Raw genomic sequence first — 142,586 nt, 5'->3', positions numbered from 1 at the left:
CATCCTTTAATGAGTGCAGAAAAAAACAAAGTCACAGTGAAGGGAAAGTTACAGTTAAACACCACTTTCTTGCAGAGTTCAGCCCTACTCTAAAGCTGCAACCCCTACACATACAGAGAAATCCCACTGAGCTCAATGGGACCAGCACACAAGAGAATATAGCAGTGGTTCCCAAAATGTGAGCGGTGGCTCCCTGGGTAGCCGTGGAAACCAGCCAGGGAAGCCATGGAATCCTTGTGGATAAACATGCCACCCTACACAATGTATGGGATTGCAGCCCTAATAGGAAACCACAGCCAGTGGCTCAGCAGGTAAAGGGAGCCACCAGTCAAAAGTTTAGGAACCACTGGAATATAGTATAGGTAGACTCCAGCCACAAGAGTTACTCAAAGTAATTTGGGGCCACCTAGCGGATTGGCTTTCTAGGTCATTTCCCTCTATATCACTACCAGATACCAGACTGTAAAATGCTTCCTCACAGGGTTGCTCTCAACAATCATCCAGAAGCTGCAAGTTGACAGGCAATCTCACTAAGCCACTTGGAAGCAATGCTCCTCTAATGCTAGCAAATCTTCCTGTCACTATCAAACATACCAATTTTGGCAAGTGACTTGAATCCAGCACACCTCCATGACAATTTCTTCCTTCCCTTTGAAACATAGAAAACCGCATTGGTGAAACTACAGGGAAAGCCTCTTCCCAATCCAATATGCAAATAGTTCCTCTGAGCAGACACTGTGTCTCAATCTTTTGCAACGTGTAGCAATTGCATAAGGAGGCAGCTGACAATATCGCGGCTGATCAGTCAACATGGAAAGGATTCCACAACAGTAGATAATTATGACTTCTGCTGGACAGGGAAGGGCTTTCTTGCAAAGGTTAGCTCCCTAAAGCCTGGACCTACAGGAAGAAAAAGGTAGCTCATTATTCCTTGTCAGTAAATAACTTCACACAGTGTGGAGAAAGAGGAGTCTATTCTATTCCCTCAGAATTTGTCTGTCCTCAGAATGGTCTTAAAAAGAAGTTGCTAACCGGGATTTACAGAACAGGCAAAACCACAGTGATCACAAGAAGCTAAACACATCAGAAGAAGAAAAATTCCTTATGCTAAAAGAGGGGTGCCCAAACGCTGGCTTGGGGGTCACTTGCAGCCCTCAGGAACTCACAATCCAGCCCATGGGGAGCCCCAGTCTCCAATAAGCTTCTTGTCCTCTAGAGACTTGCAGGAGCCCAGGCTGGCCTGGCACAACTACTCTCAGCATGAAGATGACTGTTTGACTTCTCATATGAGCTGTGGGACAAGCACTGTGATGCAGCCGTGGTAATGAAGGAAAGGCCAGCCTTGCTTTGTGCAAGGACTTTTATAGGCCTTGAGCCATTGCAAGATCTTCATTCATTCATATAAGTTTCAGCTCTAATATATTCATTTATGTAAATTTATTCAGCCCCCAACACAGTGTCAGAGGGATGATGTGGCCCTCCTGCCAAAATGTTTGCCCACTCCTATGCTAAAAGGAGGGGGTGCAGAAAAGAGCGTGTGCACACAAGGCAGGAGGAATCTCTCCAACCTACAGCAGTCATTACCAGGCTGTGTGCTACAAGAGAAGTATGCCTTGAAAAGGTCTCAGATACCCACTCAAAATGAGCTATGGCTCTGTATGAGGCACTGCTCTGGCTCCTTTCCAAGATTCCCCCCTCAATTTGGGGGGAAAACCATTTATTATGTCTCTAAAGTGGGTACAGTTAAAGAAACTGCTACTTGCCCCTGAACAAAAGACACTTCAATTGCTTCAGCTACCCAAGTTAGTGGGATGGCAGCATGGGAGAGGTGAGCCTTCTCTGCAGTGGCACCAAAACTATGGAACTCCCTACTTCCCTCATGGTTCTATGGCAAAGGCTCAAAACATTTCTGTTTAGTTGCGCAAGTGTGAGTGTGAGTGATCTGTCCACCCCAGTGCTTCCGTAAGTCCTTATTTACTGTGGTTCATACTGCAGTGTTTGTTTTTGTTTCAAGTCTAGAACTGTAAGCAAACATTCAGCCCAGTCTAGTGCCCTTGTGGTGTCAACAGACACTTGCTGGTTGCACAGGCTGCTGGAGACTGACTGCCTCTTTGCTTTTGGAGCCTCTTTGTTGGGCTCTGGCCTTCACCATATATGTGGTGTGTCATTAAGAGGAAGGTTGTTAAGCAGCACATACCTCTGTGTGTGTTGTGTCTGCCGCTCTGTGTGTGTGTTGTGTGTGCCTCTCTGCATGTGTGTGTCTCTGTATGTGGGGTGCTCTGTGTGTGTGTGTCTCTGCATGTGACTATGCAACCTTGAAGCAGCCGACAAGCTGAAGCCGAGCTATTCCATCTGCTCTGAGCGTGGGAGGATGGAGGCCAGAATGTGAAGCCAGATCGGAATGAAACACCTGAATGTAGTGGCTCTTGAAAGAAAGAACCTTCTTTCAAAAATTGTAAAAATCCCTATTTAATACGGGATTTAAATAAAGCCTGCCTATGTAAACCGCCTTGAATAAAGTCTTGAATAAAGACCAAGAAAGGCAGTATATAAATACCTGTTGTTGTTGTTGTTGTTGTTGTTATGTGTGCGTTGTGGGTGGCACTCTTGTGTCTGCCACTCTGGGTGTGTGTCTGTCTCTGTGTGTGTGCACATGTGTCTGTACATGCACACAGTACATGCTTCCAGCCTCAGCAGGGGAAAGGGAAAAAAAGCAGTCAGAAGGCTGGGGAGCCAGCAGGGCAGTACAAGGAGGACAGCCCAGCCTGGCTTGGGAGAGGGAAGAGGCTAACAGGGGGAGGGGCGCCTGCCAGGCCTGAGGAGGGAGGGAGCCGCTGGAAGGGAGGTGGCTGAGGAGCTCCCTTGTGGAGGGAGAGGGCAGGCTGGGAGCTCAAGAGGGCAAACTGGCTCAGCCCACCCAGCCCAGCCCAGCTCCAGGCAGGCACAGGCCTCGCCAGCAGTACCCGAGACCCGCAGACAGAGCCTCCCCCGCCAGGCGCAGTTTACCCCCGCTCACTGCCTCACCTGCAGGTCCTCCAGCGCCACCACCTCGCTCAGCACCGACTCCATCGCTCGTCCCCTCAGACAGCACAGCCGGAAGCAGAACTCACTCCTGCAGAGACACTCTAGGACGAGAGCCGCTCACTTCTATGGCGGCTACTCCGCCGCGCCCCCCCCGCCCGCTGACTTCACGCGTGTTGCCCCGCCTCCCTGCGGCACTAGTGCGCATGCGTCCGGCGTTGCCATGGTAACGGAGTATAAATTTCAGTCGGCGGTTAGTTTGAAGGGAAAAAAAAAATACCCCGTTTCCTACCCCCATTCCTTCCCCGGCGTGACGGTTCTCGCAGTGGAGCGCAGGAGTTCAAAATGAACCGCCAAGGTGAAAACGCCCTTCGTTCCCATGGCAACGCCAGGTGCGCGCAACTTCCAGGTTTTCCGGGACGGGGAAAAAATGAGTCGTACGGTGGCCGAACTAGTTCAAAATACCTCAGTAGGCAAAAATCTGGCTCCTCCTTTGGTCAGGCTGAAAAATTTTAGGAAATAATTAGAAAAAACTTCAGTAAAAAGCTCTGGATTTATTTATTTGTATTAATTATAATTAATGACATATATATAATTAATAGATGTCATTAATGGTAATTTATACATAAATAAATCCAGAGTGATGCCAATAAAGGTCTTACTGAACTGAAATCCAGAGTGTTTATATATTATAATTAATTATATACAATATAATTATTATAAAATGTATTATTATAAAATAATACAAAATAATAATGCCATTATATAATATAGCATTTATGAGTTAAATGTATATTATATGTATATTCAATGAATTAAATGATGAATAATCATCATATCATCATCACCATCATCATATCATGATCACTACCATTATCGCCCTCCCATTACAGGTGGGAAAATCTGAGGGCCCAATCCTATCCAACTTTCCAGTAGCAATGCAGTTTTAAGGAAAGGGAATGAATGTACCCTTACCAAGAGGAGGCTTCTGTGACTGCCCCCCCCCCCCAGATGTAGCACGTGCCCCATTGGCATGGCTGCATCACCACTTGCATAGGATTGGGTCTTGAGACTGATAGGGAAAGAATGGCCCCAGTGCCAGTCTGAATTTTCTTCCAAGTTGCTGCTCCAGCTACTAACCCCTGCTCACTGGGTAAAAGGCACTTCTTCAAGTGAGTGCTCCTCTTTTACATAAGAACATAAGAACAGCCCCACTGGATCAGGCCATAGGCCCATCTAGTCCAGCTTCCTGTATCTCACAGCGGCCCACCAAATGCCCCAGGGAGCACACCAGATAACAAGAGACCTCATCCTGGTGCCCTCCCTTGCATCTGGCATTCTGACATAACCCATTTCTAAAATCAGGAGGTTGCGCATACACATCATGGCTTGTACCCCATAATGGATTTTTCCTCCAGAAACTTGTCCAATCCCCTTTTAAAGGTGTCTAGGCTAGACACCATCACCACATCTTGTGGCAAGGAGTTCCACAGACCGACCACACGCTGAGAAAAGAAATATTTTCTTTTGTCTGTCCTAACCCGCCCAACACTCAATTTTAGTGGATGTCCCCTGGTTCTGGTATTATGTGAGAGTGTAAAGAGCATCTCCCTATCCACTCTGTCCATCCCCTGCATAATTTTGTATGTCTCAATCATGTCCCCCCTCAGGCGTCTCTTTTCTAGGCTGAAGAGGCCCAAACGTCGTAGCCTTTCCTCATAAGGAAGGTGCCCCAGCCCCGTAACCATCTTAGTCACTCTCTTTTACACCTTTTCCATTTCCACTATGTCTTTTTTGAGATGTGGCGACCAGAACTGGACACAATACTCCAGGTGTGGCCTTACCATAGATTTGTACAACGGCATTATAATACTAGCCGTTTTGTTCTCAATACCCTTCCTAATGATCCCAAGCATAGAATTGGCCTTCTTCACTGCCGCCGCACATTGGGTCGACACTTTCATCGACCTGTCCACCACCACCCCAAGATCTGATCTGTCACAGACAGCTCAGAACCCATCAGCCTATATCTAAAGTTTTGATTTTTTGCCCCAATGTGCATGACTTTACACTTACTGACATTGAAGCGCATCTGCCATTTTGCTGCCCATTCTGCCAGTCTGGAGAGATCCTTCTGGAGCTCCTCACAATCACTTCTGGTCTTTACCACTCGGAAAAGTTTGGTGTCGTCTGCAAACATAGCCACTTCACTGCTCAACCCTGTCTCCAGGTCATTTATGAAGAGGTTGAAAAGCACCGGTCCCAGGACAGATCCTTGGGGCACACCGCTTTTCACCTCTCTCCATTGTGAAAATTGCCCATTGACACCCACTCTCTGCTTCCTGGCCTCCAACCAGTTCTCAATCCACGAGAGGACCTGTCCTCTAATTCCCTGACTGTGGAGTTTTTTCAGTAGCCTTTGGTGAGGGACCGTGTCAAACGCCTTCTGAAAGTCCAGATATATAATGTCTTATTATATATCTTATAATGTCTTATATATAATGTCTTATAATGTTTTATTTAGCAGGAGGAGAGTAACTGGCCCTCCTCACCCCAGCACTGTCTTTTCTAGTGACTGTCTGCTGGTGTTCTTTAGTATCTTTTTAGATAGTGAGCCCTTTTGGGATGGTGAGCCATTTAAGGTCCAATCCTATCCCATTTTCTAGTGCCGGTTCAGCTGCATCAGTGAGGTGTGCCTTGCAGACTGTGGTGGGGAGGCAGTCACAGAGGACTCCTCAAGGTAGGGGAACATTGCTACTACACAGGTGCTGGAAAGTTGGATAAGTTTGGGCCCTGAGTAGACTGCATAGGATTGGGCTCTTTGTAAACCGCTTTGTGAATTTTCAGTTGAAAAGCAGTATATAAATACTGTTAATAGTAATAATAATAATGTTCTAAAAAATCACTACCGGGATAGACCTTGTGTGTGTGTGTGTGTGTGTGTCAGCACATCGTTAATCTTTGAAATTCATTGCCAAAAGATGTGATGATGGCCACTAGTAAAGATTTAAAAGGTGCTGGGGGGGCATGATTGAGACATACAAAATTATGCAGGGGATGGATAGAGTGGATAGAGAGGGTTGTTCTTTTCTCTGTCGCACAACACCAGAACCAGTGGACATTCACTAAAATTGAGTATTGGGAGAGTTAGGCCAGACAAAAGAAAATATTTCTTTACCCAGCATGTAATTAGTCTGTGGAACTTCTTGCCATAGGAAGTACTGATGGCATCTGGCCTAGATGCCTTTAAAAGGGGATTGGAGAGATTTGTGGAGGAAAAGTCCATCATCGGTTACAAGCCATGATGGGCATGTGCAACCTCTTCTAAAACCAGAAGTAGGCTACCTCAGAATGCCAGATGCATGGGATGGCACCAAGATGCAGTTATCTTGTAGTCTTGTGTGCTTCCGGAGGCATTTGGTGGGCCACTAAGAGAGCCAGGAAGTTGGACTAGATGGGCCTTTGGCCTTAATCCAGCAAGGCTCTTCTTTTGTTCTTATTAGCTTGGATGTCTCTATAAGGGGTTTGGTCAAATTCATAGCAGATAGTTCTATCATCAATTTAGGGTCCAATCCTATCCAATTTTCCAGTGCCTGTGCAGTCATGCCAATGGGGCATGCACTGCATCCTGTGGTGGGGAGGCAATCCCAGAGGCCTCCTTAAGGTATGGGAACATTTGTTCCCTTACCTTGGGGTTGCACTGTGGCTGCACCAGTGCTGGAAATTTGGATAGGATTGGGCCCTTAGTAGTTGTAATGGCTGCGTGCTATCTCCAGGTTCAGCAGCAGTATTGCTTCTGAATTATCAATTGCAGAGGAGTAATGTTGGGAGAGAAGTCTGCCATTTCTCCTGCTTGAGGAATTTGCAGATATTGGGCTACTTTGGAAAACAGGGTGCTGGACTAGATGGGTCTTTGGCTTGATCCAGCAGGGCTTTTCTGATGTCATTATGACAGTCATCACATAGGCACCCAGGTTGCCAGCTGCCCTGGCATTGATTCCCTGCTAGCCACACAACTTCTCTCCCTCTGATACAAACAAGCAGGCCCCTAATTGGGACAGGAAGGCTAGTATAAGTAATTGTTTCACTTCATGTTGAAACCTGCCCACAATGTTATGTGCTTATCTGCTATTTTCTCAGTGGTAATTGGAACAAAAATAATCTGATGACTCCCCTGTTGCCTGCATTTACCAGTGCATGGTGATAAAAGTATCACTAACACTAGAAGGTGTTGCTCATTGGTTAATGAGGCAAAATGAATTTTGGGGCAGGAACTGGGATTATGACCTGTGGCAAATGGGAATTAATCCCATTGGTGCCTGCAAAGTTTCATGGCTCAGAGTTTGGTCTCTAATCTTAAACACACGCAGGTTGCATAGCTGCCTTTACAGCTGAACAAGGGACCGAAATCCAACAGAAGTTTCTCCCCATCATTGCATCTCCTAACTGCAAAAACCTGCACCGATGCAATTTCTGCACAGAAGCTGCCCTTTGTAAACTGGCATATTTGTTGCAAACTTAAGGGGGGGGGGGGTTTGGGGTGCTCAGAGTTCTTGGTTCTCAAACCCTAAAGCCCTCTGCTTAGTAGTACTGCCACCACCCTGTATGTGCCAGTGACTCAGTCCAAGGACACTGAGACCCTCTAGGCTTAATTCCATCCCTTGCAGGCACTGAGCGCTTTCTCAAATTAAAGCTTCAGTCCTCAAGTTACTAGATCTCAATGAGCACGTGGTAGCTTGCTGAAAGGCTAGGCGGGATTCTGAACCTTAGCCCCCAACAGACAATGAAACAACTTAGTAAAAGAGATTTTAGTGTATTAAGTACATAAGGTTACCTAAAGTTACAGTAAGGTAGCAAATGCTAGAGGCATAAACATCTAGGAAACATATCAGCAATAAAATAATAAAGCTAGCTGGCTATCTCTATTAATACCTATCTTTCACCTGGGTCAGTTACTCTTGTCGATCTCTTAGCTCCAGGCTACCTGTGAGGCCAGATGCCCATGGTGGACAATGGAGCTCCAAAGCGTGCAGGATGTTGCACCCAAAAACTCTGCCCAAGAAGGAACCAGACACACCCCTTGGGCACTCAATATTATGCTTCTCATGCTAATAGTACTGAGGTGACTTCATACTTATTTAGACTGTCCAATCTGAACTTTTGAGGACAGAACCTTCTCAGAGTGGGTCTGGTTGCCAGCCCTCCTAGTTCTTACCCCTCCCAACTGGAGATCCATAGCTGCATTCCATTCTGCTTGATCAGGTGCCCCTCAGTCTACTGAGGTGTTAAACATTCCAATGGGTTGTAATTCTTGTTGTCTGTCCTTTCTGGCCAGCAAAGGCTAGACAACAATCTTCTTGTTTGTTTACTTACATTCTTGCAGCTAGGAGCTGCTAGCCACTTCTCCGTTACTGACTTAGCTTGGTTCAAGCTCCACATGCTAACCTAGGCCTAACAGGTACATATATTAAACCCCATTCAGTCATTTGTCTCCACAGGGAGACAAACACATGAGCGCTTCTCTAGAGTACCCCAATGATGTGCTCATCTAGTGCACCCTCCGCACAATCACCATTTGTCTGCAGCAGCAAACAATGAGCCTGAGGAGAGTATCTCTCCATGATCTTGCCATGATCAAAGTTTGTCACCGCAAACAACAGTTGTGGGGAGGGAAGCAGAGCTAAGCCCATGAGCCATTGGCACATTCCAGAGTAGCCCTAAGGTGTTTGTTTTCTCATGAAGATGAAGAACTGAGTAGGTCTTTAGTGGTTGTGCAAAATCATGTGGATCTTGTGAAAGGTTGCAATTGTAGCCATAATGACCTAGGACAGTGTTTCTCAAACTGTGGGTCAGGACCCACTAGATGGGTCACAAACCAATTTCAGGTGGTTCCCATTCATTTCAATATTTTATTTTTAATAGACTTGCTGCTCCCATGGTATGTGACTGCATTTGGGGAAATGTTACAGCTCTCTACTTTTAACAGGTTACTCTGTGTTTGCTTTAAACCATGATAGTCAGTGGGGCTTACTTCTGGGTAAGTGTGGATAAGATTGCAGCCTAGGATTGTTAAAAATTCACCTGCTTGATGATGTCACCTCCGGTCATTACATCACTTCCAGTGGGTCCTGACAGATTCTCATTCTAAAAACTGGGCCCTGGTGCTAAAAGTTTGAGAACCACTGATCTAGGAGAAATAAACACCACTGAACACAATGGGACTACCTTCTAAGCAAAATTGCACTGATAATCTGATTCTAGATTCCTGCCTGCTCTTTTAAACTGATAGTTAAAACTGATCCAGGTAGTTTTAGCATTCTGTAATTTTTTTCATTTATTTTTTTTTTACAAGTGGAGAAGGGAAAAAAAAAACACTTTCAAAATTGCCCCCAAGATTTTACCACACGCAATGTGTTTTCAAGGTTTTCTGCTCAGCCCTCAGAGGTCTAGAAACCTGTTCAAAATAAAATGTAAGTTGCTGAATGCCACAAAATGTCATCCTTATGTGATGATATATACAGAAAGCACACAAAGAGAAATCAGATGTTTGCCAGCAGAAGCCTGAGGGACTCAGAGAGTTGAGCTGAGCCAAACAGGGTAGCAGATAACTTCTCTTTGCCGGCCTGAATGAAAGAAAGAACCATCACTGATCTGCTGTAGAATTTTCAGTAATGCAACAAGGGATGAAAATTCAGAGGACAGGAGTAAGGTAAATTTGTGCTGTCAGCTGTAACTCATCAGTCAGAGGCTCCCTTGCTGATTAGTCCCATCATTGTCCCATCCCTGGAGCCCCTTTTTCAATTGTGCAATTCCTTTTGAGGTGTTCACTCATGTTTAATTGCCCCCACCTGCTTCTGCTCCCCACAGTTTTCCATTTGGTGGAAACTCTCCGGGGATCACAAGAACCAATGAGAGTTTATTCCCCACTCTGCACTCTCTTCCACTCCTAGAAAAGGGAGCTTTGGAGTCCCCAGCATTGCCCTCCAGAGTTTTTGCCCAGGGAGAAGCAGATCAAAGCAAGTCTCGTTTTGGTATTGCCTGCCTCCCACGTTAAGTGAATTATGACTTATGAAGCTCTCTTTTTTCATCTCTGCCATCAACAAAAAGTAGAAGATCACTCACCCCTTGCTTGAGCCTCCAATTTTCTTGTTCTTGTATTCTCCCTTGTAACACAAAGAAAGCCAGGAATCCTGCAGGAGATATCCTCTGAGAGAACCTTCTTGACCATTCTCTTGACCTTTCCTGAAGAAAAGCTGAAGCATCTGCTTGGGGATCTATGAACCTCCTGTTCCTTGGTCTGCTGTTTACACAAGTGCTCAGCTCCCATGGGCACAAGTGCTATCTGCCCTCCTTCACACTGGAGGCATTGGAGAGAGGAGGAGATATCATCATTGGGGGTCTTTTCCCATTGCACTTGCACACGTCAAGTCATGCCCTGACAATTCCCTTCACTGGGACCCCCAGCCTGACCTACTGTCAAAAGTCAATTTGACCCCTGCAGTCCCTATCCAGCACTCCATCCACTCCACCTGGACCTGCTAATGGAAAACTTTCTAGGCACCCCTCAAGGTAGATGTGGAATCCTAGGCAAGTTTTGCTCCAACTACCTCATCCCTCATTATGGTTTTGAGTCCCTAAATTCTCTCTTTCCCTCTTCTACAGCTTGTCTTTTTGGTTTTACAAGTACATCCAAACCATGATCTTTGCCATTGAAGAGGTTAATCAGAACCCAAGCCTTTTACCCAACATCACCCTTGGATTCCAGATCTTTGATTCCTGCGAAATGGTTTCGCGAGCCCTCTTGGGTACCTTCCAGTTCCTTGCAGGTCAACAAAAAGCCATCCCCAACTTTCGTTGCCGGAATCACCCACCGCAAGCTGGTATTATCGGAGAGGCTGGCATAACAGAGTCTAGAATGATAGCCAGGGTGTTGAATCTCTACAGATACTCACAGGTATCGGAAATGTCTGCTCCGAAGTGGTGAGAAGTTCCAGGGGCAGTGCTGACCAAATTCTGACTTCTTTTGTAGAGATCTCTGGAGACTGAAGTTGTCTTTGTTATGTTTGTTTGGTTCACAAATATGCAGGTTGAGTGTGGGATGGAGGTAGATAGCTGAGCATCCCTTACAGGTAGTAACAGGAAAACACTGCAGCCTTGCAACCAAGGTGTTCCAGCTCTTAGCCAGTCCCAGATGCCACTCAATCATCCCATAGTCTCTGATCAAATCATCTCACCAACTGTTACAACCAGAAGCTGCTAGAAAAAAAAAACACCTGCCAGTCTATTTCCTTTGTTCTTTTTACACACTTGCATCCTGATGGGGGGGGGAGAGGATAAATCCCTTTTGCTTGCTGCCACCCACTCAGGTGGATTTTTCCCATTAGGAATGCATCCTGGACCATTAACAATTGCTATGTCTTTGTCATATCCTAGGCACACTGGCTGGGCATTGTCTTAGACCAGTGATTCCTAAACTTTTTAACAGCAGGACTCACTTTTTAAAATGACATTCTATTGGAACCCACCTACTTTTACGAGACTAAAAAAATAGTTTCACTATACTAGCCACACAAACCTCTGTTTTTATCCTGTTTACTATGGTAGAGGGGCACCTTCGGGAGTGTTTGTTGAGCAACATGTTCATTGAATTGGGGCCATTCTACTGGTCTTTGAGAAGAGCCAAGGCATGGTCGACTACTCATGAGTAAATGCATACCTATGGTTCAGTTTTGCTTTCCCTCGGGCTCAATACATTTTCCTAATCAGTTTCATGATCCACCAAAACCGTTTGGGAACTAGTGCCTTAGACCTTCTAGGCCTGATCCGCCTTTACGCAGTTAACGCAGCCTTGTGCCAGCCATATCTGTAGCACAGGTCTCAGTTGACCACCGTATCCACAGTGGTTTACCCCTGTGGATACAGTGCAACAACAAGAAAGAAGGGGTGGAATTGCTTGTGTGAGGAGGAGACCCTTGGATAGCTGGTGATGGTGCTATTGGAATGTGAGCATGGAGACATCATTGAAGAGAAGGCTGTGAAAAGGATGGTAAGAACAAAGAGTCTGAGCTGGATCCAGGTGCAGAGATTTAAACAGAGGCACTACTTGATCAGAGTGGACAAGAGCGGTGAGTGGTTTTGGCAGAAAAGTTCTGGGAGAAACTAGGGAGGATGGAGGTGAGGCAATGGAAGATCAGAGAGGAGAAGGTGTCACACTAGTCAAGGGAAGAGCAGGGTCAGAGAATGCCAAGAGGAGTGGAGGAAGAGGCACACTTTTGCAATGTTGGAAAGGAAGAAGTGACATTCAATGGTGCAGCTAGAGGGGGTGCAAAGCACTAAGTTTTTCAGGAAGCCTCACCGCAGTGTGCAAGGGGCCCCTACCCCTCGGAGCCAGGTGTAGGCCTCCCTTTTGATCCCACAGGTCAGAATGGCTTCAAGGGGGAGGGGCCAGTTGCATGCTGAGGTGAAGCTCCCTGCAAAACTTAGTGCTTTGCACCCCCTCTAGCTACGCCTCTGGAGACATGATATGGAGAGAGACTGACTGCAGGAAGCATTCCTTCTTGTTTAAGCTGAGGCTTCAAGTCTATTCAACAGGGTGGATGGTTGGAGATGTGGCCAATGAATAAGAACATAAGAAAAGCCCCACTGGATCAGGTCATAGGCCCATCTAGTCCAGCTTCCTGTATCTCACAGTGGCCCACCAAATGCCCCAGGGAGCACACCAGATAACAGGAGAGCTGCATCCTGGTACCCTCCCTTGATAAGAGACCTGCAAGGCCTCCTGGGAATTGTAGTTTAAGAACATAAGAACAGCCCCACTGGATCAGGCCATAGGCCCATCTAGTCCAGCTTCCTGTATCTCACAGAGGCCCACCAAATGCCCCAGGGAGCACACCAGATAACAGGAGAGCTGCATCCTGGTGCCCTCCCTTGCATTTGACATAGCCCATTTCTAAAATCAGGAGGTTCTAAAATATGGACTGTGTACAAGGAAAGGAGGGGTTTGAGAGGAGGTGAAAGAAAGGAATGGACAGAGCTTCAGCAGGTGGGGTTGGCAGCTGCCCCTGCACAGATACAAAGGGAAGGCTGGACTGGGAGGGACACACTGGAAGATAGCTATGATGACAACTATGAGAAGAAGGCATTTCAGCATGTAAATGAACAAAGGCCCTCTTGTGAACTAGCTGTTTGAGCTGCACCAGTGGGCCTTTAGAGGGCAATGTGGTTACATGAGTTGGAGTCCTTCACCCAGTGTTCTTTACAGTGAGTTAATTCCAGAGGGGTAGCCCTTACAGTGAATTGCTTGCTGTAATTTTATTATTTCCTTGGAAAATATTCGATGTGGTTCCACCTTAATTAGACTCATTGCTGGCGCCACATGCTCTAGTAGTTGCACAACAGTTCTTTCTTTCAGTTCTCTTCTCCAGAAATTATGTGTGATGTTCCCAGATTTTCCACCCAGCACTGAGTCTATTCTGTTTCTGTAGTTGGCTAAAGTGGTGCAGACTGATGTTTGATAAAACTTGTGTGTGTGTGTGTGTGTGTGTGTGTGTGTGTGTGACTGAATCAGGGCATCTTTCAACCCAAGTCTGCTGCCACCGCCACAGGCTGCAATGATCTGCTTTCCACCCTCTCCTGTGAGATGTGGATCATTTCCCTCTGTACCGTATTCCTTGTGTGCTGCCAACCAATCCAGATGTGGTGGACTTCCCGTTTTATTTGCAGAGATAGTTCAATCACTCTGTCGCTGTAAATAAAACCAGAAACCCACCACTTCTGGGTTGGACAGCAGCGCATAAGGAACACCTTAGGGTTTGGGATTTTCTTATAGCACAGGGGCTGTGGAACTGGGACAGGACCCAGGAATGTTCTGGGTTGCACTGCCCTAGCTGAAGGTGGTAATACCCCTGGGGGGCTGTCTTGGGCTGCAATTCTATTTCCGGGAGTAAGTTCCATGGAATACAATTGGACTTACTTCTGAATAGACATGCATAGAATTGCACTGAAAATCATAACTTTCTTGGGAGGCTTCTGGGGCATCTAGCTGGCCACTGTGGGAGATGCAATGCTGGACTGGATGGACCTCCTGGCCTGTCCTACCAAGGCTCTTCCTTGGTTGTTTTGCGATGATTAAGATTGCATCTGCTGTCTGATTAAACATGACACCAGCTTTCAAGGATTCTTCCCCTCAGAATTTCCCCATAACTACCTGAAGATTGGAAAATTTCACTGGATTTTATCACTATGTGCAACTGACTCTGAGCATGGAAGCAAGAAGCATGCCGTTCGTAGATATTTTGAGTTTCAGTGATGAATGTTTTCTCTCTTTGTTCCCAGATCAGCTACTTTGACACTGGCCCAGTGACAAATGATGGGTCCCAGCTTCCATCTTTCTTCCGCACTGTTCCCAGCAACAAGCTCCAGGCCTGCGGCCTGGCTCGGCTGGTGATTCACTTCAGTTGGAAGTGGGTCGGTCTGCTGGCTGGCGACTCTGAATACGGGAAGCAAGGCATCAACATTGTGCGGGAAGAGATTGTCAAGAGGAGGGTGTGTGTGGCTCGGGGCTGAGGCACTACCCCTACTGATACAGCTGTATAAAGCAGGAGTGGCAGGGAGGGTGTGGCTATGCTCAGAAGCCATCTTCAGGAATGAGAAAGTCTCCCAGATGCTCACTGGTTCTCTGACCATATCAACCCACAAAGAGCAAGTTCCAGGCCTCAGGGAATTCCTACTCCAGCTCCACCCCTCTCCGGAAGATGCCTTCACCCAGGAATTCTGGAGTAAGGTCTTCAACTGCTGGTGGAACACAAGCTCTGTGGAAGGGGAAAGTAGTGTCCATCGATGCACAGGAAAGGAGAATCTGGGTGACGGCACCAATGCCTTTCTCAACATGCCTGGCTTTGGCATGACCTTCAACATCTACAATGCTGTCTATGCCATCGCTCATTCCTTGCACAACATGGCACAGCAGGAACGAAGGGGTCCAAAGGCCCTTCTGGACAAGATGCAAGCAAGTCCTTGGAAGGTATCTTCTGATATAAATGGCACATTTCGGCAGTGACTTTTCAGTTTCCCAAAGGTCTACTCTAAGCCATTGCTGATTCAGAGAACAAAGAAGAAGGGCACTACTGCATCAGACGAAGGGCCCAAACTAGTCCAGCTTTCTGTTTTCTAGCAGCCAATGAGATGCCTCTGGGACAGTACTCAAAAAGCTGTTTTCTACAATTGCTTCCCCAAAACTAGTATTCAGAGGCAGCATTGAGCCACTATAATTTGTAGCCATTGATTGAGATGCCCACCCTCCATTAATTTGTCTAATCCCCTCTTAAAACCACCTAGGCATTTTATGTAGTGCTTTCTCCCATTCTGTAAATGAATTATGTGCAGTGCTTCTTTTTGTCTGTCCCAAAATTCCTGCCATTGTTTCATTTTATCAAGGTGTTCTATTGTTGCTGACAACATTGGCCAGTAGGCCAATGTAGGGCAAAGTACATGCAGCAAGCCTCCTTTAAATTACTCCTCTTCATTTTTGTATGGCACAAATCTACTATTCCTCTTTCTCCCTCCTCTCTGCACCCCAGTTATTTCAGTACTTGTGGAAAGTCCATTTCAAGAACAAGGTGGGTGAGGAAATCTCCTTTGATGAACATGGAGACCCTCCTGCCGTCTTTGATGTCCTAAACGCACACTTCTCCAATGTTGTGCAAGTGGGGCAAATCACATTCAGCATCTCTGGAGCTGAAGACCTGAAGCTTAATGACACGGCCATCAGGTGGACTGGAGGGGGCACAGCGGTGAGGACAACACCTTGGTGATATCTTTGTCCCCGCATTTGATTTTTGTTATTTATTACATGCAACAAGTAACAAGGGGGAAGTTTCAAACCAGACTGTGAGTGAACACTCCAATACATTCTCTCTGGGCTTGCCCATATTTCAAGCACATAGCACTTGTACAACAGTGTCACTGTCATGGAATCCTGGGAAAGGTAGTTTGGTGAAGAGTTGGAGAATGGCTTTGAGCACCCTCACAAAAGCTGGGTTCCTCGAAGAATTAAAAAAAACAACCTATGAAATCTGTGGTAGCTACACTCTAATAAGCACCTGCAATTGACACTTTGTAGCACTGAAAGCAAGTCCCTGAACTATGGCTAAATTCAAACGAAATATATATTCTTTATGATATCCACATTTATAAAATCTACATTTGATGGATTCTTTTTAAACCAACCTGCCAGGTACATGGCACTTTGCACCTGTTCAGAGGTATCCCACTTTTCAGTTATTTGATGTGGTCCAGGTTAAGCCATGGCATTTGTATTGGCAACCTTCAGTCTCGAAAGACTATGGTATCACGCTCTGAAAGGTGGTTCTGGCACAGCATCTAGTGTGGCTGAAAAGGCCAATCCGGGAGTGACAATCCCTTCCACACCGGGAGCAAGTGCAGTCTGTCCCTGGTCTGTGTCCCTGGTCTGTCTCCCTGGCTATGGGCCTTCCTTCTTTGCCTCTTAGCCTCAGACTGTTGGCAAAGTGTCTCTTCAAACTGGGAAAGGCCATGCTGCACAGCCTGCCTCCAAGCGGGCCGCTCAGAGGCCAGGGTTTCCCACTTGTTGAGGTCCATCCCTAAGGCCTTCAGATCCCTCTTGCAGATGTCCTTGTATCGCAGCTGTGGTCTACCTGTAGGGCGCTTTCCTTGCACAAGTTCTCCATAGAGGAGATCCTTTGGGATCCGGCCATCATCCATTCTCACGACATGACCAAGCCAACGCAGGCGTCTCTGTTTCAGCAGTGAATACATGCTAGGGATTCCAGCACGTTCCAGGACTGTGTTGTTTGGAACTTTGTCCTGCCAGGTGATGCCGAGGATGCGTCGGAGGCAGCGCATGTGGAAAGCGTTCAGTTTCCTCTCCTGTTGTGAGCGAAGAGTCCATGACTCGCTGCAGTACAGAAGTGTACTCAGGACGCAATCAGAACCTTTGGAGGGCCACTTCCAGCTCAGATGAAAGGCTCTTCTTGTCCTTTATTTTGCCTCCTACAGGGGCCTACCGGATACCTCCAGAAGACCCTTGAGCAGGGCAGGAAGGCAAAAATCTTTCCCCCTATTGTTCTGCACCAGCAGTTCCTGTGAACTAGTGGTATATCTCCCTTTGAGCATGGAGGACGCACTTACTTAGGTATCATCATGACTAGCCAATCTCCCATGAATTTGTTTGATCCCCTTTTAAAGCATGTAACAGTGCAAGCCTCTGTGTACATGGTCGTGAGCTCTGTGCAACTTTCTCCATAGTAAGTGTGCCTCAGTCAGCTGAATCTTGTGGCAGCAAATTCTGTTAAAGAATCATGTGGTGTGTGGGAAAGGACTATGCTAGACAATTCAACAGAAGTACCCCAAGTTGTTGCATTATGTGAAAGAGTAATAAAAAGGGTCTATCCACTGGGCTCCACGCCCCACACTTTCATAACAGAGCCCCAATAGTGACTCAAATTAAAGTCTCAGTTCTTGACAGACCTGCTTGAGAGATGCCTTATGTCAACTGCCAGTCATGGGACGCTCTGCACATGCTCAGAGATATTCTTATTTAATGCTGCTTTTGCATGTCTCCAAGCTAAAGTGCACCACCAATGAGGGCAGGGTGAAAATGACTCCAGGATTAACTTGTGTTAGAGGGGAATGGTGGGAGTCTGGTCAGCTGGGCAAGTAAAAGCTTGATCTCCTTATCCGCTTTGTCTTCTAGATTCTTCCATCTGCTTGAGGTGCCCGGGAGACCAGAGGCCCAATAAAGGGCAGGCACAGTGTGTACCCAAACGGGAGCTATTCCTTCATGTCCATGAGCCTTTGGGAGCTGCCCTGGCCAGCAGCTCTGTGTGTGGCACCCTTCTTCCTGCCCTGATTCTCACCATCTTTGTTGCACGTCGGGAAACCCCGCTGGTCTGAGCCAACAGCCATGAACTCAGCTACCTGCTGCTGGTGGGGTTGACCTTTGGCTTCCTCTGCTGCTTGCTGTTCCTCGGTCGCCCCACACCGAACACCTGCCTGTTGCGACAGGCTGTCTTTGGGCTGACCTTTGCCCTCTGCCTCTCCTGCCTCCTGGCCAAGTCTCTGATAGTGGTGGCGGCTTTCAGGGCCACCTACCCCAACAGCCGTGCCAAGATGCTGCTCGGTTCCCGGGTGCCCTGGGCCATAGTCCTGTCAGGCTGCCTCCCCCAGCTCCTGCTATGTGTACTGTGGCTAGCCATCACTCCGCCCACCTTTCAAAGGCACTCCTTCCCTCATGCCATCAAGTTGCTGTGTGATGAAGGCTCACCTGTGGCGTTCTGGAGCATGCTAGCATACCTGTGTCTTCTAGCAGGGCTTACCTTGGTTGGGGCCTTTCTGGCATGGAACCTCCCCAATGCTTTCAATGAGGCCTGGCTCATCTGTTTCAGTTTGTTAGGCTGCTTTGCTGACTGGTCGGCATTTATCCCAGCCTACCTCACGGCAAGAGAACGGGACGTGGCAGCCACCGAGGCCTTTGCCATCCCCTGCTCCAGTGCGGCCTTACTTAGCGGGATGTTCCTTCCCAAATGTTACATCCTGTTGTTGCATCCCGAGATGAATACCAGAGGGTGTCTTATGAGGCGAGGGGAAAGCCCCCACATTTAGCCTGTTTCAGAGTGGGATTCGAGCAGAATTCTCAAATGGAAGTTTCACCTGTGGGGCATGTTTCTCACCCACAAGTCACCTGTGGGCAGCCAACAGTGGCAGTGAGATAAAGTTGGCTCTAAGATTGATACATGGGTCTAAATACATCTCTGTGTAATGTTCCCTGTAAAGAAGGCTCGTTTTGGTGTGGCCAACAAAAGGTGCAGGGAGCATTCCGTGCCAGAACAAGCCCATCTTGGAGGTGGTCAGGGAGATGGGGATCATCCCCACAGTTCTGCTGCACCTCTGAGGTAGGGAGAAGGGCTGGGAGCATATCATACTTGCCAGACGGCAGTGGCCCAATTGCCAGGACAAGTGTAGCAAGGTGAACGAAGAACCCCTGGACTCTACACCTCAGGTTTCTCATCTCAAAAAATGGAACTATTGGGTAACTATTTGACAGCATTATTGTACGGTGAATGTGACACAAAGTGTAAAGCAATTTAACACATTACAAGTATTAAACAAAAGATGAACTGTAGAAGTCATGCTCAAAATCTATATTTGAAATGTCAGTTCCGAGTACATTTTTGGGTGGGGTGTTAAGGAAGCTCATACTCAAATTCTAGGGACAAGTCTTGAGCGTCTGTCTTTATTTTGCCGTAAAGACAAAAATGCTTTTGAATCTGAAGTATCTGCTGCTCCCACTTTGAAAATTGACTCCAAATCATTACAAAAAATTCACAGGTCTACTTTCAGCTCTTCTTGCCAATGCAGAAAATATTTACCAATGATTTTCAGTGTATTTTCCTGGATACTCTTGCTATCCCACCAACAGATGGTTCTGCTCAAAACCAGTGGTGTCGCTACAGGGGGTGCAGGCTGCACCGGGTGACGCGCCGGGGGGGTGACGCACCATGGGGGGCTGACGCACTAACTTCGCGGCTTCAGGAGCTACCCCGTCATGCCATACACTGTTGGATGTGGAATGGCCAGCGGAGCGCAATGCAAAAAACCCAAGTGGAATCGCTCTTTTCATTCAAAAGTTATGGCCAAAAAACTGCAAAGAAAAAAATGAATGGATCCCTATGGAAAGTGAGCCGTATCGTGCGTTTACTTGAGAGTAGGCATATTTGCTATAGTCCTTCGGAAAGGGCAGGCTGAGAGGAATCCAACAACACCAGAATGGTCCTGATCCAATGAATGCAGCCCCCAAAACACCTGAGAAGGCGGTCCCTCCTCCCAGCTGCAGTCTATTGAACCCTATGGAAAGTAAACCCACATGGTTGCATTTACTCATGAGTAGGCAGACGTGCCTTGGCTGGTGGTCAGGCCAGGCAAAGGGGAATGTGAGGACACCAGAAGGGTCCCAATCCAATGGAGCTGGAGCACAACAAATGCTCCAGAAGGCAGACTCCCCCCACTAAAAAGGACAAAAAAGGATTGAACTGGTAAGGGGAAGTTTTCTATTTTGCACTTGTAAAGCCAGGTGGGTCTTTAACTTGATGTGCCTGAAATAGAAGAACTTTAAACTGGGCACTGGGGAGGGCTGGAAATCTCACTGATTCTTTTTGGGGTGTGTTATTGCAGGCAGACTACAGAGTAAGCTCCATTAACCACTGTGGGACTTACTTCAGAGTAGACATGCATAGGATTGGGCTCACAGGCTGCAATTCTACCCACACTTTCCTGAGAGTAAGCCCCATTGACCACTATAGGACTTACTTCAGAGTAGATTCACTTGGTGGAACAGGACTGGCTCCCCCTTATGTAATTATTTCTTTTATTTTAATTTAATTATTTATAATTATTTTAATTTGCTTGATGATGTCACTTCTGGCCATGACATCACTTCCAATGGGTCCTGGGCAGATTGTCATTCTAAAAAGTGGGTCCCAGTGCTAAAAGTTTGAGAACTGCTGCAATAAGGTGTTAGTAAGTTGACATGGGCATATATATGTGTGTGTGTGTGTGTGTGTGTGTGTGTGTGTGTGTGTGTGTGTGTGACTTTACAAGTTTTCAAAATCACTAAAATCAGAATTTGGAGGAATAACACCATCATGTTATGCATCAATCAATGCGCAATTTCATGCAGAATGCAATGAAATGAACTAAATTGACATATCTGTGTTCTAACAATAGGTACAGCCAAAAAACCAGTGGGGACGGGGCGATAGTACATCACCAAGCCCACCACCTGGGGCGTTGCCCTGCCCACTGCATGGGGTGACGTGCAGTCCTCCCGCACCGGGTGACGCAAATCCTAGTGACACCACTGCTCAGAACCAAATCAAAAAATATGTGGTACAGTCCTCCTTGGACTGTACTCCTGAAGGCTCCTACATGTCATTAACTCCTCATTGGTTGAGAGCATTTTCCTTTGCTCTTTGAAATTCCAAAGCTCACTATTCTACTGGTTTGACAGTCATCGGGAATAAAAGCTGGCCTAAGACATTGGGACTCATAAACTTCAGAAAAGTTTCAGCTATTCAAATGACAATTACCAACCAGAACAACATAATGACTTCTTTTGTGCCCAGAAACATTCTCCATCCACTCTGGGATACATCTTCACACCAAAAGGTATTTACAGACAAACACGTTCTTCCTGTCGCATGCCCTTTCATAATTCCAAGAAACATGGCCTGAAAAACAAAGGAGGCAGCTGAAAATGGGAACTAGGTAATGTGGTTATTATTCTGAGCATGGTCCAATGTATCAGGTTACATTTCATTTGTTATTCTTGAGTCCATAATTCTGTCCCTGGGACAAAGGACTACAGAGAGAATATAGGTACAGACATCTCTTTGGGCTAAATTGTAGAGGTGAAAGAAGCCCTTGCTCTGCTTTCCTGGCCCATGGAAACTCCCCTACACACACACACACACACACACTTGGGAAGAAGCCCCCAAAGCTCTTCAACCCCCTGACTAAAGAGCTGCCCACCTCCTAAGATGAATAAGTTCTAGTAATGGTGTTTAGGATCACAGCCTATCAGCCTCAGGAAACCTCATGAAATGGGGGGGGGGTCACTGCATTAATTTTGTCTCACTAGCCTCTACTGTACAACCCCCCCCCCCCCCCCGCTCCTTCCATTCTAAGAAGCTCATTTGCATGTGGGAGAGATTCATGCCCCTATTTCAGTGAAGACCAAGGGGGATGGACATCATTTTAAGAACATAAAAACAGCCCCACTGGATCAGGCCATAGGTGCACCTAGTTCAGCTTCCTGTAGCTCACAGCAGCCCACCAAATGCCCCAGGGAGCACACCAGATAACAAGAGACCTGCATCCTGGTGCCCTCCCTTGCATCTGACATAGCCCATTTCTAAAATCAGGAGGTTGCACATACGCATCATGGCTTGTAACCCGTAATGGATTTTTCCTCCAGAAACTTGTCCAATCCCCTTGTAAAGGCATCTAGGCCAGATGCCGCCGCCACATCCTGTGGCAAGGAGTTCCACAGACCGACCACACGCTGAGTTTTACCTGTGAGCCTGCGGTGCAAGCGTGCTTACTGTGTACAGCAATACATGCACAGCCTTCTGTTGAAAGATTGGCGAGGGGGGTACATTAATCTAACTTAGAGCAGAAACTCAATTTGCACAGCACTCATTGGCCAGCTCTTGTGAAGGTGCTCCACCACCACAACCACCACCCTGTTTAGAGATGGGCTGCTTGGCCCTGGCAGTGACAGCCAGCCAATTTCAGCATTTAAATGAACAGTGACAAATAATTTAAATAAAAAATAGAATAAAATGTCAAGTAAGTGAAGAAGCAGAAGATGAAGTTAGGCCCTTAGGGAAAAAATTAAAAATACAGTCAGCTGGGGGGGAGCAGTGATATAATTACTTGGGGGGGGGTTAACAGGAACAGGAACGGGGGGGGGGGTTAGAGTAGGCTGAGCTTGTAAACTTTTGTGACTGCTCCCTCGGTGTTTTAGAAGCTTAGTGGAGTGCATAGTTTGGCAAATTTGCAAAGGAAAAGGGGGTGGGGCTTGTTGATTTAATTAAGAGTTTGATCCCTTACCTTTTCCCCATAATTTGAGTTCTGTGGAGGGGAATCCACTTTGCTTTGGATCTCCATACTGTCTACATGCCAGCTGAGGGTAAGGCAGAGCTTGCCCTGCAGCAGAAACCTTCTCACCTGTTCCTCTTTGAAAGGACACCTTCTTCCACCCTGACACTCCACCATTTGACCACACCTTACGAATAGAAGCTAATGACCACTATATGGCTGGCCTGCTACTACCAAGAGCATTTACCGTTCTCATCATCTGATCTCTTAACCATGACGCAGTTCTTAAACCGGTCAGATTTTGAACGCAGCTTCACTGATGCATACTGCCAGGGGGATTCGTCCGTCCACTTCCAGTGGGAATCGTCGCCCTCCTGATTCAAAAGCAAGAGAGAGAGATGATGACAACCAGAAGAAACTTGGAGAGCTATCCGCAGACCCCAAATCTGTCCCTAGAGAGGAAAGTGGATCATCAAGGGCTCAGGAGGTGTGGGTGGGCAAGGAAGCCATCTCTCATGTGATCTCAAGGACCCGTGCACCTTAAAAAGACAAGCCAGTTTAAATGTTCCACCCTCACCTCTCCAGTCTTATAGCAGTGGCTAGAAAGTTGCAATCCACGCTAGCTCTTTTCTCTGGCATTGCTATTCTTTGTCAGCTCTGTCGTTAAAGATAATCTAGACGTTGTCATTTCCCAAACATTGCAGCCCTGTGTTCTCTGCATGGTCCTCCCCTGGTCTTTCAAGCCTGATCGTTTTATTTTAATGTTGCAATAAAAGGACATTGCAGGGCTGACCTGTCCAGTCTGGGCAGGTCAGGCTCTGCTGAGATATTAACAGCAACTGTTTCTTTGGAACTTCTTTCTTTGCTGATTCTGGCCATTTTATTGCTTTCTGGTCAGTGCAGCCAGAGGAATGACTGCTGAATTGCCTGTTAATTCATCTGCATCCATTTTCTGCATGGGAGTGGGGTTTCTTGCCTTACTTTTATTCCTTTGGTAGCAAAATAGAGCAGATACATAACAAGCGACAGTGAAGAGTACCTTCAGTTTGGGCCGGCCCATTCATAAGGCCAAATGAAGCAGTTGCCTCAGGCAGGAGATTATTGGGGGGAACCCATCTCTGTCCTCCTACTTGCCTCACTGCCCCAACCTTTCCTTCTACTCCCTGGATTAGGAAAGGAAGAGGGGGACAAAGAAGAGGAATAAATGTGCTGAGAACTATGCTGAGCAAGATCAGGAGAGCGCTCTGATATTATTCTCTCCAAGTTTATGAGTGATGTTTGTGATTCCCTAACTGCAGTTGTTGCTGGCTATTTATCCGAGATCCTTAAAGTAACGCTGTTAGAATTTAAATAATTCTAGTATCTTGTTTAAATTGTTGAGTGTTATGCAAATTGTCATGTCAATTGTAAAGTACAATTGTTAATCATTTGATATGCCAATAAAGGTTTCAGAAAGAAAGAAGATCAGGAGAGTGGGAGAAGCAGAAGCAAGCATTTCATTGGGTTGGGGGGGGCAGCATTTGGCCTGCCATCTCAGGCATCAGGGGGTCTTGTGCCAGCTCTGCCTTGAGTCACAATCACTCTGCAATTATTTTTTTCTAGCTGCTAAAGAAAAATACATGTGTCAAGGCTAAGGAGAAATGGGAAAATCCAGCATAACCACAGTGAAACCAGTAGACCAGTGGCTGTTCCATGCTAGGCAGTGATGTTGCTAGGGGGGGTGCAGGCCGCACCGGGCCACACCCAGGGGTATGTGTGTGTGTGTGTGTGTGTGTGTGTTTGTGTGACAACACTACTCACCAAAAATTCTAAAATTTTTGTATTTTTGAATACCACCATCATGTTATATCACCATCAATGCATAATTTCATGTAGAATGCAATGAAACAAACCGAGTTGAAATATCTCTATTCTATCCAAAGTTGTAACCAAAAAACCAGCAGGAATGGGGTGATGATATAACACCATGCCCGCTGCCTGAGGCGTTGCCCCACCCACTGCACGGGAGGAGGTCCTTAGGAATGACGCACTAGCCTCTGGCATCAGCTGATGATTTACAGGCATGGGAAAGGTCCCAGATTTTAAACCTGCCAGCATCTTTCAGGAAGACCGGGAAAGAACTTTGTCTGAGACCTAGAGGGCTGTCAATGAAGACGTCTGGCAATGATTGACGGTCCCAAGTCCTGGGTCAGTATAAGGCCGGTTCATATAAGATCATCCATCAAGCTTCACAGGTAAGCAGAGATTGTGTTCCTGCAACTTCCCCAGACAAATGCTGGACTTTCCCACTTATGCTGCCACTCTCTTGGCCTCTCCCCCTCCCCCAAGGCACACCATCTCCATGTTGGGAAAAGCAAAGTCAGAGATGCTGGATTTAAGAAGAGCCTATAGAACAAGAAATCTTTTGGCAAATGGTCCATGGTGGTTTCATGGATATTTATGTCAATCACTAAGTCAATACAAAGCCTGTTTGTTAAGCAGCCATTTCCTGTCATCCAAGTGGCTGTTTGCCATTTTGCTTTATTACCATATTTTTGTCCCTGTTGATAGGAACAGGTGATGGACAGAGCTGAGCTAAAGGGATCAGTTGCCTGCTCTCTCCAAGGCAGTTTCACGTTTCACCGTCAGATAGAGAGGATATAATGCATGTTTGGGTGACTCTGCTGGGTAAACATGAGTGACATGAATCACCTGGGCAGTAATTAGAGCTAAAGAACATTATTGTTTTCTTCAAATTCCAGGTGGACTGGATACATCCTTTGTAAATGAAGCTTCCTCCCCCATACTGGGGTAATAAAAAGAGTTATGTCTTACCCTGCGGATTTTCTGGGCTCCAAGCCAGTAACTCCCAAGCTGTTCCATCAGGTAGAAGACGAACTGATCTTCCTCGGGAGTGTGGATGGAGGCTAAGTGGGCATTCTGGGTTGTACAGAGTTCCTGAAATAGCCACACAGAGCAAACATAGCTGGGGCTGCCACCTCTGGGGCTCTTTTGAGGGGCTGAGCACCAGTCAGCCAGCATTGACTAACCCAACCAAATGTTATTAGCTTGGCTGGTTGCCAGGATTGAAGGACCCTAAGCAAGAAGGGGGGAAGACAGCCCAATGTTTGCTTTCATAAATACAGGTGAACCTTTTCAGTGCACTTGCGTACGTTCTGGCACACCACGGAGGCTGCATTTTATTGTAGTTATGTAAAACGTTTCTTGCCTACTTGCCTTCCTAGAGTAGCAGTTCTCAAACCTTTCAGTCTCCTGAGCCTTTTATACTCCAAAAGGGGGTCTCAGGGATCTCCAGGAGCACACTTTGAGAAATACTGCTCTAGGGAACTCAAAGCAGCCAACAATAGAGAGACATAAGCAATCCAGACACGTTAATAGATATAATTAATAACAAGATCAAATCTAAAAATAATAGAATCAGCACTCCAAATTGATTAACGGGCTTGCATGCCTACAGAGGAATCCTTCAAAAGCTAGATCTTCCCCAGGCATCATTTGGAGTACAATCTACATGTGCGCACTATAATCAGGAGTACATGCGCACCGTGTTCTCTAATGGTGATTCAACCCTTAGGAAAAGGTGCACATATTTTGCAGACACCATTTTCCGGGGGCATTTAGTGAGACTACTCACCACAATGAGAACCACCCGTGGACAGTAGGGCAAGTAGTTCCAATCCAGACTTCATCTGGCGGGAAGTTCCCAATTCCCGTCCCCACCTCTGAAAACCTGGAGCGGGTGGGAACCACAATCGTTTGCAGAGACATGAGAAAAAGAAATATCCTGAGCCAGATCTGAGCCAATTCAAATGGTAGACTCAAAATGAGAGTCTGTGTGGCATAGTGACTAGAGCAGGGGCTCCCAAACTATGCGCGTCAACACCCTGGGGCGTCGCGAGGCATTCTGCAGGGTGTTGCAGTCCACCCACCGGCCAGGAGCAAAACTATGACATGATCCTGCAAAGGACTGTGAGAGACTCGACCGACTGAGCTCCTGCGAGTGGTTTTTGCACACAGGGAAAGGCCATCCTCCCTCACCCCAGGCCTCTTACTGTTTGTTGCAGGTCATGTTCAGGTCTCCAAACTGAGAAGTAATTGACCTTGATGTCATCTCCAGTCACTTCTGGGACTAGCGTGCTGCATTTGCAATGCTGGGGGGGGGGCATTGTGTGCCCCAGAAGATTGGGAAGCACTGGACTAGAGCAGGGGTGCCCAAACCCCAGCCCTGGGGCCACATGAGGCCCTCAAGGCTTATCAAAGCAGCCCTCAGGGAGCCCCCAGTCTCAAATGAGCCTCTGGCCCTCAGGAGATTTGTTGGAGCCCACACTGGCCCGACGCAACTGCTCTCAGCATGAGGGCGACTGTTTGACTTCTTGCGTGAGCTGTGGGATGAGGGCTCCCTCTACTGCTTGCTGTTTCACGTCTCTGATGCAGTAGCAGCAGCAAAGAAAAGGCTGGCCTGGCTTTGTGCAAGGCCTTGCAAGACCTTCATTCATTCATGTAAGTTCATCTTTAATATATTCATTTATGTAAACTTATGTAAATTTATTCAAATTTTAAATGTAAATTAATTCTTTTTTCCCCCTGGCCCCTGACACAGTGTCAGAGAGCCAATGTGGCCCTCCTGCCAAAAACTTTGGACACCCCTGGACTAGAGTATTGGATTACAGCTAGGAAACTGAGGTTGCAAGGGTAAAGTAGAGCAGAGAGGAAGAGGAAGAACCAACTATGTCTGCTACCCTCAGCTTAGGGGAAGAGTGCTATAAATGCAATCAACAAATCCCAATATGGAAGAGGCTGGAAAGATGCTTCTGTGTAGCAGTCCTCCAGGCAGGTGTCATAATATTTGAAATCTGCCTCCCTTGTGATTGGCCCACTCACCTTTGGATGAGAGATAATGTTTAAAATCAGGCTTTCCTGGGTTTGTCCACTGTGGCAAACAGGATGCTGGACTAGATGGGGCTTTTGGCGTGATCCCACAAGGATGTTCTCAAGTTGATCGTACAAAGTTGCCTTATAGAGTCCAACCATTGATCCAGCTAGCCCAGTATTGCCAGCACAGGTTGGCAAGAGCTCTCCAAGGCTTTGGGACAAGGGTCTTATGCAGCCCTACGGGGGGATATGGATTGACCTGTGTTATGACCCCATTGGTACGCTGTGGCCTATGTGAGTCATTCATGTGGGAACACTGCCACAAGGAAGCATGTTTCCATCACCACATGGACAGTGTTACACTTTAATCAGAACTTGGACTATTAAAAAAAAGAACTTCAAGGTCTTCATGTTGGGGTCTCCTTACCCCTCCACTCACATCTGGAGGTTGGTTTGTACGTGCAACCCCAACAAATCATGTACCTCAGCTTCTCTCCATGAATGGGGGAATTTCACAGGTCGGTAACAAGCATCTTTATACTGGAACCAGTTTTCATCACAGCACCCCTGAGTGCAAGGACATAATTTCACTGGAAAAGAAGGAAAAGGAGATATACAAGGGGAGAGAAGCAACAGAACCTTTCAGAGAACCCAGGCTCCAGTCATAAGGCAGGATTCTCTGAAGTCAAAGGAGAGAATACAGAGAATAACTCAGAGTGGGTTTACACTGCACGCAGATATTGGTTTCATACAAGTCTGGGCTCCCCATCATCATCCAAAAATACATCTTGATCTGTTGGTTGGTGCCAACATCTTAACTGTTTATACCTGGCTGCATCCTTCATCCCAGGGTTCTTAGAATCAGGATGGCCTCTCCTAAGAATGAGTGAGATAGTCCTTGCTGGTGGTGACACCCCCCCACCCCCGTTTGCTAAGTTACCTACCTGACGTCCTGTCGGCTGCAGTGGTGCCAACGGTCACAAGAATGATGGTCACAAGTCCAGCAGGCCAAGCTGTCATGTCTGAAAGGAAGGGTTTGGGGAATGTGGAAGCTGCATTCTAGATGCAAGCAGGGGAAATATTTCCAACAGAACCTGCATGCAGCGTGGACTGAGGTCTACATTAGGGGCCTCCAAAGGGACCCTCCAGTTTCCAAAAGCTCTTTACAGTCCCACTTAACTCTGAGCCTGCAATTCTAAGTTGACCTCCTTGAAAAGTTCTGGCAGGGCTGGTGTACCTGAACAGCTTCAGGCCAGGCAGAACATTCTCCCAATTTATCCTTCCTTGTCTCTAAGAAGCTCAGCACAGCATACAAGGATCTCTCCCCCCCCCTTTTATCCTGACAATAGCCCTGTGACGTTCATTAGGCTGAGAGTGATGGGCTCAGGATCTCCCAGTGAACACCATGGCTGAATGGGGACTCAAACCCAGGTCTCCCCAGGCTTAGCCCATCAGTACCTGCTGCACAATTCTGTTAAACGTCACATCTGGTTTGGCCCCAAGTTACTGGAAGGAAGGAAGGCAGTGTGGCAGAATGAGATGGGTGAGAGGAGGAGATTGCCAGCCACATCTGCTGGCAACAGCAGCCAGCCCACAGCAGCTCTGTGCACAACCAGAGGACCATTGGTTTGTGGCCGGCTGCTGACAGTAGCCAATCCAACCAAGTCACAGAGCTCTGTCCCAGATTGACCCAGATTTTTGCATTGGTTTTCAAGATAGAGCAGTATTCACACCTATAAAAGAGAAGCCTGGTTGTGTGCTGCCTGTTCAAGGAGTCCCCACCAGAGCCACATTTACCTGCTTTCCTGACTCAAGGCTCCCACTCTTGCCCTGGGTGGCTTTTCAGGAAACAGAAGGAGAGGGGTTGTATTTATACACACAGTGCAGCTGTATTTGACAGAGCAGAGAAACCAGGCTGGAGCTTAACAATGATTGAACACACAATGTCAGAAAGGCAGAGCCCTTTTGATGCTTTTCCACATGCTATCAGGTAACACAGTTGGTAAACTAGGCATTCATTGGGTTACAGACTGCAGGTGTGAACCATCATGTGTAGGTAAATTTGCTTTGATCCTGCTTCTTCTGCTCCAGGGGCTCCATGCAAATCCCAGAGAGAGAGAGAGAGAGAGAGAGAGAGAGAGAGAGAGAGAGAGAGAGAGAGAGAGAACATGGCAACTAGACGTGGGGCTAAAGTGCTTTTTGTGGGTCCAGGTTCCAAGGCAAACACTACTATGAGATCCTGTTCTGGCCAAAACTGCACACTTCGCAAATTGCTCTTTTTAAATAGCATGCTTAACACTGATTCCCCCCCCCCCCTCAGAAAAAGCTGCTTCTGCTTCCCTGTCCCCAATCTGGACTTTAGAGGGGCAGGATCTTTTTCTTCCATGCAACTTTCCTTTTCAAAATTGTCCCTGAAGCCACTAGTTGTCCTCAAAGATGCTTTGAGAACCTGAACTTCCCCTTCCTACCGTCATCAGTTCAGCACCAGGCCCAGCCCAAGTACTCCCCCCTCAGCACATGATGCAGGTAAGCGAGGAGGTGCCTCCTACCACTGCCAGTTAACTTACTACTATTTTCTTGTGACAGTCAGGCTCACATCAGCTACTTCTGGAGGAACACACACCACAGCTACTTGCCAAAAAGCTCCAGCTGTTTCAAAGAAGCAAGCCAAATCACAAACTACAGAACCAGCCCTTTTTATTAACCCCAAAACAAAAGATCTGATGTCCAGTTCCAAGAGTCGATCCAACTGTACTTTAGCCTTCTGGGAGGCAGAAGTCTGCCAACTTCAGCTCTTTGGGGCATGACTCACACTGTCCACTTCAGGCACCTGCATGTAAGAGACAGCAGAAGTTTCAGAAGAAAGCCTATGAGAAGATCAGACTATGGGAGCCGTTAAGCATTTATATGGGGGGAGAACAATTACAGAAAAGACCTTCAGCAGCATGGCTAGGAATCATCTCAGGTGCTGTACTCAGCCTGCAAATTCCCTGAAGACGCGAGTTCAAATCTTACACCCGTCAGTAAACATTTATATATTGGAAAATGTGGAGATAAGGACAACCAGTAACGAACAAGAGGTTTTCCCTATGAGAAAACAGTTGGGCACTGGAAACTTAAGTTTTTAAAGAAAAGATGACTGGTGGAGATAAACGATGATAGAGGTTTTGCACGGTAGGGAGAAAGTGGGTCGAGCCCACTTTTTCTTCCTATCATAATATTAGAATTTGGAGTCACCCAGTGAAACTGGTGGGGAACAGATTGAAGATGGCTGCAAGGACGCACTGCTTCATGCAGCGCATGATTCCTGTGCAGAATTCACGACCACAAGATGCGGTGATAGCCACTAGCTTAGAGCCTGATCGTATGCCAGTGCAGCCCTGGCAACCACCGTTGTTCAAATGCTGTAAAGCCTGTTGCTGCCAGTGGTAAGTTCACTGCTCCAGTACCAGTTGGCGCTGGGCCTCAGCACCAGGTGGACGTACCATGGGAGCACTGGCTGGTAAGTTGCCCCGCCAGGCATTTTCAGGTGGGAGGAGGGTGGACCGAGGAGAGGTCCATGGTATACAAGGTCAGCGGGACAGTCGGTGTCTTGCAAGACCAAACTGAACGTGAAGAGGGAGTGAAAAGGGAGAGGGATTGAAAAGTTTCCAAGATTGTGCAGAGTCCAGCTTGTGGAATAAATGCTAAATAAAAGCAGCAGCCTCAAATAAAATGTTCCTTAGCACCCCAGGTTGAATTGAGGTGCCCCTGACATGAATCTTTGGTTAAAGGTTTGCATTAGAAATGTATTTATGCTCCTTTTGTCCTAGGAATGCTTTAAGCCCAAGTTAGATTTAGCTTTCTTCTTTGCACTGTTCCCCCCTCCCCTGTCCTTTGCTTGGAGAAACCACATGGAAACTTCCTGAAGTGGTTGCACTTGCATAACTGAGGCATGGCACACACATGGAGACATCCTGCCTACAGAGAAAAACAAGGCCATTTAAGCCAACAGAAGAGCAATGAACTCAAACAAAACCGACTGTGAATCATCAAACTTTGGGGGCATGAAAGAAAAAGACAAAGGGGCCCTTATAACTCAGATTTGAAGATCCAATGAATAGCCATCACAGTGGTTCTCAAACCTTTTACCGCCGCAACCCACTTTGTTGGTTGCACCCCAAAATGCAAAACCGCATGGCATTCTGGGACGCAAAATGGTCAATGAAGTGGGTCACACACTGGCACTACCTGGAAGCCACACGGCATTCTGGGATGCAATGTGTCCCCAAATTCCTTGCCGCTTTAGGTAGTACCAGCACCATAACCCACCAAAAATCAGATCATGACCCACTTGCGGGTTGCAACCCACACTTTGAGAAATGTTGGCCTAGCACAATTTTATACAACAGTTATTGTAAATATAACCACATGAACAGATTTTTGTCTGATAGCATTTTATCCCCCCCCCCATAAATAATACTGTAAACCTATGCCTGACTCTTATTTTTGCAAATATCAGCTTTCATTGGGGTATGCAGCAAGCTAACAGGCCAAGGTCCCTAGAATTTACAAATTTCAGTAAACATGTAAGTACATTTTTATGTATTTCTGAACAAATGTGGTAACAAAAACATGTTTAAAAAAATCCACAAATACGTGTCAGCCTTTATGACAGTCATTCCAGTAATTAATTAAAGCTAAATCATACGTCAGTACACAATCCCAAGTTCATCAGCCGATTCCTTGCCCATCATTTCACAAATGTCCACCCTGAGCATCACTTCTAAATATTTTGTTGGCACCATTCATGCAGGTGTCATTCACTAAGATTTCTGGCCTTGAGCTCAGTGTTCGAATGTAGAATTAAACACCTGGTCCAATCTCCACTTTGTCTGCAGTTTTCTCAAACTACATTCAGACCTCATGAGGGCATGCTTACCTTAGCTCATTACTAGAAAAACACTTCTGCTAACCTGTCTGCCCTAGAACACCTATCTCTTCCCGTTATTTGTGGTCCTCAAGTAAAATAATTGCTCACTTCCAAAATGCTTCCCTGTCTGTTTGCCCGAAAGTGATGCCCGATCTCCATGGGCAAATGAATGGGTATTTACAAGTCAGCTTTACCTTGTTTCCTGGTGGGTGCCCAAGCATTTGACGCAGCAATAGCGGGCCCCACAAGATACACATATATAGTTTGAAGGGAAGCCACACACACTGCAGAAGTGGCGCTGGGGGAGGTTGGAAGGAGGAGCGCATGCCGTCAGGTAGTTGGGTCCTTCACTCGCATTCAGGTTCTGTGTGGAAGGGAGGGAGAGAAAAAACAGAAAGACTCATCTGTGAAATCAAGGCCCTGCACTGATGGGCTGCTAAAAACGTCTTTATAATTCTACCCCCTTTCGTCTCGTCCTCTCAATCCTGCCTGTGTCAGCAAGTAACACAGTGGCATTGCCATGATTATGGAAATGTATCTCCTGGCCCTGTGCAACCTCGGAGCCTGGCAAGGGGCATGAAGGAAAGTGGGAAGGAAAGTTTGCTAGCAGGTATTTTAAGGCAAGCGAGCCATAAGGCAAAGGAGACCTCCTCCGCAAATGCAACATGCACAAAAGACTGGAGCACGGAGGGAGAGAGAAAGAATGAAGAACAAGGTGAGGGCAAGTTTTTCCTCTCTAGCTCCAAGGGCAGAAGTTAGGGGGAGCAGGAGCTGAATCTTGGTGCACAGATTCACTGACAGCAACCTAATTTGCTATGAAAAGTCATACTGTGAAATCTAAAAAAAATATTATTTTCCTATTTTCCATAATGTATTTTGCTCCCATTCTGACTTGTAAGATTTTTAGCAGACACTTTCCTGCACTTCCAAATATTGCCACAAACCATGGGGGCTAGAAATTTAGTTTGTTTTGTTTTTAAAAGGCAACATTTACAAGTGGTAAATTCTGCAGCCACAACCAGTTTGGAAGCTTTGGGTTCCATCACTGTAGGCCTCTAGACTGCTAATCAATTCGTTCAGAGGCTGCACAGAAAACATACAAAGCACTTCCTATTTTTGTTGTGTGTTTGCTTCAAAAGTTAGATTTTAAGACTCTGATATTCAGTTTACAATGTTTAAAAATGTTGATTCAGGGAAAGAATAGGAAAGAAAACAAATGAACAATACAAGCCACAGCCAGTTCTCGAAATGGGAAGAGAAAGAGGCACCTGCTCCTCCAATAAAGCTTGGAAGTTTTTCCGGAAACGCAACTTGAAATGGTCACCACGGGTTTTCTTCTTCTTTTTCCCTGTAAATACAGCACATACAGAGAGAGGGGGGTATTGATCTTAAGTTAAAACTAGCTCAGGTTGAAGAATGTTAAGACAAAAAGTTTAAAACAGTGGTTCCCAAACTTTTTAGCACCAGGACCCATTTTTTTAAACAACACTCTCTTAGGACCCCTTTAGAAAAGAAGATCTAGAAAGAAATAATATTTTATTTATTTATGTCAAAGTAATAATGACCAGAAAAAAGACCCTCAAAAATTTACCTCCCTATACTTACACATGCTTGCAAACTTCAGGAGCTCAGCTCCTTGCAGGGCAATGAGCAGCAATCCTGCAAACTGCAGGAGCTGAACTCTTTTGCAGAGTAATTGGCAACTACAATATCTGATTTCTGAACAGCTTCAAGGCTTGAGGTAATTAGTTATTTGATCTTCCCATTATCCTTTGGCAACCTACTAAACAGCTGGTTGTGACCCACCAGTGGGTCCTCCTGACCCACAGTTTGAGAACCACTGGCTTTGAACAACAGAGCCCAAGCAAGCCTAAAATGAGAAAACAAGAGAGGCAGAGCTTAAAAAGAAAGCTCCCAGAATTATAGGATTGGCTGCTGCTGGAGAGTACTTGAACCACTGACCTTTGGTCCAAGCCAGCAGGATTATGTCCTTACTCACTTTGGCTATGGCAGAAGGCGACTGAAGGCGCAATCCTAACCCCTTATGTCAGTGCTTTCCAGCACTGGCATAGCGGTGCCAGTGGGATGTGTGCTGCATCCTGCAGTTGGGTGTAATTCACGGAGGCCTCCTCAAAGTAAGGGTATGTTTGTTTCCTTACCTCAGAGCTGCATTGCCCTTAAGTCAGTGCTGGAAAGCACTGACAAAAGGGGTTAGGATTGAGCCCTAAATTGTGCCTGAGGAAAAAGCCCCCATGTCCTGCCCTTGACAGAACTACAGCAACCAACTTCTGAGAGGGACTTCTGAGTCCTATTTTCACAGGGTTCACAGTGAGTGGCAGGACACACCAAAGGACATTTTCTCTTTGGGTCACACGTCACAGTACAAGGCATGTCCTTTGTTGGGTTTTCTTTTCCGTGTTTCCCTCAGGAACTAAGAAAAGTCTCTGTTTCCTGTGCAAGACAACAGGAATTCTTGCTTGGCAGTTTATATTGGCTAAAGATTTGTGGTACTGTATTGTAGCAACATTTGATTTTAAGAGCTTGATTTGCAAGTCTTTCAAGTTCCTTGATCCTTATAGTTGAAAGGCTATACCTGTATGCTCACTCAGAAGTAAGGCCCATTGTATTCAATGCAGCTTACTCCAAGCAAAGTCCAGAAATCTAGCCCTGACATAGTTTCCCTGCATTCCCCCTTTCTCTCACTCCTCCTCTCCCTACTTCCCAATCATGAGGAATGAATTTGATAAGAGAATCTCTAGTAGGGGAAGGAAAGAGAAACATTATGACAGCCATTTTCTTTTCTTTTTTCCTTTTTTCTTATTATTTTCCAAAAAACAAACACATAACAAACACAAACTCAACACACAACACACAAGCACACCATTGGAGGGTGCAGGCAATCGTATATCACTGTATCTAATCAATCAATACATATCTCCTAATCTTGTTCCTCTTCTAGTATAGCCTCTTAATATCATTTTGACAGCCATTTTCAACATTATTCTTCTCATGGCACACTGACCTCTATGGTCTTTGCCTTGCGTGATGTCACTTCTGGGAGACTCTTCTGGGTTCTGTTTCTAGGACAGCTGCCTAGTTCAAATTGCCTGTCTTGAACCACTGACTTTTGGTCTAAGCCATCAAAGGAAGACGGACAAACAATTTGTTACTACAGACAGTAGCCCTAGAAACAGGAGCTGCAGAACCCAGAAGTCAATTTCAGCCATTTGCAACCGCTGTACTCCAAAACCTCATGGCACACCTGTGGACCTTTTGCGGCACACTAGTTGAAACTCACTGCACTAAGAGGCTTAGGTGAAAGTTAAAAGGCCGCTGCCACAAAAACTCACCTGTTTCAGCATCATCGTCAAACTGCGGCAAGCGCTTCACAAGCTGGGGCATGTTGGCGTGAGGGTCATCCTGGAAGTTGTCATTCTCCAGAGCCTCCAACTGACGGTTGAGGCGCCGCTGGCGGGTGGCCCGGTCCAAGATACGCCTCTGGCTGGGGTCCTGGGACCGTGCTGAGCAGGGAAGAAGAAAGGGGTGAGGTGCACTGTGGGAGATATTGGTCTTTAAACAACAATCCTACCACAAGAGCACATGTGTTCTTCTTAACAGAGCTAACATCTTTGACTATTCAACTAGAATCATACATCTCACACAGGTACTCCCCACACTGTGAAGATCCAGCCTATGCATTTCCTCTGCCCCCTTTTTTATAATACCAAAAGGCCACTTCTTACCATATCAGCTAAGAGTTTGAACAACATATCTGGCACTATCTTGTGGTGGGGAGCTGGTATCTTCTACATGAGAGCAAACCTTTATGCTATTCCTAGGACACTGCCTTACACCAAATCAGACCACTGGTACATTTAGGTCAGTATTGACAACACAGACAGGCAGCAGCTCTCCAGGATTTCAGGTGGAAATTCTTCTTTGCCCTACCTAGAGATGCTGCTAGGGAATGAACCAGGGACTTAGGAAAGTATGCAATCTACCACTGACCTACAGCTCAGGGTGGAAAGTGTCTGCTTTAAAGGACCAGCATACATGTTACATCACAACATTTGCAAGGCATGGCCAATTATCAAACCTGGGAGATTCTAATCACAGCTCTCCACAAGTTTATTGCCCACCTCATAAGATCTTCTAGGAAGGCTCGTTTGTGGATTCCACACTTGTTGGAAATATGGCACACACTGGCTCATGACAGGAGCTTCTTGGCAGTGGCCTCTGTACTGTGGAACTCCCTTCACCTAGAACAGTTTTCCTCAAACCATGAGTTATGACCCCAATGAGGTCACAAAGCCTCATCTGGGGGTTCACAGCAAACTTTCAAAGCCTGTGTAAGAGAGGGCTTGGATCCAATCCAATAGAAGTACTGCCCTACCAAAAGTGAATTCTTTATACAACCTTGCACAGCCCCTTCTTGCTGTCTTGTCCCTCAGCTCCTGCCGCCTCACAGGGTTGTTGTGAAGACAAAAGAGGTAGAAGGAAACGGGGTGGGAATGGGTGGATCAGATCCAGGAAGGGGGCAGCAGTTCCCTAGTCTAATACTTTTTTACTGGGGTCATGGCACAAAAAAGGTTGAAGATCACTGCCCAAGAAGTATGGCTGACACCCTCCTTACACATTTCCCCTACCACTTGAAGTCTTGGCTTTTTCCATCAGGCCCTCATAGACTTTCTAAGTGAGTTGCTCTCTCTCTGCTGTGGTATTTCTGATTGATCTTATTTGCAGTTCCCCATTACTCCTTTAATTCTAAATTTTGTTGTAAGCTGCCCTAAATTGCTGCAAGAAAGGCAGGACACAAGTTTTTAAAGTAAATAAACAAAATAATACACATGAATACAATGTAAACAGTCCGGTCCAAAAGTCACAAAATGCCAAGACATACACTCTGACAATTCTGCACATGTTCAGAGACACACTACATGTTAAGCCCTAGAACAGTGGTTCTCAAACTTTTTAGCATCAAGACCCACTTTTTAGAATCACAATCTGTTGGGACCCACTGGAAGTGATATTATTAATCAGGAAGTGATGTCATTGCTGGAACTGTCATCATCAATTCAGGCTTGACACTAAGTCGCAATCAGCCAAAGGTTCCATTACACAGTACACCTGTGCTGTTATTTTGCATAGCTTGGAATTCAAACATTACAGTTCAGAAGTCAAAGCAGAATGCAGTCTTGGATCCTTCTCCAACCACATAGCCCTTCCTCCTTTTAGCACCCCATCTTCCTACCTATTCAGAGCAAAGCACCATGCCCCTCTCCCACTGAAAGCCTGCCCTGCCCAGCAGCTCTGTACCCTGTATGTTCAACTGTGTATTTTCAATGATGGCAGAGCTAGGTGCTATGCAACCTACCTGAAACTGGTTCACAACCCACCAAGTGGGTCCCAACCTACATTTTGAGAAACACTGATCTAGATAGAGTGTTTCTGAACATGGAGGCTTCACTAAACCAGTGGTTCTCAAAACTTTTCAGCACTGGGACCCACTTTTTTGAATGACAATCTGTCAGGACCCGCTAAAAGTGACGTCATTAACCTGGAAGTGTTGTCATTGCTGGACATGACATCATCACACCTAAGCTGTGAGCAGCCTGTATTTTCAGCTCAGTATTTTCAACGGTGGCTGAGCTAGATGCTGCTGTGCGACCCACCTAGTGGGTCCTGACCCACCATTTGAGATATACTGTCCTAGACTAGCTTTCAACACATACTCCAGTGGGTTCCCAGATCAAAGTTACAGTTACAAGTTAGCAGAACAAAGTTACAGAAAACACAGCAGGGAACGGGGAGGTGGAGAGAGGCAGGCCCTGGAATGAGCTTGATGATCCCAGGACGCCCTACTGTTTGGAGAGAGCTGCTGATTTCAAAATGCAACACAGTGCAAATGCAGAGCCCATAATAATCTGTTCTCCCACCAGACTTTGCAATGAAAACCACTTTCTAAACCAAAAAGCACCACTCAGTCTTTTCTCCGTACCTGACACCTTCTTCTCCACCATGCTGCAACGACACAAAGGGCTGCAGTCCCCACTAGGTCCCTAGCACAGAGAAGCAACAGCCATTCTCAGCCCACCGCCGCCATCTTACTAGAGGCACCTGAATTCCGCCTGCACTATACGTCACGCCTCCTGTGACGTCATTCCAGGGCTGGCAGGTCTTTTGCCTGCTGCTTTCTCCCAGCCCAGAAAGACATCCCTGGGTCTTAAAACCCGCCGGATTTTGCAACAGACTGTTTCCAATTGCTAGTTTCTTTTGCCCTAAGGGAGAAGGGAGGGATTAATCAGAAAGGGAGTGAAAGCTCATCTCACCTCAACCTGGGAAACTCTATTTCTGAGGTTCAAAGGCGGGACACGGTGAAATCACAAGACAAGTGTTCTTTGGGGCATGTGCAGAGTGCCTTTTTAGCTCCAGTAGAGCCACAGACAGCAACGCCCTGGATGCCAACCGAAAGCGCAAAACACTTTAGGTTTCAATCCTAGTCACACTTACTTGGAAGTAAACCTTATTGACTATAATGGGACTTACCTCTGAGTAGACATGCATAGGATGGGGCTGTTAGAAGGTTTTGCAGTTATGACTTTTCTTAGGCTGGGGAAGGCATAATGGGACTTGCTTCTGAGTAGGAAGGCATAGGATTGGGCTCTTAACCCGCTGATATAAGAATTTGCCATCGCAGGTATTGAGTTCAGTTAGTGTCATTGTTCTCAGTGGGGCTTCCTCCCACCTAAACGTGTACAGGACTGCAGGTCTACAAGCCCACCGTCTTTTAAGATCCCAATCCTATGCATATCCACTCAGGAGTAAATCAATGGCGCTTAAGCGTGGTTCCTGGTGTGCAGCAGAGTGAAACTGCAAACAAAGCGACTGTATCACACGAAAAAGGAAGGAAGACCTCGCATTGATACCAGCAAGACCCGGGATCAGAGAAAAGTGGAGGAATTTGCACAAGCGCTTGAGGAATCTCTTCCAGGCCCGGCCGACGCAAACGCATCCAGCAGATGGGAACATTTCAAGAATACCGTTTACAACACCGCCTTGTCCATATTCGGCAAGAAGACCAACAAGGCGGCAGACTGGTTTGAAGCCCACTCTGAGGAGTTGACACCAGTCATTGAGGAAAAGAGGAGAGCTCAAGCAGCATACAAGGTCTGTCCCAGTGAGCGCAACCTGCAGGTCCTCCGAACTGCTCGCAGCAAAGTCCAACAGACTGCCAGGAGATGTGCTAACGACTACTGGCTCCAGCTCTGTTCCGAGATACAGATAGCAGCTGACACGGGCAACATCAAGGGGATGTATGATGGTATCAAGCAGGCCCTAGGTCCAACACAGAAGAAAATTGCCCCTCTGAAGTCTGCCACAGGCGAGGTCATCCAGGATCGGGCGCAGCAGATGGAACGCTGGGTGCAGCACTACTCTGAGCTATATTCCAGAGAAAATGTAGTCACCGAAGAAGCACTGAACAACATTGAGTGCCTGCCTGTGCTGGAAGAGCTTGACAGTGAACCAACCCTAGAAGAACTTCACGTGGCCCTGGACTCCCTTGCCTTTGGCAAGGCACCTGGAAAAGACAGCATCCCTGCTGAAGTCCTAAAATGCTGCAAAGAGATCATCGTCACTGAGCTGCATGAAATCCTCTGTCTCTGCTGGAGAGAAGGTGGAGTACCTCAAGACATGAGGGATGCAAACATCATCACGCTGTACAAGAACAAAGGTGACAGGGGTGACTGCAACAACTACCGCGGCATCTCTCTCCTTAGCGTTGTAGGAAAGCTGTTTGCCCGAGTTGTACTAAAGAGGCTCCAGGTACTTGCAGAGAGCGTCTATCCAGAATCGCAGTGTGGATTCCGAGCCAACAGGTCCACCACTGATATGGTATTCTCCCTTAGACAACTGCAGGAGAAATGCAGGGAACAACGACAGCCACTCTTTATAGCCTTCATAGATCTCACAAAGGCTTTCGACCTGGTCAGCAGAGACGGCCTCTTCAAGATTCTCCCCAAGATTGGATGTCCACCCAGGCTCCTCAGCATCATCAGATCCTTCCACAAGGACATGAAGGGCACTGTTGTCTTCGATGGCTCCACATCAGACCCTTTTGACATCCGAAGCGGAGTGAAGCAGGGCTGTGTTCTTGCACCAACCTTGTTTGGGATTTTCTTCGCTGTCCTGCTGAAGCAGGCCTTTGGAACTGCAACAGAAGGCATCTATCTCCGGACCAGATCAGACGGAAAGCTCTTCAACCTCTCCAGACTGAGAGCAAAATCCAAAGTCCAGCTGAAATGTCTGCGTGACTTCCTCTTTGCCGACGATGCAGCTGTCACTACCCACTCTGCCAAAGATCTCCAGCAGCTCATGGATCGTTTTAGCAAGGCCTGCCAAGATTTTGGACTGACAATCAGCCTGAAGAAAACACAGGTCATGGTTCAGGATGTGGACTCACCTCCCTGCATTACAATCTCTGAGCATGAACTGGAGGTTGTCCATGACTTTGTGTACCTTGGCTCAACGATCTCCGACACTCATTCTCTCGATGCCGAGCTAAACAGGCGCATCGGTAAAGCAGCTACCACGTTTTCCAGACTCACAAAGAGAGTCTGGTCCAACAAGAAGCTGACGGAACATACCAAGATCCAGGTCTACAGAGCTTGCGTCCTGAGTACACTTCTGTACTGCAGCGAGTCATGGACTCTTTGCCCACAACAGGAGAGGAAACTGAGCGCTTTCCACATGCGCTGCCTCCGACGCATCCTCGGCATCACCTGGCAGGACAAAGTTCCAAACAACACAGTCCTGGAACGTGCTGGAATCCCTAGCATGTATTCGCTGCTGAAACAGAGACGCCTGCGTTGGCTTGGTCATGTCGTGAGAATGGATGATGGCCGGATCCCAAAGGATCTCCTCTATGGAGAACTCATGCAAGGAAAGCGCCCTACAGGTAGACCACAGCTGCGATACAAGGACATCTGCAAGAGGGATCTGAAGGCCTTAGGGATGGACCTCAACAAGTGGGAAACCCTGGCCTCTGAGCGGCCCGCTTGGAGGCAGGCTGTGCAGCATGGCCTTTCCCAGTTTGAAGAGACACTTTGCCAACAGTCTGAGGCTAAGAGGCAAAGAAGGAAGGCCCATAGCCAGGGAGACAGACCAGGGACAGACTGCACTTGCTCCCGGTGTGGAAGGGATTGTCACTCCCGGATTGGCCTTTTCAGCCACACTAGACGCTGTGCCAGAACCACCTTTCAGAGCGCGATACCATAGTCTTTCGAGACTGAAGGTTGCCAATAAATAATAAGCGTGGTTCCGGATTACAGCCTTAAATCCTAGCTGTGCAAACCTATTCTGAGCACTGGATCCCCTCCTTCCTCTCTCTTGCTAACCCCTCTCCTTCTCTTCCACCCCCACTTTCCTCCAGCACACTCCCCCTTTCCCTTCTCCTCTTGGCAACGTGGCAGCAGGCAAGGAAGCCCATCCTTTCCCCTCCTTCCTCCCCTAAGTCCAGATCCCAACACTTTCTCTTCCCTTCCCGAACTTTCCAGATTCCTGATTGGCTTGTAGAGGGGAGCCCCCGCTCCCTGATTGGCGGAACCTCAGCCTGCGCCGCAGCCCGATTGGTTAAAGCGACTGGGGCACTTTCCCACGGGTCCCCGTTGAGAAAACAGGGGTGAAGTAGCGGGAGCTCCAGTTGAGTGGGGTGTCCTTCTCTGGGGGGGGGGGGGGATGGCACCATGTGGAAAGTGGCAGTCGCAGGAAGTGGTCCTTTGGCCAAGGGTGATGATGAAGATGATGGATCAGGAGGAAGGCTGCAGAGTCCTCCCTCCTCCTCTCTCCCAGCTGTAGGGCTGCTCTGGGGTGGAGCCTGAGCCTGGTCCAGCCCCGCAGATCGCGAGAGCTAAAAAACCCAGGCGGGCCCCCAAGTGCCGTCGCTCCGCGTCTGGCTCGTCCGCCCCGTGGAGCGCTGGAGGAGGAGAAGAATGGGCTTCCCAGGAGCCTTGGTCGCCGCCCTGCTGCTGGGCTCTCTGCTGCTGGGCTCAGCTGCCGGCGACGGGGAGCAGGAGGCGGTGGATCCCGGTAGGAGCTGGGCTGCAGGCTGCGATCGGGGCGCAGGGGGGCCAGTGGGGGAGTGGAGTGGGCGCCCCCAGGGAAGGAAGATCCCACCGGAGATCCTGATGGTGCATGAGACACATGCGCTGGCTTAGCGCACGTCCCACTCCAGGAGCATCTTTCTGATGCTCTAAGGCCCGCGGGGGCACTTTGCAGGGAGAAGGGCAGGCTGGCGAGCCCCGCAGGTCAGGCAGGTCGAGGAGCCCCAGCTCTGCAAGGCAGAAGTTCCCAGGCAAAGCCTCTGGCATCTCCAGGTTGGAAAGAGACCTCTCCAGCTCTGGGGACCATGGTGGGACATGCAGACCAGTGGTCTGAGAGCCCAATCCTATGCACATTCTCCTGGGACCAAGCCCCATTGACTGTAATGGGACTTACTTTTGAGTAGATCAGCATAATTAGTTAGGCTGTGTAATTAGTCTTTGGAACTCCTTGCTGCAGGAAGTGGTGATGGCACCTGGATGCCTTTAAGAGGGGATTGGACACATTTCTGGAGGAAAAGTCCATCACAGGTTACAAGTAATGATAGGTATGTGCAAGCTCCTAGTTCTAGAAATATGTGAGGGATGCCATATGTGAGGGGGGCCACCAGGACACAGGTTGTGTCTTGTTGCCTTGTGTGCTCCCTAAGGCATCTGGTGTGCCTCTGGGATACAGGAAGCTGGACTGGATGGGCCTTTGGCCTGATCCAGCACAGCTCTTCTTATGTTCTTATGCATAGGATTGGGCTCTGATTCCTCAAGAAAGCAGCTTCATATGTTCAGGGCAATGTAGCCATGCACTGCTGGGAGAATTGTGCAATTCTGGGTTGGTTTTGGACTCCTGGCAGTGACACTAGTTAGTTCCTAGGGAAGTCTGGAAAGGTTGAGTAGTCACCTGTAGAGCCCCCTTGCAGAGGGGAAATAGGAGGCACTGGAAAGGCATATATAGTTTATATCAGTGTTTCTCAACCAGTGGTACAGGTACCACCAGTGGTACTTGAAGTGGTGTCTGGTGGTACTCGTGGGACCCTTGGACCCCTGCAATCCAGCAGTGAGACCAGGGATGTGACACAACAAGCAGCTATAGGAAGCTTGGCGGGCAGGGTTCCAAATCATGTCTTTCTGCATTCAAAAAAGGTATTCCGTTCACCCCAAACCTCTTAATTGTGTTGATCATGTCACATCTGGCCTCCCAACCCAGAAGTAACTAGTAATGATGTCACTGCCAGTTACTTCTGGTGGTACTTCAGATAAGAGGACCATGTGAAGTGCAGGGGTACAGCAGAGGACAAATGTTGAGAAACACTGGTCTATATAGTGGTCTTCAACCTTTTTTGTGCTACAACCACAATCAATCAATCAATCAATCAAAAACTGAAGTATATTTATGTTTTATTTGTTTATTTAAAAGCTTTTTATTCTGCCTTTCCTCTGCCAAAGCAGATGCCGAAAGCAGCTGGGAACCCATCAGTCTTTGAAAGGTTGCTGTGACCCCCAGAATGAAGCATTGGGTCCCAAATCACAGGCTGAAGAATACTGCTCTATCTAGAGTACCCAATCAGTTGTAGCCTGGGTGCTCTGAAGAGGAGGAATAATTTAGGATAAAATATTCATCTTCCTTTCATTGTCTTAGCTCTCCTTCATGCATAGATTTGGGTGTGTGATGAGGACTGAGAGGAAGGATGGCAGGAAGGGTCAGAATAGGGGAAGAGGCACAAATTGGAGAAGTGGAGGGGGTACAATGGAGAATTGGGAGGGGGGCTTGAGAATTGCAAATTCTGTCATGGGAAATAAATGTAATGGGGGAGCAGATGGTAGTGGGGGGCTATTCATACACCAAAGCATGGTCCTGAGACCATAACAAGGGCCCCACAGGATCAGAACAAAAGGTATGTAGTCCAGAATACAGCTTCTGGGCCTGTGGGAGGCCCACAAGCAGGAAGTGAAGGCAACATTCCTCATTTCCTGTTTGCTCCCACCCCAGCAGTTGATCTTCAGTGATATACTGCCTCTGAAGGTGGAGGTTCCACAGCATTATCATGGCTAATGACCACTGATAGACCTGTTCTCCATGAATTTAGCTAATTCCATCCAAGCCTGCAGCCATGACCACATCTTGTGGCAGTGAATCCCACATGTTGCAGTCACTCCAGAGCCACTTTTGCAGACCCACTCCATGGCAGTGCCTCAGCTAAATCTTGCTCTGGTGTGTGTGTGTGTGTGTGTGTGTGTTCTGGGACATTCACAGTTCCTCTCTCATTGCTTTGAGGAAGCCTCTTTTCCTGCCCTTACTTGGAACTGAGTTGTGAAAGTTGCAGAGTGGGCAATATGCAGGGGGAGAGGGAAAACACATAACTGCAACCCCATCCACACTTACAAATGAATAAGGTCCATTGAATTGAATGGGGCATGCTTCTGAGTAGACACATATATGATTGTGCTGTTAACGCTTCTAAAATGATGTTATGATGAGTTGTGGTGGTGATACTGGTAAGTCAACAGACACTGCCTTGTTGGTGCAGAGCATGGTCCATCTAGTCTGATGGGCAGACAAAAGGAGGCCCTTCCTTACTGTTCTGCCAGATTCCCAGTCCAAGCTCCGCCTGAAGAATTATGCCCACTTCTAGCTAATTAGCTGCCCTTCTTTCCTCAAAAAATGACCCTGTTTCTGCCCTGCTGGACCCAACCACCAGGGTAGCTTGCCTGTTTAACCTACAGAGGTCCTCCTTCCTGCCAGCAGACTCCTGCCACTACAGCAGCTCCTTGGTCCTCAGCAGGTCTTGGGCACAGCGGCCAAACACCAGTCTTAGTGTCTCCAGTAGTTTCTCCTCTAGCAGCTTCCAAAGTCCATTCACACATCAGTCCATTAGCCATCAATTCCTCAGTCCATTAAGCCAGTCTGTCCTTCCTCAAGCTTTCCTCCTTCTGCTACCCACACCAAACTCTCACTTCATCAGGTGCTTTTATGCCTGAGGGCCCTATTGCCTTCAAGTGGCTGCAGCTGTGCAGCACACTCTGCTGGATGCCCGGGCCTTACGCTTAAAGGGGCCACTGCTGATACCACATCTACCTCCTCGCCAGATCTGCCACGATTCCAATACACTCACACAGTGCTTACTTAGCCTGTGGGGATCATTGCCACAAGATATGATGGAGGCCTTTGAATGACTTTCAAGAGGGATTGGACAAAGTCATGGAGGACAGGTCTGTCAATGTCAACTGGTCACAGTGGCTATGCATCACCTCCTGATCAAGCAGCAGTAGCTCTAAATACTAGTTGCAGGGGAGCACTGGTAGGAGAGAAGCCTGCTTTACTCTCCTGCCTGTAGCACCAAATGGCACCTCCTCTCTTTTGCTTTTTTCTCCCCCCCCCCCAATTAAAATCACACCTCAAGTTCTTCTTTGAAATCTCTGGTGCTGCTTCCTTTTCTAAGAGGCAGAGAAGAGAAAAAGCAGTGTGGTTTCATTTCACCTGCCTTTCTCTGCAAGTTGTCCCTGATGGGAGTGCTGGGTCGGTTGCTGCGCTGTTCTGGAGAACTGACCCACACTCTGCTATCTGAAATGATCTGCTTCATTGTAGGGCCAGCCCTGCCTGGACCACCGGTTGAATGCCAATCACATAGTATTGCCAACTTTGATTATAGCTGCATGTATGTCTATCTGAAGACTAGTTTTGAGGGACTGAGCTGACTCTTTACTGACGATGGTCTGCATGCCATTTTGTGCATTACATCTGCTCATAGGATTGAGATGGAGCAGCGCAGCTTCCAGTTGGCTTGGGTTCTCTCCTCTCTTTTACTACCTCCTCAATCGCAGAGTGTTTCGGGCAGCTCTCTAATGAAAAAAGCTGGGAAATGAATACCCCTCCTCTGTCTGTGATTATTTTTACAGAAGTTTCTGGATTGGATTTCAGGTGGCTGGCTACTTCCGGCTTAGTGAAATGTTATCTTGCTTCTAGAGAATGTTCACTGGCTGGGGGGATAGCTGTCTGGTTCAGAATATGGAGCATTATGAATATGGAGTGATCTATGAATAGATCACTGGTAGATGGGAATTTTGTTTCTAGGCTGGCAAGGGTGATTCTTGGCCACTTGATCCAGTGGATCACATTAACTCTCATGTGATTAAGGGGGAACAAAGAACATGACTTGTAACAGCCTTATAGTGAACCCACTAGCAATGACAGTCAATAGAGAATGCAGTGTTTTGTGCTTTGTGTACTGTGTTCCTGGATTGCAGCAAGTTTAATCCTGCTTGTCTGTAATTAGAAGATGATTTAATGTGAGGATGGACAACTAAGGACCACTGTGGTCACTTTCTAATTGCATGGTTTCTCATTTGGTCCCCAGCACGGTTTACAATCTAGAGACATCTCTACTGTAAGCAGCAACTGAGACCTTAGCAGTTTCCCCTTGATGTATCTCTGCTACCTTCTAGTAGCCTCTGTCTGGTTTTCGTGCATTTAAATGCACAGCTAGGGTGCGTTAAAGGAGATCTGTGCAAAACCCTGCAAAGTGGAGAGAGTTAAAGAGCCTTTTCCCTGTGTCTGAATTGCACAGGCGAAAGTGTCGTTATGGACAGGGATCCCTGGAACTAGGGACTGTACCGGGACCAAATTGGGAGAAGACCACAATTGCTGTTCAGCAGGGAGGAGGGCGTTAAGGTTGCCTATATTGTAGTTAACAACCAAAGCTTAATATGACCCTGTGCCATAATGGAGCCCAGATCTGTGCTTATCCGACTGAAGAATATGGAAATCTTTCTGCATAATTTTATAGTGTTAACTCACGCACACAAAGAACATTCACACCCCTTTGATTGCTCAAACACTTTTTTGTTTTGTTCTTTGCTCCTCCAGAAGATCTGTCAGTTGACTTTTAATAATGTTGCTTGTTGACTTTTAATAATGTTGCTTGCCACTGTCTGAGTCTGTCACTCCTCCTGCTGGCCGACTGACCGGTTTTTCTTTTCTGTGTCCAACTCCTCACTTTTGCATACACTGGGCAGTTTGAGAAGAGGCTGGAAGGTTCTAGACTCTGCGCCGACTTGCTGAGTCGAGGCATGAGCCAGACTTTCCAATGTTTGCGAAGTGAAAAATAGTAGCTTGGAAAGTTTGCCAGAGGGTTTCTGTCATTGGTGGCAGCCCAAATGACATCCAAGCGAGGAAAACCCTGCTGAGAAGAGGTTCTGCTTGATGTGTTAAGCCTGGATTCTGTGATGGATGTTTTGGTTGTCTTGGAAAATCCTGATTTGGACCAAATATCTTGCAGCTTCCAGTCCAGTAACATTTTTATTTGAAAATGCTGGAGGAGGAATATAAGAGAGATGGGATGTGGTGACTAGTTTCAAGGAAGAGAGTGGAATTGGAGCTCAAGCATGCATAGATGCCTTCCCCCATTGAACTTGAAAGCTCCAGATGTGAATTCTGGCTGTGGTTATTCAGGGGTGAGAGAATAGCACTCTGCACAATGTCAGAAGCATGCTTATATCTTTACACCAGGGACTCCTCCTGCACTCTGCCCAGGCTTTGCAAAATGCCGCTGAATGCTCCTCTCCTTCAGCCAAAGAAATCTTCCTGTGCAGCTTGGCTCTTTCTGCCAGAGCAGCAGCCCTGGTCCTTTCCCAATGCTACATTCCTGACCAACTGAATGACCCATTGAGAAACGAGAGGCCCTGCCAGTGCCTGGCGCTGTCCAAGGCCATCAGAGCCAAAAGAGAGGATGAACGAGACTCAAAGCTTGTAGATGGCATTTCTTCCGCTGGAGACTCCCCTGAACCACTGCAGAGGCATGGAGCCTGGGAGGCATGCCTGTATTTCAGGAGCAGGCAGCACCCAGGAGCCCAAGATGTGTGGGATAGCAGGGATTGTTCTTATCCCTCTCCTCTGGCCCTACTAATAAATGACCCTACCCCAAACTCCCATGGCACACTTGCAGACCATTTGTGGCACACTAGTGTGCCATAGCACAGTAGTTGGAAATGGCTGCATGAAAAGGTGTTCCCACCCCCGACTTAACTGGTTGTGTCCATTCAGGATTCTACCACTCTCTCTCTCTGTATACTGCAGCCAGAACTTGCAAAGTACCAGTACCTGGTGGATTCTGCCTTGGTTCTGCCTTGGTTCCGTGATGTTGGTATCATAAAGTCCTGTGGTGGTGCCATTGAACCACATCAGCACTTGAGGCCTGTGCATGTGTCCAGTGAGGTCTGTTGCATTGCTGTAGCCTGCAGAACCACTGGCATCTGTTAAATTCGGTTACACTTCTCAAGCCAGAGTGGTTGGAATAAAAAAAAAAAAGCAGGATTCTACAGTAGCAGTTCTGTCCTCCAAGGAAATCAATTTCCTTTGAACAGGGTTGGTCCTGGTACCAGAGGCAGTGGGCTAGATTTGTGCTTTGACTGGTGATGTGCCAGCACCCTCTCCTCCCATTCTCTGGGTTGGAAAAAAAGGGGGAGGGGAGAGTCAAATAGGCAGTGTGAAAGAGACAAGAGTGGTGGACTAGAGCAGCAGACTAGAGCATCAGAAAGTGATCTTCTAGCCTAGCACTCTTCTCTCCTCCATGCTTTCTCTTCTACTATGTCCCCTTTTTCTATATCTTTTATATATCTTTTTACCCCTGGGGGCTGGGGATAAGAATAGGCCCTCAGTTGGGCTGTACTTGTCGTAAGAGGCGACTAAACAGCCACCGGGTAGATGGGACTCGTCAGCCTGGGAAGGCAGCTCATCTGAGAGAAGGAAAACTCTGATCCCAAACCTCCACTGCCTTGTGGCTACATCCAGTTATGGAAAAGGCTTCAGGAGTCAACCTCGAGGCAAAATCCGGAGCCGGAGTCCCTGAAGCAGTTCATGGCTGAACACAGTCACGTTCTGGCAACTCCTGCGATGCTGCTGGAACCAACCGTATTGGCCTCTGCCTTTCCATTGGACCATTTCAGCGACGTGGAGAGGGGGGATTTGCTGCATGGGTAACAGCCTATCCTCCATACCTGCTTTACCCGGGCTTCGCGCACTGGAGAGGACACTGTTCCAGAACCACCATTCAGAGCGTGACACCATAGTCTTCCGAGACTGAAGGATGCCAACAATGATGTCCCCTTTTCCAATCCAGGGAGGAGGAGCAGTGAATGAGCAGATCAGACCAGATGGGTGCATCTGTTTCCTGCCTGAGGTGACTGCCTTGGTCAGGATAGAGGCCCTGCCTTTTAAGTAGGAGCAGGTGGTTGTGCCCATCTCTTGTTCATGCAACATCATTCACCTTAACCATGCTCTCTGCTGAGATTCTGTGATGATACAAAGTGACTTCCTTTTCTTTCTCTCCCCCCCCCCCATAGTCTCGGTTTATGCCTGCAAACTGTAGAACATAGCTCCCCAATAGAGGCTGTAAGCACAAAGCCAATTAAAGGGGTGGTGGGATAAGAGGTCTTTTCCTCAAAGAGTTCCGTTTGTGTGTTCTGACTCACTACCTTCAACAGCCCTGAAACCCCAGGATAGAATGCTGGATCCAAGCCTTCTTACAGGGAGAACGTTCTGGAAACAAAGAAAACTAAATGGCCCCAGCAGAATTACTGTCATTTCAGCCAGCGCCACAGCTGCAGGCACATGTATACACAGACAAAGAGGATTTGTTGTCTAGAAATTGATTGGGTCCACATAATCGGTTTGCTGGAAGGGAGAAGGATCACTTTGATTTTCTCTTTCACTGCCCTTCTGTTGCAATCCTCTCCACTTGTAGATTGTGCTGACCCATGGAAGGGGAAGTGAGCACAAATGAGACGGTTGCTTTCGCTACTTGTGATGCAGGCGCTGCTGTTTTTGGACCTCTTCTCTGCTTGCACAGCAATGGTTACGTGCAATTCATGGCCCAGTCTCAATCCAGAGCGTACAGTCTCTTTGCTCCTGCTGACAGGGATCCTGGCACTGTGTTCCTCCTCCATGCTCCCCCTGCTCCCCTGTTGGCCCCCTGTGTCTCTCTCCCCAACAAAATAAAAGACCCTCCTTTTCAGTTCATGCAGCAGCTGCTTGCCCCAGGGATGAAGACGTATCCTTTAATCACCTGAGCTCTTGGAATGTGGCATGGATGGGAAGGTAGATGCTGTGAGATTGCATTCAGGCTGTAGACTGGAAGGGGATCTGAATATGGATTGGACTCTGTTGATGTGTGGATTGCTTGCAGTAGGTCAGCAAGGCTTTCTGACTTCCAAGAGTTTAAGCAGTAGAAGATTTTTTTAAAATCTCTGCCATGGTAGAACGTTTTTCTCTTGGTTCATCTCAGCCTCCACCTTCCTCTCCTGAAAGACTAAAATATTAACTGGATGCATTTGACCTGGCCTTTGTGCAGCTCTGCTGACCAGTGTTAGACTCTGTAGTAACTCTGAACTGTAGTATCTCTGATGTACATGCAGGTCATCCCAGTATATGTGACTCAGGGAGTGTGGTTTAAAAAGTGACCCTGCCAGCATTTTGTATTTGGCTTGAGTTGGTGGTCTTCAGGGGTTTAGGGGGGGAAAAAACTCAAAAGATTCTACAAGCTTGAAGTCTGCACACCCCTCCTCTAGGCCAGAGGTAGACAAGCTATGGCCTGCAGGCTGGATCCAGTCCACCACCCGAAATCATCTGGCCCAAAAGGAGATCCATCCAGCCCACAAGGGTCCTAAAAAGAATTCAAGCTTGTAATTCTGTCTCTGTAAGGTTTAACAGTATAAGCAGACCAAGGGAAAAGCTTCCTCTGAGCATCATTCTTTTCCTAGGCATGTCTCTCTCTCTCTCTCTCTCTCTCTCTCTCTCTCTCTCTCTCTGTTTTTCTTAGCTCTGTGGCCTAATCGGGAACTTCACACATGTGTTGCATGCATTCTTACTATGGACAGACCCAATGCCCCTCTGCGGAAAAAGGGGGCATCTTCTTCCTTCTCTAGGAAGCCCTGCTCCTCAGCCCTGCTCTAGGCAATGTGGGAATGGGGAGGTGGGGGGAATTTGCAGAGCGATTGCCATAGAATTGCAGCAAGAACGCAGACTGTGAACCTGGAGATGAAAATCCATTTACACCCATTCAGTATAAAAGTCAAGCTGTTAGTGCTTGACTGATGGGAGAAAAGGTAGGGGAACACTTAAGGCAATCTATAAGCCACACATTCATTGACATCCCACCTACCTCTTTTCCCAGTTTTTGCACTATCACACCCTCTTGTGTAACTACTATCTAAAAATAGTGACTAAGGTTGCCAACTCAAAAATAATGGGGCTTGGTCCCCTACAGTCCCCCACAGTTCATGGTTGAAATGCATTAGCTGAGAATGAATTCTGATTTCAGTTTCAATGCATTCAGAATCATTGAATTCTGATTCATGGTGTCCAAAGACTTAAATTTGTGGAGATACAAAACATTTCAGATATGTTGGTTGTGCCATCCGTTTTATCAGCCCTGGGCATCTCAAGGGCTATGAAAAAGCAGCTGAAATTCTTTGGTACTAATAAAAAATCTGTAGCACCAGGATCCAGTGGCATTTCTTTGCCACAAGAAGTAGTTATGGCATCTTGCCTGAATGCCTTTAAGAAGGGATTGGACAAATTTCTGGAGGAGAAGTTCATTACAGGTTACAAGTTATAGTAGGGATGTGCAAGTTCTTGGTTTTAGAAGCAAGCTGCCTCTGATTGCCAGATGCAGGGGAGGGCACCAGGACGCAGGTTGTGCCTGTTGTCTTGTGTGCTCCCTGGGGCATTTGGTGGGCCTCTGTGAGATACAGGAAGCTGGACTAGATGGGCCTTTGGCCTGATCCAGCGGGGCTCTTCTTATGTTCTTATGCAGGCCGCACCAGGTGACATGCCCAGGGGAGGACACTACTACTGGCCAAAATTTTTAAAGTCTTGGTATTTTCGGATACCATCATGTTATATATCACTCGATGCGTAATTTCATGTAGAATGCAATGAAATGAGCCATGTTGAAATATCTTTATTATATCAAAAGTTGTAGCCCAAAAATCAGCAGGCAGGGCAATGGTGCATCACCGCGCCCACCACCTGGGGCGTTGCCCGTTCACTGCGTGGGAGTGACGTGCTGGCCTCCCGCGCCGGGTGGCGCAAACTGCAGTGGCGCCACTGCCTGGATCTTTGGGATTTTTACAGTCTTTTTATCCTGGTCCCAACACCAGAGAAGGGAACATGTAGCTCTCATGTTTCTGGACACTTCTGATTTCAGTTCTTGAGACTTATGTTGGTTTTTGTTTTCTCTCTCTCTCTCTTTAGGGAAACTGCTTGTATTGACAGCTGCCACCGATGAGACCGAAGGGTACCAGCGCTTTATCCGAACGGCCAAATACTTCAATTACACTGTCAAGGTACGTTGGCTTGACTTCCCAAACCACATCCGAGACGCTCAAAAATATCCACTCCTTTCTATTTTATTTCTTTAAAAAATAGGAAGAAAATAGCCAAACTTTATTGAAGCTGGATTTATCTCTGGAAACTTATAGCTACAGGGGAGTAGTTGTATATTTTGCTGCAAAGATGAGGATTTTTAATGGCATCATTATTTGAGGAATCCTTGTAGAAACAGCTTTCCAATCATTTTCTCCAAAGAGATACTTTCTTTCCAAGGAATTGAATTGGGGTGAAATATTCATTTTTAAAAACAGTTTCCATACCTGCCTTATCTGTTGCCTTTCTCTCCTTCAGACTCTTGGCCTAGGAGAAAACTGGAGAGGTGGGGATGTGGCCCGGACAGTTGGTGGAGGGCAGAAGGTCCGTTGGCTGAAGGCTGAAATGAAGAAGCATGCCTCGGAGGAGGACCTAATTGTCATGTTCGTGGACAGGTGAGATTCATAGTTGGAACTAGCAAGACTGGTGGTTAGCTGTGTATCTGGAATGCTTTGTGGTGGAACCTTGCCAGTACCAATTCCGTAACCTCAGAGTATACCACCACTTGGCTTCTCCGTGGGAAGTTTATATGTGCCTATCAGGGAGATGTCTTGCTGTTCTCCTGAGCCTAGAGAAGATCAGAAACTCTTTCTCTCACAGCCCTGGCTTCAGAGACATCTAGAAGCCTTCCAAGCATCTCATATGGTCAGTTCCACATCAGGGAGAGGCGCAGCTCTACTCTAGTCTGGGGAAAAAAGCAGGGACTCTTCCTAATGTTGTGCTGCATCTTGGTGTGGCTTCTCCCTGTCTTGAGTATCTTTGAGACTTGGCATTAAAGAGACAAGATGAGCTCTCCCCACCCCAGCTCAGGGCACATACTGCTTGAACTTCATAAAATGTTCATGGGGTCCTCGGCAGAATGTCTACAGGGTTGGCGACTGGGCAATTCCGTTACACAGGAGTGAACATTGTCTACCTGTAGAGATGAAATGTCTTTTGGTGCAGTAAGCCAAGCTCTCTCTCTCTCTCTCTGTATTCTTTCTTCCTTCCCAGCTATGATGTGCTACTGGCTGGCAGCCCCATCGAACTCCTCTGGAAGTTTCTACAGTTCAAGAGCAAACTGGTCTTTTCAGCAGAAAGCTTCTGCTGGCCAGAGTGGTCACTGGCAGAGAAGTACCCTCCAGTGGCCATAGGCAAGCGCTTCCTCAACTCTGGAGGTAAGCCTCCATTGTGGGGGGAAAAGTGCTTTTCTAAGGCCTCCCAGATGCACTTTCTAAGTGCCTTTCTAAGACCTTCCAGATACAGCTGGCACTTCAGTCCTGTCTGAGTGGTATAACTATAGCCATGTGCGCTGAAAGCATGTGGATGTGAAAAGATGCAGTGCACTAGATCCCAGATTATGGGTTCGTGGCATTTGAAAATATCTGCTTTAATCTCCTTTTTCAAAAAGTTCCCAGTCCTTGCAACTACAAGAGATAACTTGGGGGGGGGGGGAATCAATGTGTGCTCTCCAAACTACCACAAAACCTAAAACAGCCCCTCTCTCTTCCAGGTTTTATAGGCTATGCCCCCACCATCAATCGCATCGTCCAGCTCTGGAAGTACAAGGATGATGATGATGACCAGCTTTTCTACACACGTATTTACTTGGATCCGGCCTTACGGGTAAGTTTCTTGAAGCAGTCGAAATGGGAGGTGATGGATTGGGGCAGAGGCAGCTCTTTCTCCCCAGACTCGATCGTAAACATTCAGTTAGGGGCTGAAAAACTGAAACTGAAAAACATTCAGTTTTTTTCTTTGACAAAAAAGCAGGAAATGCCTTCAATAAAAATACAAACACTAGAAAAAGATCAATAAAGAATACAGGGGACAATTCATGACAAAATTTCTAGCCCAACAAATCTCTCCAAAAAGACTGGTGTTGGCATAGGAGTTTGTGGGCACAAAGATGTGTTTATATACATAAGTGGAAACTAAATTGTATAAAATGCCTGGAGTTTGCGTAGTGCTCTAGATAGGTGCATTTTGTGGTTTGTTCCCTGCTAATGCAATTTGCCAGACTTTTTCAAATCAATGTCCACATAGAGAAATGAGTCATCTTTCCAAGGCAGTGCTATCTTGAACCTGGCTGCAATCTAAAGAAACAAGATCAAATCCTTATGGAGGGCATAAGAGAAGGGACACTTTGGGGGCAGGTGGCATTAATACACTTGCTTGTTTAAAAAAATATGACCCCCATAAATGGAAAGATGACCCACAAATGAAGCGCCCTACATTGCACGGGCAGAGGGGAAGCCCTGAAATCACTGTTTTCCTCCTGATCTACCCCTATACCAGGGTACTAATCAGTAGACTCCACTGTCACTACAAAGACAAAGTCAAGCAGAGCCAGACTTTTTGACAGCCTCCATTCCAGTTGCATGGAAAATTTCTCTAGCATTTAACCAATAGCATGTAGTCAGGGGTCCAGGAGGACTGAGGCAAGTCTCTGACTGAGTTCAACCAACTTCAGGCAGGCAAAGAGTTAAATTTAAAAAGAGTTTATTCAAAATACAGAAAGAAGGGATAATACAAAGGAAAGAATAAAACAAGCAGACTCCGAAAATGGCTTGTAGGATAGAAGTGCCCCCAAAAAAGTACAAGCAGGACACTATTGGCCAACTTAAAAGCTAACACAGTGGTTTTCAAACTGTGGGTCTTGACCCACCAGTGCCTGATATTTGGTGGGTCTCGAAAAGGACTGCCAAGCCATAAAAAGGCAGCAGCAGCAGGCCTTTGGCAGACTGAGCACAAGGCCTGCTGGGGACCCAGAAGCCATGGCCAATGAAATGGTAAAATAAATTGTAGGCCAGTGCCGACTTTGGCACCACAAGGCATTCTGGGGCACTACCCAGAAGCTGCAATGCATTTTGGGGCGCTACTTAGTCACCACAACCCACCAAGTGGGTCATGGTACTAAAAAGTTTAGGAGCCATGACCTAACACATCTTAAATCTCACTGTTTCCTATCTATTGTCACAATTTTTCATTAAGAAGTCCATTACATCTCTCTGATCCCCAGGGAGGGAGGTGAGAATTTGACCACAGGCAGATGAGTTCTCTGAAGGAGCCAAGCATCCTTGGGCTTGGCCTTTAAGAAACTTGGGTCTGCTTATGGCATTGTCCTGTCAGATTAGGTGTTTAATTACCTGCATCCTACCTGCCTTTTTACCTGGTCACATAGTCTTGGATGCCCAGCTGGCTGATGCAGATGGCCTGGCTGGGGACCTGTTGTTCTTAGAAAACCAAGCTAAGAAGTCAGAGTATACATCAGCCTGTCTGCTTGACCTTGTGGCCTTTCTGCAGTGGTGCAGCTTTCAGAGTGTCTTGGGGGAGTCCCTTTCTGATGAACCCTGATGCTGGGGTTTTCCTTACAGGTAACACATGGGGGGAAGGGAGCAAGGAGACACCCCACCCCAATATAAATTAGAAACACCCTTTGAAGGTTAACTTGCTTTCAGTGAACCATCTATGAACATTTTAGCAAACATTCTCTAACAGTATGGAGATGGAGCTGAAGGATACCTTGTTCTAAACCAGGGGTGTCAAACTCGTTTCATACAGAGGGCCAAAGTTAGCATTCAGGGCTCCAACTGAGGGCCGGAAGTGACATCATTAAGCAGCTAATGGCCAGAAATCAGACCCTGTTCTCATATAGAACTCATTAACTGCAAGTGACAGAAGAGAAAGTATGCAAATCTTGATCATGTTTCAAGATTTGGGAAAGCCCAATTTTGATGTGGGATGCCATTTCAGCCTCAGTAGCTGAGAGCCTGAGGACTTAATAAAAAGCTTCCGGGGGCCGTCTCTGGCCCCAGGGCCTTATGTTTGACACCCCTGTTCTAAACTCTTTGTCAGACCTGCAATGGAAACTCTGTTTCCAAGTCTCATTGCCTAACTATTCCCAGACCTAAATTTGAGTCATATTGCCTGCAAGCAGCCTGGGATTGGAAGGCAGGAAATTATGTAGGCATGCAAAATACAAACAGAGTGTGTTCGTGTGTGCTATAGAATGCTGCTTTCCTCCTGGTCTACATTCTGGTGGTATCTACAGATACTTTGGCCGGAGTATTAAATGTACTGAAGAACGGGTGGGAGGGGATAGTGGGTGTGTCTGGGGAATGTGTCCTGAGACCCTCACTGTCTCTGTAGGAGAAGCATGGCATCACTCTAGATCACAAGTCCAGAATCTTCCAGAACCTGAATGGCGCCATTGGTGAGTGTCTGGTGTATTTTATGATTGTGTTCCAGATGTATGCTAATGGCATGGGCAGGAGAAGTGTTGTTAGCAAGTTGATAAGGGTAGTTGGGTCATAGATTGGGAGGTCATTTTGACTCCATCATCCAGTATGCCCTTCATTCTCTCTTCGCTGCCTCTCCTGTTTGCATCGTCAAACTTGGACTGAGCCAAGCTGCAGATTTTGATTATTGCCATTGTTTTGTGAGTGCCTTGCTAGTGAAATCAACATGTTGGAATGGCCCCCAGGGGTGCTTCCGGAAGCGAAGATTCTGTTTGTTCCGTTTCCCCCATTTCTTGTTGGTGTGTTGGATCCAGTTTTGTTTTCATCCTGGCTCCTTCTTGCCTGATAGATGAGGTGGTTCTGAAATTTGAGGAGTCTCGAGTTCGGGCCCGGAATGTCGCTTATGACACTCTTCCTGTTGTGATCCATGGCAATGGCCCCACTAAGGTAAGTCTCTTCCTCTAGCAGTAAGGGAACATGGTGGAGAGGGGACCTAGACTCCCAGTACACATACCTTGCACTCGGCTTCCCCCAAGCACTCTCAAGGTTCTCAAGGGGAAAAGAGACTGTCTGCCCCAGCATGCTTCAGGAAAGTTCACTGTTGCCAGGAAGGAACAACAAAAATGTTGGGAGCCCAATTGGGAGTCCAGTTTCTGAGGTTTCCTCAGCACAATTTATGCAGTCTCTCAATCCAGCAACAAAACACGCAACCTCTCAATCCAGCAGTCTCTTTTTATGGGGCTCTAAGAGTGATTGACGGCCCAATCTTATCCTTCCCCCCCTTCCCACTGGTGCAGCTGCACCAAAAGGCATGCAGTATATCCATTGGGGGGCAGGGAGGGGCAAATCTTGGTGGGGAGGAGGGAGGAACAGAGGGTAGGGAGCAGTGGCGCCACTAGGGTTTGCATCACCCAGTGCGGGAGGCCTGCGCGTCACCCCATGTAGTTGGCGGGGCAACGCCCCAGGTGGTGGGCATGGTGATGTACCATTGCCCCGCCTCCACCGGTTTTTTGGCTGTACCTTTTGTTAGAACACAGATATTTCAATGTGGTTTGTTTCATTGCATTCTGCATGAAATTACGCATTGATTGATATATAACATGATGGTCTTATTCCTCCAGATTCTGATTTTAGTGATGTTGAAAACTTGTAGTCTCTCTCTCTCTCTCTCACACACACACACTCACACTCACACTCACACACGTGTCAACTTACTAACACCTTATTGCAGCAGTTCTCAAACTTTTAGCACTGGGACCCACTTTTTAGAATGACAATCTGTCCAGGACCCATTGGAAGTGATGTCATGGCCAGAAGTGACATCATCAAGCAAATTAAAATAAATAATTATAAATAATTAAATTAAAATAAAATAATTAAATAAGGGGAAGCCAGTCCTGTTCCACCAAGTGAATCTAATCTGAAGTAAGTCCCATAGTGGTCAATGGGGCTTACTCTCATGAAAGTGTGGGTAGGATTGCAGCCTGTGAGCCCAAGCCTATGCATGTCTACTCTGAAGAAAGTCCCATAGTGGTCAATGGTGCTTACTCTGTAGTCTGCCTGCAATAACAACCCTCCCAAAAATCAGTGAGATTTCCAGCCCTTCCCAGTGCCCAGTTTAAAGTTCTTCTATTTCAGGCACATCAGAATAAAGACCTGCCTGGCTTTGCAAATGCAAAATAGAAAACTTTCCCCTTATCATTCAAGCCTCTTTTTTGTTCTTTTTTTTTTTTGGGGGGGGGGGCTGCCTTCTAGAGAAGCTCCATCGGATCAGGACCCTTCTGGTGCCCTCACATTCCCCTTTGCCTGGCCTGACCACCAACCAAAGCACATCTACCTACTCACAAGTAAATGCGACTATGAGGTTGCTTTGCTTTCCATAGAGTTCAATAGGGCAACTGGGAGGGAGGAACCTCCTTCTCCGGTGTTTTTGGGGGCTGCACTCATTGGATGAGGACCATTCTGATGTCCTTGGAGCCTCTCAGCCTGCCTCAACTAAGGCAAGTTCACCTACTTGCGAGTAAATGCGGACACGTGCCTTCGTTTTGGGCTCAGGCTCTGACTCGCAGCTGGGGGGAGCTTCTCAGGTGTTTTTTGAGGGCTGCATTCATTGGATTGGGACCATTGTGGTGTCACTGTATTCCCCTCAGCCTGCCCTTTCCAAAGGACTATGGCAAGTCTGCCTACTCGCTGGTAAACATGCGATACGGCTCGCTTTCACTTTCCATAGGGCTCCGTGCATTTTTTCCTTCCAGTTTTTTGCCCATAACTTTTGATCGAAAGGAGCTATTTCAATTCCGTTTTTTGCACTGCACTCTGCTGGCCATTCTGCATCCAACGGTGTATGGCATGATGTGGTAGCGCCTAACCCTGCGATGTTAGCGCATCACCCCCAGGGCACATCACCTGGTGTGGCCCGCACCCCCCTAGTGATGCCAGTGGTAGGGAGGCTATGGGAGGGGGTGGATGTGGTGATGATGGAATATGCCAGATCCTATCTCCTCTGGCAGCAGCCTTCCTGCCCCCACTTCTGGACTTGCACCTGAAAATTGTTGGCGTAGGCCTTGGGAGACCCACTGCGGAACAGGAATCTTATGAAAGGGTTAGGAGACTCCCAATTTTTCCTTTATCTGTCAAAGCAAGGCGTTCAGGGTCAAGTTAAGTGAAGTTTAGTGTCCCCATGACTGGAAAAATTAGGAAAAAATGTAAGAGGATCTGAGGAAGTGGGGGGGGGGGTGGTTCGGGGCTTCCATCCTGATTTCTATCTTTACTAATCTGCCTTCTGCCTTCTCTTTGTAGTTGCAGCTGAACTACCTGGGGAATTACATCCCTAATGTCTGGACGTACACAGGGGGCTGTGAGGTGTGCGATGAAGGGATCTTGGATTTGTCAAACCTGGTGGTACGTTGGGAGAAGGTGAAAAGGTTTGGAAGCATTAGCTTAGCTGTGCAGCTGGGGTGCTGGGAGGGTTGGAGGGAGAGGAGCCTGCACCACCTGGCTTTTGGGGGATCTGTAAGGGTACTTTGTGGTGGTTGCACTTATCCTCCCTCTGGCCTCTTTCTTTGATAGGATGAGTCATATCCACGTGTGCTGCTTGCTGTCTTCATTGAACAGCCAACACCCTTCCTGCCTCAGTTCCTGAACCGGCTCTTGACCTTGGACTACCCTTACTTCCGTCTTAGTCTCTTCATCCACAACCGTGTAAGTCAGTGGTTCCCAAACATACCTGGGTCATGATGCCCCCACAGCCTTTCCGTCTCGGCTGGGCTCTGCCATCTGGGATCCCACAAGATTCAAGATGGCAGTACCCAAATCTCATGGAATTTCTTGAGATCCAAGATGGCAGTGCCTGGGGGAACAGGTCAGAGGGGCCACTGGAGACAACCTGGTGCTCCTGTGAGTATGCTGCTATGCCCTAAGGCATTGCAGTGCACACTTTGGGAACTCTTGGTATAAGTGGTTCTCCCATGCCAGACCATTGGCCATCTGGGCTATACGGAATGTGGTACTAGATCCTGTTGTGAGATCTGAAGATAGATGGATGGGGTAGGCCTCAAACTTTCTCATCTTTCATTTCTTCCCGAAATGATGTGACTGCTTCATCAAGGCCATGATTCAAATACATCTAGGTGCAAGAAGAGAATTTCTATATGAGCCACACGCACACATGCTGAACAGTTGGCCAGTTGGTGCCATCAGCTTGGACTGGAGTCCCATCCTCCCAGGATTGTGTGCCTGTTGCCATGTCTCCTTTCATGTGCAGTTAGAGGCACAGGACCCCCAGTTCCATCTGATATCTGGCAAGCCTTGCCTACCAAGGGAAACTGAGCGTGTCTGATGTTTTGCCAGGAGGTGTACCATGAGCCGCACATCCAAGCTGAATGGGAGCAGCTTCGCGAAGCGTTTGACAGCATAAAGCTTGTGGGACCTGAGGAGGAGCTGAGCGAGGGGGAGGCAAGAGATATGGCCATGTAAGGAAAAGTGGGTTTTGTATGTGTGTGGGAGGCTGTTGGTTTGGGCACAATTTTTTTTTTTTGTCCAGCAGGCTCCTGTTCTTAACAGACACGTGACAGACAGAAATTCAGTAGCTGAAGCTTTCCCTACTGTTGCAGAGAGCAGACATAGCATAGCACAGCTATTTTTCAACCAGTGTGCATGGCACATTGGTGTGCCACGAAAGGTGTTTGGAGGGGGCTGGTGTGCCATGGGAGTTTAGAGCACAGTGGATGAAAATAGCTGAAAAATTCTTCCGTGTTCTGTGGCTCTGTTTCTAGGACAACTCTCTGTAGTAATGTCTGCCCCATTCCTTTGCCAACAAAGTGCAGATACATTATTGCTGCGACTCGTATTAGGTTGGGTTGAAATACACTTCTGAGTCCTGTCTACAAAAGTCCTGAAAAGTAAGCCAGTCTGGTATACAGGTTAGGATGATGGACTTGGACCAGAGAGATCTGAGTTCAAACTGCTTTTTGGCCATGATGCTCACTGGGTAATCTTAGGCCTGTTGCTAACTTCCAGCCCGACTTGCCTCATGCAGTTGTTGTGTAGATAAGCTCAGAGGGAGTGCTGGTCTTCAGCTAGTGCAGAATGCAACTTCAGTAACTGGTGGGGACCAGTATTCCCATATAATCCTGATTTTTGAAACATCTGTGCTGCCTATCAGTACATTTCCTTGTTCAACTTCAACAACTTCCTTGTTCAAGTGCAAGCTCTTGATGCTCAAGCCCTAGAAATCTTGACTCCTGATGATTTTGGGGAACAGCCCTTCCTATTTGAGCCCACTGCCCCAGTATTTCAGATCTTCTGATATGGCCCAGCTCCAAATTTCATCTTATCAGTTAGCCTTTGAGAGTAGACTTCTACGTTCCTTGCTCCATATTGTGTTTGGTGAACTGTTTTTTAATGTAGGCTGCCATTTATCATAAGCTGCTTTGATATGCTGATGAAAGGTGGAGTTCTAACCCTTTTCCCTTCCCTACGTTTGGGACAGGGATCTCTGCCGGCAGGACCCGACCTGTGACTATTATTTTAGCTTGGATGCCGACGTGGTAGTGACCAATCCAGAGATCCTACTGATACTCATCCAGGAGAACAAGTGAGAAGTGCTTCCTGCTTAAATGTTCCTTCCAGTTCTGCTTTCCTCTTTTCACTCACATTTTCACTCACTTTTGCATCTTGCTTTCTTCTCTCCCCCCCCCCCCCCAATCTCAGGAAGGTGATTGCTCCCATGGTGTCCCGGCATGGCAAGCTCTGGTCCAACTTCTGGGGAGCCCTGAGCCCGGATGAATATTATGCCCGCTCGGAGGACTACGTGGAGCTGGTGCAAGGCAAAAGAATGTGAGTTGCAGTTATAGGCTGGGCATGGAGGAGGTTTCTCTGTGCCTACAGTGTTTCTATACAGCTGTCAGCTTCTGACCTAGAAGAGGGTTCTGATGCCTTGAATAAGTCTGACTAATGTTTGGGGGGCTGGTATGGTTTGGGGGGCTGGTTCCTTCTCTGCCCTTGTTCATTGTGTGGCAATATAAAGGGACATCCTGTCCTTAACCATACCTGTGTGGTGAAGCTGTTTTTAAAGTACCAGTTTGTGTTGACCACCCTAGATTCCAGGGGCATAAGGCAGGCTCAGACCTGCCTCTCCCAGCCAGGCTGGACATTATGCTGGGAGGTCTCCTGTTTCTGTGGAATGGTATCTTTGCTGTCAGCCAATTCCTATATTCACCTGCATCTCCTTCGGCCTTCTTTATCTGGAAGAAGGAGCCTGACAGCTGGACTGTCTTGCCACTGTCAGGGATGCGAAGAGACTGCTATCCCCATTCCCAAGCAACAAGACATATCCCAAATTACATTGTACTTTCATAAACTGCTTTAGGAGTCTATCTTGGCTGATGAGAGTGGCACGTGGTAGTGGCACATGGTACCACTACCGTGTGTTGTGTATTCCTTTTGATCTCCCATTCAGCTGTCTCAACCATGAACAAAGCCTGGTTGAACCAGTCTTCTCTAATGAGAAACTCTCCCCCTAGTCCAGTTTCAGGTAACGGCTAACCAAAGTCTTCCAATTCAGAAACCATGCACTTCTGAACACCAGCTGGCCACTGTTGGACTTCCTGGGCCTTGGGGCTGACTCATGGAGTTCTCTTCAGTTCTGTCTCCCTTTAGAATCTCTCCTTTGTGTCGCTTAAGGTTCTCCTGATCTTTTTCTCTGCTGCAGCGGGGTGTGGAATGTCCCCTATATCTCTCAGGCCTACCTGATTCGTGGGGAGACGTTGCGCAATGAGCTGCCCCAAAGGAGCATCTTCACCTTGGAAGACACGGACCCTGATATGGCCTTTTGCAAGAGTGTGCGGGAGAAGGTGAGAAATTTTGCCTCCCTATGAGCCCCTTTCATTTTGACACCTGTGTGAACTTAAAAGTAAAAGCCCACATCCTTGATCCAAGTGTACTTGTAATTCAGTGCATTTGCTTGCATATTTAGCAATTTATTTTACTTCTAGTAGTAATGGAAAAGGTAAAGGTCTATGTAGGCCAGGTCATAAAGCACTGCCCCCATTTGGGGGATTCACCAGCTATTTCCTTTGCAGATATTTCAAGCCTAAGGGTTAGTAATCTACTTTTAATAAATGAAAACGTATTTTCTAGAGCAGAGTTTTGCAAACTGTGGGTTGGGACCCATTAGATGGGTTGCAAGCCAGTTTTAGATGGGTCCCCATTCATTTTAACGTGTATTTTATTTTTAATGTATTAGCCTTGATGCTATCATGGAGTGCAACTGCATCTGGGGAAATGTTACAGATCTGTACATTTAACTACAGATCTACGTATACGTATACTACTATGTATATGCCTTTAACAATGATAGTCAATGGGACTTACTCCCTTTGGGTAATTGTGGGTAAGATTGCAACCTTTGGGATGTTTGGAGAACATTGGGATGTTTTTTAAACAGATCAGCAACTGCTTGGGAGGGTTAGGAGGGTTCTTTATTTTAAATTTTTAAACTTATTATAAACATTTACTTACTTGATTTGATTTTGTTGTATGTCACTTCCAGCCATGACATCACTTCCAGGTTAATGACATCATTTCCCGACATACTGTCATTCTAAAAAGTGGGTCCCAGTGCTAAAAAGTTTGAGAGCCACTGCTCTAGAGAGCTTTAAGTTCTGTTTGCAATAACAAAATGCTACAGTCTCACAGATATTCACAGTCATTCTAAGCCCAGTGGGGCTTTTTTGTGGGAGGGGAAACCAGCTCTGGGATCGCTCAATATGTGCTGTAGAGCAGTGATTTTCAACCTTTTTTGTCTCATGGCACACTGAGAAGGTACTAAAATTGTCAAGGCACACCATCGGTTTTTGGACAATTGACAAGGCACACCTTGTTGTTGTTGGTCGGCTCATATCCCCAATGGTCCTATTAATAAATGACCCTCCACCATACTCCCACGGCACACCCGGGGACTATTCGCAGCACACCAGTGTGCCATGGCACAGTGGTTAAAACGCTGCTCTAGAGTGTGTATGCATGTGCAGGGTGTTTTTTTTGTGTTTTTCCTTCTCTCAGTCCAGTCTGGGCATCTTCTCCTTTTCAGGGCATCTTTCTCCACATCAGCAATCGGGATGAGTTTGGGCGCCTTCTATCCACGGCCAGGTACAACATGTCCCACCTACATCCTGAGCTGTGGCAAATTATGGAGAATCCCCTGGTGAGTGGCAGCTAGGCTTGTGTCCTGGGCGATCCCGAGATGTACTGGGGTGTGACTGTACACACAACCCTCTGCCCCCTTCTCCACCACTATGCAGCTGATTTTGGTTGCTGCTTGACTGCCGTGTTCTCTAGCACATAATGTGCTATTCAGATCCTGTTACTAAATTGGAGAAAGTGTTGACTTTCCAGCTCCTTCAGATCAACATGCAGACAAAAATGAGGTGAGAAATACCACCTCATTCCTGCAGCTCTAACGCACATTATCTTCACATCCTTTAAACCAGCATAGTGTCAGGAGAAGAGCATTGGATAAAGAGCAAGGAGACCTGTGTTCAGATTCCCACTCAGCCATGAAATTCACTGGGTAACTGTTGCCCTGTCTCTCAGCTTAACCTTCTTTAGTGTGTCAGCAGTGGGGAACTTTAGTGAGAGCTTTAGTGAGCTCTCTAGAGCAGGGGTCTCCAAACCCCCGGCCTGGGGGCCAAATGTGGCCCGTGGCCAGCCTCTATCCAGCCCACAGCTAACCTCTGATCCCTTTAGAGCCTCTGGCTCAGTTGACCAAACACAACCGGAGTTGAGCTTGTGGGGTGGGGGAATGTGAGTCCATTTAAGTATGTGCTTTAGTTCTTAGGCTGTGTTGGTGCTTGGAGAAATCCTGGGCATTTGGACCCATTCATTTATTCATTCATCTGAGCTCCATCTCTAATGTATTTATTTAAATTTTATAATTTAATTTTTTTTCCGGCCCTCAACACTGTACCAGATATTTGATGTGGCCCTTCGGCTGAAAAGTTTAGAGACCCCTGCTCTAGAGGGAAGATTGGGGGGGGGGGGAGGGAACAAGGTTGCCAACTGACAAGAGAAAAGAGCTTCGCCTGCTCTTGTGTCTTAAAGAGCAGTTTGTGCCTGGAGAAGTCAGTTTGGTGCAACTTATTGCAACTTGTAGGCAAGCATTATCAGCTGCTAATGTTTGCAAGTCAAACTGCTACTAGAAGCACAGGACAAGACACTGGTAAAAAGTTGGCAAAGCTTCATAAAAAAAAAGAACCTGTCATAAAAATAAAAAACATTTAACTGCAGCTCTGAGGTCTTAAAGACTTGCTCCCTATCATTAGATAAAAAGCCAAAATGCACTCATTGCACGTTCTTCATAACCCTTGATGTCTCTGCTCTTTTCTTTCTGCTCAGGACTGGCAGGACAAGTACATCCACGAGAACTACTCCCGGGTGCTGGAGGGAGAAAACTACGAGGAGGTAACAGCGGCCCTCTTCTCCAACACTGCGTCACAGTGTACATTTCTCTTCTCCGCCACGGTCTTTTTCTTACTGTCCCGTTTTCTGCCTTTGCAGCCCTGCCCTGATGTGTACTGGTTCCCAGTGTTCACTGACCAGATGTGTGATGAGCTTGTGGAAGAGGCGGAACACTTTGGCCAGTGGTCCGGAGGGAAGCATGAGGTGAGCATGTTGCTGTAGCAGCAAACTCTGCTGAAAGTTAGCATCTTTTTTTTCTGAAAGATGAAGCCCCCCCCCCCCCTCCACACACCTGACTGGAGGCAACAGGACTGTTTCCACTCAGATGCACCTATCAAATGTTGAGATCCTCACATATGATGTGAAGATCTCCCATTAAGATATAGGTAGTCATGGCCGAGTGGTTAAGGCGATGGACTAGAAATCCATTGGTGTCTCCTTGCACAGGTTCAAATCCTGCAGACTATGCATTTTTTTTCTAGGAGGGTTTCCTGCTACAGGCAGGGGGTTGAAAGGGACCCACAAGGTCATCTAGTCCAACTCTCTGATTCTGTTACTCTTGGCCCACATCCCCTCTAAACAGCAGGTTAATTGCTTATTCAGATCCATGTCCCACAAATGTGGTTCACAATAAAAATATACAGCAGAAATGGACCCAGGAAGGTGTGTGATGAGATGGGGAACAGGGAGGCCCTCCCATTACTGCCTAGAACTATAAAACATCAAGAACAACCAGATTCTCACAGGCAGAACAATTTGTTCATCTGAACAGAGCAGAACCACAAAGGGTAACTTTCGGCTAACCCAGACACAGAATAATGTAAATCTCAGGGTTGCCTCCCTCCCTTTCCAGGCTCTGCACTCGGGTGGACCAATTTAAGAAGCACAGGTTTAGAGACTTCTCTTGGCTATCTTCACAAAAGCTGCCAGTTGTTGAATACGGGACATTCATCAAGTGGATGACTTTCAAAAGTGGTCCATGAAAACCGAAGTGTAGTATCCATTGCTGGAGCTGTTCCTGGGACCAACTTTTTTTGTTCTTGAAGCATTGTGTGCCTGGGATTGTACAAGTGGGTTGAGGGAGTGCTGGTGTAGGGATAATGCCCTTCTTTGGGACTGTGAACTGGACCCAAATGGCCTCTGGTGCCTTCCATCTCAGCAATTTGGTGAAGTCTCCATCTCTTCTAGGATACCCGGCTGGCAGGTGGCTATGAAAACGTCCCAACTGTAGATATCCACATGAACCAGATTGGCTTTGAGAAGGAGTGGCTGAAGTTTCTGCGGGAGTACATTGCACCTGTCACAGAGAAGCTCTATCCTGGCTACTACACCAAGGTAGAAACTCCTGTGGTGGGGTGTGGAGGGCCACTAGCTCTTGCTTGATGAAGCCCTACAATGGGGGGCTGGAGAAATTGGTGATGTTTCATGAGAGACAATAGCAGGGTGAAAATTAAGGCACTACTTTTACAAGAGAGATCAGGAAGATATTCCAAAAGTCCATCAAAGCTACTAGCCCACTATAAATGACCCTTGTTTTAAATATCTTTTAACGCAAGCATAACCCCAGTCAAAAAGGAGTTGCCAACAGTGCAGTCCTGTGTATGTCTGCTCAAACATTAAGTCCCATTGTGATTGGTGGAACATACTCCCAGGAAGGTGTGCACAGGATTGCAGCCTTAAATGTTGACTACACACACAATTAGAGTGAGAGGATTCAGTTCTCATGGCCATGTGATACCCCCTGGGGATTTCCTGCAAATCTTTAGCAGATGAGGATGATCACAAGTCTGAAACAGGTGTGCACTCCAAAAGTATTTTTGTCTGTTAACAGGCCATCAACCAGACTTTCTCTTGACAGTGTGAGCTGAGCCTTCTTCTACTCCAGGCAGGCTGAACTCCACAGAGAATTGTGCCTCTCCCCCCCCCCCGTTAGGGTAGCAATGTACACCTGGTTTTCTGCCCCCCAACAGATAAGCCCCTCAGTTTCCAGCTGAGGAGGGGATATATCTGCACACAGATAACCTAAAAGACTCGACCTCGTTGAGTGTTGCATGAGAAATGGGAGAGCCCCAGGTTCAAACTCCCTGCTTTCACTTGAAGCTCAGTGGGTGACTTTGAATCAGTCAGCACCACTTGACTTAACCCATTTTTGCCTGGCCCACAGGTGTACACATTTGGTCTCTGTTGCATATATGCAACGTTGGGCAGAAATGACTTAACCTACCTCACAGGGGGGTTGGGATGGAGAAAGCCGTGTAAGCTGCCTTGAGAACCTTGAGAATATTTAGATCTGAATATTTAAAATTACCCACAGTAAGTTTCTGAGATCTGCTTGGAGATTTCCAGCATCCTGGAGTCAGAGTGTGCATTAAATTGCCATTGGCTACCCCCAGCAAGTTGGCGCTGACTTTCTCTCTCCTGTTTCTCAGGCTCGAGCCATCTTGAACTTCATGGTCCGGTACCGGCCGGATGAGCAGCCCTCTCTGCGGCCCCATCATGATTCCTCCACCTTCACCATCAATATAGCTCTCAACCATAAAGGGATCGACTATGAGGTAACTCAGTGCAACCCACCCCGAGAGGACAGGAGTGGATGTTTCTTAGAAGTTCGGGAGCTTAGAGGCACTGATGGGGATGCTGTGGAAGCAGAAATTGGAGAGGTGCATTCCCACCTATCCTTCCAAACAGCATAGCTCAATGGTTCTCACACACTTAGTTCCAAAACCCACTTTTTAGAATGAAAATCTATCAGGACCCACCAGAAATTATATCATGACTGGAAGTGACATCATCAAAGCAGGAAATTTTTAGCCATCCTAGGCTAGTCCCACCCACACTTACCCAGGAGTAAGTCCCTTTCATTGTTAAAAGTTTATACATAGTAGCTTGTTAAAATACTGAGCTGTAATACTTCCCCAAATGCAGTCACATCCCATGGTAGCATCAAGTCTCACATGTTAAAAATAAAATATTGAAATGAATGGGGACCCACCTGAAATTGGCTCATCTAATGGGTCCTGATCCACAGTTTGAGAAAGACTGGCATAGTTCATTTCTATACAGGAGCCTCAGTTGCATGTTGGGGTCAATGTATACACGGGCTGGTTTGTGGATAATGACAATATTGGCATCTACTGATAATTCTTGAGGTGATTTGCAGTAGATCTAAAAGGGTTTCTGACTCTCAGTTCCTTAATGTCATTTGTGGTTCCTCCCCACCCAAACCCCTATTGAGTTAGGCTGCTGTAATGAAGAATGCTTGGGGAAAACTTGGCGTAAGTTCTTGTTTGAAAGGTTTGCAAACTCAGGTCTAGCATTCCTGGGCTGAGCACATGTTGAGAGGCACCCTTAATTCTAAGTGTGCATCTGCCCCCCCAGCACTTGTTTTTCAACTATGTGTAAAAAAATTATTTTGCTTACCTTCCCCCCCCCTTCAGCCAGTGGGGCTATTTGAAATCCAGGTTTTGCACTCTACCTTCTGTTCTCTCTTCTTCTCGTTAGGGAGGTGGCTGCCGGTTCATCCGTTACAACTGCAAGGTGGAATCTCCCCGCAAAGGCTGGAGCCTGTTGCACCCGGGGCGCCTCACCCACTATCACGAAGGGCTGCCCACCACCAGCGGCACCCGCTACATCATGGTCTCCTTTGTGGACCCCTAACAGCAGCTTCACCCCCTCGCAGCTTGGGCTACCGGGCCAGCCACAGCCTCAGTACACTGAAAGCTGGAGACTGGTGGGAAGGGCAGAAGGCAGCGTGTCTCGTCCTTGGCTCCACTGCTCCCCCCCTCAGTGCCTTCAAACGGAAGGAAAGTGGATGGCACCACAGCAGACACAAGTGTTGTCTAGTACTGACCTTCCATCACCACTAATAGCAGGAGCTGTGTGCTGCCTTCCACCTGCCTGCCCTCCATACAGTGAGTCATACAGCCCCCCTGAGGTGGGGCAGAGACTACGTATGGCTTGAGTGCAAATAACACTCAAGCAGAATCTGTTGTGTAGCAAAATCTGCTCCCTTTGCTCCAAACTGGCCACTAAGGCTAGCTCGGTCAGCTTTCAGCAAGGTGCATCAGGATTCTGAAACATGACTAAAGTCTCTCTCACTGAACTTCTCAGCAAGACTTCTAACCAAGACCTTGACTTTGCTTCTGGTCCCTAAAGGATTCTTGTCTGTTCCCAAGGACGTGGTCTTATTTCAGACAGGCTATACCTCATTTTTTTGTCCTGCTAGGGCTCAACCCCAGCCTTGGTGCAGTAACAAAAGTGCTTCTGAACAATTGCAGACTGCCCTTCTCTGATCACTGCCAGGCTTATGTCACTGGAGATTTAGGAGAAAGGGTCAGGGGTCACCTCTGTCTTCTTAAACTTAAACACTGGAGGAGATGAGTGAGTTAGGACAAGAGAAAAGTTGTCTCTTTTCCAGCACACTGTGAAAAAAACATGAGATCAGTAATACATGAGAAGGAAATGAAGGAGTCCTGTAACTTTAAACAAAAAAAAAAGCCAAACTCACCCTAATGGTAGAGTGCAGTGATTTTCAACATTTTTCTTCTTATGACCCACTGACCTCTATGGTCTTTGCCTCTTGTGATATCACTTTCTGAAGTTTCTGTTGGGAAACTTCCAGGTTCTGCAGCTCTACTAGGGCAACTGTCTATAGTAACAAATAGTCTGTCCCTCTGCAAGCAGACAGTTGCCCTAAAAACAGAGCCTCAGAACCTGGAAGAGTATTTCATCTGCTGTGCTCCAAACTCACATGGCCCACCAATGGGGCAGGGCACACCAATTGAAAATTACTACTATAGAGCAATAGCCTGTCCATACATTTCATGTGTACTGAAACAGGGCTGTCAGATGGAGATAGAACTCAGGCCCACCAAAGTATACCAAAGAATCTTTCGCTTCCACCAGCCTTAGGAAAGGAGTCTACAGGACATCAAATTCCTAAGTTTAAAAACACAGCACTCCAAAAAAGCAGGGGTATGTGTGCTAATGGTCCTTGGGCCAGGCTGGTGGGGTTAAAGAGGTGTGAATGGTGTCTCTTCATAGCCTGTGGCAGGCTTTTCCAAAACTTTGGCAGTCGGGGTAGGCTTGAGTCAAGATATGAGGCAGGAGGAGAGATCTGACAGGCACTCACTGCCAAAGGCCTTGTCATGCTCCCATAATCCTGTGGGCTTTTGGCCCCTAGCCTGGCTGGGTGGGGTGGACATGTGTCAGCTGCTTCCTGTACAAAGCTGCATTAAGTTATTGCCAGCGCTGTTCTACAGCACACCAAATAAATCTACATTTTATACTAGGCTATTCCTTTTGTCAATGGGGAAGTCGGGGAAAGGAATTGTAGGTCAGGTAGCGGTGGAGCCTTGCACTCCAGCTGTGTGTCTGCTTCAAAAAAAAAAAAATCTCAAGCTGAGGAGAAAAAAAGTCTTAGATTTTTTTCCTTGAGCAACTTTAAGAAACTGCTTCCCAGTGAGCCAGCTGAAGCTCAGTTCTGACTAGCAGCAACCCTCAAGGCCATGGAAAAGTCTGTTCCAGCCTTAAATTAAAATTCAAGGCATGTCCATATTGCCTCTTTTTAAAGGTGTGGGTGAGTGACAAGCCTTCCTGGTGGATGGAGGCTAACTCAGAGCAGTGACTCAAGCAGAGACAAGCCTTTCCTAAAACTCAGGAGGTGTGCTGCGTTTCTGCTGCTGGAGCCAACTGCACATCAGGCAGCAATTGGGACAATCTACCTCCCATTCGCCCTGTAATCCCAAAGCAGTTTGGCACCCCTTAAGCATCCATGTGTCTTTTAGAAAAGAAAAAAAAAACAGGCAAAGATGCACATAACATCATGCAGTTTGATCATTAGAAACAAAGAAGGGAATTTTCATTTTGGTGAAGTTCAGCATCACCCACTGGAGAACCCCCTCTGGAGATACCACAGAGAGCTACAACCATACAAAGTTCTCCATTGTCTTCATTGTTATTTAAAAAAAAAAATTCAAGCAATTGTGATAGAAAAACAACAAACAAAAAATGAGACTACAGTTCAGGCAAATATGGTACAGAATAAATTAAACAGCTTTTCCTCCACAGCTCCTGAAGCTGCCAGAGCCCCCCTGGAGTGTTTACAGAGGTGCAAGCAGAATCTTTTGCTCCAAGGGAGTCAATGGGCATCAGATTAATAAATAGAAACTGCTCCGTGGCTACATATTTCTTTGTGGGGGGGCGGGGGGAGATTGTAAAAATCTCTAGGAGATTCAGGCAGGCTAGCATTAAGAGGAAGAACTTCTAGGAAGGCAGCAGATTGGACGCCAGCGCCAAAAGGGAAGAAATGCATAATTGGAGCCCCAAATCAACCCACCCCAAAGTCCTGAATTCCCTGAAAGGGTTAAGGGCAGGTGTGCTGGCTGGAAAGGAGCACTCCCAGTGAGGTAGACAGGGCCCTGAACAAGTATCTGGGCAGGGAATACTTGGGAAGGCTCTGTGAATTCCTGGCAGGGATGGCACCAAAAGGGTCCCTGGCCTAGGCAGGGGGGAAAAAAAAAAATCACAGTGCAGATACTGCTTTATCCCATGGTGTGGTCCTCTTGAATTCCTAGTGATACCTAGTTCAGAAGGGCATGGCATGCACTTGAGCAGCCAGAGCACCCTCTAGAGGCAGGAATGGGAACTGCTTGCTCCTAAGCAGTATCAGGTTTGCAGCATCATTTGGGACCCAGCACTGTTAATGGTGATCACCATGAGAGTCAAACTAGGCTAGATGTTACTGTAAGCAGGTGATTGCAACTAGCCTGCTTATTTTTGTATTATTAAAAAGCAGCAACATTTTATAGCTCTGGGCCACACTTCATGGATTCAGATTACAGCATGCAGGACCCACTACAATCCTGTTCCATAGTGCATCATTGTGGCCATCAAGCTTTTCATTGTAGCCAGTGCCAGCTTCGTCTACCAAGTGAAATAGTGGATTGGCAGCGCAGCAGGGGCAGAGGGTTAAAAAAAAAAAAAACCCTCCACACATACAGAGATTCATTTCAGTTGATTTTTACTGAGTAAGAAACAAAAATAAGCGAGCCATAATTACGTGCATACAGTAACATCTAGTCTGGCCCTTAACTAGCTGACAATTCACTTTGTGCAGAGGAAGAATGGACATGCGCAACCCCCCACAAACATTCCCCTACAATCGTGCAAAACAGGTGCTCCAATCCCATAGGCAGGCGCTCCCTCCAGCTCAAAGTGGGAGCGGGGCAAGAGAATTGTACAAAATGAGCCTCTGTGTGTGTGTGGAACACCCACCCACCTCATTCACGGTCTTCCACGCATTATCCAAGAAAAGGCATGCCTGACTGTTCCTCCCTTGTAAAGAAATCACTGGCTTGGCAAGTACATCAATTGTCCCTCTCAGTACAGGAGGTGAAGTTGAGAAAGATCCCCACCGAAGCTGAAGAGGTATTTCCACCATCTGCTTATCTGCCTCTTTTCTCCTGGCCTGGAACAGCATCACAGCTGGGAATGATCCAGAGTCCCTCAACATCAAGACTGACAAGGGGTCACCTTGCTACTTCCCCCCACCTCCACTCTTGTAAGCTGACTGTCAGTCTTAGAGATCCCAACCACGAGAGACAATCTCCGAGGACTTGGGACTAGTTCAAGGGTAAAAGAACCACAAGAAACTCAATATGCAGTGCAATAGAGTTGGAGATGCAACCAGCTTACAGCCCCTATATGGCAATGACAGAGTAGACTTGTTTGAGGTATGCCTCTGGCACCCCCAATGTCTTGGAAATGGCATGATAGTTTCAGTTGTCTTTGGGCAGCAAGGAAACAATTATCTCACCCAGTGGCTTGCCATCTCATCGCAACCACCATTTGCTGCTGTGGCTGCCTTCAGAGCCTCTCTGTGGCAGGGCTTATCCTGCCCCGGTTAAGCAGAATTAGACCTTGGTTCAGGCAGAAGATGGAGAGAGGCGCATGCATAGGCCAGAATTTCTGGCATTCCCATTCTGGTCAGTAGCCTCAAGCCGAACTGTACTTGTTCTTGACGTGTCCAGTGCGTGTCAGTTGAAGCTGGCGGGCTGCCTGCAGGACACGATATCGTTCACGGAGGTTGCGCCGCCGGACATGCTCATTTGTGATCTCCTGCACATAGCGCGAGGGAAACCAGCCCTTTTTGCTGTCGGACAGGCGAACGCCCTCATACCAGCCTACAAGAGGGGAGAAACCAGGGACACATCATCATCTCACTCCATGGCTACCTTCCAAATTCCAGAGTCCCTGGAAGGTCCTCCTAGATAGTTCTGTGTCTGTTCTGTTAAAAGATTCAACAATGCAAAACCAGCCCTGCTGGACCAGTTCAAAGATCTACCTCGTCTATCATCCTGTTTGGAACAGCTGTCAGTGTCTGAAAAAGGATGCTAAACTAGGAGACTCTGAAAATGCCTCTGGGAAATTCACAAGGAAAGCTGAAAGTGATGACTTTCCATTATTGGTTAATTTAGTCACCGTGGCTTGTTGCTGCCAATAGACCCACCTATCATAACATTTTTTGAAAAGTGTTATAGGTGTGCAGGGATTGGCGTGCTGGATCAGAGCAAAGCCCTATCTAGTCCAGCATTCTGTTTGCAGAAGCATCCAGCAGTTTTTGGTAGTTCTGGGCCTTGATTACCTCTGTCCACATCTGCAGCTGCACTGGGAACTTTACAGCAACTGTTTGGTAACTCTCCCCTCTTTGCTACAAGAGACCCTTGCCCACGGGTGCATGCTTACCCTCGTTGGTTTTGCGGAGCACATTGACAATGTCTGTTGGCTCAAGGCTCAGTTCGTCTGCCTGGGCAGCCACATAGGCCTCAGTGCATTGCACCTGGGGGCAGTCTGTGGGGCAAGGGAGAGAAAGGAAAGAAAAAGGATGGACAACATCAGTGTAGGGTATGTGGAGGAGTAATGTTTCCCTAGTGTGCAGAAATAAGTGATCGTAGGACTCTTGTCTTCTGCGTCACACACATTCACACAGACCTCCCCACAGATGGCCTTAACCACACCTGTATCAGTTTGGACAACCAAGGCCACAATCCTATACACACCTTCCTGGGAATAAGTCCCACTGAAGTCAATGAGACTTACTCCTGAGTAGACATGCATAGCAGTGTGCTCAGACGCTCCCATTTTCCAGGCTCAAGCCTCATGTCAAAACAGCTTCTGGGTCTCTGCCACCAGGCTGGTGACAGTTCCATAACTCACTTCCTTTGATGCCTGGGTCTGCTGAGTGATGCTTAGCCTTCTTTGAATGTTTTAGATGCTCCTTTCCTTCCTGCAGTGGCTCAGGGAATCTAGTGTCAAGGACATGGCATGGGGGAAGCAAACAGTGAACAGCACTTTCCCCAGTACCATATCCATATCCCTGTGTCGGTATTTGACCTGTTAGGGAAAACGTGCTGTAAGTTTTCCCTAATAGTTCAATGTAACAGCTTCAGGAGAGTCATGAAAATGGGAGAGCCCTCCTTCCCCAGTGCTACAGTCTCAAGCTGAATCAAACCCTCCCAACAGCATCTATTTAAAATAAATAAAAAAGAGATGGGAGATCTGATCCAGTTCCCAAGACACCTGGGATACCTTGGATGCAGGAGGGATAATCTCACTCAGAAACTGTGTCCCTGACACCTCTCAATAGATAGGCCATTAAGCAATGTCAGAGGAGTTCTTATGTTCTTATGAGTTAGGCTAGCCCTACAAGCAGCTATACAATTTGCTGGTAGTAAGTGCATTTTAAGTCATAGCCGGCGGGGGGAGGAGAATGACAAAAAAGCAAAAGCCTCACCCCAGTCCTCATAGATGGTTTCCTGTTTGTTGTTGGACTGGGACTCGTGACGAGGGAAGGCACCCATCCAACGGTGCATGTCTGACCTGAAACCAAAGACAACCCCAGGTAGGTTTGGAGCTGAAAAGAATGGTGAGGAGTGGCTGGCCTGTTGTGGACAAGGCAGGTTCAAGGGAAGAGGACAGCAGGAGATGGAATCAAAAGATTGTAGAATCATAAGAGTTGGAAGTGTACCATAAGATCATCAAGTCCAACCCCACCAATGTCGGCTGGCCATAACTACAGCATCCTCAATAGATAGCTATCAAGCCTTTGCTTAACATCCTCCAATGATGGAGAGTCTACAGCCTGCCAAGGCAGTCTGTCTCATTGCCAAACACTCTGTACTGTCAGGAAGTTCTTTTCATGCTTAACCAAAATCTCCTAAGTGAAATGCATATATAATTGGCAAGTGTAATGTATAACCAACCTCTGCATTCTTACTAATCTACTAGTTCTAGTAACTGGGGGGGACGGACGACCAACCCAGTCTACTCATTGCTTCCACACAGGTTGAGCAGCAGTTGTTTTCAACTCTACTGCAATCCTCCCATCTGTCCACTCACTGTGTTGGGGCGCGGCACAATCTGTCGCTATTCCGCCCTTGGTGGTTCTCCAGCAGTGTCAAGTAGAAACTGTTCTCAGCATTCTGGCTCGTGAGAGTTTCCCCGCAGCCCTGGGACTGAACTAGAGAGCGGTGGGCATAATCCAGCACTACAAAGCGTTCCGAACTGCAGAAAACCAGAGGCGAAGGATACAGGTAAAGTACAGGTAAACGAGGTGGTGGTGTGACCCTGTGCATGCCCGACCTCGTCTGATCTCAGAAGCTAAGCAGGGTCCGGCCTGGTTAGTACTTGGATGGGAGTCCGCCTGGGAATACTGGGTGCTGTAGGCTTATACCGTAGTCTTTCAAGACTGAAGGTTGCCAACCACTCCAAAGCCTAAAATGCTGGTGCCCACCCTACCTGTTTAGCAGTATAAACAGGGCTATGTATATTCCACAATCACACCACACAGTGGCAGACACTGGCAAGCAGGAGCACACTGACCATCTATAGTTTCATTTTTTAAAACAAAAATCAAGTTTCTAGTCCTTAACACTAAAAGGTGATAGGTTTTGAAAGCAAGTGGGCAGTGCCAGAATTTGCAAAATGTGTACAGGCAAGCAGACTTTCAGATACCCATCATGCCTCTCTGACCCCCAAAAAGTCTAGGGCCATTCAGGTTTTTGTATCTCCCCTCTTCTCCATACTTGGGGTGCACACCCACGCATGCCTACGATCTTTTGCCTCCAGGCCAAGCATGTTTGGTCACCACTTACTGGCCCTGCTTTTGGGACAAGGGGTGCTGGCTCACCTCTTCCGCTGGGTGATGAGCAGCAGGTCGTTGAAGAGGAACAAGTAGATGGGCACCAGTTTGGGCTTGCTGCCGAAAATGGTGCCCCGGTGTACGACCTCCAACAGCTCGCCCTGCTTCAATAGCTGCCGACTTTGGGAGATGATGGGCACCGCCTGAAACACAGGAAAACCAAAAGAGGGTTTGGAGAGAGTCGCCCAAATGCTATCCAGTTCAGCCAATTGCTGTGAGGTGGGGCTCTAGTCAGTGGGCCATAAAAAGAGCAGCCTGCGCTATCAAGATTGCAACGTGCCTCTAAGAAAGCACAGGGGGCTAACAGAAACATACCCAAAACTAGAGTACCGAAGGGGAGGTGAGGGGGCAAGTGTCCCTGGGTGCCACACCTGGGGGACGCTGCCACCATTCACTGCCCACCCCCACCCCCCACACACAGCCACTCAAAGCAGTTGCATGGAGCAGCAGCCAGTTTCTTTTAAAGCAAAAAAAAAAAAAAAAAAGGCAGATGGGCACTGAATGCTGTGCAACTGGTGAGCATGCTGAAAGTAATTGCTGTGACATCATCACATCACCACAATTACTTCCAAGTCAGGCAGGGGAGCAGCATTTAAAGGGATGCCCCTGGAGGGGCAGAACACCCAGGAATGCCAACAAAGCAAACTGCTCCAGAACATGCTTACAAAGAAATGCGGAACATAAAGAGTCTTTGTTATGTGTAGCATGGCAGAGAGAAGACCAGCCATGGAAGAAAACCAGGTAATTGCCAAAAGGCAGCAACAGCTGAAGGGCACCTAACCTCAGCTGTGTAAATAACATCTTGGACAGAGCAGGGAAAAGAGATCTAATGCATTAGGATTTAACATTCAACAATTTAAAAGGTTTGGTCAACTCCCTGGTCAGATACCGGTCAAGTATTCTTAAAGCATTTACTTTCTTAGAACATAAAAAGGTAATTGGAAGACCAACAAAGTTTGAGACTTACGCCAAATCCAAGAACAAATTACTTAACTGTTCTTGTGAAATAATCAATTCACTTAAAAAAAAAAATCATAAGGAATTTTTACAGCTTCTGAACATGATTCTCAAGGTTTCTAGAAACGCAAATGATTCACTGAGCACATCTTCTGTTTACATTTGTCCCAGAATGACAACGTCAGTCTATAGTTGGCTAAGGAGCATGAGAAATTCAGGGTAATCTCTTCTGAGGCGGAGCCAATATTTTCTTTTTTTGTAGATCAGTTAGTCAAGGTCCTTGTGCTAAGGAGGAAGCAGGTCAATTCTCCAAGCACCGTCACCACTGTGCCTTCATAAAACATTGCACAATATTGGACAGGTCACTTGACTGGTATGCGCCAAGCCTATGCTTGCAGGCATTTTGCAAGTAGGCACAGAGGTGGCCCTAAAGGCGTGAGAGCCTTTCAGTTTCTCATGGGTGCCCAAGGCATACTTGGCATACAGACCAAGGCCCAAGGCAGCAGTATAAAGGAGAGGAAGGAAAGAAGTGGAAGACTTGAAAAAGCAAAATGAGAGAACTGAGTCTATTTGGAATGCAATCCTAGGTACACTCCTTTGGGAGTAAGCAGTGATGTAGCTACAGGAGAGTCAGCATGGTAAGTACTGTAGGTGACACTGTGCTGTGTGAGCTGCCCCCTCCCACTCGCCCTTGGAGCCACTCTGGGCAGCGAAAGCAACACACAGGCACGTACCACTCCTCCTGTAGTTATTCCACTGGGAGTAAGGCTCACTGGGCGAGGTGGTGGGACAGCAATGTTTTAATTCACCCTGAGCAGCAAAAAAAGCTTTGAGTTGGCCATGGGCAGAGAGCATAGAGGAACGCAGGTTACAGAAGGCCCAGAAAAGAAGCAAGGCTGAGCACACCCTGACCTTCAGCTTGTCGAACTCGATCTTGCTGGCAATGTGGATCAGCTCCTCCATATGACGCATTCGGCCCACTTCAGAATTGCATTCTTCTATTATCTTAGCCAGAGATTTGGGGAGGAGCAGGGTGTAGGGGTAAAAACAAAGAGAGAGAAAGAGTAGAGTCAGGTTCTTGGGGTCAGAGAGAAATCTCTTTCCATTGCAAAGGGAGGGGGACACCTAGGAAACACGTCAAATGTAGAAGGGATAACGAAAAACACAAAATACCACTTTCTGCAATTCTCATTTTTGTAAAAAAAAAAAAACACAAAACTCAAAATCTGCAAAAAATAAAACCATTCCCTGAACACCTCTACATATTCTCTAACACCGCCACATGCATGTGACTGCATCTGCTGTCACTATACCACCTGTATCACCTACCTAATACACTTTTAAAGCGATTATGTTTAATTAATTAATTATTATTATTCATAAAAATTCACCCTTGGAGTAAGAATACATAACACTGCTTTCTGCACTTCTAACTATGGAAAACACTGAAATCCGTGAAAAAATAAAACTGTTTTCATTCACCTTTAGTCATATGAAATAAAACCAGTTAAGCCTTGATATCATTAACCTATAACCTCACCTTGGAAACAGAGGCCAACGCTTTCATGGCGTTCTGCTCCCGCAAAGAATTTTCTTCAGTCCGGCGCAGAACGTTCTAGGAGAGACAGAATAACACTGGATGGAAGGAAGACATTTCAACTATAGACCGGTCACTCAGCTACACCCCCCTCTCTTGTCCACTAGGACTAGTGGTGGTTGCCCCCTTTTACAAAGGCTACTGGAGAGCTTAGAACAAGAGCATATGAGAGCGACCAAAATGACTAGGGAGTTGGGCAATCTTCCATACAAGAAAGGCTGAAGCATTTGAAGCTTTTTGTAGTTTTGGTGGAAAAGGCAAACTAAGAGGGGATTAGAACTTAATAAAACTAGAAGATTTTCATCACTAATACTAAAACTTGGGGTCAGGTAAGGATATTGGAGGTTTATTTGGGAAAGACAAAAGAAAAAACATCTTCACCCAGCAGATCATTAATTTGTTGAGTTTGCTAGCACAAGATACTGAGATCCAAAGGGTAGCACAGGGAAGGAATTGGGCACAGTGGCGTAGTTAGAGGGGGTGCAAAGCACTAAGTTTTGCAGGGAGGTTCACCATCACGTGCAAGCTGCCCCTCCCCCCTCAGAGTCATTCCAGGCAGTGGGAGCAAAACAGACACATTTGCCTTTGTTTTGCTCCCACCGCCGGGAATGGCTCCGAAGGGAAGGAGGAGGGCCTGCTTACATGCTGCAGTGAACCTCCCTGCAAAACTCAATGCTTTGCACCCCCTTTAGCTACACCACTGATCAGGCACACCTCTAAGAATCCAACTTTCCTCTCACCCTCAAGTCACTCCTAAAACATACTTATCGTGCCAATTACAATGGGAGGTTGCTACCATCAGGAGTGTGAAAAGGTGAGAGATCAAAGTGGCAGTCCTGACCTTTCTCCCAGCTCAGAGTCTGTCTGCCTGTCACAATACTCAATGCTGGGTTGCCTGTGAATAGAGAAGTATTAAGGAATAAAGAAGTCTTCAAGAGGCAGGAGACGGCACTTCATCCATCTAGTTTAAAGAAGCAGGCAGGTTGTTTACCCAAACAAGAGGTAGTTTGGAACAAAAAGGGGAGAAGGGGAAGTCAGAAGATGAACAGCCAAACTTGAGACTTTTGATCAGATACGGTTCAGAAGAAAAATAAACCCATTTCTGACTAAACTTCCTCATTGGAAATCCTCCTGGAACTGAAGGGCCAGAAAGCCTAAGAAATTAACCTTGTCTTTGCCAGACTACACTAGCCACTTCCTTGACCTGGTGGGAACCTTCACACGTCCAACTCCATCTGCTTGCTCCCTTTCTCTCTTTTTGAGGACGATGGCACCCCCAAGCTCCAAAACACTGGTTTTGGCATTAAGGACCCCTTACATTTGCCCAATCAGGTGGGATGACTGGGATCAGTCAACCAGGTGTGAGTTAAATTCAGCAGGCAAGGAAACCCACCTGATTGGTTTCCTACATTGTACCAAGAGAGTGTTGATAAAGATGGACAAACTGTCCTTCTGGGCAGCTTATTCAACATGATTGATCTTTTCACTTAGGCATCCCAATAAGCTTACAAATTATTCCCAAGAGTTCCTTCAAATGTAGTTTGAAAACCTCTGCACTAGAGTTTTCAAGATCCAGACAACACCCAGGTGCTCTGGTTGGGAGTTTACAGCCACCACACTGACTATATGCACATATTCAGATCTTGTCTATTTATCTAAATATTCTGGACAGATATGCTCAGATGAATTTATGGAACTACAAGATCTGTGCTACCTCAAGAACCTCAAAAGGTAAATGTTATTTGAAGGATGATGTTGATGTAACTGACTTGGGGCCCAAATCTATCCCATTTTCCAACACTGGTGCAGTCGCAATGCAGCTCTAAGGTAAAGGAACAAATGTTCCCAAACCTTAAGGAGTCCTCTGTGACTATTGCCCCACCACAAGATGCAGTGCATGCCCCACTGGCACAGCTGCGCCGGCACTGGAAAATTGGACAGAATTGGGCTCTTAGGCTCAGTAACAAATGTCCTAAGGGCTGTGCAACTTTGAAAATTGCACCCTGGTGCCAACAGGCTTTCGGGATATATACCAGCTGTATTTTAAATAAATAAATAAACACGAGCAAACAACTCCCCTTGTAGGGCTGCTCCTCAATGCCTCACCTCTATCAGCATCTTGATGCGGGTGATCCGCTGGAAAGGAAGCAGCAGGAAGGACATGAAGGGCAGGCGCTGACATTCAGGAAGCTCCTGGAGCCGGGTCACAACAATGGCAAACTGGGGGTTCTTCTCCCTGGGAAGGAAGGAAAAAGGGCAAGACAGGTCACAAAAACAGGAAGACAAATACTGGTCCCTGTATCAGCTGCTGCATTTGACAGGCAGTGCGTTTTCAAAAGGGTGAGCAGCCATAGCTACCTCCGCCCAGGAGACTTTGGTGCAACCCGAGATCTGTTTTTCACCTAACACAGTCTAACTTAATGGGGCCTGCCTCCTCTGTCTTAAAACAACCACAAACTGTGAAGTGGAGCATTTCATTGGCTTCAGCAGCATCTCCTCTCTCCCCCCTCCCCTCCCCCCAACTTTCATGCGCTGTTCATGGGCTCCCCAGAGTACTGAGAGAAGTAAGACGCTGGACTAGGTAGATCCTTGGTCTTAGGTCATTATAATAAGAAAAATTCATGGTCTAGAGTTAACTGTTAGATCAGCTAAGAATGGAGCCCTCCACTTTCAGAGGAAGCGCACCTCCAGATGCTGGGGACCTGAATAAGGGGAGGTTATCATTGTCCTGCCCTTCTTGTGAGCTTCCCAGATTCATCTGACTGGTCATGGTTGGACACAGGATTCTGAACTAAACGGTTTGATCCAGCAAGGTTTGTTGTATGTTCTTTGTGTACATGAAGAACACCAAGGCTGCAATCCTAACCTCACTTTTCTGGGAGTAAGTCCCATTGAACACAATAGGACTTGCTTCTGAGCAGACCTGCTTAGGATTGTGCCCTTAGTATATGACCACGTCTATATTCTGCAATGCTAGGAGTCTCGAGTGGACTCTCCTCTAATGCCACAGATCCTCAGCAAAATTTTCAGGCTATCAGATTCTGCACTTCAGACATCTAGAATTTGAATTTCCAGCCATGGACACTGGAAGGCAGCGCAGCAGGTCACGTCTGATTAAGCTTGCAAGGTTGATAGCATGAAGAAATTCCGCAAGCAGCTCCTCCTGTGTAGGTTCAATCCCCAAGACGTAAGCTGGTGGGCTCCTTTCCTCTCCACCACTCACATGAGAGTGCTGTAGGTCTTCTCCTGGTACAGCTGGTTGCGCACATAGTCAATGTAGACACCAAAGCTCTGCTGGGCATGTTCCTCCACAATGTCACAGACATCGGATATCTGCAGACTCTCGGCCAAGCGCCCTTCCAGGTCCTGCAAGAATCTGCCAGAGGAGGAGAGGATTGGAGCAACCATGTTTTTGACACCCACAGGAATGTAAAGAACGGAGAAGGCTAGTTTTGTGTACGTGAGGATAATTCTTCCTCATGGGGAGCATCATCCCATGTTTGCACTCACGACCACAAGGTGGAGTGAATTCCTACCAATTAGATCAGCCATAATGTTTATTAAAGTACAGTATCATATAGTACAGTCCTGCAGGTGTATTCCTGAAAGGGCTGTACTATGTAGTTCTTCTAAGCCTGTATGTCAGCCCCCAACGACTGTGAAAATTTAGCTCCTCATCTCTTTCTTCTCCAGTATAGACCCAGGTGGGCTTGGGCAAAAAGGCCGGGAGGAAAGGAGGGCTGACCTTTTGCTGACCTCCTTGACTTTGCGGATGTTGGAAAAGAGGATGTGGTGTTCGCGCAGGAGGATGGTCTGCGCCAGCTCTCGTGACTCCATGAAGTGGTCGATCAGGAGGGTCAGTGAACGTAGATAGGAGGCCTCGGATGTCACCACCTCAAAAAGGCTCTGGACACAAGAAAAAAGAACCACAGAAGAGGGCATGAGAGACAGGGCAGAGCAGAACCCAACACTGCAGTGGGTTGCAGCAGCCGACTGCTAAAGATAGCTCCTGTGTTTACTTTATTTAAATAGAGTAAGAAATACAATGGGTCCTCCCTATCTTCAGGTTTGGCATCCACAGATTTTTAGTATCCACAGATAGAGAGCTGTGGCTGGAGGGACTCAGAATACCTTCCAGATGCAACCAGAAGTGGCTTTCAGACGCATCCAGGAGGCCTTCTGAGGTGCGGGGAGGCTGGCCTTCCCATGCCTCAGAAGGCCTGCTGGATGCGACTGTAAGTCACTTCTGGTTTGCACCAGCAACTTCTGGTCGCATCCTGGAAGCTTCTAAGAAGGCCAGGAGACCCCACACCACCTCCAAATAGCCAGGTGCAGTCCCCAGGTAAATTATTGTGGCACCATGCTGCCCCTCCCCCCTGTTCAATTATCCAGATTTGGGTATCCGTGGAGGTTCAAGAACAGATCCCCAATGGATTCCGAGGGCCCACTGTATCTCCATTGGGAAAAGATCAAGTGAGTTATTTATCTCTTATAGCTTTCTGACTGTTTACTCTACACCTCATCATTCTTTATTTGCTCTCCACAGAGGACTTGTGCTGAGAGGAGGCAGCCAGTAGCCAAGGCAATGAGAGAAGGGAGATCCAGGATGCCCAGTGTGGAACTCACCTCCTGCATCTTCCTTTCCTCAGAGCTCATGTTTCCCAGAAGGCCGCTCTCCCGCACGGCAGGCAACTCCTGCCAGAGAGTGCTGTGAGGGATGGGACCGCGCTGCCCAGCTGGCCCTTCGCCAGGGGAGGGGGCCCCGTAGTCTGAGCTGCTGAAACTGCTGTTGCGGGGCACGGTTTGCCGCTTGATCTCCTTGGAGATGACAGCCTGGCGATACGTTTGGTACAAGGGCTCTGCAGAGGAAAAGAAGACAGGAATATGGGAGGGGTGTGAGAGGATAGGCCCTGCTTACCAGATTAATGGCTGGGATCCAGAGGACTACCAAGCCCCATCCACTTCCACAACATGGGGCTACTCACAGCAGTGAGAATCAAGCAGGTCCTGCCAAGTGCGACTCCGCAACTTGTTCCTCCCAAGCCTCAGACCTTCCTCCTGTGCTCATCTCCCACTTACCATCCTGTAGGCAGAGGCTCCAGTCTGGGCCCTTAGGGGACAGCACCAAGCAGCTCCTGCAGCAGACGTAAAGCACAACTGTCCTGTTGTTCCACAAACAAAGTGCTGCTGAGTCACACTCAGGATTCACTGATTCTAGTCCAGTATCTTGTGTGCATACAGCAGCAACTGTTACCCTGCACATGCCTGATCTCATCTGATCTCAGAAGCTAAGCAGGGTCAGGCCTGGTTAGTACTTGGATGGGAGACCGCCTGGGAATACCCGGTGCTGTAGGCTTATAACATAGTCTTTTGAGACTGAAGGTTGCCAACCATCTTGTGTGCATACATGGGTAAACATGCAGTTGGGGGCACAAACATACCTGTCATCTGGGGTTCCTATGTCATTTTCCCCTGGGGCAGAGTCCTTGGTGTCACAACCACCTGGAGAGAGAAATTTGGTGGAGTTAGTGCGTGTGTGTGGGGGGGCTTGCAGGGGAGGATTTTATATCCTTACAACAACAACAAAAAAGGCACAACTAGGAAAACACATAATTTGCAGCAACGCCACACATTACAACTGAGTGCCTCCATTTCCCTCCCATTACCAGCATAATGACATACAGAATGAGATGACTCAAACAAGCAAGTCAGTTCACAAACTTGGCAATATGGACACCCAGACACACATTCTGACCAGAGGAAAGGCATCCCGTCTTGACTTCTTAAAATGGCTATTTTTGGGCTACACAGTTTTACCCCAGTTTAATAAGACTGGGGCATGTTTGGGCAACCAGAAGTCCCCATTCTTATCTTCCCAATAACTCTCTCCCCTCCCCAAGTATTTCTCTTCCTCCTGAAGTAAAGTTGGTACCTTGATATGGGCCTTCATCTGATGGGTTCTCCACGGGTGGCGGCGGCTGAGTTGGCGGAGGGGGCAGGCCCTGAGGTAGAAGCGGGGGAGGCTCGGACGGGGGAGGAGGAATCGCAAAGGGCAGCAGGTGAGGTGGCTGCTGCGAAACTGACAGGGTCGGTGGTGGTGTTTGGGAAGAAGGTGGGGGTGGTGGGGGTTGAGTCGGGGGCGGCATGAGGAGGCACTCCCCAGCAGAGATGGGAGAGATGTCCTCCCTAATTCGGTTCGCCTCCAGGGGGTACTGCAGAGAACTTCTGCGGGAAAAGGTGAGCGGCCCCAAAGAGTTGCGAGGAGGTTTCATCGGGGCCTTAGGCGGGATGGCAGGGGGCTGAGCGTCACCATCTAAAGAAGCCGTGGAGCCTCCCTTGCTGCGGCGGGGTGGCTTGGGCATCAAGGGGGGACAACGTGGAGGGAGGGGCTCAGCAGTGGATCGGTACGCAGTCAGCACCACTCCCCCTTCTGGGTGCCCGTTGGCTGAGGGTGGCAGGTCAGGGGGCTTCTTGCTCCGGGAAGAACGGCGGGATTTGGAGGCCCGGATGCCTGTGGCGGGGGAGTTGAGAACCAAGAGGTGCTGAAAGAGTGACCCGCCCTCATCGGCAGAGGACGAGAGGTCTGAAAGAGGCCCTTCCTCGCCATCCTCTTGCTCAGGCTGCTGAGAAGGTGCCGGAATCCACGCCAAGACCATGCCTGGGCGTTGTTGGTGACAAATGCAGGGGCAGCCTGAGGGGCAAGAAGTGGGAAATTCTATGCCATTCTGCTCTACCACACTTGACACGGGGGGCTTGATGTCTCCACTAGGAGCTGGGGAAAGAAAAGGGGAAAAGAGGAGACATGTTAGATACCATGCACAAAACAGGAAATTACGTTCTGTGAGAGTGGCTGTTTCAGTTATTGCTGTTATCTACATTCAGCCTAAACTTGAGGAAAAAATATAAAATAGAGCTAACCAGGGCCAAGTGTATTTCACAATCACCGCATTTGGTACAGGCTGGAGAATTCAACAACCTGAAAAAGTTCACTTTCACTCAAAAGGAACAGCCAAATTTCTAACTCTTATGCTAGGCTTGGGTTGCTATCCTAAGCGCACATAGTAAAGATCAAGTTCCATTAAACTCACTGGAATTTTCTTCTGAAGAAAAGACACATAGGATTTATGTTCTGTTAGAATGGTACACAACATCTAGCAGAATTTCAGAAGCTGGGGTAGGTGGGGTCGCAAGATTTTCAACAGCCAATGGTAGAGTCATGAAATATACTCTATTATTTGCATAACTTATAAAAGCCACAAAAGTCATTCAGTTTTACTCAGCACACACTGACTCCAGTGACAAGTAGGTGCTGCTCTTGAGACAGTTCAAGGCTGTCACAGCTAAAAGATGGGAAAGGGATCAATAACTTAAACACCAGCCCCTTGGAAAAAAAGGTGGGAGAGACCTGGCTTAGCAGTAGCACGTATGCAAAGGATCTAGATATCTTAGGGCACAATCCTAAGCAGGTCTACTCAGAAGTAAGTCCTATTGTGTTCAATGGGACTTACTCCCAGGAATGTGAGGTTAGGATTGGAGCCTTAGTGGATCACAAGCTGAGCATAAGCCAGAAGTATGAAGAGGCTGCAAAAAAAAAAAAAAGCAAATGCAATACTGGGTTGCATTAACAGAAGCTCAGAGTCTAGATCAGGGGTGCCCAAACCCTGGCCCTGGGGCCACTTGTGGCCCTTGAGGCCTCTCAATGTGGCCCTCAGGGAGCCCCCAGTCTCCAATGAGTCTCTGGCCCTCCAGAGATTTGTTGGAGCCCACACTGGCCCAACGCAACTGCTCTCAGCGTGAGGGCAACTGTTTGACCACTCACGTGAGCTGTGGAATGAGGACTCCCTCCACTGCTTATTGTTTCACATTTGTGATGCAGTAGCAGCAGCAAAGGAAAGGCAAGCCTTGCTTTGTGCAAGGCCTTTTATAGGCCTTGAGCTATTGCAAGACCTTCATTCATTCATTCATTCATATAAGTTCATCTTTAATATAGCCATTTATGTAAACATATGTAAATTTATTCAAATTTTAAATGTAAATTAATTCTTTTTTCCCTCCGGCCCCCGACACAGTGTCAGAGAGACGATGTGGCCCTCCTGCCAAAAACTTTGGACGCCCCTGGTCTAGATCAAGGGTGTCAAACTCATCTCATACAGAGGGCCGAACTTAGCATTCAGGGCTCCAGCTGAGGGCCGGAAGTGATGTCATTAAGCAGAAAGTGACATTGTTAAGCAGCTAATGACCAGAAATCAGACCTTGTTCTCGTATAGAAACTCATTAACTGCAAATTACAGAAGAGAAAGTATGCAAATCTTGATCATATTTCAAGATTTGGGAAAGCCCAATTTTCATGTGTGCTGCCATTTCAGCTGTAACACCTCAGCAGCAGAGAGCCTGAGGGCCGGATAAAAATCTTCCAGGGGCCGCATCTGGCCCCTGGGCCTTATGTTTGACACCCCTGGTCTAGATCATAATAGTTCTACACTATTCTACACTAACCAGACCTCACTTAGAACAGTGTAGTTTTGAGCACCACATTTTACGAAGGACATCAATAAGCAAGACCGGGTTCAGAGTTTGGCAACAAAGATGGTGAGAGCTCTGGAAATTCTTATGAAGGATGGTTACAAGAGTTTAATACGTTTAGCCTTGAGAAGATAAGACTAAGGGAAGATATGATAGTTGTCTTCACAAATCTGAAGGGGCTGCAATGCAGAAGGTAGAGTAGACTTAGGGGGCACAGCCAGGGCCTCTAAGAGGAATTTTATCAGGGGGTACAATGCTTATTTTGGGCCCCTTCCCAATGGCAAAACAAGGCAGAGGGGGAATAGCAACAGCTGAAATAGTCTTTAGAGCCCAGATCTACCAGGTTTTCCCATGCAGAGTTCAGGTCTACCTGCCCTTGTATATCGGCAACTACAGTAATACAGAAAACCAAACCCACTCCTGAGTCTCTCTAAAATCTTTTAAATATATAAAATCATTGCAGAAAATTAGCATTATCGTATTCATGCTCACACCAGAATGGAAAGTGACCTGTGTGTACCAAAATGTACTTCAGCAGCAGCGGTGCCCCTGAGCTCCTAGACCAGGGGTGCTCAATAGGTAGATCGCGAGGCAAAATGAGTAGATCGCGGAGTGCCAACCCACCCCTTCAGGTGCCTCTGGGAGGAAACGCCGGAAGTAAGGCCCATTGTACTCAATGGGGCTTACTCCCAAGTAAGTGTGGCTAGGATTGCAGCCTCACAGCCTAATCCTAGGCATGTCTACTCAGGAGTAAGTCCTGTTATACTCAGCGGGGCTCAAGGTACACCAACATACATTGTACACATAAATGTTATATGTTATGATGGCGCGAACATTGTAAAAAAAACTCTGGTAGATCTCCGGGCCTTGCTGGGTTTCAAAGTAGCTCTCGAGCCAAAAAAGTGTGAGCACCCCTGTCCTAGACACTCCTTCATGGTAAGGGGATCCACAAGCCAAAGAGCTACTGTAGCAGGCCAGTTTCCTCCCAAATATGACACTGTGGTAAGGAATGTCACGCATGCATTCCTCGATGTGGCACGTATGGCTTGCAACTTGTCCACAGTAGAGTCCCTAGCATCCCACGTCGGCAGCGAGTCCAGGTGACATTGGAAAATGTAAGATCCCAGGAAATTTCTGAGCCCCCTGCTTTGGTTCCTGGGCCCAGGTACAATTAACCCCTTTACCCGCCTCTGAAGCACACCTGCATCAGCTCTAGAAAGCTGGATAGGATTGGGACCTTATTCTCTGTAGCTCCTGAGGGTGAGAGTAGACCCAATGGGTTCAGACTACAGAGAAGTATATTTGGGCTAGACATGAGGAAAATTTCTTCACTGCAACAGGTGTCTAGCACTGAAATAGTCTGCTTCATGCAGCGGTTAGGCTCTCCCTCATCAGAGGTTCCCAAGCAGAAGCTGGATGGACACCTGCCAGAGATGCTGTAGCCACTGGCTGTACTGAGCATGGGGTTGGACTAGATGACCACCATGGTAATTCCAGTTCTAACATTTGATGACTTTATGAACCCAGTTCACTTACCCAGTCGTCCCTGTGCCACCCTCTCCTCCTCTGCCATATTCTCCCCATTCTCAACAACAGGGCTGGGGGGCTGGCTGCAGTTTGGCGAAGGCCGGGTCAACTTGTCAGCCTCTCCCTTCTCCGAGCCTGCGTGATCGAAACGCACCACAATCTTGCGAACGGTGCCCGAATTCTGCAGATTGTGGAGCTCTTGTTGGTTGCTGCAAGGAGGTTCGGTAACCCAGGGACACCCATCACTCTTCGTTTCAGCCACGTACTCTTCCAGGAGCAAAGGTGGGGTGGGGCCACGGCTCAGCCTGGCAGAGTCCGGCCTGGGGGGCAGATGCGGTCGTGGCCGGGTGGGCGGGCGAGGTTTGATGATGCGGGTTGGTTTCTGAGCTGGAGGGGTGGCTGGAGGCAGGGGGTCCATGGAGGACATCATCACAGAGGAGGGGTCATTTGCTGCAACACTCTGACTTCATTGCCCTGGGGATGAAAAGGTGGGCACAGTTAGCAGATGCCTCAAAAGCCAAGGATGCTGTCATTCTAGATCCTACGCTTTGCCAAGATCCCTGCATATGGCAGAATGAGGTGGTAGAATCCTGTACCACTTTAGGCTGTGGGCAGGGGATGCCATTTTTGAATACCACCCATGTAAAGACAAAATCAGAAAACCAGCTCCCTGCAAAAGAAAAAGAAAATTAGCATATTGGGGAAAGGTTCTAGCAGCTAGGTAATCTAACCCAACCTGTGCTACCACCATCCTACACACACACACACACACAGGGAAAAATTAAAAGAACTTTATAGTCTACCCTACCACCTCAAGCCTCTAAAATAGCAATTTTCAACCCATATGCTGCAGCACACTGGTGCGCCGTGAAAGGTCCACAGGTATGCCATGGGAGTTTGGAGCACAGTGGTTGAAAATCACTGAAAAGCTTCCAGGTTCTGCAGCTCTGTTTCTAGGGCAACTGTCTGTCATTCACCAGTGGAGGAAGAGGGACAGACTATTTGTTACTACAGACAGTTGCCCTAGAAACAGCACTGCAGAACATGGAAGGGTCTCCCAGAAGCCAAAAGTAACATCGTAAGAGGCAACAACCACACGGAAGACCATAGAGCAGTGTTTCTCAAACTGTGGGCCGGGACCCACTAGGTGGGTCGCGAGCCAATTTCAGGTGGGTCCCCATTCATTTCAGTATTTTATTTTTCATATGTTAGACTTAATGCTACCATGGCATGTGACTGCATTTGGGGAAATGTGACAGACCTGTACTTTTAATAAGCTACTATGTATATTCTTTTAACAATGACAGTAAATGTGACTTACTCCTGGCTAAGTGTGGTGGGATTGCAGCCTAGGATTGTGAAAAATTTCCCAGCTTGATGATATCACTTCCGGTCATGACATCACTTCCGGTGGATCCTGACAGATTCTCATTCTAAAAAAGTGGGTCCTGGTGCTAAATGTGTGAGAACCACTGCCATAGAGGTCAGTGCACGGAGAAGGAAAATGTTGAAAATCGCTACCACACCTCATTCTACTCCATGTGCAGAAGATGTGCTCGAGGCGGAGGAAGCAGCGGCTGGACTGGTCAGCAGGTCATATGCAGGGAAGAGAGAACAGATACAGGTTTCCCACTTTCATCTCAAAGCATCCCACCCGTAAAAGTGATTTGCTGGTCAGTCGTACATACTCAAAACAAGCCCAGATCGGGAACCCTGACCTGTAGTCCAGGCAGCTGCTTGCAAAGGGGGCAACGCATGGCTGGAAGGGAAGTATTGCTAATGGCCGATTGAGTCAGGCTTCCGGAAGCATTCCAAAAGCATATGCAGGATCTTGGCAGCGTCCACCCACGCTATGTCATCATTCATCACCCCAACCAGGGCTCCACAGCCTCATTCATTTCTCCTCTGCACACAGCAAAATGCATCCTGCCCTCCAGGGAGCTTGCACATGCAGCAGCCCAGCCAGCTCTAAATGGCCCCCTGGGCCGGCTGCCAGGATCGGCTCTCTAGCCCGACTGCATGCTCCAGGGTGCTGTTTGAACTTCCAGCTGGGAAAAGGCACTGCAACAGGATTGCTCAGCCTGGTCAAAGGTTGGCCAAGATACTTGGAATCAACAAAGAGGAGGACAGCACAAGCCTATGCATGTCTACTCAAAAGTAAGTGCCATTGAGTTCAGTGGGACTTACTGTCAGGGAAATGGGTACAGAACTGCAGCCTAATTAAGGAAAACAGATGGGGGGAGAACAAGTACTCTGACCTTAATGTACACACGTGTGTGTACATGTACATAACCACACATGCATGTGTTGGGCATTCTTAGGCACATCCTACATGCCACAGTCTTCATACACACAGTTGTCAATATGTCACACTTTTATACTTGCTCCACAAGAAACCTGGGACTGATTTTGATGCTTCTAGGCCCTTGGATCACTTTAATTACTTAAAACCAAGTTTCTAGCTCTTATGAAAAGATTAAGGGCACTATCTGGTGAAATCTCAGAGTGGGCCACTGGCCCACCAAGCTCAGCAATATCTGTGCTGCTGGTTGCAGGTCTCTAGGGTGTAGGATGGGGGTCAACTCCAGCACTCCCCAGCAATGCCAAGGACGGAACTTGAGGACATTTGTATGGAAAGCAGGTGTTCTATTACTGAGCTATGACCCCTCCCCAAGGATTTTAATAGGATTTCCAGGAGCCAGTGCAAAGGCAAAGGCTCAGTTGCCCTGCACAGCAAATACCTCCTGTCTAAGAAACAGTGTTAGCTGATTAAATGCCTTGAAATAATTGGTTCTGCCTAAAGAATCTGGCATTCCTCAAAGCAGAATTTGGAGGCAGACATATATATTTTGTAGGGTGCACACAGCTACGTACAGTTTCCCTTCGGCTCAAGTCCAAAGTCTCAGTCCCCTTGTAGCTGAAGTCCAATATCCTTACTGGCTTCATATAAACTCTCCTAGATCTGAAACTAGGCAGGGCTGGAAGCAATGTGCCTCCCTCCTCCTCAACACCAGCAGATTAATTCCCAGCCTGACCGTCCTTTTTAAATGTGGCCTATATTTCAACTCCAGAAATACGTTCCAAAACCTGCCACACAGTCACACCCTAGCTCATGCACTCACACACCAAAAAATACACAGCTCTCCTCCAGCTCGACTTATCTGCCATCCTGTTTTCCTAACCACACCTTACCTGCTCCTCTGCGGCCACCTGCTTCCTCCCAGACCCAGACTATTCAGTTCCAAAGCAAAACCAGGAGTGTTCACATGCAAACATGCAGTTTCATGCATGAATGCAGGGGAACCGGCTGGGGTGGGGGGCAGAATTCAGGACAGCTGCCTCAAAGGAGACAGTTGGAGGATGTCAGCTGTTGGGTATTTTGGGCCCACCATGTGGGTGGAGAGAATCAGGCTTTGTGCCTGGAGAGAGGGTCGGGGAAATAGAACGACTAAGGAGAGAAGGAAAAAGCAAGGGGTGGACACACACAGAGAAAGGAAGTCAGGAGGACCGGTTGGCAACCAGTGGCCCTTACACCCAATCTGGCCAGGGCGCAGTCCACATTTGGCCCAACACCATCCTACGACACGCTAGCTGCTAAAAAGACGTGGGCTGCAACCCTATGCACAATTACTCCCAAAAAAGTGTGCATAGGATTGCAGCCCAAGTGTTTTCACCTGGGAGTAAGCCCCATTGACTATAGTAGGGTTTACTTTTGAGTAGGTGCTGATAGTTTGCTTTCAGTCAACTTCCTCACAAGTTGTTCCGGGAAATGGAGGAACCAAGCAGAAAAAAAGAAAGGCATGTCAAACCCCTGCTTTCCTCTCAAGCTGAGCTAAAAATCTCACCCACCTGGGCCCCACCACTACTCCTCTGATCAGCCATGAACACCTTCTCGACTAGGTAGGCATCATGTCTGGACAAGGAAGGCCTTGAAGGACTGGCCAACCTACCATGTGAACTCTCTTCTCCTAGACACTTCCCAAAGTCAGACTTAAGCACCTTTTCCCCCATTACAAGTGGGCAACAAACCCCATGTTATACATCCTAAGCCTCTTGTCTCAGCCCTTTGCATTTTAAAACTAAAAAAGTACAATCTGATATAAATACAGGGATTCTCAGTATCTACAGGGGATTCATTACAGGACCCCCTGCAGATACTGAATTCTGCAGCTAATGAAATCCGTGAAGGGGGGGGGGGAGTCTGTATAGCACCACAATTACCTGGGGACTGCACCCAGCCCTCCAGAGGTAGCGCGTGGTCTCCTGACCTCCTCAGAAGCCTCATTTGTGGTTCACACCAGCAAACCAAAAGTACCTTCCAGTCACGTCTGGGAGGTTCTCTGAGACTCTCCAACCTTGGGTTTGGCATCCGCGGATATTCAAGTCTGCGGGCGCTGAGCCCCCGTAATTCTGCCACTAATGAGAAGCGCTCGCTATTCGTGTCTGTTGCAGGTCAGAGATCGTGTGCTTTGACTGTATAGCGTTAGCGTCTCCAAAGAGCATTACGGATGGAGCATCCTCTCACTCTTAGGAGTGGAGGAAAACCTGGTTGCCATGGAGACCCCTTAGAGTAGAAGTCCCATTCCCCCCCCCCATCCCTGATGAAGGCTTCAGGTCTCCAACAGATCAGCAAGGGAGAAATCTCAGTGGTAGGGTGTGTACCATGCACCATGGAAGTATAATGACCAGGAAAAGACCTGCACCTGTTGAATTTCTGTCTGCCATTCCACAGCTGTTGACAACCCAAGAGTCTTGCTGTCAGGGGTGGGGGTAGGAGGTGAGGGACATTCTTCCTTTCCGCTGTTCCATGGCAGTCTCTCCTCCCCAGCTGTACTGTGTTGCACAGTCTCCATCCTCCCTCTCCCACCCACTGTGAAAGGCCTGCTACTTCTTCATCAGCTCTGCCCAGGGGTTTTCTGCACCCCTCCTCCCAAGCTTATCACTCATCGTATCAGTGATGGGGAAGACAGCACAGTGTGCAAAACCCGCTGAGAGGCAGCTGATATATATGCAAGCCAGACACATGCTGCTTCCCTGGGGGCTTCGCTTGTCACCTCCCAAACACAGTGCCCTCCCCTCCACAGGCTGCCTGCTTAGCAGCTGATTCTGAATATTCTGAAGAACAGGCCCCGTGGAGGCTGCCAGGAGAAAGTCAGCTTGCAAAAAGAAGCACAAATCCCAACAAACAAGGATCATCTTCCAGGGATCCCCGACAGACAAAAGCCAGTTCTGTGAGGCCTCTGTACCTGGAAGGAATTTTTGCAAACATCAGTACCCCACTGTGTACCAGCACCTTCTCAAAACCATCAATCCAGACTTCAGTTTGAGCCAGGTTCAGGGGCGGCCCACTCATTAGGCAAAGTTCTGCAAATTGCATCAGTGGCAGATTGCAGGGGGATGAGAGGGCACCAGTAGATTTGGGGTACCCTTCACCCTGATTCTGCAGCCACAACCCCCTGCAGCCTGCCGTGGTGCAAACCACACTGATCTGCTTTCTGCCTGCTAAAAACTAGATCACCCACTTCCTTACTTTGCTCCTTGCACGGTTTCTTCAAACACAGAAGTGTGGGGTGTCCAGTTTGATTCACAGGGACTGTGCCAATAAATTTGTGCAGCCCCTTCCAATCGAACCAAAAGTCCTGCACTTCTGCTACTGCAGAATCAGCGCCAGGAGTATGGAATGTGACCCGTTCCCCTCTCCAATTGTAACACTAATAAAATAATAACAGTGAAAATACTGTGCTGATCACTTTTGTTTCGTAAAAATGAAAGACTGGATCAGATCAAAGGCAAGTCCAGCATCCACAATGACTAACCAGATAAGTTAAGCACAAGCAGCCCCCATATAGCTAAGATGGGGGGGGCTGTCGTTTGGTCCCAGAAAGCATGAAAGGCTTTCATGTCCACAATACCTCTCATTTTGTGTATTTAACACCAGAAAGCTGGGAACGACTCTTGTGCGAAACCCAGAAGAGCTCCTGGTGGCCATGACAGACCGACAGGCCAGCTAGGTATAAGGCAGCTTCTGAAGAGCTAGCAAAGGTGTCCTTTCTACAAGGAAAATTCTCAGGAATCTGCATCCTCAAGGCACTCCAGATCCTAGCCTCCTTGTTCAATGACAATTTCATCCCAATCTGAGAGGGATGCAAATGGGGTCACCCACCGTAGTGCAATCGGGGCTTTGCCCCAGAAGCCAGGAGAACTCCTGCAGTTCTATAGTGAACTTTAAACAGGACAAGCTCTTTCTGAGGTTCCCACCCCACTTGGAAAATCAAACAGCTCCTGAAGTGAGAGACTAGATGAAAATACTGGAAGTGAGGGATACCCTACAGCTCTCCAATCTTCAGTCAAAAGTCCTCTCTTGGGGTTTACGAGGTTATTTTCCTCTAGACCCCCTCTAGAACCACAGGGTTCTAGAATGGTGCATCTTTTTATTGACTTTATCCTGCAAAAACATCACATCTTCATTCATGTAAAAACAAGCCAGCATGTTCACGCATCAAATTAGAGGACCTGGGTTCAAAACTCCACTGAACAAAGAAGCTTATCGGGTAACACTGGGCCAGTGTGGTTTCGTCTATCAGCCTAACCTACCTCACAGAGTTCTTGTGTGGATAAAATGGGGGAAGAAAAGTGCCCTGATTTTCTTTCTCAGTGCCCTGAGCGCCTTGGAAGAAAGGCAGAAAGTACATGAAATTAATGACTAAATAAAATAAACACACCCGCGCATTTCTTTCCTACTGGCACACAGAACATTGCATGACAAAAACATAACAGGCCTAAGCCTTGGCCAGTTTCAACTCAGAACAGCACATCATTTAAAATTTGGAGGGAGGGCAACACTATAAGCAACAGCATGGTGTTTGTGGAGGGCAGTGTTAGAGAGTGGCTTGCTCAGGATGCAGTCAAGGTCCTATATTCATCAGAGGACCAATCTGACCACTGTGATCCACTAAACCCCACAATACTACTGTCAGACACCACAGATGTCCACCACCACAGATGTCCCCCACTTGCTAACAGGAAGGATGGGAGGAGTTGGTGTCCACTGCTATCACCCACTGCAAGTATTGGGGGGGGGGGTGAAAATCAGTGCTAAACTTTGTTCCAGAGCCAGACACGAGTTTGTGCAGACACCAGAATCTCAAATTTCATTGTGCTACTTATCAAGCTTCTAGTCCTTAGTGGTTTTGGAAATAAACACCCAGGCATGTTGCATTGTAGCTCATCTTTTCACAACAAGGCAATGCAGGAGGAAGCCCCAGCCTAGCTGCCAGGGAACAGAGACGAGTGGAGGAACCAAAGACAGGGTGCGGAAAAGCAAAGAGGTGCTTCTATACCTGGATTGAGTCAGCCAGTCTACTTCCTCCTTCCTCAGCCTGGGATTTAATGAAGAAGCTGGTTTCTCAGGCCCTGGGATGCCTGCAGGGGGGATTCAGTTCTTCCAAGCCACAGCCCCTGTGCGGATTCTAGCTCTCCTTTCCATGGAGAAGGGAAATGCGTCTTTCCGGAGGCAGGAAATGAGGAGGCTCACCTCAGAAGTCTCTCACTAGGAAGGAGAGGAAATACTAGCAAGAAGACTAACAGGGAGGTGGCAAAAATTGTTCATGTCTAGATTTCTGCCACACACAAGCAAATGGTGGTGGGGAGAGACAGCCTCCAGCCCCCCCCCCCCCCAGCTTGTAATGGGCTGCAGGGAACAGAGAAAGGCAGTGTCACAGGGCTGGAGTGGCCATCAACGGCTCTGCTCCAGTCGTGACTGGGAAATCAAACCAGAAACCATCATTTGAAGTGGGTTGGCAAGTCATGGTTTATTCTAACTCTGGTTTGGTGCAGTGCCCAAATCAACGAACTACAGTTACAGCTACCATGCTGCTTTCAGTGGCTGCTGAACTGGTCTTATCCTGCCTGAATCCACATCCCTTCCCAAGCTGAGGGCATGGCTCTGATGAGATGGCCACACCAGCATCACTTATACAAGATGACACTTTTCTTTCTGTGTTTTCTTTTTTGTTTTGTTTAAATTAATCTGGAATAACTCAACTTCCCTGGTCCCACTAAAGTGGAAGAAGAGTACTGTGCAGTGGCGCAGCTAGAGGGGGTTCAATGCTGCAGTGAGGCTCCCTGCAAAACTTGGTGCATTGAACCCCCTCTAGCTATGCCACTGGTTCTGTGTTAACTTAGGAGATCACTTCCAGAATTGGAAAACATAAGGCCTCTAGATGAAGAAAATGTAATACAGCAAGGAAGTTCTGGCCCACCTCAATGAACTAGCTTTCCATCTGCAATATTGTTTTTGCACCCCCCATTCTGAAGTGGTACAATCCCTTCTCCACCTCAAGAGTGTATCATCTCATTCTGCCGCATGTCTGTGGCAGCTCAATAATAGTATCAACTCATGTTCTTTCTCTGTGGGTGTACTCCAACAAGCATCCAGTTGTTTTAAAATTACACGTTAGCACTAAACCCATTTGTAGCCTTGGCCACTTCCCAAATGCGGTCTGCCAGAAAGCGCTTTAGAGGCTTTTCAAGTCTCTACCCATTACCCTTTAAATGCATATCCTGGAGGGCTGAGCCTTCCCAGCATGCCATAAGGTCATTAAGAAAAAAAACTGTCATGCTGGGCCTGAATAATGGCTGATTCGAGCCACATTCTGGCTTCCACAACAGCCACCAGATGCCACCTAGAGGTTCAGAAGCAAGGCATGATGGGAATATCTCCAGTAAGCCTTTAGCATCTGCTAGGCAGAGATCAAGCGCCACTCAAGCTAGGAATCAGTCAAAGCCGATACCAGATCCATGCAGTGCATTTCTCTTTGAAAAACCAGAGCTAGAACTTCATTTATGATTACAGTATAGGGAAAATTTTCCAGGCCAGAGCACAAAGAACCCTGGCCATCTTGAACACTGCCACCCCTATTTTTAAAAATTAACCAATTTCTGCCCAACCCACAGGTGCACACATTTGATCCCTGTTGTGTATATGCAACATTGGGCAGAAATGGCTTAACCACTGATCAGAGGTAAAATGTATTACAAATTAAAGCCTCTTTCAACTATAAGGGCTACTAGTCACTCCCAAGACTGCCCTCCATGTATTTATATAACTTTCTAAGTAAAGCTATTTTGTGCTAGTCATACCTTGTAACAACAAGTTGAATGGAACAATTCTTTGTTGACAGATTCAAATATTAATTCTCTTCCTTTCTCCCTCAAGGCAGATAACCAGCAGCATAAAACCATAACAAATGTCCTACTGAAAAGTGCATTGGAACAATACTGTTTTAAATTGACACCTCAATGCAGAGAGAGTGGGAAAGAGGGAGGGAGAGAGCCAGGTGGATCTCCAGGGGTAGAGAATTCCACAATCTATACTGTGTGTACCTCCCAAACTGGACTTCTTACGGAAGCAAGATGTGGAGCAAGGACTCCTCTGCAGGGTGCAGGCAGAGTTCATATTGGCAGGGTGGTGTTTTAGACAGGGTCCCAAACCACTTCGGACTCAACAGGTCACTCTGACTTAGACCTAGAAACAGATTGGAAGCCAGTGGAGGTGGTATAGGAGTGGTGTTTTACCATTCAACGGCAGACTCCCACTGGCAGTCCAGCTGCTACGTTTTTCACCAAATGAAATGTCCAAGCACTTTTGAAAGGCAGCCCCTACACACAGCATTACAGAAGCCTAATCTAGATGCAACTAGGCCACACATTACTGTGGTAAGATCTGCCTTCTCCATGAAAGGCTACAGGCAGCACAACAGCCAATGCTGCATAAAGGTACATCTAGCTCTCACCAATCTCACTAGGACCTCAACAATGTCCTTAGAATCAAAAGCATTCGAGTAAAGAGACCTTTAGTAAGAATTCCATACACATGGGCTTACATACACATGGGCTTCTCCCCCTGCCACACATGTGTCCATTGGTATGTCTGCAATGTACATAAGCACATTGTTACCAGTCTTCAAGATCAGCAACTCTGCAAAGGTGGCCAACACCTTTCATGCGCAGGGACGTTTCAGGCAAGCCAACAAATGTCTGTGTGATGGAGCTGGAGCCTGACTCAGTGATCAGTGGTGAATATGCACAGAACCAACCCTAACTCTGCAAGAAGAAGGGGCTGGATACTGTCGGAGGCATTACAAAATCCTAAAGACCTTATACCCTCAAACTCTGGACAACCTCTCCTAGCTGGTTTGCTTGTAGATACTTGGCTGTCTAGGGTCAAGAGAGAATCCGGCAGAACAAACAGACGCCTTGAGGGAAGTTATTTCTGTAGTAAACCTTTTGCCTGCCCCTTGGAGCAGACACACCATTTTTGTTGCATGAACAGTCCTTAATAACTGCACTGGAAGCTTTGTCCACCCAGCTATCTCTTGCCAAGAAATGCATCATGCTCAAGTTATTTACCTTATGAAACCTACTGTGAGCCACCTCAGCTCTTCAAAGATACCTTCCCTCCACTTAGCTCTTTGTTGAAACCAAAAGTAGCTTTCAGTTCTTAAGGCCTAACCCTATGCAACTTTCCACTGCCAACGTAGCCACAATGCAGCCCCAAGGTAAGGGAATGAACGTTCCCTCACTTTGAGGAGGCCTCCGTGGCTGCCCCACCACCACAGGATGCAGCTCAAGCCCTGTTGGCACGGCTGCACCAGCACTGGAAAGTTGGATTGGGTTGGGCACTTAGTTCCCTTTCCAAAGGCTCAACCACAGGCCACAATCTTCTCTTACCACACTCTTCCAGCCCTGGGCTTTTCCATATTTGGAGGACTGGTTCCCATGAACCACAGAGCCAGAGTTCAGTGGCTGCACACAGGATTTGCATGTCTACAGTCCCAGTTTCAACTTGCCTGAAGCAGAACAGACCTCTGCCCAAGACCTTGGAGCGATCACTGTATCAGGCTGGATCCAATCTACATCTCAGGTTAAGCCCATCAATAAGAGGTGGCAGTGGCGTCACTAGGGTTTGCATCGTCCGGTGCGGGAGGCCAGTGCATCGCCCCCACGATGGACCTCCTCCCATGCAGTGGGTGGGGCAATGACCCAGGTGATGAGTGAGGTGATGCACCACTGCCCCACCCCTGCTGGTTTTTTTTGCTATACCTTTTGGTAGAACACAGATATTTCACTCTGATTTTTTTTCATTGCATTCTGCTTTAAATGACAAATTGAATGGTAGATGACATGATGGTATTATTCCTACAAACTGCGATTTTAGTGATTTTGGTCACTAGTGGTGTCAACCCCTCCCCCGAAGGTGACATCTTACTAAAACCTTATTGGTTTCATGCTGTGTCATAACAACACTTCAAACAATCAGTCTCATTGGTCCGTTCTGAATTAAGGAAATGTACTTTTTTGTTATATAAGACAGTTGCATTTGTTTTCAGGTATTTTAGCCATAACTTTTGATATGATGGAGATATTTCACTCCGGTTTGTTTCATTGCATTCTGCTGTAAATTACACATAGAATGGTATATAACATGATGGTATTATTCCTAATAACTACAATTTTAGTGATTTGGGTCACTAGCTGTGTCACCCCCCCCCCCACCACGTGTGAATCACCTGGTATGATCCGCATCCCCCGCACCCTCCCAGCAACACCACTGAGAGGTGGGAGCCGACTACACACGTCCCATTTCTGTCCAAATAGAGACATGGGGAGTGGGCCTGATCCAGCCCTGGAGCACAGCATGCTTGGAGAGAGGCTAATGCTTTCTCCCTGCACTATTTCACAACAGAAATTGCCCCCTGAAGTTTTGCTTTGGGGGGCAAACAGCCACTTCAGGGAGGGTGATTGGGGGGGGGCAATGTTGCAAGGGAAAGTGTTCACCTCTCTCCCCATGCGTCACAATCCTCAGCTGGATCAAGACCTCTCACAGGTGCAAAAAGGGACTTTTTTTTTGGTCTACTTCCTGTTTCAATGGCAAATCTAATATAGCATGCGGTTTATGGCCTGCAGTACATAGCATTTCCTTATGATGCATGAAGTTTCTCTCTCCAAAGAAACAGCCATATGTGGGAAACCTTTGTCTGAAACAGATCACTCACGAGGAGGAGTCTTCAAGCGAGGTATCCACCAAAAACAGCTTGAAGTCTTGCAAAAAACAACAAAAAACACTCTTGCAACAAACAAAAATCCACAGGGTTGGCAATCCCCCAGCTTCCTGTTCCCTTTCATTCCCTAAGAGAATCACTCCAAAGGCACTCCAACAAAAGTAAATATTATGCTGGAAGGAACCCCAAAGGAGCCGCGGACATTTAGCGCACAAGCGGTAGAGCTGAAATACTCATTTCGGCTAAAGAACGTCCAAGGAAATTCTAGGGTTTTCTTGTGACAAACAGACCATTAAATGCAACGAGTGTTCTCCTAGTTCATCTTTCCAACGCATTTCCAATTTTAAGAAGTCAAATTAGGCCAATGGCCATTTTGGGTCTAGGAGATTTGGAGTGAGAATGGAACTGAATCCCAAGGGGGGTCTTAAACAGACTTAAACAGAGCCTGCGTTCAGCCGCTCCCAAAACTAATTTTCCTATTTGGGTTCACCAGCTGCACTAATATTTATCTGGGACTTCTACTCCCCCCTCCCCCCCCGGCTTGTCTTGGCAGCTGGCTGGGGAAACATACCTACAATAGAAACCATGAGCAAGGTAGGTTTTCTTTCCCTTCCATACCCACACATACCCCAAGGACTGGAGATTAGGAGTAGGAGAGGATCTGAGCCCCAGGCACTTCCAATTTGGCATTGAGATTCCTACATGCTTATGCCCTGTTACCAGACATGACCATCACCACAGCAGCAACAGCAGTTTCTGGATAAAACCACCTCCCCAGTATCCCCCTATCCTACTCTGGCTCATCACATCATTCCCTCAGACGCTACAGAAGCTCTCTGGGTATCCTGCCTAGGCCACTTGGTGCAGCTCTCAGACAACACTGCCCCACTCTCCTGCCTTCTGCTACCATAGGCAGCAAAGATTCCTCCCCATGCAGTGCTTACAGTATCCCCTCTGAGCAGTTAATTCATACCAGCTAACCTACACTGAATGCACTCTACAGGAGAGGATCAGATCCACGGGCTTTCATGCGGCATCAAATGATGCTAGGTGAAAGGAAGATCACCGACTGAACAAGAGGACTTCCAGCCTTACAACAGAGCTGTGGAACCCACCGACTCAAAATGCCACTCCCAATTTACTCCAAGGTGAAAAGCAAAGCAAATTGATACCGGAGGCAGATCATCAGCAAACTGATCAGTTGAAGGAAAGAGTAGAAAGGAAATTATCCTTCAGCGTTACCCTGGTCTATATAAAAAATAATTAAGTGTACCAATGACTTTCTCCAGAGCAGGAAAAAAGTGGGGGAAATGAGAGCCTTTCAGATGAGAGTGAAAGTAGAAAGTCAACAGTCCAGTGAACCCAAAATTAGTTATTCACGGAGAACAGCACTGTGAAACCAAGGAGAATCAGTCAAACTGATGTCAATAGGATTATGCTTGGTTTATTCTGAAGTGGGCAAGGCAAGTACATAAGAACATAAGGTACTGGCTCCATCAAATCTGGAAGAATTTAAACCGGGAGGGAAATAGTGGAGTGAAATTGCTCAGAGTTACGCAACAGTGAAAGAAAAAATTTCTAGCAAAGATATTACTATTTCACATCAGGAATGAATGAGGAAGGCCAGCAATGTTACCCCAACAGGTAATGACTTTATTACCCAAGCAAGAGTGCAACTTACGACATTTAGCTTAGAGGTGGCATCCCGGTGAAATCAGATAAAAAAATTTTCGGCTGAGGAAAAAAACCCACTCTGCACATGCTCAAAGGCACTCTTTCATTATATCACACACACATGGCTCTTCACACCAGAGCAATTCACTTCACTCTCCCCAGCTCAGAGACTGCAGCTGCAGTCTGCATTCTTGCTGTATTTCTTTCTAAATGGCTTCTTCTCTAATTTGCAAATCAAACGGCTCGGATGAATCATCCAAAATTGGGACCACATGAAGCAGGAAAGTTTGGAAATCCTCAGTAAACACTGAAGCCCAGATTCTTTTGTTTGAATTTCTTTTAGTCCGCTTTTTATCCTGGATGCATTTTGTTCCTGCATGTTCTGTGCCTGTTTTGTTGCGGTGAGGGGAATCCTTCCACTGTATGATCCCCTTTATATAGGGCACATTCGAACCGCATGCCTTCCCCACCACCACCCCTCCTCCTCCTCCAGGTCTCTGAAGATGGAGGGAGGGGGAATTTCTGGTACAATAAAGCTTGTCAGAGACCCAATTTCAGATCTGACAATTGTCTCCACAGCAACAATTCTTGAAAGAAAGAAAGAAAGAAAGAAAGAAAGAAAGAAAGAAAGAAAGAAAGAAAGAAAGAAAGAAAAAGAAAGAAAGAAAGAAAGAAAGAAAGAAAGAAAGAAAGAAAGAAAGAAAGAAAGAAAGAAAGAAAGAAAGAAAGAAAGAAAGCTCAATTATTCTTTTTTAGTTTTACCCCCTTCATTTTAAGGCAGCAAGAAAAGACTACAAAAGGACACTCGGGGAGACAAAATGAGATCTCCCTTTATGGTGTAAAAGTGGCCCTATTTTTAAGCACTCCAAGCAAGATCCATATAGCCTTTTCTACAGGGAAGATTCCTGGGTGGATTTATTCCCACGGATGATACAGGATCACTCCCAGAATACACCCCTGCAGAAACAGTTCACCAGATCTATCTTCCAAAAGAGATTTCAGAAGCTACTAAAGAAATCCAGCTATACTCAACAGGGGGACAGTGGAAGCTGCAGGATAGCAATAACCCCCATAAGGAATCCATGGACAGCTGGCCCCAGATGCCAGATGCTGGCCCCATTATTCTTTTTTAGTTTTACCCCCTTCATTTTAAGGCAGCAAGAAAAGACTACAAAAGGACACTCGGGGAGACAAAATGAGATCTCCCTTTATGGTGTAAAAGTGGCCCTATTTTTAAGCACTCCAAGCAAGATCCATATAGCCTTTTCTACAGGGAAGATTCCTGGGTGGATTTATTCCCACGGATGATACAGGATCACTCCCAGAATACACCCCTGCAGAAACAGTTCACCAGATCTATCTTCCAAAAGAGATTTCAGAAGCTACTAAAGAAATCCAGCTATACTCAACAGGGGGACAGTGGAAGCTGCAGGATAGCAATAACCCCCATAAGGAATCCATGAACAGCTGGCCCCAGATGCCTCTCATCGGCATGTCAATGAACACCCGCACCGGGGACGCCTATTCAGCTGGGATGTGTTTCACCTTTAAGATCACCTTTGTTCCGCCTGTTAAAAAATACCCTTTGTTAGCCAGCCCACCTACAAGAAGATGGATTCCTTACCCTGCACCTCAAGACTACCTTCAGAGCATTTTCCTGCAGGATGGATCAGCCTTCCGCAAAAACTGGCTGCAGCTGGGACTCCACATCCTAGTTTTCAGAGAGAAGCCAAAATCCAGAGGTATATGCACACAGCAAGGGCCGTTTCCAGACGAAAACCTTTTTCGGTAGCTTCCCCTCTCTCTCTTCCTCTCTCCTCCTGGATGGTTAGGACCACTGCATTCCTCCAGCTGTAGCACCAGGCTGGCCAGCCATGCCTGTGGTCTTCCCGGGCTGCTGCCGGTAAAGAATCAAACCACTCCTTGTCTCCACGGGAGGAAGAGCTGACTGCAAGGAAGGGGGTGGGTGGGCCAGATCTTCCTCTCCTGGCCCCTGGTTCTTGGAAAGGGAAGGCAGAGTGGCACAAAAGCAGGAAAGGGAGGGATGGCCAGATGGGCCTTTGCAAACAAAAAATGGGTGAGCAGAATGAGAGAGCCCTGCGTGCTTGTCTTTCATTGAATGGGAAAGGAGTGGCAGGGAGAAGGTGGGAGCTTCAGGCACTGGTTTACTGGAAGCAGGGAAGGCAAAAGGCCACCCAGCAGACTGGCAAAAGGTGCCCAGAACCACACAGAGGCTCATTTGGCTGAAGATTTCAACGCAGAACAAAAGCCCCATCCACCATTTGTCTAAGTGGCAATGATTTATCTGAGAGTGCCGCCCACATCACGTCAAGACTTGCTTTGTTTCAGTGTCAAAACGCGATGTGCGGAATATCATCTGCAAAGAATTCTTTGTTGTTGCAAGCAGATACCTGCAAAAAACCCAAAAAGAAATTCCCTCCAGAAAAGCAAAGCAGGGGGCTGACTGTTTCTGGAACTCTCTTCCTAGCTAGCAAACACAAATGTTTATTTAAGACATTTCTTTCCGAGTTTTCCTCCATGGAGCTGGGGGGGGCATACAGGGTGACTCTACCCCCATTTAAACCTCACAATAAACCCTTGAAGTAGGCTATATGAAGAGAAGGGGAGCGACTGGCCCAAAGTTTCCCAAGAAGCTTCATGGCTAAGTAGGGAATGTGTGTCTGGGTCTCCATTGCTCCTAATCTGATATTCTAACCATCACATTGGCTTGTTCTTACATGAATTAAGATGTGCTGCTTTCTGCAGGGCCAACCCAAGACCTCCTGACGCCCTGAGGTGATAAGCTAAATACCACCCTCCCAACCTGTTGATGTACCAGCTGCCACCGCCACTGAATCTTCAGATTTAGAAGCAAGAGAAGAATGGAGAGGAAGGGGAAGTGCGAAGGAGAGGAGGGTGGTGGGCTAGAGACACTCAAGCCCACAACTCTTCTTTCCTTCACACTTCCTCTTCAACTCTGAGACGCAGACTCCTCTCATCAATCCATGGAAAGCAACCACTTCAGCCAGTCTCATGACCCGCTAATCCCGAATTCTTGTAGGAATACGAATAAAGTATGCAAAATCTGAGACACTGCCCCTTGCCCTTATTTTAACCTATTTCTGCCCAACCCACAAGCATACACATTTGATCCCTCTTGCATATATGCAACATTGGGCAGAAATGGCTTAAGAATGCCTCCATCTGTATAAAGGAAGAACATCCCATCCCATCAATGTGATTAATGTGTATGTGCAGGGGAGGGGTATTTATTTTGTACTCCCATTAGTCCTGTGAGACTGAGGCAAAGTCACTGGTCAAGTTTAGTCAGTGAGCTTCATGGCTGAGTGAGAATTTGAACCCAGAAATCTTCTCTCTCGTCCTCTTAGGTCATCAGAGAAGGCCTTCTTACAAGTGCCGCTGCCTAGGGAGGTATGTGGGGGGCAAGAAATAGGGCCTTCTCAGTAGTAGCACCAACGCTATGGAACTCCCTTCCCCTTGACTTAAGAATGGTTCCCTCTCTTGAGACCCTTCGGTGAAGCCTGAAGACCCTTCTGTTTAAACAAGCTTTCTGAGTTCTTGGCCTTTTTAACATCTTTTTAACAACTTTTAATATTTTTTACAGGCCTGATTCTTTTGTGATTTGCTGCTGCTCAATGCTCTTTTTTATCTGACTGCTGTTTTTTATGATATGTGTTAATATGTTTTTATTTGTTTTAAATTATGTTTTTAATCTGTTGTAAGCTGCCTTGAGTCCCTTCAGGGAGAAAGGCAGGATAAAAATAAAGTTTATTATTATTATTCTCTCCCACACCAGTGCTATGACCGCAACAGCATACTAGCTCTCACAGGCCTGGTTTCTCACCTGCTTGGGAGGTAAGTTCCCTGGGAGAGAAGGCGTGGCAAACACACACTAACATTTCCATCCTAAGCTCATCCTTTGCTAAGCACTAGGGCTGACTGTTTGCCTTGTTGTAGACACCTCCTAATAACTAACGATGACACTTAATGCTTATCATTGGTCCTCAATCACCAGTATTCCAGCAACAGCCACTGATCACATTTCCTCTTAAGGGTCTTTTGTCTCACTTTGAGTCATATTCTGCAAAACAATTTTTTCCCCCTTAAAAACCTACCCTTTGCAAATGTACATCCCTGCTTGAATCTGAGCCTTCAGTTTGCATCTCTACAAGACTGTAGTCACACAAACCATTTCAGTCAAAGTTAAGCATTTTAAGTCCTGTTTATTGCAGCAACATCGAGAAGCAGGGGCTTGATGGAACTTGAAAAGTACTTAAATGGGGCTGGATTAGACTCACACCAATTCTTTGCACAAACTTTATGAGAACATTAAGGAACAGCGCAACCCTTATATCTTCACAACCATCAGGCCATGTCCACAGATGGAGCTATATTGACGAAACAAGTCTTAGAGAAATAGTGCCATGCCCAGCTGAAGTTTGCACAGGGAGAGACAAAGTACATGTTACCTGGAAGGTCATGATAGGAACTCTCCCTGTGAAAAGCAGGAACCCACAGATGTGAATGTGGGCTATGGCATGGATGGCAAAGTGACTTATAGCCCAATCCTGAGCTTCCTGGCACCTGCTGGAGCAGTATCCAGCAGGAGCTGGGAAGCAGCCTGAGGTGACCTCAGAAGAAGGGACTTAACTCCTCCAGAGAAAGCCCCAAGCCCTGCAATGATGCTTCTCAAGACTGCACTGGCTATTTTGCCAGCACAGACTTGAGAGATTCCATGTTGGCCAGGAGTCTCAACACACAGTTCAGGATCCAGCGCAGCAGAGCTCTGCCGGTCCCACCCCCTCCTGCTCTAGTTCCTCTTCCCGTTCTGCCTCCTCCACACACACACACCCCCAAAGACTGCACCACCACCTGATAATTGCACTTACCCCCAGTGGCAATGCATCCTGCCAGCACTGCTCCTGGTGTCTGATTGACTCGGACCCAGCACCAGTGTTCCTCACTCATGAGATGCCATAAACGAGCTTTATGGCATGTTTGAGCCGGCACTGGGCCTCTTTAGGATTGGACCCTTAATCCTTTCCTCCTGCACCACAGGGTCCTGATGCAAATCACCTTGTTCCAAGCTGCTGTGAGAAACAGAGCTGAATAAGGTAGCAATTATGCCCACAGATGCTCCTCTCTGTGGCTAAAACAGCACCAGGAGAAAAGATTCAAGTTAGGGAATTGGCAGGAGGGCAAAAGGTATTACATTCCCATCTTGTGTCATCTCAGTCTAAATAAGGGCGGTCTGCTGTCTTCTTTCCTTTTTTTTTTTTTTTAAGAGAAGTTTCATTTGTAGTTTGGTTCTCAGCTTCAAGCTAAACCAGGACTGAATTCTAGATCTCTCCTGTCCAAATCAAATATTTCTCCATTGCGCCAAACAGGAAAGAGGTAGAATGGCAGATGTACTACCTAGTGAATCAGGCTACTTCTGCCAAAGTTTTTCATAGCTGAGCAGGTTGAGGGAGAGTCGAAGTCATGTCATGTCTCGACACAGCCCATTACCCATTGCACTACACTAGGTCCCAACCCATTCATACACCATAACTCCTCTCCCTCATAACACTAGAGGTTCTGAAAACACCGACCATTTCTGGAGAACATAAGCCTCTTTAAAAGGATGTTGTGGCCACCTTGCAAGCTGTGAAATGCCCAAGTCACAAAAAAGGAATCTAGGTACATGGGTGGGATTGCAAAACTTTAAGTTGCTCTCCTAAAAAGGAAAAGGACTTGGCCTAAAACCAGAGTCTGGTCTGCACAGGATGAGGTGGCAGAATGGACTGCAGGCCAGGCACAGTTCAACATCCTAGTTTGTTTTAACTCAAGATAGTGAACAAACCGCAGTTCCCAGACTTTGTAACAAGGAACTACAGTTTGCTCTTAAAGCAAAAGCAAGCTTTCACACTTGAACACTTCATGTACAGAGAGGGGGGAGAGTATCATGGCTTGTACTACTGAACTGGGCTATCCCAATTTTTCCAGGAGAGCTGGTGTAGTATAGGAGCTGCAAACCAGGATTTATCGGATTTGGATCTCACCATTGCCGCTAACTCACTAGGTGGCCTTAGGCCAGACACATCCTCTCACTCTCAGCTTCCTAGTAGGCTAAGGAGAAGAACAAAACTTACCTTTACCAGGTTGTCGTGAGGACAACCTCAAGCTAATAGCCCTGTGCACAAAAAGTGCCCAATAGTCAAGTAGTTGTTTTATTCTACAGACAAGTTGCATTTCTTCACAATGTTCTGCTGTTGCTCTCAGTCTTTCAATATAAAGTCCTATGACAATTGTTTGCAAGGGCCAGGGTTAAAAAGAAAAACCTGTTTCCTGGGCAGAGACAGGCTTGTGCATGCAGAGGAGCTATTTTCCTTGCACAAGCAGCTTGTACAAGAACCTTACGTAAGCAAGAGGGGCTCAAGGGAAAGAATCGGATGCGTGCAGGCAATCCATTCAGAACGTACCAATTGTTTTGCACTTTTTCTCCCCTGTACAAAAAGTTTTGCATCAAGAAAAGCAGAACTCTGGCACATAATTCTGCACATTAAAGACACTGGAACATCTCCCCCCCCCCATATTCTGCTTCATTTTGTGACCATTTTTGCTATTTTGCATAATTTTATGCCACTTGAACACATCCTGAGGAAGGGATTGCAGAGATTCCTGAAGACACACCTAACCCCAACCATTGAAAATCTTATTCAGCCCTCTGATATTACCAGGCATTACCCACATCAAGCATATCTTTGCAAACACACAGCCTAGGAACTTACCGGCTTTTTAAATGCAGCAAACCAGACAAGAATTAATCCAAGTTCAAAGCTCAAGAAGCTGAATTCTGCATCACACTGTGCGTTTTTTTGCCTGTGCTCCCACACAGCTGCAGCACCCACATCCCTTGCTATCCATGCCTCCCCCACAACAAAGTGCCTGCCCACCCTCCCTGCACAGAGAGAAGGCTGCTGCGACCTGCGCTACTCGGTTCCCTGGAGCATGACCAAATTACTTCCAGCCCTCATTTTAGAGCCCATATATAGAAAAACAAGGAGCAAAGGACAGAGAACCAAAGGCTCAATTGATAGAGCGAAGTTTAGCAGGCCTGGATGTGGTCAGTACATGGATGGGAGACCGCTTGGCAATTAGATGATCATCGGGTTTTTGGCAGGAGGGCCACATCATCTCTCTGACACTGTGTCGGGGGCCGGGGGAAAAAAGAATTAGTTTACATAAATGAATATATTAAAGATGAACTTATATGAATGAATGAAGGCCTTGCAATAGCTCTAGGCCTATAAAAGGCCTTGCACAAAGCAAGGCTGGCCTTTCCTTTGCTGCCTCTACTGCGTCAGACGTGAAACAGCAAGCAGTGGAGGGAGCCCTCATCCCACAGCTCACAAGAGAGGTCAAACAGTTGCCCTCACGCTGAGAGCAGTTGCGTCGGGCCACTGTGGGCTCCAACAAATCTCCGGAGGGCCAGAGGCTCATTGGAGACTGGGGGCTCCCTGAGGGCCTCATTGAGAAGCCTTGAGGGCCGCAAGTGGCCCCAGGGCCAGGGTTTGGGCACCCCTGGGGTAGACTATCAGTGTAATGAATAAATCAAGTGCATTCAGGCATTCAAGTGCATTTGCTTGATGATTCTAGTACAGAACTATAAAATCTTTAAGGCCCAAATCCTAACCAACTTTCCAGCACTGGCATAACGGTCCCAATGGGACGTGTGCGGCATCCTGCAGTTGGGTGGCACTCATGGAAGGCTCCTCAAAATAAGGGAATGTTTGTTCCCTTACCTCGGAGCTGCGTTGCCCTTATGTCGGTGCTGGGAAGTGGGTTAGGATTGGGCCCTTAAGTCTTCTCCAGCCCCATTCAAGTGTTCAGAAACATGGTCACCATGTTGAAGATCCTTTCCATCATCCCAAATGCTACACAGTGCGAAATGCCAAATTCAGAATCTGACCTGGGCCTAGAGCTCAGGCAAAAGACAGAGTCTCATCTCTGCATTTACTTTGGAGTGCTTTCAAAACATAGCACCAAAGTCCGTTGGAGAGCTCATGTGCCAGAGATCTCCCCTAAGTTTTTGTTCCTTTGAGACCCAACTGTCTATAAACTAAATACTCTCTATAAACAAAACACTGGCACCAAGACTTCCAAGTGAACAGGCCAATGATGAGTCACCTTCCAGGAAGGTGGAAAGACCCTTGGAACCGTCCCACCCACCCATTGTCCCTTCCACCACAAACACACGTTTTCCCAGACGGATAAGCGCCTGAGTCAGTGGGCAGTCCCAAAAAAAAATAATTACGCAATAGATGTTCACTCCTTCCTTTGAAGGCTTCTGAGTTTAAAAAAATGAAATTGAGGGGACATGATCAAGACATAAATCCACGCAGGTTTTATAAGAGAGAAAGTGGCAAGGTCATCTCACACTCTCTGGACTACCCAGTAAAACTAACTGGAAGGAGATTCAGAACAGACAAAAGGGTGTTTTTCTTCCCAGGGCCCATAGTTAACCTGTGGAATTCACTTCCACAAGAGGTGGACGGAAATCAGCTTAGAGGGTTGTAAAAGGGGGGTGGACAGATTCAACGAGGGCAGCCACAATATACCTCTGAATACCAGGTCCACGGGAATAATGGCAGGAGAGAGGAATCACCCAGGAGAGAGAGAGCTGGGTAGCCACTTCCAGGACAGATGGGTCTTCAGCCTGAAAGACACGGACTAGCTACTCCAGTATCAGGATAGACAGCATCTTGTGGCTGAGAATAGATTCTGGGGCTGGGAGCCAGTCTAGCCTAGCCTAGCTCATATGAAGCCTAAATTCACCTATTGGTAAAACTAAAGGTTGAAAAGGAGGGCAGGGAATAATAGAGCTGGAGGCATGGGGACATGTTTGGAGGATAGGAGGCTGTGTCAGTACTAGGGCCCTTAGCATATACAGAGTGCCTTCCATCACACCAAGAAGAGCACTTGAACTTTTCAGCTAACTGTAGACAGCGCAGATATAATCATTCAAAACATCTCCTGGTCTACACCCTATTTTTAATGGATCTATTTTTGTTGGTTAATTAATCTGTATAATAAACACCATGCAGGAACAATTGGTGCATTCCAAGATCTTATCCATGCACCCTCCTGACACAGTTAACCAGATACCTGAAGGGTTAACTGTCTTAAAGCAGATAAAATCTTGGAAGAAGAAAACAGTTGTGGTGGAAAACAGTAGTTGTTCTAGAAGACCTGGGGGAAAAGCAGGCACCTTGAAGAGCCCTTTTGCAGAGCAGGATAGTTGAGGCACATAGCAAAAGTTTGCCCTCCATTACCAAAAGTATAGGCTTTCAACATTATTACACATCTTTTTATTTTTAAAATAATTCTTAACAAAAGGAGCATTTTACAGAATGAGGGCACAATCCTAACCAGGTCTACTCAAAAGTAAGTCCTATTTTGTTCAATGGGGCTTACTCTCAGGAAGGTTAGTTAGGATTGCAGCCCAAGTCATGTTTTAGAGACAGAAGCTCAGAGTGAACACTTACTGAAGGCATTTATAACCAAGGTGGAATCTGAACCCTGTTCTCCCACAGTCAAGCTCCAAAGCTTTACCCATTACACCACACTGCCCCAAACCCAGAGGCTCCCCAAACTGGCAGAGAATAAGGACCATTAACATGGAGGTTGTCAGTATAGTGAGGATATGGCTAACTGGCACATTACTGTTCCCCCTTCACATGGAAGAGGGGCATGATCACCTGAACTGTTTCTTCTGTATGCTGTATGGACACACACATCACATAATGTGTAAACCACCCATACAGTTTGCCTGATTCCGATCTCATTGCCAACAGTGGTTTGCTCAAACCAGAAACTGAAGGAGGGAATTCAAACATGCAGGAAAGGGAGAGAGAAGAATTTGCAAAAGATCATCTGAACCACCTCACTGAGTTAATGCCTTTCTATTTAAAACAGTGGTTCCCAAACTGTGGGTCAGGACCCACTGGTGTGTCACAGCCAGATTTTTGGTGGATCCCATTGCAGCAGAGCCTCCAATGAAAACACAAGTGATGGAAGGATCAGATAACTAATTGCCACAAGCCCCAAGGCTTTTCAGAAATCAGATAGCTGCTAATTGCCTTGCAAAGAGCTCCTGCAGTTTGCAAGCATGTGTACATTAGCATATTTTTTCTGGTTATTACTACATGTAAATAAATAAAAATATTATTTCTTTCTAGTTTTTTTTTTAATCTCATAGGTGGGCCCCAATAGAGTTTCATTTTGAAAAGTGGGTCCCGGTGCTAAAAAGTTTGGGAACACTGATCTAAAAGAATGAACCATGGGCAGAAATATCTGGCTTTTGAGGTTCAACCTTATAAATACAACAGGTCATCTATAGTACATCTATTACTGTGCAGACTAGGAGTATTTTAGACTGACAACCATTAAACATGGACATTCACTTTCCAGCTTCTACACCCTGATCTGCCCAGGACTTACCAGCCCTTGCTTCAAGACCTTGCAGCTCTCCTTCAGGAACTCTCCCACTGATCACTCTGAACAAGACTCAGCCTTAGACTTCAAGGAAGTAAGCAATCTTGCTTTGTATCTTTGAATGTGTACAGAGAAGACCAGCTGGAAAGCTGCACCTTATCTCTCAGCATCTATAATGCTGCAGTAAATAAGAGGCTGCATGACCAAAGGTTTTGAATTATGGTTGTGGGTTTCATAAAAGCTCTATCTAGTTGCAAACCAATATGCTTCATAACTGCTATGTTTACCAGTTCTGATGTATGCTGGTTTAGCAAGCATGTGCATTCAAAAACCACAATTTAATTCAAATTTTAAACAGTTTACATTGTTATGTAAGAAAAGCCCTAATGGATCAGACTAAAGGTCCATTTAAACTCACCATCCCCTTTGAAAGGCCAATCACATGTTTTGGGGGAAGTCTACAAGTCAGTACTCTCCAGGAACTGGTATGCAGATAGCTTCTAAATAGAGAGGCTAGCCACTTAGCCACCATGGCTATAACTGTTGACAGAGCATGACAGAGCAACGCTCTAAGAATGTATCCAACTCCTAAAAGTCATCTAAGCTTGTGACCATTACCACACCTTGTGAAAATGAATTCCATAACAATTAATTATGTTAATTGATTTATAACATCATTTTTCCTTGATTATTTAAATCAAGACAACCTAATTGGGCCTCCAGTTTGAAGTCAGAAAAAAAACATGTATTTTAGCTAGAAGAAATTTTAGGAAACACCACTCTAACCACTAGAGATGATTCCCCTCTCAAATCAGGACATCTGATCCAGGAATCCACTCAGCAGCTTGCCATTTCTTGACACACCAGTGCTCCCCACACCAAAACCATCTGTCTTGCAGACAAACATATGTGATGGTCTGACGCTCTCAGCTGTTTGCATGGAACCTGAGGGGTGGAAGCTCTTCCAGACTTTGCTTCCCCCACAAAAAAGCACCTGGTTTTGTATGCAGGACATGTATGCATTGCTCCAGACACTGCTGAGTGCCCTTCCTTCTCCACAAAGGTCTTCTGTGGGGCAGCCTTTCCTCATATGCCTCTGACCTGAGAGACTGACTCATTGGTCCTGAGGGTTTCTTGCAGCTTCATCAGGTTTCCTCCTCCATCTGATCTCTGCCAGAAGCATATCCCAACTGATCTCTCACCCCAAGCCTTAGAAAACCTCCCCCTCTCTACCCATCCCCCTCTCTACCCATCCCAGAACTGGTTGCTCAGTCTGGGCCTACAGTAAGATCACAGGGAAAAGCCGCTCCAAGGCATGTAGATCTGAGCCATGGGGGCTGCACTGGAAGTGCTCACTGGATCCTCTGGGTTATGTCAGTTTCCACTTCCTGCCAAAGGCTACACAAGAGAAAAACTGGATTTTGGCAAAAAGGTCACACACAAATAGCCTCTTTGGAAATATTGGCCATGTAGCAACTCCATACAGCAAAGGAAAGACAATGAGCTATTTCTTTGGTGACTGCTTCACAGTACTGAATGGCAAGAGGTGGGCAAGGAAAGAAGGGACAACAACCAATGAAAGAAATCTCAGGCTGCAATCCTATCCCAACTTTCCCAGGAGTAAGCCCCACTGAACCTAATGGGAGTTACTTCTGCAAAGACAAGCTGCGCAGCAGATGCATATAGGAGCTCAGTTTACTCAGAACTGAAACCCCATTTAGTGCAGCAGGGCTTCCTTCTAAGTAGGTGTGCATAGAACTGCAGCCTTACAGCACAATCCTATGCAGGTCTACTCAGAAGTAAATGCAATGCTTCCCAAACTGTGGCTCCCTGGGCAGCCACGGAAACCAGCCAGGGGAGACATAGGATCTTCACAAAAAAAAACCTGTCGACCTACACAATGTATAGGATTGTAGCCCTAATGGGGAGCCATGGCCAATGGTCCAGTAGGCCATGGGAGCCGCCAGTCAAAAAAGTTTGGGAACCATTGGTTTACAGAGTGCACTCCGGGATAATTGTGTACAGGATTGCAGCCTTTCGCGTTTCATTTCTATGGATCTACATCTGAGTAAAGACAACAAGAGTAAAGAAAAAGCACACTTTTGGGTTGTTAGATGGGACCATGCCCATATCACAGAGGGCTATGCACCTCTGGGAGGTTGTATCTTCACCTTGCAGGATGAACAACTACAGCAAGGGCCTAGCCCCCATCATTTTGCAAGAAGCTCCCCTCTCCCCCACCTCTGCTTCAATTTCTAGTTGCCTGGGGACAACTTGGGGAGAGATGAGTAGAGGCATCCTCTGCCATTGGCCAGAGGATTTCTGGGCTGTTTCCTATTGTTATTATAAACTGCCTTGGGGTCACTTTGAATGAAAGGGGTGGGGTAAAAACCTTAAAACCAAATAAATAACAGCTGGCAACACCTTTGAAGAGGCATATCTTGCCTTGCAAAAGGGGGTGGGAAGGGAATGCCTCTTTGGAGGTGGGAGGGGCTATCCTGGAATTTTTGAAAGCAAAGATATTTATGCAAATAACTGTTTTTAATTGGCTAAATCAAGGGCACCTTCATCTGAAATGCTCAAAGAGCTGCCTACCCATTATTTATTTACTTATTTTATGAATGTACACCCTTACTACCCAGTTACAAAGTATCTCTGCCCATCTTCACAACAGCCCTGCAAGGTAGACCAATCTTGATTTCTTTGTGCTGTACAGGGAGCTGAGAAAGGAAGAAGTTGACAGCGTGCAGCTCCAAGGTGGAAGAGGCCAGAGTGATGCATGGTGTGGGGCTTTTAACTCCCCCCTCATCGACAACCCCTCCCGCTGGGGCCAGTCAGGGGCTGGCCGGAGCGCCTCCAGCCGTGGCCACTCCGCAGTTGGAGCGCATCAGAACAGGGCTACAACTTCTCGCACTGCACAAGCATCTTCCATCGAAGAAGAGGAGGCTCCCACCGGGCTGCTGCACTTGGGTTCTGATTGGGGAAGGGTAGTTGCAAAGGGAGGGAGTGTTTTTTTCTTTTCCCACCACGAGGCAGTGGCGATCCCCCCAGCAGGGTTCAGCTGCAGGGAGACCCAGGCAAATTGTCCCCCTTAAGAACCCAATCCTACGCCTGTCTACTCGGAAGCATGTCCCATTATAGCCAATGGGGCTTACACCCAGGTAAGTGGCTAGGATTGCAGCCTTGCACCCAATCCTCTGCATGTCTACTCGGAAGCAAGTCCCATTGTAGTCAATGCGGCTTACTCCCAGGGAAGTGGCTAGGATTGCAGCCTTGCACCCAATCCTCTGCATGTCTACTCGGAAGCAAGTCCCATTGTAGTCAATGCGGCTTACTCCCAGGGAAGTGGCTAGGATTGCAGCCTTGCACCCAATCCTCTGCATGTCTACTCGGAAGCAAGTCCCATTATAGTCAATGCTGCTTACTCCCAGGTAAGTGGCTAGGATTGCAGCCTTAATCCGGAGCCTTTCCCCCCACTCACCTTGCGGGAGCCTGGCGCGATCCGCCAGGCGCACTGGGTGGGAGGACGCCCCAGCTCCCGGACGAGGAGAGCCCGAGGGGGCTGCCTGGTTCCCCTGCGCTGGTCTCCGATCTCCCGCTGGAGCAGGGCTCTCTTTGTCCCGCCCAGCGCACGCTGCCAGCCGGCTGCTGCCGGGCGCGTTCAGCTCCATGCGCCTCCCTCCGCCCTGGTCTAGCCTGCTTTATTGCAAGGAGGAGGAGGAGCCGAGGAAGGCTCACCCAGGTTGCTCCCTGACTCGCTTCCTTTCAGCACTACCCAGGAACGCCCGCCAGAGCTGACTTAACGCAGGTTAAGAAGAGATGTCCTTACCCAGCGGTGTGATTAGTCTGTGGAACTCCTTGCCACAGGATGCGGTGATGGCGTCGGACCCAAGTGCCTTTAAAAGGGGTTTGGACAGATTTCTGGAGGAGAAGTCCACAGGTTACAAGCCATGATGGGCATGTGCAACCTCCTGGTTTTAAAAGTAGGCTGCATCAGAATGCCAGGTGCAAGGGATGGCACTGGGATGCAGGTCTCTTGTGGTCTTGTGTGCTCCCCTGAGGCATCTGGTGGGTCACTGTGAGATACAGGAAGCTGGACTAGATGGACCCATGGCCTGATCCAGCAGGGCTCATCTTAGGTTCTTATGTACCCCAAAGAATACCGTGTCGTTCTCACAAGCAAAAGGGCCATTCAGGTGAGGTGACTCCCATCCTTCCATTGCCCTTCAGATGTGAAGCCTAATCCGTGTTTGCAGCGATGAGGAAGGAAGCCAACCTGGGTGTTAATATTTAGTCTGTTGGACTATCTTGTTTGTTGGCAACCTTCAGTCTCGAAAGACTGTGATATCGCGCTCTGAAAGGTGGTTCTGGAACAGCATCTAGTGTGGCTGAAAAGGCCGATTCGGGAGTGACAATCCCTTCCACACCGGGGGCAAGTGCAGTCTGTCCCTGGTCTGTCTCCCTGGCTATGGGCCTTCCTTCTTTGCCTCTTTGCCTCAGACTGTTGGCCAAGTGTCTCTTCAAACTGGGAAAGGCCATGCTGCACAGCCTGCCTCCAAGCGGGCCGCTCAGAGGCCAGGGTTTCCCACTTGTTGAGGTCCACTTCAGATCCCTCTTGCAGATGTCCTTGTATAGCAGCTGTGCTCTACCTGTAGGGCGCTTTCCTTGCACGAGTTCTCCATAGAGGAGATCCTTAATCCAAAGTAAAATAAAAAGGGGGGTGCAGTCATGTCCGAGGGGTCACCGGGGAGATGAAAGAGCAGTAAAGAGGCTGGATTCTTCAGTGTTTTAGGGCCCAATCCCATCCAATTTTCCAGCACTGGTGCAGCTGCAGTGCAACCCCAAGGTAACAAATGTTCCCATACCTTAAGGAGGGCCTCTGTGACTATCTCCCCTCCACAGGATGCAGTGCACGCCCCATTGGCACGGCTGCACCGGCACTGGAAAATAGGATAGGATTGGGCCCGGTATGCCTGTTAACTAGAAGTGTTTCAAAACAGTCTGATTCATTTTACTCACAAGTAAGCCCATTGTGTTGAATAAGATTTAGGCTGCAATCCAATCTTTCTTACCAGAAATCAAACACCTCTACTGATAACATTAGGATGGAACGTTTTCTCTGTCTGGCTCACTGGATCCCTTATTTCTGTCTGAGTCATGCAGATGATTCCTCCCTTTGATCCCCCACCCCTGTGCTCTCTCTTTTAACCAGGCTGGCATAGTTCCCTATTTGAGTCAACTGTCACTGGATGCCAGCTCAGACTGCTGGGCACTGTTCCCAGCTTGGCATCCCCGACAGCCTCCCCAGCCTGGAAGTCAGACATCATCCTCTTTTGATCAACCACCAGCCTCTTCATTCCTGGCCGCTGGGCTTCTTTGCCTTGTGCCACCCTAAGGGCTCACCAACCCCCTTCCTGGCAATTTTCCAATTCCCACCCTTCCTGGCACCTTCAAGCACTTCTGAGTACAAAAAGTAGGTCTCACCCACTCGGACACACCCACAATACCACTTGTGCCGCCACACACACCCTCCCTGGATGTTTGCACACCACAAAAAATAACTTTTGATTATGTTATGTTCCCATCTCATCCGGAACTCCTTCCTTCTTCTCAGAAGAAGAAAGTTTCCTTCTTCTCAGTTTGACCAGCAATCCTCCTGCAAAGGACTGTGGCCCCCTTGTCAGTACCCAGCTATAGATCCTGCCCATTTTCCAAATAGCCCAGGACAGCAAGACACAATGACCCCTCCCCCCTTTGATAATCTTGTGAGCTGAGTAAGGCTGGGAGAGGGTGGCTGGCCCAGCGTCAATCCAGGGAGCTTCACAGTTGATTGAACCCCAGATCTCAACAGTCCTAGTTGACCAAACAGGTTTCAACACCAGCTCTCAAGTCAATACTTGCATGTTCCTAGGCAGAAAACAGCATAAGCCTCATGTGCTTGTCATGTGACCGTCATCCAGGTGTGTGTTTTGTTGCATATACAAATGCACTTGTTTATAATAGTTTGCATATTTTATATGTTCTGGTTTTAGCAAGGGACATAAACGCGCCTGCCCACCCAAAATCCACATAGTGCACAGATAACTTCCATGCAGTTACTATAAGATAACTTCTTATAGTAAATTCCTGGCTTCTCTAGGTAGGGCTGGGAAAGAACCTGAAATGCTAGAGCCACTTCCAGTCAGTCATTGGTCTGCTGATGTATAAAGCAGCAGGATCTACTAAAAATGCAAGAAAAAAAGTTAACATAGTGTTTATTATTTAAGTTAAAATATGTGTCATGGGTGACAAAAAGTGTAAACCAGAAATGACACACATAGTTCAGTAACCTTAGTACAAACAGGCAATTCTCCTAGGCCCCCCCCCCCCCGAAACAAAAAAGCCTGGAGCTGCTTCCAGAAAGCGGTACAGGTTGTCCCTTTTTATCCACTAGTTCCATTCCAGAACCTCCAGTAGATCAACAAAAATCAGTGGATACCAAATCAGTGGGAAAAAAAATAGCTTTAAAGACCACTTCTGGGTTTCTTGCTCCTTCAGTGTTGCCCCAGAATGCATTCTGGGGTGACAACAGAAGAGCGAGAAACCCGGAAGTGGGTCTTTAAAGCTATCTTTAACCCTGAGAAGCTTGCAACCAGTGTGGTTTAACAGTTAGAAGGTAGGAAATTTGATTTTAGAGCTTTTTTCCCTTGGTTCAAGGCATTTAAAGGTGGACCCAGTATCAGTGGCAAGTCAAATCAGTGGATAGTGAGGTCCCACCTGTACAGAAATCTCCCTTGGGAGGGAGCTCTACAGGGCCAGAGCTGCTACAGAGAAGACCCTGCACCTGGTAGAAGCTACTCTAGTCTCCCCATAAGGTGCAATCTGAAGAAGGGCCATATCAGAAGATCTGAAGTCCCACAAGTCTCAATTAAAAGGGTGGCAACAATAAATAGGAATAAAGGAAGGAAACACACACACACAATTAACTTCATTGACTGCTTACTAAACATGAATTCAATAGGAATCATTATCAGTTTTTATTTAATGGGAAATTGAAAGAGATGTAATCAGTTTAATAAGGAGGAAGATTATTGAAACATTGCTAGTGATTGAGAAACAAAGATGAAGCAATATTTGGATGGTTCTGTGCTATTTCCTTCCCAAGATGTGTTGAAACGTAGGACGTGCAAGTTCTGATTTACAGCTGCCAATTTTTATTTCCCAGAATTCTGGCACCTCAGGCTGAGTGTCTCTGAACATAAACAGAGTGCCTGCCTTTTTGCTTGGAAGCAGCTTTTTTTTTTTAAAAAAAAGTGCCTTGGATCCTATCTAGAGCAAACCTTTCCTTTTTAATACCTGTTGTAGAAAGTCAGCAAGGAGACACAGACATAGATGACTCCCTGATAAGTGAATTTCTATGGTGCATGTGTTTGTGCATGCTTCTTTGTTACATTCTCTCTTTTCATTTTTAAGTGTGCACGTAGAAGTGCCTCTAGGCGCACCCTAAAGTAAAAACTTAATTTCCCAAGCAGCCTATAGAGCAGTTCCTTCTGCTTTTCTCCACTAGGGCTCAGCAGTGGACGTGTTCTCACCTGAAGAGTTTCCAGACCAGCCCAGTGATGATAATGACCATCATTATTCCTCTTGCCTTAATTAAATTGGCAAGTCACAGGAGGGGAGGGAAACTCCACAGTGCTGCCATCTGGAGGAAGGGTATGCCAGCTGGCTCCTTCCTCACCTCCAGTGCTAATTTGCCTTCTACACTGGCCAGCCTCCAAGAACTCTTGGGCCAGCCCCAGCTGCTGCAAAAAGAGGAATTTTCCGTCTTTGTGTGCGGCCTCTGTTCCTACAAGAGCGTTGGGCCCATTGACAATTTTGGACAAGTTTGTGGCTTTTCTGTTCTGTAATATAAAAATAATAATGGTTGGCAACCTTCAATCTCGAAAGACTATGGTATAAGCCTACAGCACCCAGTATTTCCAGGCGGTCTCCCATCCAAGTACTAACCAGGCCTGACCCTGCTTAGCTTCCAAGATCAGACAAGATCCAGCATGTGCAGGGTAAAAAACGTGAATGATTTCTTAAGAATAGGAAGCCCAAATGAAGATTTCTGTCACTCCAGCATGACTACTAGGCACCACTTACCTTCTCAGTGTTGGGGATAGTATCCTCTCTTCTATCTCCACTGATCCTCATCACTCTGCATCCTTGCAAACTGGGGGGTTGGGGGGTTTCCAAGACTACTGGTAAATGTACATGAGAGTTCAAGTTCTTTCAAGAGAAATAAAGCCCTTTCAAAAGGGCTAGCTAGTCTGTGTTAGTATTTAACTGCTCTTTGTAAGTGCTTTAAAGCTTTTGTAAGTCTCTTTCCTACTTCCTGCTTTAATGTTTTAATTCAAAGTACTTTACAGGTAATGTGCTTAGACCAGGGAGGGTTGATTCCCATGCATCAAAACCTTCCTTTGAGATGCTCAGGCTGTCAACACTGTTATAATCTGAGCAGACGAATCTTAGCACACTATGCTACTGTCACAGTAACTTTCCTTACAATATTGCAATATTTTCAATGCTGAGATGATCAAAGGGAAGTAGTGAAACTTAGGCTTATACTAACCAGATGCCATGGTATCTGTGTATGCTCACAGATTTTGTATCCACTCAGATGCTGTATATCTCAGAGATTCTTACAGATAGTCTGGTAGGATTGGGGGGGGGGGAGGGATACTGGGTGATTTTCAGTGCCCAAATCTCATTATTAATTTGATCTTGTCATTGTGAAAATGTACAATGGTTGAAAAGGGCCAAACAACTATCGCTGTAAATAAATGTGACAGCAGTGAACTTTAGTGCAGTCTTCTTCAACCTCAGCTGCGTACACTGCCCTGAGCTCTTTGGAGGAAGGGCGGTATAAAAATAGGGAAATAAATTGCAATGGGATCGGCTCCCCCAATGAGGTTGTGAAGCCTCAGTTGTGGGGCTGTGGCAACTACAAGGAGTGAAAAAGATTGAAGACCACTGAACTAGAACTCCACCAGGTCAAGGGGGAGGCATGTGGTGGAACCCTTTAGGAACCAGGTGCTTGTGTCCCAGTCCTGCTCAGGTTCTTAGCAGTTGTGCTAACATAGCTTTCACTAGCGCCAGGCTTCATGGAAACTTTTTCTGTTCTCTTCAGTAAGAATATTTGGTTACAGTGTGCAGTGCTGGGAGTGCGAATGGAGGTGGGGACGGGGTGGCAACAAGGGCAGGGTGTGGGCAGAGAGGGTCCCAGGGAGGGGGGTGGGATCAATGGTGGGTCCCCAGCCTCATACTTTGTTTGTTGGGGTCGTGCCATGAGAAAGGTTAAAGACTGCTGCTGTAGTGGCAATGAATGCCAAATTTGCTGATTGTTGTATTATTTCAGCTGTGAAGAGACCCTGGTGACTGATAAGCAGGAAGACAATACGTCCTGGTTAGTGACCAAGACAGAAAGTTCAGTAATAAATTCATAGGCATAGTTCAGTGGCTATGCTTAAAGATTCTCAATATATACAACTGTAGAATTATATGGTACGCAGCTCTTTTGTATGCAGCTCTTTTGTTATACACTTGGTTTCTGTGACTGCAGAAATATGAAAATGTTCCTTTTTCCAAATGAAAAAATGGAATTCTGAAAGCAGAGTTTGTAATAAAAAAAACTCAAGCACTAATTCAGTCCAAGCCCTGGGTGTTGGCTGCAGCATCGCATGGATTTTGCCAGCACCGTTTGACCTAGAGAAGGAGGGGGGCTGTGGGCATTTTCCTCTGCAGTGTCATCACCAAACCCATGGGACCTGTTGAGCAGGTGCTACTTCCTGTCTGACACACTGAGACCTGTGATATGCAGCTGATAGTAGCTGTGGTAGTGCAGCTGATCAGCCAGAGTGTAACAGCTGCAGTCTTCGAGATAAGAGGGAGCCTGGACAGAGCATCCAGCTTCTCCTAGCCTCTGGTCCACAAGGCATTTGGACCAGGATTTCTCCCTAGGAAGGGCCTGCTCCATACCTTTCATGGATGATGTAGTAGTGGTTTGGGGTTAGACTTAGACCTGGAAGATCCAGGTTCAACTCCCTGTTCAGCCATGAAACTTCCTTGGTGACCTTGGGCCAGTCACTATCTCACCTACCTCACAGGATTGTTGTGAGGCCAAAAGTACAGAAGGAACCATGTACACCACCCTGAGCTCTTTGGAGGAAGGGAAGTATAAAAATGTGAAAAATAAATAACAGGGACATGCTGGTCCCTATTTTCATAACTAGTAACTCTGTCTTTCCCACTGTTGTGCATAGTTGAGGGCTGTGTTAAACTCCTATGTTGCCCTCTATTTTTATATTTGAGAGTGCATGAGTGAATTGGCATTTGAAAGGTTTATTTTGATGCTGCTTGTTTGTTCTTGTCTTAGTTTTTCTTTGGAAGCTAGCTTTTTCAGTTATAAGCCAGGATAGATTGAAAGCCATTAAAATTGCATATCCATTTATTAATAAGAATATTTATAAGTACTGTACCACTTTTAAAGGAAAAGCAGTTCACAGAGCAGTTAGCACAGCAAAATAAATGGTTCCTTGTCCCCAAAGGGCTCACAATTAAAAAAAAAAAATGCATAAGAAGGGACACTGGCAAAAGCCACTGGAAATGATGCCATGCTGGGATGAAGAGAGACAGTTGCTCCCCCCCTGCTAAATTTAAAGGACCACCACTTTAAAAGATTCCCTGAGGACATGGCTTCCCCAGGAATACTTGCACGGCAGTACTGTACTTTCTATTACAGCACAATCAAATGCATCCAATCAGATCTGATGCATGTTTACTCAAAGTAAATTTCCCTGTGTCCAGCAAGGCTTAGAACTGAAGTCCTAAATGCAGACATTCACCCTTGTTTAAGAAGTTTGTGGACCTCAGTAAGCTCAGTGGCAGGTGACATCCATCTCAGACATCCATTGGAAGGCATTTGTGATTCATTTCACTGGCCCCTGAGGGGATGGAGAAGCATGTGGCAACCCTTACAGCAGCTTCCAATCAAGTTCATTTTTACAACAGATGGCAAGATTTCAATCCCAAGCATCATCAGGTAGACCTAACCAATGGGAACATGTTTAGGACAGTGGTGTGATAATTCTTTCTTATTATCTGAGCGGCCCGCTTGGAGGCAGGCTGTGCAGCATGGCCTTTCCCAGTTTGAAGAGACACTTGGCCAACAGTTTGAGGCTAAGAGGCAAAGAAGGAAGGCCCATAGCCAGGGAGACAGACCAGGGACAGACTGCACTTGCTCCCAGTGTGGAAGGGATTGTCACTCCCGAATTGGCCTTTTCAGCCACACTAGACGCTGTTCCAGAACCACCTTTCAGAGCGTGATACCAGAGTCTTTCGAGACTGAAGGAAGGTTGCCAACAAATTATCTGGGATGTGTCACTTGTGATATTTGTTCCTTAGGTGTCAGCAGTTGATGGCAGTCACGTTAAAGGCAAATTCACCAAATTCCTCACACGTCTGTTCAGATACATTGACAGCTCCATCCTAACTTGCGCTGGAACAGGCAGGCCGGCGGGCCTGCAGTGTATGCAGCGCATGTTTGGGGCTAGCTGTGGCTCAGCCCGAGGCAAAGGGAAATAATTTTTCTTACCCTGGGTAGAACCACAGCAGCCCCAATGGGGCTACTCGGATCTGCACCATCTGAAAAGGTAGTGCAAATCCAAGCAGCCTGGAGCTGCCCTGGGCTGCCTGGGAATGGGGCTAGGATCTGGCGTAACTGCCAGATCTTGGCAGCACCTCCCATTCTGTCTCTCCAGCCTGACTTCATTCTCTTCCCAGGACCCAACTGTGGGAGTGTGGTGTCCCACATTCCCACAGTTGTCCTCTTTCCTATGAGAACCAAGCAGAGCATCCCTCCACCTTCCTGGAGCTAATTGCCAGCTGGACCAGTGATAACCAGGAATCTCCTAATGATGGTGTGTATGTCCTCCTCCCACGCATCAGGTCAGCCCTTGCTGGTCCACCTCCACAGGGCAGAAGGCCATCTTCTAGGCATGTGCTTCAACATCCCGCCTACTCAGTTCAGAATTACTTATCAGTTATTTGCCCCTTGTGACTCCAGGCAGGCACAATCTTTTCATGCCATGGTGCTGACATATGCAGATCACCATGTCTAGGTTCCCAGGTGCTAAGCCTCCATAGTTAGACCTATCCCATGTTTCTCAGTCTCATTCAAACTCATGCTCTGATTCGAAGGCTGCAATCCTATCCACATTTTCCTTGGAGTAAGTCCCGTTGACTATAATGGGACTTACACCTGAGTAGACATGCCTAGGATTGGGCTCTGAATGTACTCTGCCTTCAGACTCTGCCCCAACCCCAGTCCAGCACCACTCGTGCATTCCATGGATGGCCACGCAAAGATCCTTGAAGGAATGCAGGATTCAGGAAGAATATATTTGGGCTGGCATCAGGGGTTAGCCAGATGGGGCACTGGCCAAGCATAGACCCCTGAACTGGTGGCAGTGAGAGCACCCATTTGCCATCAGGGCTGCCCCCCCCCCAGCAACTTGAACTGAAAGCACTTTTTCAAACAAGACTTAATTCACACATTGAAAAAAAATTACAATTTGCTACAATTGCTGCATCAGTGGTGGCTACTGTCTTGGGCCACTGTCCAGATGTTATATTAAACACATTATGTGTCCAATTTTTTAAGCTTAAATAACTGCAGAGGGTGACCAGAATGCATTAGAAGGGGATATTTAACCATTTCCCTGAATATTATTAGCCCTAGCTCCTCCTGGTATCAATGAAAGCTTCCTTCCTTCCTGGGGTCATTAAGACATTAGCAGGCCATTTTTTTCAGGGCTACAACACAAAGAGAATGAGTTGAATGTGCCCCTCTGTGTACACCATGATCCTGATTGACCATGTTCCCCTTGTGCCCCTCTCGAGCTGATAAGAGCTTTCTTTCTGGGGCTAATAGCAGCTTGGAAGGGATCCAGGTCAAGTTAAAGCCCCTCTCCACATGCTGTGTTCCCTGTCCAAATCAATACTCTCCCCTGTTCCTATTTAATACAGAAACATTAAGCATATCAGCTCTAATGCTGTGTTCAGCATAACATCATGTATAGTAGTTTGCATGAAGAAAGCACTCTATATTTCAAATTTCCTTTCTAAAATAACTTTGGAATGGCAACTTAAAGCGCCTGAATTTCAAGGCGGCCACAGGGGGTCTGGCCCCTATAACAATTTGATGCCTCCCTGTCCTTAGCAATTGCTTTTTCAAGGCTAAAAGGGCACAATTTGGCTTAAACTGGGAGAGCCAGTGGTCTTGTGGAATTCATTAAGTCCTCCCCCCCCCCAACTTTTACCCAATAATTTAAGTCCTCAATGATGCTTGGTGTCATCCACTCAAAATGGATCAGAACACGTCCTTTGCAGGGCACTGTATAGTTAAACATGCAATACTTCTTGATGGGCAAGTTTGACAGTAATATAAACATAGTTATAGATTTTTCACAGTGTTCGTTTGTATGCTCTTATTATCCTTTCTGATCTCTTCCCTTGATTGTCAAAGCATTCTCTTCTCGCTATAGTAATTTATGATATTTGTGTAAATTAACACAGCACTTCAGGGTTCTGGCTAGTTGTGCAGTCTTACCTCTACAGAAGAGGGGACCAAACTGGATGGTCTGTCCGCCCTTGGAGGCTTATGGATCCAGAGCGATTCTTACTACCTCTGGGCAGGGCTGGCCCAAGACCTCCTGACACCGGAGGAGGCACGCCAAATGTTGCCTGCCCTTACCCAATATGTGCCAGTTCCTGCTCTCCCCACCCTCCAGCACTTTGAGTTCTAGCTCAGCCCTCTCCTCCCTTACAATCTCCTCTTCCTCTCTTTCTTTTTCAATCCAGGCAGTGGAAGGAGAAGCAAGGGAGCCGAGTAACAGCCCATTCCTGAGCATCTTGACGTCTGCTGGAGCAGTAGTGCTAAAGCAGCTACCAGTGTATCTAGCAGGTTCCAGGAAGCAGCCATAGACCTCCTCTGGGGAAGACCCAAGCCCCACAATGGGGCTTCTCAAGTTTCTGCCAGATATTTTGCTAGCACAGACTTGAGAGACTCTGTGTTGGGCTTTTCAACCCAATAGGAGGCCAGGATACAGCGGCAATTCCCACCCCCTCCCGGCCCTCCCCCTCCCCTGCCCTCCCCCACCCTCATTCTACCCTTCCTTTGCCCCCCAGTGGCTGCACCACCACCCAGCAGTTGCACTTACTCCCAGCCCGGAGGTGGCACATCCTTCTCCTGCTGGCTCTGGTCCCGATGCCTGACTGGAGCGGGCCCAGCACCAGCGCTCCCTGATCACCGGGTGCCGTAAATTTGGTTTATGGCACCCAGCACTGGCGCTAGGGCTCAGCACCTGTGCCGGGCCAGTTTAGGATTGGGCCGTAAGTGGACAGAGATGGGTGACCCCCACCAATCTGTTGCCTAAAGTGACCACTTCAGTTGGGCCTCATGGATGGGCCCGTCCTGGATCTGGGGGGCTTTGCTGCTGCCAGGGCTGATGACTCACCCAGAGTTCTAGTTTTCTGCTGAAATAAGGAGATGACCAGAGCCATGGATCTGATTTCTCCCAAACAGCCTTTATATCATCCCAACCATAGGCATTCTGTTGCATTAAGCTGCTGTTTAGTCTTGTCTGGGTTTTCATTGGCTGTTGCTAACATATTGGCTTTTGGTGCTGTTGATTGCTCTGTTGTTTTTACTAATTTTATTGCCATTGTTATATTGTATTGCTACATGTTTTTTATTGATTATATTTTTATTATTAAAGTGTGTTATGTTTTCTTAAATGTATTGCTGTGAGCTGCCTTGGGTGTTCCATGTGCTTGGGAAGAAAGTCGGGATAGAAATGTTGTAAAATAACTAAATAAATATAAATGCTATGGGGGGGAGTACACAACTGAATGCAAACAGCTGTTATAACACGTTAGACAAAAACAAAGATAAAATATGCAAGGAATACACTGTGACTGAAGAATAAGATAAACTTTATTCTTTATAATAAATAGCAACACTGGGCAAAATACTCAGAATAATTTAGCGGTATAAAACAAAAACATTCAATAATGGTACAAAATAGAGCTCCCACCCAAGTTGCTGGGGTAGAAATAAATAGATTTTTTGGGGTTTTTTCCCCATAAGCTAGGAATGAGACAGGGAAAAAGAAAGCAGATTAGATCCTGAGATACTAAACTGGCTTTGAACAATGGGGGGGGGGTATTTTGATGCAGATTAGCCCCTGAAAGAGACAGAAAGGTTTATAGACACAGACTTCTGACAGTGTAAACTGGAAATGCAGCAGTTCTGGATTCCAGGAAGGGGGGCAGGAATGAAGGGATTGACTTGGTCCATATGAACTCAGGTAACTAATCTAAGTTGCAGCATTCAGGTGAAGAAGGTACGTTTCTTCTGTTGTATTGTCTATGGCGGGCATTCTTCCATTACAGAGATATTTTGATGCTCAAATCATTGCCACATTTGAAAGAGTCCAGTTAATTCTAGAACAGAGTGTGGTTCTTCAGTCCTCCCAGCCATAAACATTTGGACAGAACTTTGTTTTCAAGGCAGAGAGGAACAGAAGTTGCTTAATCCCCGCTGAAGGAACTTTGTGGTTGATCCATCTGCAGAAGCGAATATGGGAATAAGCTACTACTATTGTTAGAAGTTGTAGTCCAGAACATAGTTGTTCCTCAGAGTCCACACAGTTCAACAGTACTCTCTCCTGAGCCTTTGTTCAAATTGGGGTGAATTTTGCACGTTTGGTTTTCAGAGCTGGGAATTTTCATTTGTTTCAGCACTGGTTAGAATCCCAACTTATTATTATCTACGGAAGGGTGAGGAAAATTATGGAGAAATCTATCCTGCTCAACAGGAAATAGGGTGGAGACCCACAATAGCTCAAGAACATATAACACCCCGTTCCCCCAAGCAAGCAACAGCAAGGTTTTGGATACTGACTCACAAGTTACATCTCAGGTTTCAAGTTTTCGATTGAGCTCTTCAGATCTGGTGATGGGTGTATCCAAGCAGAGTTCCCATACAAATACTCAAAGATTTCTCCCTCCCTCAGTCTTTTCCAGCTTTATTCTCTGCTGCTAGCTGGCACACTATACCTGCAAACTGCTGGGCTTGCTCCCATGACAACCCTGCGAGATATTTTTAAAAGGAAAAGAAAAGTCCAACCAAGTCTAAGATTCGGTGAATTGCCCAAGGACACACAATAAGCTTGACACAGGCGGGATTCAAACTCAAGCCCCTGTCTCCTGAATCACCCAGTGGCTGTTCTCTTCCAGATCTTTTTAGACAGGTCATCTTCTTTCTGAACTAACAAGTTTCTCCTGTGTTTGCATTGATAATATAATCATAAATGTCAGGAGGTATTGACCAAGGGGGAGATTCCAATCATGTCCAATTCAAGATGGCAGGAGAAAAGGTGGTCTGGTTGGAAGGGCCTCCTGTAGCATTTCATGCAGTGGCAAACCTCCCACTACTCTAGCTCAGACATATGTTTGTATTGACGCTTTCCTGAGGCAATAATCACACTGCTGCTGCCCGTAGTCCTTGGAGTTCCTCCAGGCACAGAGCACCTTCCCTCCTGAAGCCCGGCCCCGGCGATCCTTGCCATTTGTCATCTGGGATCGGAATTGTTTCTCACCTGTCCTCAATTCCTGTGATCTGCTGCTGTTTTTAACATCCTGCACCACCTCCTTCTCTTTCACCTCTACCAGGTGGCAGATCTGGAGGGCGGCTTCCAGGGTCAAGCCTTCCTGTTGGAGGAGCTGCTGTCTGATGTGATCATCTCGGCAGCCTAAGATGAGCTGGTCCCGTACCAGAGCCTCCCGCTGGGCCCCAAAATTGCAGAAATGACTGTTGTGCTGCAGGTCAGCAGCAAAATCATCTAGCGATTCGTGAGGCTCCTGGATGCGCGTGCGGAAGAGGAAGCGTTCATAGGTCTCGTTTTGGCGGGGGATGCAGTGGCCTTCAAAGTGGGCCAGCACCGTCTCAAAGTCTTCTCTTTCCTTGGGGTCCAGCTGGAAGGAGTTGTAGAGCTGGAGGGCATCTGGCCCAGCAATGGTCAAGAACAGAGCCACCTTTTGGTCACTTGGCCACTGGGCTGCACCTGTGGCTTTCAGGTAGAGCAGGAACCGTTGCTTGAAAAGTGGCCATACGTCTTCCAAATCTCCATTTATCTGCAGATCTTCTGGTGGCACCAACAAAGCCATTCTTGATATGATGGAAGGATCCTATGTTGGAGTGATGCCTCTCTACTGGTATATTCCTCACATCTAGGTGAGCCGGCGTGAGTAGGAAGGCTGCTGGTGCAATGCCTTCCACACTGACATCCAGCTCCTATTTGTACTGTACCTCTCACCAGGTGCAAAGTGATGAGTCACTGGGAACATGGGGCAGGCTGCCACTCGTTCCCAAGTTCTTATCCTGGCTCCATTGCTCCAGGGCAGGAGGCAATGAGACAAAATGTGCCTGGCTGGGAAGGGAAGGGACTCACCAACCAAGGCTGTGAATATCATACCTTACAATGTGTATGTTTTTACGTAAGCTGCCTTTTAAATGCCTTTGCATGACAGTTAGCCATTGCTACCACCACAATCTCTAATAACAGCCTGGGGCTGCCGCAAGATTCCCAAGGACAGCGCTGCCAATAGTCACATAAGGCTGTTTCAGCATTCTTGGGGGGTGCGCGCACCTCCCTAACACATGCACTTTTCTGCTTTGCTTAATATAGTAGCTAAGATTGAGAATGCTACTTGGCCATTTCCATGCATGCAACACAGACAACATTTTTAGGGGAAGAATCTTGGTGGCTCCCCAATAGCGATTAAATTCCTGCTGCTTAAGAACAGAAGGAGATTCCCGTTGGATCAGAAATATCCTCAAGGAGATGCAAAGAAATCATTTATGACCTACTGTGCAGGACACTTGATTGATAGATACAGGCTGCAATCCTGTACTGCAATCCCTGTACTGCAATCCCTGAAGAGGGATCTGGGAGTCTGCTGTTCAACCCCTTGGTCTTGGGCCCATGGGGCCATTCAGGGTTCCATTTGGTTTCCCATACTTTTCATCATCTGCAAGAAAACACTGGGAGAGGGTATCTGGAGGTGTCAACAACATGCGGATGACACCAAACCAGAAGTGGAGGAAAAGCAGAGCTCTGTAACCTCTTCTACAGGCAGGGTGATCAGGCACAATGAAGGGTAGAGTGCCTATACATTAACCATTATCTAGAAGAGGGAATTTTTGGCAGGTGCAGCTCAACAGGGGAGGGTTTAAAAAGCTGCACTTGCCTAAATTCCTTCTTTCAGACAATGGTTAAAGGTATAGGCACTCTGTCCTCCATTGGATGTGGTCACCCTGCCTGCAGGGGGAACAGTGATATCATCAGCAGGAGCACTCAGGTGGTGGTTGGTGTTCAGAGATAGACTGTCTCTGAACATGGAGGTTCCATTCACAATCATCTTAACAGCTGCTGGTAAACCACTATGAACTGATTGAAAGTCCATCAATCAGTTTCCAAGAGTGGTAGCAAGGTGTGAAGGCAACAGTTCTCTTCTGTTGCAGACCCTGAGCATCTTGAATTTCTAGGTGGCCTTTCTACAAGACAAATGGGGCTTGTGTCTCTGTGTGGGGCCTTTCTTGGTGTTACCATCAAGCGAATGCTCCCAACTGCTGAATCCAGAGGGAGTTCCACTTTTATCTCCCCAACCTCCCTGTCTTGTAAGGTGATGTTAAAAGATTAATGTGGTGTAAGGTGGTGTTAAAAGATTGCAAAGCAACACTCATGCAAAGCAAATCTTCATGCAATTAAGAAATTATTTCAAATCTAGACTGAGATTGGAAAACTGGCCTGTCAGTTTGGCTCCCTAGGGCCAGAAGCCAAGAACTAACTCATCCCCATTCCTTGATTAAAGATCTCCAGATCTCCAACAACAAGACATCTTGTTTCTTGAAGGAACTGTGGCACAAATAACTCAGGTTCACACTACTGTGCTAGATCTTCTACTACTAGTACTGATACTAATACTGAAAATAAAGTTAGAATGGTCACCTCAAGCTCCAACAGAAAGCAACAGGGTGTAGGTGTTGTGTGAACACAACGCCCCTGTATCCGGAAATCTGTGCTTCTTCCTCAAGCCCAGTTGGGATACAGGTTGGATGGAGTTATCTCATTCCTGGTCACCTTTCCCAGGCTGTGCTGCGTTACATCATAGGGTGCTATTAGGATGCTTCCATTTTCCCTTAGGGTTGAAGTTTAATTATAGGCTCTGTTAAATGACCAAGTGGCACATGAGTCTGAAGGAGAACAAAACCAGATTCCATCTTCTCTAGCATTCTGTTCTTCCATGATGGGGCCAGATGGGGCTGAGTCAAGGTTTCCACATGCTTTACAAAATGGAGGAAAAGTTGACCAGAAAAGTCATTAAGTCCTCATTTTCAGGACTTACTCCTCTCCTTACACACGCATGCACATATGGATACTACAGTCTGTGAATATTGACTTTGAATTACAAATGACAAACTACTGTAGAATCTCTTTAAGTTGACAACTGTTACCCTGCACATGCTGGATCTTGTCTGATCTCAGAAGCTAAGCAGGGTCAGGCCTGGTTAGTACTTGGATGGAAGACCGCCTGGGAATACTGGGTGCTGTAGGCTTATACCATAGTCTTTCGAGACTGAAGGTTACCAACCAAGGGACTTGAGGAAATTGGTCAACACAGGGAGGTGGTCAACATGGGAAAAAAGGCATTTAAATATTATCATGTTTAGCTCCCAGGACAACAAATGCAAGGCCAAGTTATTATTTAAATTGGATTTTTAAAAAGTTTTATTGCAAATATCAATGAGAATTGATCTTCTTGTGATGCTTACTATTCATATCATCTATATCTATATCAAGAGACAGAGAATAAACAGCCCACAATCAGTGTTTTAAAAAAAGCCCTGAAAATTCATAAGCTTAAAAAAAATTGTAAGTTAAAAAAAATACTTGGTTTCATAGCAGACAGGCAGACCAATGCTATCCCTTGCCAGCCCATAGCATGTAGCATGTTACATAGCCCCAACAGCTAAAAAAAACCAAAAACACTTTTTTTACTTAGGCTGCCTGGCCTCCACTGGGTCTCCTCAGATTCACTAAGTGCCAGAAGGTGTTTGATATGGTCCCTCACTAAAAGCTGTGGAGAAAACTCCACAGTCAGGGAACAAGAGGACAGGTCCTCTCATGGATTGGGAACTGGTTGAGGACCAGGAAACAAAGAGTGGGTGTCAGTGGGCAATTGACAAAAAATGTGGAGAGAGGTGGAAAGTGAAGTGCCTCAAGGATCTGTCCTGGGACTGGTGCTTTTCAACATCTTCACAAATGACCTGGAAACAGGGATAAGCAGGGAGATGGACAAGTTTGTGGATGACACTAAACTTTTCGGAGTGGTGAAGATCAGAAAGGATTGTGAAGTACTCCAGAAGGATCTCTCCAAACCGGGAGAATAGGCAGCAAAATAGCAGTTGTGTTTCATTATAAGTAATGCACAGGTGATGGGAACCAAAGTGAAGGGACAGTGGCTTCATTATGCACAAGCAGCCTCATGTTCCTCACAACTTGGTACATGTTCAGGTACAATCGGCAGCTAGCGCAGGTCTGTCGGCTATGTGCAGTGTGCCCACCTATAAAAGCCTTTCGCACACACGCTAGCAGGCATAGGGGAGGGATTGTCATGTGGCTTCTTGCTTTTCCAAGATGGGACAAACCAGACAAAACACAGGCCCACAGTATCGCGTTCAGTGGGCAACTTACGGAGGGTAAATTAATACTCTGTGCAATGGTCGAAGTGGTCAAGATACAACTTATGGGGGTGGTCAATATAGAGAGGTTGGTCTCCCATAGTGTATATGCAGTGTCTGTCCATACTGTGAAAATTAGGTCAACTTAAGGAGGTGGCCAATATAGAGAGGTGGTCAACTTTGGAGGTTCTACTGTATTTGAATTCCTGAGAATGAATCCCCAAATTTGAATCTTGGAATCCAAATTTCTGGGAGAAACAGGACATCGGGGAGAAGATTTCAGGGAAGCATAGATGATACTGCCTGAGTCAGTGGGATCAGTGATCTGAACCCCATAGATTCTTGGAAGAGACATTCATACCTTTGGCTAGTTGCCCCCTCTGAACCTGTCAGAACTGGGAAAGCCCAGGCTGGAGGGGAGGCCCAGGCTCACTTGGAATAGTCTTGATCTGATCTTGCCCAATGGAGTTGAGGCTTTGTTTGTCTGAGGAGAATGCAGACACCTCCCCCCCCCCATTTCCTAGAATATTACTATTCCTTAAGGAAGGAAGCACTTCAAAGTCCCTCCTTTTCCTTTCCTTTCCAAGCCTCCAAAGATAGAGATTCTCCAATTTCCCCTTTAAAAAGAAAAGATGATTGCTTCCCATTGTATGTCCTTGTTCCCTGGGTTACATTCTCTTTAAAATGTCCCCAGCTGGCCACTGGGCAATTCTGATGCATATCCTGCAATAGTGTCCAGCCAAAAATGTTATAAGCTATATTTTTAGCCTACCCTTCTTCTCAGGAGCTCAGGAAGGCAAATCCAGTTCTTCCACACCCCATTGTTAGCCTAACAACAACCCTGCGAGTTAGACTGGACAGAGAGAAATTGGCAGAAGGACACTAAGGCTGCAAGCCTGTACATACTTCCCTAAGCATAAATCCCATCTAATACAATAGGAACTTATTTCTGAGCACATCTAGATAAGATAGCACATCCAACTAAGTAAGGATGTGAATGTGGTTCCTCTGAGGCTTGACCTGGTATGTTAACCATTACACCACACTGCCTTTCCAGTGCAAACATGCTTGTGTAACATCCAGGTTCTCATCACTGCCCAAGCTCATTTCTCTCCTTCTTCCGCACAATTATATATTGCTGAACAATTTCCTCTGCCTTCTCTATCCTACATTAATTTAGGGCCCAATCCTATCCAACTTTCCACCTCCAGTGCAACCGCAATGCAGCCCAGAGGTAAGGGAACAAATGTTCCCATACCTTGAGGAGGCCTATGTGACTGTCCCCTACCACAGGATGCAGCGCATACCCCATTGGTATAGCCGTACCATTGAGGCAAGGTGACCTTTGACCCTAGACTGTAAAGCCACTGGATAGCCCAGTAATACTATAGTAAACACACAATGGTAAAGAGCTACTTGATTTTAGTAAAAATAAGGTTAGTTTCACAGAAGTTTTACAGAGGCTGCAGGAGAGATGGGCCTCTCGACACGACCTTGGTAGAAAATACTCTTAATGCCAGAATGCACTAGAGAGACTCTGTAACTTTTGTATTTCATACTTTCATGCTGTAAGAGCAAAAACATACATATATAATGGAGACCAAGTGACCCTTGATACCAAACCATACCCAAGGTGACTGGTCACAATAGTTATATATATTTATATTGGCAACCTTCAGTCTCGAAAGACTATGGTATCGCGCTCTGAAAGGTGGTTCTGGAACAGCGTCTAGTGTGGCTGAAAAGGCCAATCCGGGAGTGACAATCCCTTCCACACTGGGAGCAAGTACAGTCTGTCCCTGGTCTGTCTCCCTGGCTATGGGCCTTCCTTCTTTGCCTCTTAGCCTCAGACTGTTGGCAAAGTGTCTCTTCAAACTGGGAAAGGCCATGCTGCACAGCCTGCCTCCAAGCGGGCCGCTCAGAGGCCAGGGTTTCCCACTGGTTGAGGTCCATCCCTAAGGCCTTCAGATCCCTCTTGCAGATGTCCTTGTATCGCAGCTGTGGTCTACCTGTAGGGCGCTTTCCTTGCACGAGTTCTCCATAGAGGAGATCCTTTGGGATCCGGCCATCATCCATTCTCACGACATGACCAAGCCAACGTAGGCGTCTCTGTTTCAGCAGTGAATACATACTAGGGATTCCAGCACGTTCCAGGACTGTGTTGTTAGGAACAATAGTTACATAAGATTAAGCTAATTGGGTCAACCCCTGGTAATTGGGTAAGGGGCACTTTTTCAAGTGGGTGCTCCTTTTTTTAGCAGGGGGAGAGTTACTGGCCCACCTCACCCCAGCACTGTCTGTTCTAGTGGCTGTCTGCTGGTATTCTTTTGCATCTTTTTAGATTGTGAGCCCTTTTGGGACAGGGAGCCATTTAGTTACTTGATTTTTCTCTGTAAAACCGCTTTGTGAACTTTTAGTTGAAAAGCGGTATATAAATACTGTTAATAATAATAATAATAATAATAATAATAATAATAATAATAATAATAATAATAATAATAAGCCATAGAAACCAAAATGCTTGATTTTAGAAAACTTTTGAACCTCTTAATAAAAGAAGCCTCCGTTTTGCAGACAGTCTTACAGTGTAACTGTTATGGAATGCAGAAGAGATAAGATAGGGCAGCTGGAACAAGGCTGCCTTAATGAGAGATGAGTACGGGCTGAAGTTCGGCCAAGATGAAGTCTTCACACCTGCTCTTTTAATGAGGTTGTCAATGAGGTTGTCAATGTTTTATGAGACCTGTCAATTAATTTTAATTGGATTGATGGATGTGAATAGGGCTTAACACTGTGTAAATGGTGCTATAGCAAACCCTATTGGTTTTTGAGAACTTTTGGAAATAGTGTAATTTTGGCTAAGTTTTAAGGTGAAACCCCATCTGTATGTAAATCAGAGCCAATCAATTGTTTTGCCCTCTTATTGCCCACCTATTTTCCATCTTTTAAGTAAATGGTATCTTATCTATATCCTATTAGGAGTTAGCCCCATTTCTGACGTCAAATTTCAGCCACCGGGAAGTCTAGATTTTGGGACAAAGGACCCAAAAAATTGTATAAAAAGTTGGAATCCATATTGGGAAAGGCTCTCATGCTTTGAGACGTTAGTCCCATGAGATGCCCACCGCTAGCAGTGAAATAAAAGCTTGTGAACCTTCACTGCTGAGTACCAAGTAATTCTTGAGTTGCGTTTCAACCTTGCAACACCAGCCCTGAAAAATTGGATAGGATTTAGCTGTTACTCTACACCTTCTTGTCTTTCAGCAATCTAAAAGCAAGAGGGTACTCTGGGTTGAAGATATACACAAATACAAATCAACCTATTCACAAAATACACCTTAGCAGTGGCAGTGCTTGGAATGACAGCCTGCTGCACTGCAAAATTTGTTAAGGTTGTTTTTAATGTTCAAGGATATTTTAATGGTATATGGTAATGACTGTCTTAAATATGGTTTAATGATTTTTCGTGAGTTGCTTTGGGTGCCCTCCGGGGAGAAAAATTGGGTAAGTAAGTAAGGACCCAATCCTATCCAACTTTCCAGCACTGGGGCAGCTGCAATGCAGCCCCAAGGTAAGAGAACAAATGTTCCCATACCTTGAGGAGGCCTCCAAGGCTGCCTCCCCAACTCAAGAAGCAGTGCATATCCAATAGGCACAACAGCACCGGCACTGGAAAATTGGATAGGATTGGGCCCTAAGTAAGTAAGTAAGTAAGTAAATAAAAACAGTGCTTTAAAGGCCACATGTGTATATTTACCTATAGGTGTATTCAAGACAAGATGTGTCCATTCCCCATTTAACTTCCTGGGAAGAGAGAGGAACCTTGATGAATGGTCATTCAAGCCACTCACACTCACATAAACTTTACAAGACATTCTCAAAAGGCAAAAATCAGGACTGGAACAGTTGTCTTTTAACCTGATGTGATCAACCTGACACATTAATGTGAGTTTTGCCCAGGGCTGCTGGGCCAGGGCTAGAAATTCTTTTGGATCTGAGGAAGAAGCAAGTCTAGTCCAAGATTGTCATAAAAGAGCTTTATTTGACTTAAATACAAGAACATCAACTTACAGGAGCACCTCCAGGCATCCAGGGGTATCTCCAGGCATAGGCTTACAGCAGTGGTTCCCCAACTGTGGGTCGGGGACCCACTGGTGGATCGTAACCTGATTTTTGATGGGTCCTGAAAGGTTGATGGAAAGATCAGATAACAGATTGCCTCAAGCCCTGAATCTATTCAAAAATCAGATAATGTAGCTGCTAACTGCAAAAAGGTGAGCTCCTGCAGTGTGTAAGCATGTGTAAATACAGGGAGATGGATATTAGTTGTTCTTTCTTTCTGGTTATTATTACTTATAAATAAATATTAATTCTTTCTAAGCTCCTTTTCTTTAAGTCTGGTAAACTTAGGTGGGTCCTAATAGAGTGTCATTTTAAAAAGTGGGTCCTGGTGCTAAAAAGGTTTGGGAGCCACCGGCTTACAGCTTTTCAGGTGATTTTATGGGTGACACAGGCTGTATAACAAGGTCCAAGAGCAATGGCCAAATACTGTGCTGTGACAGCTCTTCCGTATACATTCTCTGGCCTCACCTCACTGAATGTGACCTCTCTAGGAGCCCAATCCTAGGCATGTTTACTCAAAAATCCCAATATAGTCAATGGGGCTTACTCCTGGGAAAGTGTGGATAGGATTGTTAGCATGACAGCCCAATCCTATGCTTGTCTACTCAGAAGTAAGTCCCATTCAAGTCAATGGGACTTACTCCCAGGAAAGTGTGGATAGGATTGGGCTGTAAGCCAGAGTTTTTCAAACTGTGGGTTGGAACCCACTAGGTGGGTCGCAAACCAATTTCAGGTGGGTCCCCATTCATTTCAATATTTTATTTTTAATATAGTAGACTTGATGCTACCTTGGTATGTGACTGCATTTGGGGAAATGTTACAGACCTGTACTTTTTACAGGCTACTCTGTATATATGCTTTTAACAAAAATAGTAAAAGGGACTTACTCCTGGGTAAGTGTGGGTAGGATTGCAGCCTAGGATTGTTAAAAATTTTCCTTGATGATGTTGCTTCCGGCCTTGACATCACTTCTGGTGGGTCCTGATAGATTCTCATTCTAAAAAGTGGGTTCCAGTGCTAAAAGTTTGACAACCACTGGCCTAAACCATTTTGCTCAGTAGTGTTTGCACAGGCTGCCACTACCACCCACTTTCTTTCCCAAAGATTGAACCTGAGTCCTTTTGTAGGTGATGCATGTGTTTTAACTACTGATGCACCCCCAACCCTTGAGGCCACAGCTAAAGATCTTTCTGAAAGACTAGGGGCACAAGCCTAACCAGGTCTACTCAGAAGTAAGTCCTATTGTGTTCAATAGGACTTACTCCCAGGAAAGTGAGGTTAGGATTGCAGCCTAGGTTTCCTAGTGATGGGGCACACAGTAAAGCTCTTGATTTTCCCTATTTGGAATGTTGTACCAGAGCCTCTAGGTGTCACTGTTTCCCCCAAAGAATAAATGGTGAGAACAAATGTACTGTATAGACCAGGAGAGATGCTGCAATGTACTGGGAGTATTAATGGAATCTTCAGTCTGCATGTGTCAGTCGGTCCCCTGAGTTCTATGGGTGACTTCACACTTTCAGAGCTGAGCCCTGACATCAAGCATAGGTCCTGTGGAATTCACTGCCTCAGGATATTATGTGGGCGCTAGCACAAGGGACTATTCAGAAATAATAAGCTGTGAATAAGCTGCACATAAATAATAAGCTGTGAATAAGCTGCACACTGGTGGTGATGACTAGGCAAAGAAGAGCCTCCATGTTCAGAGGAATCATACCTGTGGTAACTGAATGCCGGGAACAAAAAACAGTTCTCACCATTTTGCCCTGGCTAGGGAGCTTCCTCTGGGTATCTGGCAGGCCACTGTGAGAATCTGTGCTAATAACAATCCCTATTAAGATTCTGATCCCATTACATACTAATAAGTAGACAAGGTAGATCTGAAAACTTCATGCAGGCCTTCCCGCTCCTCTTGTGCAACTGCTCTCTTTCTAGACCAGGCTGGACTGCTAGAATATTTTGAGAACAACTTCCAAGCTCCATAGAAATGCTATATGCTAGCCTCTAGCAAGCTGCTAATTATTAGTTGCACGAATGAAGGGGGGGCTGTGATGCTGTCTGCTAGTAACTACAGGCAACAACAGTAGCTTAACTATGTAGCCTGAACGACTTTTCATAAGGCTGCTATAATTACTGTTCAGCTACATGAGATAGTTTAACTACTGCCCCTCCCTGGATCCAGGGCTTTTTTTTTTATGGCGGTCCTTTGCTGCTGGAACTCTCTTCATTCAGAATCATATTTAGCCAACTCCCTGATGAGCTCCCAGACTTGCAGAGACTTTCTGTTTTTGGAGGGGATTTGGCTATTAAATGTTTGTGGGACAATGTGTAGTAATTTGTTGCTGTATTAGAATCCAGATGCAGGTATTTTATCTCTTTTGCTGCTTAAGCTAGTATTACCAATTTAGCCAGCTTGCAGCCCAATCCTATCCACAATTTCCTGGGAGCAAGCCTCATTGACTCTAATGGGACTTCTGAGTAGGTATGCATAGGATTGGACTGTAAATAATTTATTAAAATTATATAAATTAATAAATAAATATATGTATGTACCTGTGTGGGTGTGTGTGATGTGTGTATATATATAATATGTGTGTGTGTGTGTGTGTGTGTGTGTGTGTATATATATATATATATATATATATATATATATATATATATGTACACACACACACACACACACACACAAGGCAGCTAAGACCTATCGTGGTAGATGAGTGGTCAGAGCCCTGACAAAATTTACAACATGAGCTGGCACTATTGATCAATGGGAAAGTAAGTGCTGGATATGAAGAATGTTCCAGGTTCTGTTCTTGCATTTATTGTCAAAAGTAGCAGGCTTGGGAAAGGCTGCTGGCTGAGGCCTCTGAAAGCCACTTGCTGGCTAGATTAGGGTTACAATGGTCTGCTCTAGGATAAGGAGGTAGCTTCCTATTAGTGCTAATACTTGTAAACAGGAATATATGAGAACTTCACTTAGAAGTACATGGGGGGCCAGTTTTGAATTGACAGGAACACAGTGACAGCTGGAACCACTTGGAATATTTTGGGGGGGGGTTTTGCACAAATAACTTCCTGGAAATCTGATGCAGGCTGTGTATATTGCATCCTAAATATACCTACTTGGCTTATAGATTATAATAAAGCAAATATTATAGAGACCACCTGTTATAGAGATCACCACAATAAACCACCATGACTCTTCCATCCATTAGAAAGTGGGGGGACGGGACGGGGACGACCACATCAAACACAGGATCACAGCCTCTGTGGAAAGTCTAACCACTGAGTGAAATGGAGATTATTTTCCATTTTAGGTAGGAGTGTGTGTTCGTATGAAAGCAGGATTTTTTTTAAGAAATTGAATCTACATATTTCTAGGAAGCCTCCCCAAAATTAAAATAATGCTCAAAACAACAACCCTATCTATCTATCTATCTATCTATCTATCTATCTATCTATCTATCTATCTAT

General features: G+C 46.8%; 4 protein-coding genes, 1 non-coding gene and 2 pseudogenes across 6 annotated transcripts in view; 4 read left to right on the top strand and 3 right to left on the bottom strand.

Moving 5' to 3' along the window:
* FIS1 (fission, mitochondrial 1) overlaps nt 1-3,170 on the bottom strand; it is a 15,824-nt gene extending 12,654 nt beyond the window's left edge. The window contains exon 1 of the mRNA XM_066628625.1: nt 3,025-3,170. Coding sequence (XP_066484722.1) covers nt 3,025-3,069 — 45 coding nt within the window. The 5' untranslated portion in view covers nt 3,070-3,170. The remainder of the gene's footprint in view (nt 1-3,024) is intronic.
* A 7,547-nt stretch (nt 3,171-10,717) lies between these two features.
* LOC136653666 (extracellular calcium-sensing receptor-like) lies at nt 10,718-18,660 on the top strand (annotated as a pseudogene).
* An 11,548-nt stretch (nt 18,661-30,208) lies between these two features.
* On the bottom strand, nt 30,209-38,576 carry ZNHIT1 (zinc finger HIT-type containing 1). Its single transcript, XM_066628804.1, has 5 exons — nt 38,439-38,576; nt 35,791-35,961; nt 33,709-33,788; nt 32,635-32,804; nt 30,209-30,358 (listed from the first exon to the last, which is right to left on the bottom strand). Exons 1-5 carry the CDS (start codon nt 38,458-38,460, stop codon nt 30,337-30,339), a joined length of 465 nt encoding a protein of 154 aa, XP_066484901.1. The 5' UTR covers nt 38,461-38,576; the 3' UTR covers nt 30,209-30,336.
* A 3,635-nt stretch (nt 38,577-42,211) lies between these two features.
* PLOD3 (procollagen-lysine,2-oxoglutarate 5-dioxygenase 3) lies at nt 42,212-71,416 on the top strand. The gene is made up of 19 exons (XM_066626976.1): nt 42,212-42,526; nt 52,781-52,872; nt 53,210-53,346; nt 53,945-54,108; nt 54,444-54,556; nt 57,083-57,146; nt 57,521-57,618; nt 59,971-60,072; nt 60,241-60,372; nt 61,021-61,142; nt 62,162-62,266; nt 62,383-62,508; nt 63,383-63,524; nt 64,763-64,876; nt 66,067-66,132; nt 66,229-66,333; nt 67,318-67,464; nt 68,559-68,684; nt 69,631-71,416. Exons 1-19 carry the CDS (start codon nt 42,430-42,432, stop codon nt 69,784-69,786), a joined length of 2,208 nt encoding a protein of 735 aa, XP_066483073.1. The 5' UTR covers nt 42,212-42,429; the 3' UTR covers nt 69,787-71,416.
* Nucleotides 66,516-66,597, top strand: TRNAS-AGA (transfer RNA serine (anticodon AGA)). The gene has a single exon. It is a non-coding gene; the product is annotated as a tRNA-Ser (tRNA).
* A 650-nt stretch (nt 71,417-72,066) lies between the features above and the next one.
* ARHGEF15 (Rho guanine nucleotide exchange factor 15) lies at nt 72,067-105,521 on the bottom strand. Of its 2 annotated transcripts, none has more exons than XM_066626975.1 (16): nt 105,294-105,521; nt 89,943-90,407; nt 85,816-86,655; nt 85,325-85,385; nt 84,963-85,018; nt 84,510-84,742; nt 83,629-83,789; nt 83,107-83,259; nt 81,990-82,119; nt 79,827-79,901; nt 79,199-79,291; nt 77,318-77,472; nt 76,528-76,692; nt 75,923-76,008; nt 74,875-74,979; nt 72,067-74,312 (listed from the first exon to the last, which is right to left on the bottom strand). In XM_066626975.1, exons 2-16 carry the CDS (start codon nt 90,361-90,363, stop codon nt 74,125-74,127), a joined length of 2,922 nt encoding a protein of 973 aa, XP_066483072.1. In that variant the 5' UTR covers nt 90,364-90,407; nt 105,294-105,521; the 3' UTR covers nt 72,067-74,124. The 2 variants fall into 2 exon arrangements, with proteins under 2 accessions (XP_066483072.1, XP_066483071.1); XM_066626974.1 differs by lacking the exon at nt 105,294-105,521 and adding an exon at nt 97,274-97,386.
* On the top strand, nt 85,117-85,239 carry LOC136654823 (5S ribosomal RNA; annotated as a pseudogene).
* Nucleotides 105,522-142,586: the final 37,065 nt, after the last annotated feature.

Source organism: Tiliqua scincoides, chromosome 5 (assembly GCF_035046505.1).
Source record: "Tiliqua scincoides isolate rTilSci1 chromosome 5, rTilSci1.hap2, whole genome shotgun sequence".
In the NCBI taxonomy this organism is placed as follows: Eukaryota; Metazoa; Chordata; class Lepidosauria; order Squamata; family Scincidae; genus Tiliqua; species Tiliqua scincoides.
The sequence above is the reverse complement of the archived record's forward strand: the minus strand, read 5'-3'. Positions and strand labels throughout refer to the sequence as shown.

Excerpts from the sequence above, each read along its gene's own strand:
- PLOD3 (XM_066626976.1), top strand. The coding sequence starts at position 42,430 with ATGGGCTTCCCAGGAGCCTTGGTCGCCGCCCTGCTGCTGGGCTCTCTG. Across the intron at positions 62,509-63,382 it reads CTGGTGCAAGGCAAAAGAAT|CGGGGTGTGGAATGTCCCCT; the intron begins GTGAGTTGCAGT and ends TCTCTGCTGCAG. Across the intron at positions 66,334-67,317 it reads GGTCCGGAGGGAAGCATGAG|GATACCCGGCTGGCAGGTGG; the intron begins GTGAGCATGTTG and ends CATCTCTTCTAG.
- ARHGEF15 (XM_066626975.1), bottom strand. The coding sequence starts at position 90,363 with ATGATGTCCTCCATGGACCCCCTGCCTCCAGCCACCCCTCCAGCTCAG. Across the intron at positions 86,656-89,942 it reads GGTGGCACAGGGACGACTGG|CTCCTAGTGGAGACATCAAG; the intron begins GTAAGTGAACTG and ends TTCTTTCCCCAG. Across the intron at positions 74,980-75,922 it reads AACCATCTATGAGGACTGGG|ACTGCCCCCAGGTGCAATGC; the intron begins GTGAGGCTTTTG and ends CTTGCCCCACAG.
- ZNHIT1 (XM_066628804.1), bottom strand. The coding sequence starts at position 38,460 with ATGGTGGAGAAGAAGGTGTCAG. Across the intron at positions 32,805-33,708 it reads AAGCTTTATTGGAGGAGCAG|AACCTGAATGCGAGTGAAGG; the intron begins GTGCCTCTTTCT and ends CCTTCCACACAG. Across the intron at positions 30,359-32,634 it reads GGCACCCACCAGGAAACAAG|GTGCCTGAAGTGGACAGTGT; the intron begins GTAAAGCTGACT and ends TCTTACATGCAG.